The sequence below is a fragment of the Primulina eburnea genome, chromosome 13 (genome assembly GCF_022965805.1).
Source record: "Primulina eburnea isolate SZY01 chromosome 13, ASM2296580v1, whole genome shotgun sequence".
NCBI lineage: Eukaryota > Viridiplantae > Streptophyta > Magnoliopsida > Lamiales > Gesneriaceae > Primulina > Primulina eburnea.
The window spans coordinates 1084854-1229032 of NC_133113.1; the positions used below are offsets into that span (position 1 = coordinate 1084854).

Below are 144179 nucleotides of genomic sequence, written 5' to 3' on the forward strand. Positions count from 1 at the left end.
GGTATAAAATAACCACATAATAATAATAGTAATAATAAAAATATAATAATAATAATTTATGTGCAGAGAAAAAAGAAAATTGGGATATATAATATATGTCGACGAGATCTCTTCCGTGTCAACTTAAAAGTGGCAAAACTGCTAAGGTTAATAAGGGATCAAGATGCCACCAACCCAATGGAATTTGTTAAAAATTAGGACTAAAAAACCTCAAAATTCAACATGGGCTCACAAATTTTTAATAAAGTAAGATCAACAGAATAATAAATTTAACAAAGAAATAGAGAATCTGGTATTTTCATAATAAATAAACATTTCTCTACGATTTTGATCTTTATGTTTCAAAAATGAGTTTTAAGTGACAAATTTGGTTTATTGTTGCATTTTTAGTTTTTTTTATGATTGTTTATGTGATATTGGACACATCGGTGCAATACTGAAGTAGAACTGGAATTGCTCAAAAAGCAAAGATTACATGGTAGATTTAGTTATCATATCAAAATTTTAAATTTCAGTTTTATATATATTATCGAAATATTAAAAAAAACTAATCTATAAAATCTCAACTTCCGTGAAGCTCGACTGGTCATTGGTTGAATCCCTTATTCGATCGGAAGGCTGCTTTTTTTTTTTTTTAAGAAAAGATCCATGAAAACTCACAACTTTTGTCAAACTTTTTGTCAAATAGCACCATCAAGCTTCTAAGCGTCGCTTAACGGGGCATAGACGTCTCTCTCACGGCCCTTGAAATATGTAAGGCACATGAGCATCCTCTGCACAAGGAGGATAAAGAAGAAGTTCACAAGTTAGATCATATCAAAGTTGTTGTTATGTTGTTTCTCGTTGTGTTATTTCATTCAGATTGATTGATATTTAAATCACAAATCTCGAAAATGTGATCGAGAGATACTTTTTACCGGTACAAATCCATGAAAACTCGCAACTCAAATCAAACAACGATGGCTCTGGAAAAATCTAGGGCTCAGAAGAGGGGCCTCAACACCTCTGGGAGCCGTCTAAGTGCTTCCCCTACAGCCTAGATTGTTCTAATATATCTTCTAAGCGCCTCAGTGCCTCTCCTAAGCCCATGAAACAATCCGTTTTGAGTTTCATATACTTCTTATCTTAATTTCCATTCATTAAATTTTAAATATATGAACAACACTAGATGGATCTGTCACACCCCGAAACTCGGAATTGACATCGGCGTTGTTTAACAATCACACAATCGAAACAACAAGCCTTTCGTAGCAAAGTATAAACCGAACCAGTTTATATATCATAATTTCAACCCAAAGGAAACATTGTCTTTTACAACAAAAATCACTAATCGACAGAAATAAGTGCGGAAGCGTCTTACACAATAATAAGCAATAAATTCGAAATATAACTACTAATGATCTCACGAATCACTAGCCCCAAGACTGCTCAGGCTCTTCATCCTCAACCTGTTCTTAGGACTTATCTGGGAGGGGAGAGTAAGGGTGATGAGTATTTTGGGAAATACTCAGCCAATGGGGGACATTGAACACAACATAACAATTTTATAACATTTTGCAAACATACATATAAATACAACATGCTTTTCATAAACGTAACATCGTATCCGAAACATAACAATACTGCGATTTTTCACCTTTAATGGTTTACTGACATCAGTCCCTAAGTTTTAATCCTCTAAGGGGGCGAGACCATAAAACGGTTATATCCCACCGTTGAAGGTCATATGTTGGAATTCCACCCATTTTCAAGGAGTCCTCACAGTGCCAAATATAACGTACCAAAATTTCGTAAAAAAAAAACGTATAGACGGGACACGGAGCTCGACCGAATCTTTAAAAACGGAACATGCAAAAACCGAAATTTTCATACACATAAAACCGAAAGTTTAAGCATTTAAAACAGCCCACTTACAGTATTTTTAATTGCTAGAAAACGTGGAGTGCACGATGCTAGACTTGGATCCCTTCTTGTTCTTCGATTGGGCAGCTAGCACTTCGGCTTGAATTCTTGGACGACTCTAGAACGATTTTTGTGCAGAGTCTGGCTACGGAGAAGCTGCTGAATTTCGTGGCTTTCAGCAAGAAATTTCGAAATTTAGGGTGTAGGGAATGCTAGGCTTGATGTGGTATTTATAGGGGAGGAAAAGAGAGTTAATTATGACAATCAAATCCTACCAAAATATGCTTTAATTCTCTCAATATTGACTCTAATTCCCTTGCTGATTTTCGAAAATTCAGCTACCAAATTGGTGAGATTCATTGCCCCTCAATATTTTTCGAAAATTAGGTTTCTAGGTGGGAAGGGTTTGAGCAATCTTTGATGATTTGCTTCCAAGTAGCTAAATATCTATCCAATACAATAATAAGTCCTATATCCTAGTGCAAAATTTCGAAATCTTGGGTTGTATCCCACCAAATCATGCATTATTCAATTTCTTTAAGTCTTTGCCTTGCGCAATCTCCCATGATCTTAAATTATTTCTCCTAAATATAAAACTTACATGCACAAGTGCAAATATCATTGACTTGAATCTTTCCAACAATTAATTCCGAAGGTGCATATCTTATTAATATACAAAAATCAAATCCTATAATTTCTTTACAATTATAATTGCATGGCTAAAAAAAATCGGGTCTTACAGGATCCATGACAAAAATGGATAATTCTAAACCTCAACAAAGTGTATGGGACGTGGGAACTCGAAAATATTAGGGATAAATTGTGATACATAAAAATTGGTCACCAAATCAACATATTAGCCTAGGACTTAGGAGTTGAACATAAATGAATCAATATATTTATATACATCAGAATCTCACAATAAATATTTATAAAAATAATGATAATTCTTTACTTGTCACTTCAACAATAGAAAGAGATCTATGTACCCCCACAATTTTCTGGCCAAAAATCAAAGGACGGTTGTTCGATTCAATTTTTTTTTACGAATTAAACTTATAATCGTAAGAGTATCACATGCTCAAGTCATCTTTTCTTCACATATCAGACAATATATCACTCTAGCTAATTAAACATACATTTGCTTGTTATACGAGTCGAGTTATGTAAGAGATTATCAATTTTAGATAAACAATTTAATAAAACTTCAGATGAAAAATGATCAGAACACAAAAAACAAAAACAAAATTATCGGATGAAAACCAAACCGTGACAAGTTACATGACTAAAACTCAAAAACAAAACAAACTTATTAGACCAAAATTACAATTTTTCGTTGTTAAAATCTAATTAATTTTCACAATTATTAAATGATACTCATTTTAAATAAATCAAATTAATTATAAAAAATATTCAACAAACTCGTGCTAGTAATAAAAAAAAACACGACCATGAATACTTAAACCGACTTGGGTATGTGGTATGGTTTTTTTTTTTGATAGTCGTAGGAGTAAAATTGTATATATATTGCAGGCAAAAACTTGTGTGAGACGGTCTCAGGGGTCGTATCTGTGAGACGGATCTCTTATTTGTGTCATCCATATAAAAGTATTACTTTTTATGCTAAGAGTATTACTTTTTATTGTGAATATGGGTAGGGTTGACCCGTCTCACGGATTAAGATCCGTGAGACGGTCTCACATGAGACTCACTCTATATTGCAATGGGACATGGCAGTAGTCCACCCATGCTGCCAACGGTTACATGGCAATAAATCCAATTTCAATGTTGACCTTTTGACTAATTCAACTTCATCGTCTCCCGACAACGTATGCTAATATCAAGAGAAAAAAAAAAAGAAAATGCTGATTAATACACAAACACACAGTTTATATGTAAATTATGAAAGATTAATTGGAAAAAAAATGATTTTTTGGTCTATTAACATTTTCATTTTTGGGTTTTGATCTATTAACTTGTCAAAGTTTGGTTTTGGTACAATAACTTTTAATTTTCGGTTATTTTGGTGTAATCGTTGACGTGATGTATGACAAAGTAATAAATGTTCGATGTCACGTCGGCAATTTTCGACGTCACATAAGTATTTTTTAGTTCTGCATCAGCGATTGGACTAAAATAACATAAAATTAAGAGTTATTATGCTATTACCAAATTTTGAAAAATTAGTATAGCAAAACAAAAAAAAAATTACAAGTTAATGGACGAACAGACTATTTTTCATAAAAAAAAAAAATGTTTAGTTTACTCTTATTGATTTTTCCCATATAAATAAAGAAATCAAAGCGTAATTTTATGTATGTGTTTGTAAAATTACCAAAAACAAATATCCCAACGGATTTTCAACTATATTAGTTACTTGACTTAGGCGTTGTATATATAGTTTTAATGATATATTTTATTATAAACAAATTGCATAATTAAGGATATCATTCATTTAAAATGGACAATATTAAAATGAAATGGATAATTTAAGAATGGTTTATATAAACGAAGAGTAAGTCTCATGCGAGACCGTCTCACGGATCATAATCTGTGAGACGGGTCAACCCTACCCATATTCACAATAAAAAGTAATAATCTTAGCATAAAAAGTAATACTTTTTCATGGGTGGCTCAAATAAGAGATCTGTCTCACAAATACGACCCGTGAAATCGTCTTACACAAGTTTTTTCCATAAATGATTACATAGGAGCTTAACTTGAGAAAAATAAAACAGAAAACTAGGTTCAACATGGTCTCAGAAGTCTTTATCTATGAGATGGGTCAATCCTACTAATATTTACAATAAAAAGTAATGCTCTTAACACAAAAAGTAATATTTTTTCATGGATGACCCAAATAAAATATCCGTCTCACAAAATACGACATGTGAGACTGTCTCACGTAAATTTTTGTCTTTTGTTTTTAAATTGTTTAATACGTTGACTACGTCAAATCATGAGCTGGAATACAAAAAATAAAAATACATTTAAACAAATAAATATTTATTAAAAATTAAGAGGTTGCCACGTTGGTTATCATAAAATTTAAAAATTTGAAAGAATCACGTATCACATGCTACGAATATTTCTGACACATCCTTTTTTTTTTAAAATTTTTTAATGAGACGTTTTTGACCAGAAGTCATGCAATTTTCAAATGTATTCGATTTATTCTTTTTAAACGAACCATTTTAAAACATTAACAAAATGTATGGGAATTGGGATCTATCTAGCCGGGAATATAATTTCAAATCCAAAATTTTAATTTAACAAACTTGTTTGCGCTTACTTGAACTCGTCAATTGCTATCGCTTTTCTTTTCTTTTAACGTCCTCGCCGTCGTCCTCGACTTGAAAAAAGTCCCGAACGACGACTCCATATCCTCCGACGTTTTCCCTTGAGTCTCACCATGACACACAAGCAATACCAGCATACAAAAAGAATGTCCCTCCAATACTCAAGGATCGAAATCACGCCACTGGTGGCACGATTGGGTGCGACTCCCGTACTGCACCATTGGGTTCCGGGCCTTAGGGGAAAAACCCGATTGAGGAAAAGGCTACACAAAGATACGGCCCAAAATAGTTTATGATCTGTGTTAGAAATAATTTTCAGCCCAGTAGCGAGGCCCATTAGACTCAGCCATGCCAGACAGAAGCAACGGTCGCCTTCTCGAAGATCTCTAGGCTATACAACACCACATAGTCGATACCACTTACATGTTGGAAGAAGTGTATCCCAAGACTGCACATTAGGTGTGGTCAGTGACAGAACCAGGAATCCGATTCGACTCGGACTAGAATTTTAAATTCTAAAATCATTTAATATTTCAAATTGATCTACCTTAACTAATATCAAATTTATCCAAAATTATACAAAAATGTACATATAAATTTTTTAGGACCACCTGGGCTTGACAAAGACTGTGGCTCCGCCCTGTTAGAGTAGGTGCACGTCGAGCCAAGTGTTGGCCGACTGTTCACAATGAAACTCTTTGTATAAACGATCTTTATTTTAATAATATTTCAATTTATTAATTTGGGGCATCTTTATCTTTATACCCATGCTTGTTGCATAGATAAAGTCCTTGAATATACAAATAGTAGAAAGAATATGAGATGCTCATATGATGAGTATCATGAAACTCATATTTGGAATACTGTATATTCTAAACCGTTCCTAGTCGATTCAGCCGCCACTAAGAAGGATAAAGGCCGCTCGAGTTAGAGACTAGTATCTGCGATGTGAGTACCATGTTTCATTGGTAGGGGACATTGTGATGTCCGAGCATGCAGATAGGTGCTCCTGGTAGAGTGCACTGAACAACCCTCTAGAAAGGACTTTCCAAGTGGTTCTCACTTATCGAGTGGAAAAGTCCTAGTTTATGGTTGTACACCATTAGTCCTTATGACCCGGGACAACATTGAGACTCTATATGCTAGCGTTTCACTTTGACTTGTTTACCGACTCTTATGGGGTCATCAGGTGGCAAGGTTGGGTGTTACGGCGAAACATATAGGAGTCGATGCATTGTAGCCGGGGATTCACCGCTTACCTACGGGTGTGGATATCCTATGTGTTTTTCATGTATGTGTGGGTTGAAATCTCTGATCAGAGTATGGTGGTAATTATGAAAGGGGTTTCATAGATTACACCATCGATGCAACCACGACATGACACATAATATCGATTCATTGACAACTCTCGATAGACCAATAGTTGTCGAATCGGTCGGGATATATGAGTTGAAGGGACCGTACTGTACGCTAACCATAATTGAATGGTTCTTGCAGGCACTATCATGTGATACCTAGGGAATCACGTAAGCGATGCTGCTAGGCGTTTAACGTGATTGGTTGGGTACTATCAGACTTGAGTTCTGACGTTCTTACTATCAAGGAGTTGATAAGTAAGAATGGAGCAATTGGGGTATGCTCGAATAAGGACATGTTTAGTCCGAATCACATAGAGATGTGAACCCACGGCTAGTTGTATCAATGAATCATTGAGGGCCACACAAGTACTTGCTTGGTAAATCCCGATGAGAAGTAAAATAGTTCAATGTGTTGAACGGCTTATAAATGTGTTTATAAGCGTTAAGAAAAATAGAAGTATGACTTCTAAGAGAGAAATATAAATTTTAATTTATGGAAGTGTTCCTAAGATTAAAATTTGGCCAAGTGAATAATGTAGTTGAAAATTGTGATTTTCATAAACATTATTGGAGACTAAATTAAATTAATTCAAGTGTTGAATTAATTAAACACTAGTGGACCTAGTAGAGTCCAAATAATTAAAAATAATTCAAGTGTTGAATTAATAATATTGAGTCTTGTAGAGCTCAATTAAAATAATTATTTAACTAGTGGGACTTGAATAAATTCAAGTAGTATTTAATTAATCTCAAAAATGTTTGAGATAATTAAAATTTAGTCTATGGTTTTTAATATGTTAAAAACCATATAATATATGTGAGACATGCTAGGGTTTGCATGCTTGGGAGGTGAAGAGGTGTGGAATATTTTTGATTAAAAAATTGCAAAGGCATGCAACTTTTCTCCCAACTTTTCCCACACCCAAGACTAGACTTCACTCCTCACTCTTCCCTCCTCACTTGGCCGAAACTTCAAGGCTTTTCTCTCCATATTTTTCTCTCATCTTGTGTTCTTCATTTTCTTGGAGAATACTCACTTCTTTTTGATAAATCTTCAAATATTTCTAGTGCAATATTTGAAGGGGTTTACAAAGCTAAGTGGTGGGCCTAATTCTTGGAGGATTGGAGGTGGAAGCTTGTAGATTTTTCAACCAAGAAGAGCTAAAGTATTTATACTTTAGTTGGTGCCATTCATCAACTCTAAGGGGTTGATAGGTAAATCACTTGAACACCCTATGTATGTATTATGGTGTTTGAATGTAAATATTGCACAAATAAGGGGTGGCCGAAATTTTGCTCTAAAAATTTAAAATTTTTGCTTCCGTTGCGTTTCCGGCCACCGTAACCGGTCCGCTTTCAAGTGGTATCAGAGCTAAGGTTACGTTTTTGTGTGATATTTGCATAATATTGTGTTGAGATCGATTTCTAACCGCTTGAGAATTTTTGTGCATAGAATATGCAAGGACCGAAATTTTGAAACAACAAAAAAAAAAAAAATTTTCGGGGCTGCCCGAGGGGCTGCCCGAAAATTTCGGGCAGCCGAGGGGCAGCCCAAGGGGCTGCCCGAAACTTCCAGTTTTTAAATAATAAAAAAAAATTTTTTGTTGCCGGAATCCGGCGACGGAGCTCCGGCGACGGCGATGACGACTAGGGTTTCCAAAAGTGTTTTGGTGAATCTTAGTGTCATGGGCCTTGAGATGTTGGGCCATTGGATGGACAACATAATTTGTGAAATTTAAATGAGCCAAAATATTTTGGTGAAAAATGTCTTTTGGGCCCTTAAGTTTAAATTTACAATTGTTGCACATATTTTCTCATAAAATAAATAATTGAAGTGAGACTTTAATTATTTATAGTAAATTGTGATTTACAAGAAATTCGATTATAAATAAATTAATTTGAAAGTAGACAAAGTTGTTTGTATACTTTGTTAATTTAATTTATAATTGTGGCGGTTAGTGATTGGATCAAGATATATAATATTGGATCAATTAATTATGGTGATAATTAATTGATGGTGTATGATATATGATATTGTGCATGAAGGATGATCAAAAGCCCAAGCCCAATTTGCTAGGTGTATGCTAGGATATTTGTGTTGTATGATTGTAATAATTATCAATTTATAAAGTGGGCTTGGTTTATGGCCCGTTCCCACCCCCCATGAGATGTATCCCTATGTGCCATGGATATTTAAATGTAAATATTAGAATAGTGGAAGATCAAGATTGGAAGATAGTGGCCTTGGTGATTATGAAGATCGAAGACATGTAATATTGGATGCTAATGTAATAATTTAGTTGCATTGCATCCCTGCATTTACCCTAGGATTGGACCTAGGCCCGTGTTTGGCTCACACGGGCCATTAGTTTTGGGGCGATTGATCATCCTTGTACTGTTTTCTATTTATAATATATGCATGATATGTTATAAATAATGAGTATGTGCGTTATTATTATTATAATAACAAAGTTGCATGAATCCGGCAAACATACGATCAAACATGACGAGCTTTTAAAATAAAATTAATGATGAGACCTTTCAAAATTAAAAACCCTCATTTTGAATAAGATTCAAAATTAATATCAAGTCCGAAAAGGGGAATTATAAATTTGTTTATAATTTCCTTGTCTTCCATCGACAATGGATGCATGATGAACGCTACCCGTACTCGGGGCTCGGCTCATATTATTGAGGGGGCCCTGGGTGCCAGAAAGCTGTGACATCCATTGACATGGTGATGTGAACTACGTGGAACTCCCATGATTTCGGCTCATATTATTGAGGGAACTCATGGCGACCGTCCATTAAGGTTCAATATCGATGGGTTAGGCTTGACACGTAAAGATGAACGACGTCATATTATTGGGTCCTAATCAAACGTGAGACAAAAGAATACGTAGAGGGTTGCATGGCGATGCAATTGGAAACTACCTTTTAGGAGTTGTGATGGCCGATATTATTCGGGATCACAATTCGCTAATTGGACCTTACGTACCTACTGAGGAAAGTGTTTCCCGTTTTCACTAGAGGGTAGTGAAAATGTCAAAACAGTGGGAGCGATAATTTATAAAGTAAAAGTCCAAACTTTATATCTTATTAAATATTTTAAAATAGTCATTAACATTTATCTGTTTTACTTTTCAGTACAAATCTTTGACAATGTCATCAATTCGCAACCCGTTTTCCGTAATTCTCGAAAAACACATTCTAACCGGACCAAACTATATCACTTGGCTAAGAAATTTAAAGATTGTCCTAAACTCGGAGAAGATCGCATATACACTGACTGAGGCGCCCCCTGCTGAGGCTCCTATAGGCTGCACTCCTGAGGAATTGCAGACCTACAAGGAATGGTGTGACCATGATTTGAAGGCGAAGTGTTATATGCAGGCTTCAATGAACGATGAGCTGCAAAGGCGATTCGAGGATGCAAAGAATGCTGCTGACATTCATATGCACCTCAAGGAGCTCTTCGGAGAGCAGACTCGGTCTTTGAGGCATGCCACAGTAAAGGAGCTCATCACTTTACGCATGCGAGATGGGACTTCGGTCCATGAGCATGGCCTAAAGTTGATTGGGCTCGTGGACAAGCTCGTAGGCATGGATTTGGTGTTGCCTTCGGAGTTGACCACTGATGTGTTGCTGCTGTCGCTGCCTAGCTCTTTCGATCCTTTCGTTGTGAACTTCAATATGAACAAGCTCGAGCCCAGCCTTGAAGAGTTGGTGAACATGCTTGTGACCTTTGAGTCCACAATCAAAAAGGAGAAGCAGGTTCTTTATGTGGGCTCTTCATCTGGCACGAAGACCGGTCCACATGGGAAGGGAAAGAAGCGTTCTTTCCAGCGCCCCAAGAAGAGCGAGCCCTTGAAGAGGCAGACTCCGAGTCCCTTAGTGGCAGCCGCGCCAGCAAAGGCTGAGAAGACTGTTGACATCTGTCACCACTGCAAGAAGCCTGGACATTGGAGGCGTAACTGCAGGGAATATCTTGCGCAGAAGGGTTCTGGCAAAGGTATGTTCTTTATTGAAGTAAATATCTCGATTAACTCTACTTCTTGGGTATTGGATACCGGCTGTGGCTCACATCTCTGTAATGACTTGCAGGCGATGGGAAGAAGTAGGAGGCTCCGAGAGGGTGAGACCTTCTTAAGGATGGGCAATGGAGCAAGAGTTGCTGCCAAAGCCGTAGGAGATATTTGTTTAATTTTGAACAATGATTTTAAGTTTGTATTAAGAGATGTTTTGTTCGTACCAGACTTGATTAAAAACATTATTTCCATTCCTATGCTTGATATTGATGGATATTCTTGTTTATTTGGCAAAGGTGTTTGCAATATTTACAAGAATGAATGTTTAGTTGGTACCGGTGAACTTGAAAACAATCTCTACACCTTAAAATTAAAAGATATTCCACTTAACAATGTCCAAACGATAACAACAACAAATAAGCGCAAACAAGATACTCTTAATTCGACACAATTATGGCATGCTCGATTAGGTCATATATCCCTAAGAAGGATGAACAAGTTAGTGGGAGTTGGCATGTTTGATATGTCCGATATTAATGCTCTCACGACTTGTGAATCCTGTCTAAAAGGAAAGATGACCAAAATTCCCTTTAAGGGCCATGCGGAGCGAGCCAAAGGGTTATTGGATTTGATCCATACCGATGTGTGCGGTCCGCTTAGCATCACCACTAAGCATGGACATGCCTACTTCATCACCTTTACCGATGACCATTCGAGGTATGGGTATGTGTATTTGATGAAATACAAGCCTGAAGCCTTTGAAAGGTTCAAAGAATTCAGAAGTGAAGTAGAGAAGCAATTGGGACGAAGCATCAAGACACTTCGATCGGATCGAGGTGGTGAGTACTTGAGTGCCGAGTTCCAAGAGTATCTTAGAGAGAATGGGATTCTCTCGCAGTGGACTCCGCCCGCTACACCACAGTTAAATGGTGTTTCGGAGCGTCGTAACCGGACTTTGATGGACATGGTTCGGTCTATGATGGGGTTCACGGAGTTGCCGCCATCCTTTTGGGGATATGTGCTTGAAACAGCGGCACTGTTGTTGAACAATGTCCATACAAAGACAGTTGACAAGACTCCATATGAGATATGGATGGGTAAGCCTCCCAAGTATTCTTATCTTAGAATATGGGGGTGTCCTGCTTATGTGAAGCAGACAGTGGGAGATAAATTGGATAGTCGATCCATTTTATGCTACTTTGTGGGATATCCAAGAAATTCCATTGGATATTATTTCTATCATCCCCAAGAAACAAAGGTGTTTGTTTCTAGGAACGCAACCTTTTTGGAAAAGGAATTTCTATTAGATAGAAAAGGCGAGATGATAGAACTCGAAGAGGTTCGAGAGGCACCCACAGTTGTAGAACCCACACCCAATGAGCTAAGTGAGGAGATACAAGCTCCTAGGAGATCCGAGAGGATCTCGAGACCACCTATGAGGTATGGTCTACTTCTTGAAGAGGGCCATGATGAGCCTAATCTTGGATGTGATCCAAGGACCTTCAAAGAAGCGTTATCGGATGCTGATTCATCCAAGTGGCTTGAAGCAATGGAATCTGAGATGAATTCCATGCATTCGAACCAAGTGTGGAATCTTGTGGATCCACCTGAGGGAACTGTTCCCATAGGGTGTAAATGGATTTACAAGAGGAAACTTGGGGCGGATGGGAAGGTATTGACCTTCAAGGCGCGATTGGTAGCAAAAGGGTATACTCAAAGACAAGGTGTTGACTATGAGGAAACCTTTTCTCCAGTTGCGATGTTCAAGTCCATTAGGATATTGCTAGCCATAGCTGCATGGTATGACTATGAGATATGGCAGATGGATGTGAAGACAGCCTTCCTTAATGGGGATATTAAGGAAGAAATTTACATGTCTCAACCTGAAGGGTTCACATCCATCGGAAGTGAGCATATGGTATGCAAACTTCAAAGATCTATTTATGGTCTTAAGCAGGCATCGAGGAGTTGGAACCTCAGATTCGATAGTACAATCAAAGAGTTTGGTTTTACTAAGAATCCTGAGGAACCCTGTGTGTATAAGAAGGTCAGTGGGAGTGCTGTGACATTCCTTGTTCTTTATGTTGATGACATTCTACTCATTGGGAATGATGTAGGAATGTTGCAATCAACAAAGATATGGTTAGCAAGTAAGTTCTCAATGCAGGACTTGGGTGAAGCATCTTTTGTATTGGGAATACAGATCTATAGAGATAGATCAAGAAGATTGCTTGGTCTCACCCAGTCCACATACATTGATACCATCGTGAAGCGGTTCTCGATGGATGAGTCCAAGAGAGGACATCTACCAATGTGTCATGGCGTGTCCCTATCCAAGTCTATGTCTCCCAAGACTGATGCAGAGATAGCGGCGATGACACGAATTCCGTATGCTTCGGCTATTGGTAGTATCATGTATGGGATGATATCTACACGTCCTGACGTGGCATTTGCACTAAGTGTAGTGAGTAGATATCAATCCAACCCTGGTCTTCCACACTGGAAAGCTGTGAAAGACATCCTCAAGTATTTGAGAAGGACCAATAAGTTGTTTTTGGTCTATGGGGGTGGAGAACTAAAATTGGAAGGCTATACCGACTCTAGCTTCCAAAGCGATGTTGATGACTCGAAGTCAACCTCCGGATTCATATTCATGCTCAATGGTGGTGCTGTCTCTTGGAAGAGTTCCAAGCAAGACAGTACTGCGGATTCCACCACTGAGGCAGAATACATTGCTGCATCGGCTGCAGCAAAGGAGGCTGTTTGGATTAGGAATTTCGTCCAAGAGTTGGGCGTCATTCCAAATGGAGTTGCTCCTATCCCGGTGATGTGCGACAACACGGGAGCCATAGCTCAGGCGAAGGAGCCAAGGTCTCATCAGAAGTCCAAACACGTACTGAGAAAGTACCACATCCTCAGAGAGATCGTGGAAAGAGGAGATGTCACGATTGACAAAGTCGGCTCCGCAGATAATGTTGCTGATCCACTAACTAAGCCTTTACCAGGACCATCATTCGAGAAGCATCGCGAATCAATGGGTCTAAAGCATATAGTTAGTTGGCTCTAGTGCAAGTGGGAGATTGTTAGAGTAGGTGCACGTCGAGCCAAGTGTTGGCCGACTGTTCACAATGAAACTCTTTGTATAAACGATCTTTATTTTAATAATATTTCAATTTATTAATTTGGGGCATCTTTATCTTTATACCCATGCTTGTTGCATAGATAAAGTCCTTGAATATACAAATAGTAGAAAGAATATGAGATGCTCATATGATGAGTATCATGAAACTCATATTTGGAATACTGTATATTCTAAACCGTTCCTAGTCGATTCAGCCGCCACTAAGAAGGATAAAGGCCGCTCGAGTTAGAGACTAGTATCTGCGATGTGAGTACCATGTTTCATTGGTAGGGGACATTGTGATGTCCGAGCATGCAGATAGGTGCTCCTGGTAGAGTGCACTGAACAACCCTCTAGAAAGGACTTTCCAAGTGGTTCTCACTTATCGAGTGGAAAAGTCCTAGTTTATGGTTGTACACCATTAGTCCTTATGACCCGGGACAACATTGAGACTCTATATGCTAGCGTTTCACTTTGACTTGTTTACCGACTCTTATGGGGTCATCAGGTGGCAAGGTTGGGTGTTACGGCGAAACATATAGGAGTCGATGCATTGTAGCCGGGGATTCACCGCTTACCTACGGGTATGGATATCCTATGTGTTTTTCATGTATGTGTGGGTTGAAATCTCTGATCAGAGTATGGTGGTAATTATGAAAGGGGTTTCATAGATTACACCATCGATGCAACCACGACATGACACATAGTATCGATTCATTGACAACTCTCGATAGACCAATAGTTGTCGAATCGGTCGGGATATATGAGTTGAAGGGACCGTACTGTACGCTAACCATAATTGAATGGTTCTTGCAGGCACTATCATGTGATACCTAGGGAATCACGTAAGCGATGCTGCTAGGCGTTTAACGTGATTGGTTGGGTACTATCAGACTTGAGTTCTGACGTTCTTACTATCAAGGAGTTGATAAGTAAGAATGGAGCAATTGGGGTATGCTCGAATAAGGACATGTTTAGTCCGAATCACATAGAGATGTGAACCCACGGCTAGTTGTATCAATGAATCATTGAGGGCCACACAAGTACTTGCTTGGTAAATCCCGATGAGAAGTAAAATAGTTCAATGTGTTGAACGGCTTATAAATGTGTTTATAAGCGTTAAGAAAAATAGAAGTATGACTTCTAAGAGAGAAATATAAATTTTAATTTATGGAAGTGTTCCTAAGATTAAAATTTGGCCAAGTGAATAATGTAGTTGAAAATTGTGATTTTCATAAACATTATTGGAGACTAAATTAAATTAATTCAAGTGTTGAATTAATTAAACACTAGTGGACCTAGTAGAGTCCAAATAATTAAAAATAATTCAAGTGTTGAATTAATAATATTGAGTCTTGTAGAGCTCAATTAAAATAATTATTTAACTAGTGGGACTTGAATAAATTCAAGTAGTATTTAATTAATCTCAAAAATGTTTGAGATAATTAAAATTTAGTCTATGGTTTTTAATGTGTTAAAAACCATATAATATATGTGAGACATGCTAGGGTTTGCATGCTTGGGAGGTGAAGAGGTGTGGAATATTTTTGATTAAAAAATTGCAAAGGCATGCAACTTTTCTCCCAACTTTTCCCACACCCAAGACTAGACTTCACTCCTCACTCTTCCCTCCTCACTTGGCCGAAACTTCAAGGCTTTTCTCTCCATATTTTTCTCTCATCTTGTGTTCTTCATTTTCTTGGAGAATACTCACTTCTTTTTGATAAATCTTCAAATATTTCTAGTGCAATATTTGAAGGGGTTTACAAAGCTAAGTGGTGGGCCTAATTCTTGGAGGATTGGAGGTGGAAGCTTGTAGATTTTTCAACCAAGAAGAGCTAAAGTATTTATACTTTAGTTGGTGACATTCATCAACTCTAAGGGGTTGATAGGTAAATCACTTGAACACCCTATGTATGTATTATGGTGTTTGAATGTAAATATTGCACAAATAAGGGGTGGCCGAAATTTTGCTCTAAAAATTTAAAATTTTTGCTTCCGTTGCGTTTCCGGCCACCGTAACCGGTCCGCTTTCACGCCCGTGGATGTGGTGCACGACGGGTGGGGAGGAAATTAAACCCGGATTTGCCGAAAAGACAGGAGGTTTTGTCGAGCACTCCTTTGGCTTAGTCGAGCTTGCATTACAAGCCAATGCGGGATTCCGGCATGGCTAGGACGGCGAGAGCTATAAGTAGAGAGTGAATTGCACCGAGTCCAAGCATGAATCTACAGCCTAGATATGTTGGGAGCTTTGAGAATGCATAATTAGAGACACAACCTAGCAGTATATAAACATGCTAAGCTGCAGTGACAAGTTATTAACTTAAATTGGCGTCGCTTGTAAATTTGTCATATTACGATTTCGATTATTTGATTATCAAATTTCAATCTTAATATGTTAATTATTAAAAAAAGGGGCAAACTTATCCAGAGTCGCACCAATCAAATAATTTATTTTTAAAATTTAGATTTCTTGCCTGAAATTTGAATTTTAAACTCCAAGAAATCTTTGGTTGATTTGAATATTCTTATTATATTCTCGTAAACTTAATGTCTCTCCCAATTATTTTCGGACAGCTAGCTAAGCTAAAAACTGACCTATGAAATATTTTCCATGATGACCAATTATGTCACTTTCTTTACGAGAAAAACTAATTAGTAACAACATAGTAAAGTAAATTAAGATTAAGATGCTAATGTCATTGTATTACAAGCCTGCCATGTTCTTTAAACTAAGTCCCATATTCTAATTCTGGTCAAGAAATTATAGGGGCTTTTTAATTTATAACACGACTATTTAAAAATTGTCTCCGTTGATTTTAAATTAATTATGTTAGGAAAATTATTTGTTCATATAAAAAACAATATTTAGAAACCAGAACTCACAAATAAAAAATATAAGAAATAAACCATTCATTGTTTCTGTTAGTCAAATTTTTTTTTTTAAAAAAAATGAATTTAAAAAAATATTTTACTTCAACTCAAACAACCCTTTGACCTTTACTATATCTTTTAGGGAAAAAACAAAATAAATCTGATTCTTGCATGCACCCTTTGAGTTTAATATTATAACACGGCCTGCCTAAATGTGCTGTTATTTGGATGAAAATCAAATCTTTTTATCTGCCATAAACATGGAATTTAGCAAGTCAAACAATAAAATTTAAATCACCAGTCACCTTTTTCTCCCTTTTTTAACTTCTTCATGTCAAATGAACAAAAGGGGCACTTGTGGGCTCTGAATTTGTGCTTCTCCGTTTCTCAGCCTTGCCCTTTATCCTTAAAAAGATAAAAAGAATAAAAAAATGTGCATGTTTCAGGCACATGTATGATGATTCTCCACCCTTTATTTTGAAAAAAATTGGCCTTTTTGTGTCGTGGAACATCCATTTCTGGTTTGAGAATGTGTACCACCTTTCTGTAAGGTAATAAGTGTTGCTTTGTTCACTTTCTTGTATTATCTCTTTCTTTGACAGTACTCTTTTTATTGATTTCTACTAAGGCAGGTTTGGAGTGAGTATGCTCCTGTTTTTTTTTTTTAACTTTTTATGATTGCCCGGCTGACAAGTTTTAAGATTTCAATTCGGGTTTAGAAGTTCACATTCTTTTGTTCTAAATTTAAACAATCTGATGTTTTTGTGTTTCTTGATTCCATTATAATTTTTGAGGTTCATGAACTATAGATGATAGAATATGGGATTCTTTTGCCACAATGGAAAAGTTGAAATTTCGTGTAGTTCTATGATTTATGCAAATGCAAGATGACAGCTCACCTCTCACCCCATCCCTGTTGCTCTGTTAAATTCCGAGTCCACCCCGAACCTGCTCGGATTTAGGTGTTATGCTGGTAATGGTGAAAAGTTATGTCTCTCAGGTATGGCCTAAAGGGTATGTGCTTGTTTTAGTAAATTTGTCCCTTTCTTGTGGGAAATGGTGATTTATCTTAGTAAAATGACCAAGAAAAATGGGTAGGTATCAGTGATCTAAGACATGGCTCGAGTCATTCATGCGTAACAAGATGAATATACTTTGTATTTGAGCAGACTGAAATGATTGCTTCATGTGTAGTTATTGATATCTTAGACTTTATCACAGGTTCTAACGGGTTAGTCAACCATTTCTAACTCCACAGCCAAATATGAAGTCGAAATTCAAAGTTGGGTGGCGATCTATCATTCCTCTGAATATGCAACGCGAGTCTGCCTCGAGCTTTTGCGTGTTCCCTCGTGTGGAGTTTGAAAACTGCAATTCTGGCCAAGCTCCAGTGTATCTAAACGTATACGACTTAACGCCCTTGAACGCATATTTCTGTTGGGCTGGCATTGGCGTCTTTCACTCTGGCTTAGAAGGTAGGCCGGCTTAAATTTACGCACATTTTCATGATTCTTGCCATATATACTGATCATTTTGCAGTTGGCACTTTAACTGCTCGCTTGCTGTATGTAACAGTGCACGGGGTCGAATATGCATTTGGAGCACTTGACTATCCCACAAGTGGTATCTTTGAAGTTGAGCCTAGGCATTGTCCTGGATTTAGATTTCGGAAGTCGATTTACATGGGAACAACGTACTTGAATCCGCATCAAGTCAGGGAATTCTTGAAATACCAATCAAGAAAATACTATGGTGATACTTATCACTTGATTGTGAAGAACTGCAACCATTTCTCCGAGGACATATGCCACCAGCTGACAAGAAACCGGATCCCGAAATGGGTTAATCGCCTTGCAAGAATGGGTTGTTTATCTTATTTTACATTATATCCCATTTTGTCAAAAACTTCAATTATCTTACTTGATGATTAAAGTTTCCTGTAGCTTATATCTGCACTTTGCTATTGCAGGTTCATTATGCAACTGTATACTTCCGGGGTCGCGTAAAACGACTATGTCGCCTGATGATGGGAATGATCAAGGCTCGGAGTGGGAGAATAAGAGTTTAAGAAGAAGCTCTGTGAACTGCATCTCTTCAATTTCCATGCACCAGGCAGAAAGAGAAGTAACAATATCATCAATCTTCTTGCATTTACATTACAAAGATTGCCTGCCTCCTTTAGATTTGAAGAAAGAAACCTCTTTTAAGGTTTAGGAAAATAGAATTCCATGTTCCAAATGAGTTATCTTTGTTTTGATTTCTTACTCATAGATTCCATTTTTGTCACAATATTGTGATTTTAGCCATCCCTAAAGTGTGTCCTGTGTTGATATACTTTCATGTTGATTTAAAGATATTTTAGTTTGATAGAATTGCCATTTTGGTCTCATAATTTATACATTTTTTTTATTTTTAATCATATAACTCGTATTATTAGTCAGCACACATTCTTAGTATGTTAAATTATATTTTTCATATTTAATTATCTTTTCAATGTTGAGGTGTCTGAAAATATTGACCTAATATGTAAAGTCATCATCATCTAGTGAAAAATGACTAAAATTGAAAAAAAAAATTCAAATTATTGGACTAAAATAATGAATTAATCGATAACAAGATTAAAAATAAAAAAAATGTACAAATCAAGGGACAAAAATGTAACTTTTCCTTTTATTTCTAACACCAAAAAGGGAAGTATTACTTGATGATTCTTCAAAAAATTTCAAGCATGCAAAGGTCCACAAAATTTTGATTAAATCAAAAAATTCAATTTAATTTTCGGTCATTTGTATAGAATATCGCAAAAATTTATTTAAAAAAATCCTTGAACCACATAATCAGAAATATAAAAAAATTTGAAAAATTAAATATTAATTACATCCATCATCATCATCATCATCATCATCATCATCATTATTATTATTATTTTGAAACAATTTCGATTATTTTATTTAAAATTTCTGTTAAATAGTCCAAAGTTTTTAGGTTACCTGAAAAAAAAATTGATTTTGCACGATTTGATTCGATCGGTAATCGAGCTCGAAGCACACTCGGTTAATGCTTCGCAATAACGAATACAAGCATTGTAAACTAGGTTCGAAATTACCAACTTCCATAACCAGTAAAAATTCGAGGTCATTCAGAATTCATGCTTGAGAAAAATACGGTTCCGACAGACAAAAAACCAATGAATTTAGTATATAACACCAATAACGCACACAAAAAAAAGGTCATATTTGTTCAGGCGAGATCAACCAACTCCTAGACTTGTTTTACCTAATTTACACAGTTTGCTATCTTAATACTTCTGGATTAACATACTATATTCTGTCACAACTACACATCTAACCTGATACTAACTGATCAGTAATAAATGCACAATGCTGATAGTCAGCAGGAACGTTATCCGTTCCAATTTCCAGCTACGACTGGTTATGCACGCACGAGAATGAACCTACCTAAAGAACAACCGCCACAAGTTACAGTTACCTTTCATGATCCTCGTGCCTTATCTGGAAGCCGAGAGAGTTCCTTATCAGCAAAATGAAGAAGCCTTCGAAGTCTTAAAACCATGTCACAATGGAAAGGCAGGGCAGTTCGTCTCTCCAAGTAGGCAGGGCTAACTGTCATCCACGATAAAGCATGAAGTTCTGCTGCTAAAGTTTCGAGAATCAAGTGCTTCTCAGCTTCAAAATCTTTGGCATCAGAGTTTACTCCCTTTCCTGATACCTTGGTGACACCCTTGGCTGATTTTTCTTGATTTAAGTTGCCACTTCCATAGTAGTCGATTAAATTGACAGAAAGGACCGAAGGCCATTCATCTTTTGAAAGGGTTCTGGAATCTTTCCTCATGGAAGGTACAGCTTTTGAAACGACAAAACCAGTGGATAAGGGAATTGCAGACCCTTTGCTGTGCAAGAGGTGAGCGAGAGGAGGGGACTCTGCAGTGAGACATGTAGGGAGCTGAAGAACTGCAGGAGGCAGAGAACGTATGCTTGGTGATGGGATTAAAATGTAAGATGCAGAAGTAGAGCCAAGGGATTTCACAGGAGTATATCCTTCGAGATAGCCTGACTGGCTTGACATGACACTGCCTTGATTTGACCCTGCAACGATGCAATGATTACATCAAAAGGTACAGTAAAAGCAATAGTTAACAATCATAATATGACAAAATAATTGGGGACCAAATGAAAGTTCAATCAAGGAGCAGAGTGTTAGCTGCTCTAGACACTAGATAACTCCTAATTTCTGTAAACAATAAAAATGAAAAGATATGGGCCTAAAAGCAAAATATGACCAAATAATGGAATGAATTTGTCTGAAGATGAAAGCAGAACGTGCAGCAGAAAATGCAATCAAAGTACCAGGATATGTAGAATCTGCTTGATACACTAGTTGTAGGGAGTGATCAATCGAGACTGAAACAAAGCTAATGTTCTGCACCCACTGCAGTATGCCCTTCGAATTGTCCAACACTGCGTGCCCGCCCATTAGCTGTTTTCTGGAGGAAGCTTGCCCCATACCACCTTTCATGAAGGACGAAGACTTGGGATGAGGACTAGACAATGAACTTGGTGAAGAAGGTAACGTTCTGTCTTGAATTAAACTCATCTCCTGCTGCTGCAAAGAAGTTCCATTGCTACTAGGAGGAATCCCATCCGGGAACGACCGTCGAAGCTGCACAGACCACTTCTTAACGTCGGATCCCCCAGCTGAATACAAAGCTTTCTGCCACTCTACAGGAAGACGAGTTTGGTTGAGATCAGAGATTCGATAGGGAATGGCTAACGATGTCGACATTAGGTTGGTTTAATCAATGGAATTGCTAATGATGTCAGAAGTTTAGTAGCATTGAAACCAATAATCTTGCTTAAAATTTCGTTTTACTTAAAACGCCAAAAAGAAGATGATATCATCACCAGCAGGTTCTCACTATGCCTATGAGTTACTTGTTTAAGGATCGCAGAAAAGAAAGAAAAATGCAAAATGATTATCAAGCCTAATAACCAGAAAGGAAGAGAGGATTCAAGCCAAAATTTGAGTCGGTAAAACACAAAATGGAAAAAAAGCAAATTCATTACCCTGGCACTCCAGCTCAAAATAACATCCAACTCGCGTGATAACAAGATCTCTAGGCTTAGCAATACAAATATCAGGAGAACAAGCCTGAAGAATCAGGCATCCTTGTTGCAGTATTTGAATAAAAAGGGACTGCAGACCCTTGGTGTCTTGCCGACTGCTGATACCTCCAAACGGGTAGACGTAACTATCGAGCAGTTCTCCTCTCGAATCAGTCCATATGGACACCATCCAACGCCAATCCTCAGTCCACCCATAACAACAATGCAGACTGGGGAGTGCTTTTTGATGAACAGATGCAAAACCATCTGAATCCAGGGCATCAGGCTGACTATTACGAGCATTATCTCCACTACCTGATGATGCAGAACTCTGCACAAAGCTAGTACTTGCACAATCATCTGATAATGGCTTCGATAAATCAAAAGAAGGATTCCCCAAAAAGGGAGAAACCCCACGGTCAAGGGAACCAGGTTCTGCGAGGATAAAAAGTGGCTCAAATAAACAACGAATATCGTCCAGGGAAAAGACATCTCCTGTTCTGTTGGGATCACATCCAAGTCCCCCACCCCTTGCTGTGTGCCAAGAGTTATCCCACGTACCTGGTCTCAAGCTTGCATCAAGTTCATTTTCTCTCTGGAGAGGTGGTCCCACAATCCGAGGACCGACACAGTCCTTCCACATACCTGGTGAAGCCATTTGCATTAGGGCTGAATGAGACCTTCCTGGTAGAGATAAACTAGGCAAAGTCTCTGTGGAGACTCCACGTGATATTCGGCGAGCTTTATTGTAAACTGTGAAAGCAGTTTCCTTCAAAATGATGAGCTCATTAAGTGACGGACTAGTTACCCTAAAAATGGCATCAACTGTCACAATTTGCAGTACCAACTTAGGGATGCTAAATCCTGTGAGAGTTAATACATTAGAAAATGACTCATCCACAGCCGCTGAGTAACTCAATGCTTTTGCAACTTGATTGTTCATCAAGGATCTCCTCTCTTTATCAGAAGACCGAACGATTGATCCAATAGCAATGGAGGATTCAACCACAGTTTGTAGAACTGCAAGAGGCTCAGGAAAGGGGCATATCACATAAACTACCTGATCCAAGGACCAAAACAGACAAAAACAATTATCAGCAGGTACTTTGTGGTCCATTTTAGGGCATGAAAGACAAAATGCTCAAGCATTGAGAACTTAAAATAAGATTGATCGTAAAGGGTTATGAGCATTCCAATTCGAGAGCTAAAAAACGAACTTAAGAACCCAATAAAAAGAATATAGTAATGTTACGAGGCTCAACCAAAAAATGAAGGTTTTAACACAAGATCGGTTAAATATAAGTCAATAGTATGATAAAGATATATTGAAGAGTATAAAATTCAGATTTCAGGCATCTATTACATATATACTCTAATTTTTAAATAAGACAACGTCGCAAATAAAAGGTTTCTATTATTTATATGCTTCACAAGCTCAGTAAAATTTGCCATTAGCAAATAAAAGACAGATCCTAATGCTCGAAATAATAATATGAGGTTAATGTTAGTCAAGGTTTGAACTCTTTAATTAGGTATTCCTCATAGTTCTAAGCACTTGAGAAAAATAAGGCTTGGGGTACTTTATTCAAGAACATGAAGGAATCAGATACACAGATGTGAAGTTGAGCACAATTCAAGAGAATGGCAAGAAATACAAACTGAGGCAGAGGTACAGCTGCAAGACAACTTTACCTAACGATCCTATTAATTAAATGGCGATATACTTACAATTTTAAAAGATAAATGCCAGCTGATTTGGACAGTTGAAGTTACACGTCCTACTTTTAGAGATCAGGTACTTGGTAATTTATAAAAAAATTATTTTAGAAAGAGAGCATTTGCTACGACAAATAAGACAAGGACATTAACAACTTACAGTGCATGGTCCGCCATTTCTTTCCTTGGTATTCGTGATTGTAGATGAACCAAGTTTCAAGGTTTTGAGAACCTTGGAAAGAGTCTTTAGAAAGCAAGTCAGATCCCAGCCATTGGACAGAGAGAGAAAATAATCACTAATCGAACCCAGCATAGATGCATTATTTGTATCTATCTTCATCGATTGGGGACAATCAAGCAAGACAAAACCAGGAGTAGTAATTTTTCCAGAATCTATTTCCATCTCATTCCCAAGACTTTGGGGCGCATGTGTTCCCAGCTTGCAAGTTTCATAAACTAGGAGAAAAGGCCATATCAAGTCATGAAACACACATTTAATGTCAGAGATACATGTTCGCTCACCAAAAAAAAAAAAGACAAACCAAAATATACATTTATAGAAGATTCCAAGCTTTAAACATAGGATGCCTTTAAGATGTAATCCATGACAAGTCAATCAAGCTGACATAAAGACACTACTCTGGGTGGAATCAAATTAAAAGAAACACGCGGCTTCTCCTGAAAGCCAGTGCAAACATATATACAATTTTCAGACAAAAATGTTAATTTAACATGCAAAAACCTGGCAAATAAAAACCTGCGAAAAAAGTATAGGCGTCCAACACCACCAAAAGAAATCCTAAATCCATCAGACGCATTTGGAAATGTATAGTCATGACTGCTAATCAGGACAATATTTCTGGTGGTTCCAGTTGACTTTTGCAAATATTCAACAAATATTTTTTGGAATCATTGTATTAGGGTATACATCAGTCCACAACTCAAAATGCAGGGGGCAATCTGTTTCCCAAGCAATGCAAATTGAGCTACTTGAACTTTACCCACACAACCCATAAAAGAAGATGCTAAAAAGCCTATTCATCCCCAAAGAAAAGCCTTGTACATCCACAAAAACTACTTTAACATAATGATGGGCATAAATTACCTTCATTCGATAGTTCAAACTTACTGAGGAATGAGGAAGTTACGCATTTAATTCATATTAAAACATATTAAAAAAAGAAATTAAACAATAATTTGAAACTGCCATAGAAAAATCAGGCCATCTATAAATCATCAATGTGAAAGAAACTCAAGTCATGCACCATTGTGCAAATAAAATAATTAGAGACATTAAAAAGAGAAGAATAAGAAGACAATTCACCAGCACTAACCAGTTCCAAGCTGCAGGAAAAAGTCTGTGGCTGCTGTAATGAGTGGATCAATATTTGGACATACAACATAGTAGTTCATCTACCAGAGGAAAAAGGTGTAATTCAGCAATACCATCACAGTAAAATTAGAAAGACACAAGAGCGATCCACGAGTCTTGACAACACTGATATATACATCAAACAAGGTAGCAGAAAAGCTTGCCCTGTGAAAGGTAATAAATCTCACATGTTTTGGAGTTGCATATGGTTCAAGGGGAGCCTTTTCCCAGATTTGTAAGGAGCTAACTGATGTCTTAAGCCAATCATCTTGGTACCTATAAGGATAAAATATCTTATATGGTCATTCTGAATAACAATACGAAAAACAATAATACTCATAATTTATAGCAATAAAATAAAATATAAATGTACAAAAAAATACCCATATTCCATGTCATGCAATTATTTACTTTTTACATGAATTACAGCTAAACAAGTTATGGTGCACAAGACAAGAAACAATCTGTTTGAAATCCCACATCCTATTATGTTGTATCGGCCAAACTGTGCGGCATCCTAACAACGATGAGACGATGACATAGCACAATTTTATACCCATTTAAGAAATAAATCGATTTACTTTTACAAGTAAATTAAATAAACACAATACAGTTCTTCAGATTCAACATGTTATACAGATCAAGAAATATTATGCATTCAAGGAAAATGATTGCCGTAAAAAAGTAAATAACAGGTGTACCCAACAAGTATGGAAGGAAATGGAACTACAGAAACTGTGGGGCGAAACCGTGCATCCGACTCCAATAAAGAAGTGTCCTGGTTTAAATTCCTTTCACTTGCCTCATCCCCTCTGGTTCCATCTAATGAAACAAAAACTGGATAACATTCCAACAAGTAATGTAAGGCCACAAATCATTTGTCAAGCATAATCAAACCTTTTTGGGAAGATGCTCCACCAACAGATGACATAGATGGGCTCATGGGTTCTCCAACTGAGAGTGTTATTGTACTAGAAGAATCCCGACAATCACTAACACTTGCAGTAGATTCTGAAGAAAATCCATTGCATGTTATTCCTAATTCATTGGGTTGGTTGCGGCCCCTGCACCAATCAATAACAGATAGAGGACCATCGACACAGCTAAATGCAGATTTTAGAGCTGCTTTCATGTCTGATTGCAACAAACTAATAGTTAGAGATGCCTGAACCTGAAAACGATTATGCAATTTGATAAAAATCAGACAATGATAAAAAACTGATAACAATAATATTGTATTCAAATGGCAGTGACAGAAGTTTGCACTGAACAAGTCACTGCAGTATTTTAGTATAGCTTAAGGAAACAAAATATATGTGAACTACATTGGTATTGAGCTCATCTTTATCTCAAAAGTACACCATGATAAAACAATTCACAGAAACCTTAATCCACTAAATCACAAGTGAAACACAATAAAGGAAATATCTATTTTATAACCATTTGCATCCACTTAAAAAAAATAATGAAACAATCAAATTCTGAAACCAATAAACGATTTGCCTCTGTCATTAACAATCCAATTTCACTTTTTTTTAACAAACTAAAATTTCCAAGATATAAAGACAATTTTCAAAAAGTCAGTGATATTGATAGTTATTAGGGACATCTGCAATACTTGAAAGTCATTTCGACCCCTCCATCTCATAGATAGGAATGCAAGAAGGATGAATCCAGAACTCTGATCCAAAATTATCTTGACTTGTTCCCTCACAACACCCATATTCACATTATTACTTGGAAAATTCATCCTTCTTATTAATTAAAATTCAACTCATCATCATTCAATAAATCAGACCCTAGAGAAAAGGAAACCAAACTCCATAACAATAGGATTCTTACATCAACAGAGAGTGGATCAAGGAGCTCCACACCAGCAATATCCAAGGAATGACAAGAAGCCAAAACTCCTCCACAACCAGCATGGACCATAGAGGGTCCACAAGAAAACCCACGCCTACACTGCTCTTGAAGTGCAAGCAAACCATAAGGCCCATCACCACAATCAGCATCCAGAGACACATCAACAAATGAAGTAGCTTGTTGCACAAGCAACGCTATGCCATCAAGAAATTCCTGAAGTGGTTGCCGAAGTCCATAAGAAAGCATGGTTTCTTCGATGAATGAATTGTGCGGCATGGATGGACAAACTTCCACAGTTGGAGTACTTGTTTTTGTAACTTTAGAAATTCCAACAGAACGCCAAACACCAACGGGTGCACTCAATGGCCCATCAAGTATTCCTCCATCCATATCACCAGCTATCCTAACAGGTATAGTTTCTTTCTTTCTAAACTCAGATTTACTTGAAATATTGTCCACCATGATGCCTGGATCAACATGGACCTGATTGGACATGCCACTTGCAGGCAACCCGTTCAAGACTGCAGAGGAAAATTTGCTAGGAGACAACAATGCATGCCGCAGCCTGCACATGGTAGCCTGGCACAAGAGGCATTCAGTTTCTGTTGCAAGGACGGTCCTAGAAGATAGAAGAAAATTATCTTCCCTCAACGAGCCATCGCTTATTTCGGAATTTGTCTGAGTGAGAACAGAAAATTGTGATGATCCAAGTCTATCGTCACCTTCATAAAAGTGATTGTCACGGTTAGGGAGCTTTCCAATTATTTGCCTGTTTCCTTTGTCAACGTGTGTGTAGTATTTCTTTAATTTTAAAGTGGAATTAGAATCATTCTTTTCAGTGCACGCTTTCATGCTTGAATGCATCATAGACTTCTCATCAGATCCATCATAGAAAGGAGAAGGTGGAGTTGCAGAGTACACATAATTGTTCGAGCTTGAAGCTGAATCCACTTTGCAAGATTTAGGAACATATGGACTTTGTAGTATCACAGAGGATATCTCACTCTGAGCGGTTTCCACAGCCCCATATTCTGGAGCAAATGTCATCAGAGCTTCCGCCTTTAAAACATGATCAAACTCGCCTCTAAATGGTGGCATAGTGCAGGTGTCCAGAGCAGTAGCAGAACCCTTTATAGCCTCCTGATATTTGGTTGAGTCTTCCACAGGAGCAGGAACTGTTGGGTGATTAAAGCTATCAAAGGTTGGAAAACCTACTGGCAAAACCAATTGATCAGAGACATCCATCAGTGAGTTGCAGGGGCTGCCACCTAGCTCTCCACCATCAGATGCATGAAACGGGAGTTCATGAGACTCTGCAGTTCCTGGAGGCTTCACCATGTAACAATCAAAACATAATTTAAACTCGGATACTCTCGAGAAGGGGGACAAAAAAAGTGGATTCACAGAGTAAAACAATGAAATAATTAAAATCACAATCACTATTAGAATAATTACGACAACGGAATGAACAGAAACGATTTGAAATGTCAGTAAGAGGAATAAAATTGGGGGAGCACAAATTCTTTCTTAACACAAAATTGATCAATAAAGCTTGATAATATTCTTGATTGTGATTTTGTCCAGGAAGCTGCTGAACTGTTAATAAGATAATGTTACTGCCCTACGAAATGATAAATAAGTTAAGGTGCTGAAACAAGTTCAGTAAAGGTCCAAGCAAGTTAAAAGTAGATATTACCAAGTTACCAACTAATAAGAAAAATATATTCAGCAACATCCACATTGACAAATCAGTGCAATAGTAGTCACCATATTATTACTCTTCCTCCACCATTTCGGTTTTCTGCATGCTGAGATCTCTAGTTTAGCTCAACTTACATAAAAATTATTGGATTTTCCTCTTCTATGGGATTATCTAAAGCTGATATGATTCGCATCTGGACTTTCCACGTAATACATTAAAGAAATCTTCATATCCAACAATCTATTATCCTTACGTGATGCAACAAAGAAAAGTCAAAATTAACCAATTCATGGTATGGAAGTTTTCCAAGTCAACAGTAAACTTGACAGTGGATTCTGATGGAAAGTTCCACAGCAGAAGTTCATGCATTGGGTGAGGCATGCAAAGAAATAAAGGCTCTATAATCACACAAAATCAATTAGGATGCATCTCGTTTCATCCTCTTAATTTGATAACTTTTGTGGTTTGGGAGTCTTCCAAGTCTGAAGGTAACCACTTTTCAGAACCCCCCGAGGTACTTAGACATCTATCCCTATTTCATTTTCATTTGCAATACAATTTTATGAAGTAGTTTTTCTTAATCTAAAAAAGCATTATTACACTTTTGACAAACGGGTAGGATAGAAGGATTATCATAACTAAAACAATTTCTAAAGTTCAAAAGAGCTAAACAATCATTACCTAAAGACAAGACTAAATCATTCACACTATACACTAAAGGACCGGGATCGAATTACCTCCCCGAATGATAAAGTGTCATTCTCAAAAAAGTCACCAAAACCACCAAACTCTGACAGCAATGCTTGAATATCCATTCCCATGCCTCTATCATCGTCATCCCAACCCCAATAAGACCCAACTTGATCATTTGAAACCCTCACAATGGACGTGTTGTTGACTTCCATGGTACCATAATCACTCGTGGAAGGATTTAAAACCCCACCAGCTTGACCGAATGATTCTGATGTCCCTGTTCGTGGCCGCTTAGAACCCTGCGACTAATAAAAATGAGTATATCTAATTCTCGTAAATAACTATATTCATAAAATTTAACAGGTTAATCAAAGATAATAAAATTAGGCCTAATAGAAGCTAAGGCAAACAGCCAAAATCAACTTCGAAGAAATCATTAAAAGAAAAGCGGATGTCAGTGTCATACTGTTTTAAATGAACCGAACTGAATAAGATTAGAAAAGACAATGACAGAACAAAACTTTGGTCATCAATTTGATTTTGTAGCCATTTTTAGCTGGCATTTACATATTATGATCTTTCGGAACTATGACGACAACATAACTAGAGAGAGTACTCTTAATTAATGCAATACACACATAGATCGTCTCATCTATGACACGCTACAGATATCAGGCTTTCCAAAATAAAACGGATGATTAAACAAGGATCCAATTCCACACTGGCATAATAGCACTAAGAATCTCGATGCTCCAGTTAACTCACATAATTTGGGCATCTTCCACATTTTCTTCCACGTGCTCAACATTCAGAAATAAAATTCCCAATGCAATTTTAGGAACCCGTCTAAAATCTGCTCGTAAGAAAGATTCAGACTACTAGGAAAACTCCAACACCATATAATTTGCTATTCATGTTTTTAATCAGAATATAAAATAAAGTTGGGAAAAAAAAAATCAAAACTGTTCCATTCAAGATCAACAAATAAGCAGTTTCTCTCTCACTACTATAATAATAAAATAAATAGGAGGACAAGAAAAAATGGAAGAACCTCAAATGGTGTTAACAAACTTAAATCAACTAAAACACTCTTAGTTTTTTCTCCAGTTGCTCGCAAATTACACGGAGCATTACCATTTTGAGGTTTGCATTCTGAGATTGGCCCAACGAAGACAAACCAGACTCTCTGGACATTAAAGAATCTGCATCTGCCTCGAGATCACCAGCTCCCAGAGCCTTTCGATCACTCTCACTGGAGGAACTACTGATGCTGCAATTGCTACTACAATTACTGTTGCTACTGCTGTGATAGCCATGCTGAGAGCGAGTTCCACTTGGTTCAAGCAAAGATCCGCCCCTCGTATCCACCCACTCATCACTATCAAAACCAAAACAAAAGTGAATGAAGAAACTCAGGGATAGGATTAAAGCAGAATAACAATAAATATACGAGAAACTTGTCTCACCAATGCATAAAAATAGAACCAGACACTGATGGACCAGCCCAATTTTGCAGCCAGAATCTGAAGTTTAAGAATATGATGTTAGCTGGCCGCACAAAATATTGAAACGATCATATACAAGAAAAGAAACTTCATGTCAGAGATGAAAATATCAAGTCCGAACTTATTAAGGAACATTTTCAGACAATGCACTTTATGCCTTTTAAAGTACATTTGCTTAATGCAAAAAATAGAGGTACCATTGAAGATCGTGTAATTTGGCTATGAGGCAGGGAGAATTTATATCTGGACAAAAGGGTCACTATGTGATAGCTAGAAACCAATAACACGTGTGTGTTACATCCAGTGCAAGTTACAGTACGTCCCAGTACTTGGCTACTTGCACATAAAATATCCACATAAATATATTGCTACACTTGTTAAAATCTCTAAACCTGATCCTCCACCGTCAGAATTGAGTTCACAGGGGTGACCAGAGGGGAAAAGTTAAAGTGGGTTAGGAGAAGGGTAATTAGGTTCCAGCAAGAAAACATGAGATTCACAGCCTCCTAAAGAGTTCCTATATATCACATTATAAGGTAATTTGAATTACTAAAGAGTCCAGTACACAAATCAACAAGAACCAAACTTCAAAAACAATTTCTCCTTCACTCAACCCTGTCCCAAGCCCCATCCACATTTCTCTGAACAGTGAGTAGACCTTTCTCATCCCCCTCTTGTCATAGAAGCACAGATCAAATTTTTCGTTTACAAAAAATTATGTAGCTAATGACCAAGTGATAAGAATAAAAATAGAATTATGAAAGTAACCAAGCCACGACATGGCTTAATATGGCATATACAAACAAATAGTCCATTCAATCCTAATGGGTCAGAATTCATCAACGATAGTGATACCTCTTCAGAGCTGATCTAGCAAAAGATGTCTGCTTCACTGGAACGAGAACTGCCTCGGCAGGATATACAAAGACTTTTTCACAAACTGAAAGATTTTCTGATGACCCAATCTGAGTACCTCTCATTATAGCTGGTTCTTCAATACCAGGAGGCTGAGAGTTCTTGTGTGAGTGCACCGTCTTGTCAAGGCAGCCAACTGTAACTTCAACATAGCAGTTTTGTCCCATCAGTTGACTTGGCGGTCCAGACCCTTGAGAAGCATGGTAAGGTAGACCTACAATCCCATTTGAACCTCTAAACTTCCCAGGGCTGTAAAGATATATCAAAAGGAAGAATAAAGAAAAACCCGAGACAACATTTTAGATTTAAAAAGATAAAGATAATTACAGACGCATTCAGCAAATGCAATGTAAATAATTGGAAAAGGTTATTTGGTGACCTGCAAATTAAAATGTATAAGAACAGCAGCAAGTAGTTTAGTATGACCTCATATATACTTGCTTCACAAGATTACTTGGACAGCATCCAGTAAGCTTTCCACGCATCCCATGAGGGGAGACAACAACTGCAAGAGCATGTGTTGTACCAAATATCAGGAAGCGAATGGAAGTGAAACCAAAAAATAGGAGTTTAGGTCAGCTGAATCAATTGAAAGATGGTAGAAACTAAACAAACAATGTTCTAATATTAGAAGCTGAAAATTACTGACATACTAAAATATAAAGAGATATATATTTTTTAAGAAATTACTTTGTCAACTAAGCTTCCTCACCGGTCAACTTGACCGACACGTCTTATGTCACAATGATAGCAACAAAACATGTACTGATGACAAATTTAATACAATAAGTACCAACATAATTCTCATTTTATTCTAACTTTGAAACATCACATACAGTTTAACGACCTAAAAGTGCAAGTAGAAAAATTCAAGTCACAATTGTTATATTTTTTTCATCATCAAGAATATTACAAGCGTAATTTATCTCATGAATATGGCACATATTTGAAGAGTCATCAAAAAATTAAACATTTGATGGCCTTTCTAATTTATATTCACCAATCCACATGCAAGAAAGACGAAAAAACTTGACAATTCGTGTTGTGATGTATGAAGATGTCTGCACCAAGCAACAGACCTGATATTCTTTCATTGGCGTGCCTACTAGAACGGCTAATGAATGACTCAATGTCGCCACTTGAAAGAGCTCGAACATGCCTAAAAGGGTGAAACAATCATTTTTCACTGATGTAATATGTAGTATAGGAGTGTTGACTACATGTCTGTAACAAAATTTAATACCATTGTAACACATGAAGAAAATTAAAAGCACAAATTGTGCTGCAGTTAGTTAAAGGAGAGACTAACTTAGCAGATATAATAACATGAACAAAAATTGCTTCTTCTGTCGCAGCAAAGATGAACTCAGCAACAGGTTGACCGCGCCTACAAAGCACCAATACAACCTAATGAGAAGGGAAATTCATAAAACGTAACAGTTTCAAAACTTCAGAAAGGATAATACCAAAGTTGCAGAAATGCAATGGGTGTATATTACAGGGAGAATTGAATGGGACCAACTACACGAGTCTTATTTTTCATATTGGTTACAGCTTAAAATTTAAAGTGATCTTGCAGAATGCCAACGTGAAATTCATTTAACTAAGTATTTCGTTATGCCACAATTTTCGCTTTGAAGTAATAAACAGTTTTGTGTTAAAATCAAGACATTTGCACCTGAATATGCAAAACCTCTGTTTATAAATCACTCTTTACCACTTCCTCATTCCTTAGATGATGATAACATTCCTTATTAAAAAACTATAGAAAAAAATAATTCTAGAACAAGAGTAAAAGAGAGAACGAAATAGCTGTGGACTCTCGACTATTCAAATCAGCTCAGACATTAGAATGAGCCAAGTAATTCCACGCAGAAAATGCTCGGTTGAACCAAAACACTAGCTTGTGGAACTTGAAAACAAAATCATGCCTTTTTTCCGATGTTGGTCTTGGGCAAAATTTTGAGCGTAATAGGTCAAGATGCTCCTAATATCTCAAAATGATTACAAAAACATGATTATATGAGATTATGAACCACATCCAGACGAGGGGGGAAATATAGAACGGAACGGATACACTTTGAGTTCACTATTTCACTCTCGGATTGGATAATGATTTATTTCCATGAATGAGGTAGATAACAATGAAATAACTACCAGAATGAATATAGATTTTTTATTAAAATAACAAGTGTGTACGTGCAAATTTGCAAACACTATGGATGAGGTTTTATCTAGATTCATGCTCAGCTGGAATGCAACAAGTGTGAGAATGTCATCACTCAGCTGCATGTCTGACATGGATGTAAATAACCAATCATATGTCAGCTCCAAAAATATTAGTGGAATATGATAATGCAGCAATTTTAATTTAAATCACGATCTTCAACATTCAGACATCCAGTCTTGTAAACTATTTCTCAATACCAACATGAACTCCATCAACAAACCTGAACTGTTCTTCATTCTGTATAAATGGATGATGCTTTGAAAATACATCTCCGAATCGTACGTAAGAAAGCTCTCTAAGAGCTCTGTCAAATGAAATAAAATCATGTTAGCTAATGCTCACGTTCTTCAACCATTAAATTAACAAAAAAGGACAACACATCACCTTTCTATACAGTTCCTTAAAGCCTGGGACAAGGCAGCAGCTACTTCTTCCGAATCACCAGGAGCCACCCAAAGTCCAGATGCAAGGACTTCATGACAGAACAAAATGTAGGCATAAGCATAAAGTTGAACTAAGCAATCAAATCCAAATTACATGATCCAACGAGTTTGAAAATGGTATTAGATAGTGCTAAAATGGAAATACGGTAACTAATTGATAACATTAACACTACCGAGTAATAAATATACCTCTCAACCTAGAAACAGAAAGTTGTGCCTTCTCAGAAACAGATGAATGTTGCCCAGGGAGGAAAAGCCAGAGCTTGATCTTTTCATCTGCATCATAAGATGACAGATAACATTGAAAAAGACATTAGTGAAAAATCTATTTCATAAAACCACTTACGATCTTTACCAGGATTATGTAAACCCTGCGAAGGGTCCCAAGGACCCACAAAAGAATTGGTCCATGTACTGAGAAATCCTTCATTCTGCAGTTGGTGGTGTGCAGAAAGCACCAGGCGGGGCAAGGCATCTTTCTGGTCCAATTTCACACTTCGCAAATATCAAGCACAAAAGAAATCAGCAGAGATATATAACTCAGTCCATGATATTCAAACTGAGCCCCGAAACACTCAAAAAACAAATGTCTAACAATAAATAAAAATAGTCAAGAAAGATACTAATGGAATTAATAAAATGTAATAAACGATAACCAATTCAAGAAGTATCTATTGTCCTCAATCCACTGTTTCATTTAGGTTTAGGCATTCAATCCAACACGAAAAAACTATATACACAAGCTATGAAGAGCAGTCGGGTGATTTGTGACATAGGCCATCGATTAATCAAGTCGTCTTCTTTACTCGCATTCTTTTCAAATAATTCCAAATCCACCCACAATTAATGGTTTGTGAACACACCTCTTATCAGGAAGAATGCTAAAATCAAATTCATGGGGAAGAAACTGAAACCAAGAAACCTGGTTCAAGCCACCCTGCAGAAAAGTATAATCAAACCTATGTAAACGAGACATTCGATGAGAATGAGACTCGAAGCACCAATAAGGAAATATGACAAATGCAATCGACCACGAATAAGGCAATGTGACAAATGGCATAGAAAACGCAACACTAAAACGCGAGAACTTACAATTTTGAAAACATTGGTCCACATCATTAATTGGCCACCCTTTTGAGGCAAAATTTCTTCAACCACCACCAAAGCTCGTGGCTTTAAAACCACGTATCATGCACCTCCTCAAAAGACCTCACCCAAAGCAATTCATGGAGAACTAACTGTACACAAAATTTGTCTTCAATTAACAAGAATTCATAAAAACCAACACCAAATTAACAAAAGATCAATAACACGCAGCTAAATATTTACTTTAAAGACCAAAGATCAATCCAGCAAGCTAAAGGAAAATCAAACTACATACTGAAAATTGTCATAACTTAAAACCAATTACAGATACGCGTAGTTCTACGAAAGGATTTTTGCTGAAACTTCAACCATACAGACTCCAGTTACGATAGGGCACAAAAACATAAGTTCTGCAGTTCGCACACGTGAAAAACCAATAAACAAATCATGAAAAACGATTTTGCGTATTAAATTAACATGGGGAGATGGAGAAGCAATCACCGTTGTGCAGCAGTCGAAGATTCTTGAGATTCGAAGTACAAAATTGTGAGAGAATTTATGAGCTTTTCACTGACAGTCCTGAATGAAATCGATCAAGGGCTTTGGCAGGTGAAAGGGGACCTAAATCCAGGCATCACCTGGAATCAAAGGTTTGCGAAGGCGAAAACATCTCCATTCTCGTAGCAGACAAATATAAATTTATTTCAATTTTTATTACATGGATAAAAATATAATTATTTTCCAAATTAATGTTTCTTACTTAAATATATTTTATTTTATGAATTGAAATATAATAAATTTTTTCCCTGAAAATATAATTATTTTGTAGGAAAATCGGAGTTTGTTATTTTTTTGGACCATTTGATTTACAAACGATACATTTATACTATTTAGACATCGTTTTTATTCAATTTCCACAACAGTTCAGTGAAGTAACATTTTTTTTCTGTAACATGTAGACTTTGAAATATAGATTTTGTCACATCACACGTAATATGTAATACATATCAACTTTTATTGGAAGAAAAGTGAGCACTTGTTCCTTTCCATATACATCGACATTTACGTTGAGGGAGAAACAAGTATATATTTTTCTCTAAAAAATCTTTGATTTTCTGAGATAAGAAAAGTTATTTTTCAAAAAATGCGGATTCGAGCTACGTCTAATTTTCATTTGAGAAACAATAATCCAAATGAAAAAAAAAATGAAAATTAGTCATGATCCAGCAAATAATAACTTTAAATTTTTATTCTCTTATTCAAATTCTCTCTTGTAAACTTCGAGCACAACCAACTTCTATTTCAAATCAAGAATTAATTATAGTCACCGAGCTACAACGCTGATGGTGGATATTCTCATGCGAAAACATCACATCTACCACTCTGCCATAGAAAGAGGTTTCACCAAATAAATTATACAAGACTATAACAATCAAAGCGCAAGAAAGCTGTAAAATCAAATAATCGAAAAACAAGAAACTCACTCTCCAATTTTGGAAGTCATAGAACATTCTACTTGAATTATCACTTGTCCAAGAAGCCCTCAATTACGCTCTTTTCCATATTTACGTAACAATTTTTCTCATTCAGAAACATATGACATCGTAATCTTGTGTAAAATCATTTTTATTCTTCTTATAAATTTAGGACATTTGTTGAAAGAAAATTTGACATTTGATTCCTTTTAAATAAAAGCCGATGCCGATGTATATGAGAGGAAAAATGCGATATTTTTCCCGATTCGAAATCAGAATCAGATTGGTTGTTAAATTTCACATTATGTGTAAAGTAACAAAACTTACGATTTAAATTTTACATCTCACAAAGAAAAAATATCAATTCAGCAACTGTGGTGAAAATTTGATTAAAAAAAATGACCAAATGTCTAAATAATGGAAATATATTGAACATAGATATAAAAAAATGATAAAAGATACCGGACTAAAAACCTAAAGTGACAAACTTATACGACTAATATATCAGTTTTCCCTTATTTTGTTGGGCATAACTCATAAGAATGGATTATTGCGGGGTTTAAACTATCAGGCTACGTTTGTTTAGAGGATAAAATTATGAAATGATTAAGAGATAAATGATAAAGAAAATGATTGAAGTAGAAATATAATATATAAAGATAAAATAATATTATATTTGGTATGATGGTTAAGAATGAGATAATTTAGAATCTTTTGATGAATTGACTAAATTGCTCTTCCACTATTGCGATGGCGGTCAGCCGGCGGTGTGGTGACTGTTCGGAGGCGGCGGGCGGCGGGGATGGCGGTGGTGAGTTTGTATATAGAATAAGGATAAAATTGGAAAAATATGATAGATTAAGAGTTAGATAAATAATCCTATGGAAAGAGAAGTGATTATTTTATCTCAGTTAATATAACCTAATCATTTATAGGATGGATTGACTTGGTTAAATAAAAATCCTACCAAACATGAGATTAGATGTGTTAAAATAAAATAAACCCACCTAATCAAGAGTATCAAACACATCCTCAAAGTTATATTTTTACCACCCATTATAATTTTGAGCAGATCTCTTGTGAGACGGTCTCACGAATTTTTATCTGTGAGATGTGTCAACCTTACCGATATTCACAATAAAAAGTAGTACTTTTTCATGAATGACCCAAATAAGAGACATGTCTCACAAAATACGACCCGTGTGATCGTCTCACACAAGTTTTTGCCTATAATTTTTGATACAATAACAAATGTTTACTTATATATTTTATAATAGTTTTCTGTATTTCCACCTAAAATTATAGTCCATTCAATTTTATTTTTTTCTAAGCCAATTTGATGTACCGATACCATTTTTAAGCACAATCAAATTTATGTAGGCTAGCAGTAGTTACTTTTGCAACAAGTAATTTTGAAGGTTGGAAAATGAGTATAAATAGGGCATTGTTGCGTGAAAATATTGAACCAAAATTATGACAAAATGGGCTGCATTTGAGGAATCAGGGTTTCAACTCTCAACAGACAATCATGCAAAGGTTTGGTCTTGTCTCCTTTTCAATTCTTGAAGTTTTCATTGAAATGTGCTACATTTTCTTTTTAATAGTTATCGGCCTACATTCCGACGAGCGTTGAGACGAAACAACCACCATCCTCGAATTTTTTAATATTTGATATTTTTAGAATATTAATATGGTGATGATTTCAATATTTGATACATCGTGTTTTATATTTAAAAAACGATTTTTTTAAAAAAAAAATTGTTGGTGATACTTTATTTATATATAGTGTGTGCGTTTCGTTTTGAGCTTAAAATCTCAGGGTACTTGAACGTTTACGTTTTGCACTTTTAATTACGATGAGTAAAGTCATAAAATGTACAAATTCGAAATATGTTAATTTTTTGATTTGTATATCAAGGTTTTTTTTTTTTTTGGTCAACCGAAGATGTATAAAAGTTGGTATTAAAATGGTGTTTATCAATTCAAACCATGTTAGAATTGTTCAAATTAATTGCTCAAATTAATGGCTTTGACAAAAGAGAATTATATTTTTTTCCTTTATAGGTAAAACATGTAAATGAATTTCAAAAAATTACTATAAACTATTTGTTTGGTGGCTAGAAATTAAAATCCTCATGTCCATCGAGGGTTTTTTTTGTTTTGTTTAAAACGGTCCATCGAGGATTTAGATTTAACCCAAACATTGCTGGAGTTTCTCTTTCTTGCCATGAATCAGTTTCATTATTAATGATATTTTATTATTTGTTGGGAAAATTGGAAATTTGGTTCTACTTTTTTTTTTCAATTTAGGTTTTTTATGTTCTCATATTTCAGTTTTAATATGTTATCTTTATTTTTTTAAAAAATTTTGTTCTTTTCTGACACATCGTTGATACGACACCGACATTACGTCGACATGATGTTCACGTGTCTAGTATCACATCACCACTTACAATGAAAATAACTAAAATTATCAAAAATAAATTAAAATATTAGCATAAACTGGTCCATCCTGCTAAGTAATCAAGCCACCTAAATTTGAATTCAAAGCCACCTAAATTTGAATTCAAATAACACCATTTTTGAATTATAAACACACGTCTTGATTAGTCAAAAAATGTTATGTTTGATTATGTAAGCAACGAGGTTTTAATTTTTGTTTTTTCCCTAAACTTCACCTATAAATATCCAACCATTCTTCATTTCAAAAACACACCAAAACACAAAATCCTCTCATCTACAATCATAAGTGTAGAAGTGAGAAAAATGATTTAGTGTAAGATTTCTTAAGGAGTATTTATCTTTGGAAAGAATATGACTAGTGGAGAGAAAGTGAGTGTTAAAATCAGAGTGTTCTGAGTGAAATACTTTGTATTCTCAATTCTTTTATCTTCTTTGTTATTAATAAAGACTTGAGAGGTTTAGAGTGGACGTAGCTCAATCTTGGGGTGAACTACTATAAATATTGGTGTTCGTCTTAATCATTGTTGATATTGTTTACTATATTCCGCTGCGATATTATCTCGTTTATTTCCCTGATATCTCAACAACTGGTATCAGAGCAAGATTCTCAAATACTATAGGATGTCCTCGTATGCTCTAAGGTTGCAACATAGTCTGAACTTCCACATCAAAAAAGGCTTTCTAGAGAGTATTATGGAAGTGGTTCTTTTGTGTTTAGGCTTTGACGATTATTTGTTGGTAGCATTCACAAAAGATGGAGGTACGCACAAGCAAGATGATTAGCCTTAATGGCTCTAATTATCAACTTTGGAAAAGTAAGATGAAAATTCTTCTATTCGTCACCAAGATGCACCTACCGGTATTCAGCGAGTCTAAACCAGATGATAAATCAGATGCTGAATGGAACTTTGAGCACGAGCAAGTCTGCGGGTACATTCGACAATTTGTCGATGACAACATCTATAATCACATCTCTAATGAGACACATGCTCGTACGCTTTGGACAAAGTTGGAAAGTGGCAACAACAAATTGTTCTATTTGAGCAAGCTTGTCCAGGTTCGATACAAAGAAGAAACTCTGGTCACAGATCATTTGAACGAGATTCAAGGATTCGTGAAACAGTTATCAAGTAGGAGCACAAAACGAGATTGTGCTAGCTTCATTGCCAGAGTCTTGGGAGACTCTGAAGGTATCACTCACGAACACAAAACTGAGAGGAGTCGTGAGTATGGACTTCATCAAGAGTGGTATCTTGAATGAAGAGATGAGGCAGAGATCTCAAGGATCCTCTACCTCACAGTCAGATTTTTTGGCTACTGAGTCAAGGGGGAGAAGCAAGATCAGGAAAAATACAAATCAGAAGCCAAGAATAAGCAAGTCCTCAGGGAGATATGCTAACATAAAGTGTTATCGCTGTGAAGAAAACGGACATATTAAAAAATATTATCGGCAACCAAAAAACAAACATGAAACCGACGATGAGCAAACATACGCCATTGATGAATTCGATGTTGTGCACGAGCTAGAACATTAGTCCGTAAATTTGGCAACTCAAGTAACTAGTTGGGTGATCGATAGTGGAGCAACAGTCCATGTCACATCTCGAAGAGGTTGTTTTACATCCTACACACAAGGGGACTTTGGTGCCGTGAGGATGGGGAGTAACGACTTATCCATAATCGTGGGAAAGGGAGATGTGAGCTTGACTACCGTGGATGGCTCTACACTGATCTGAAAGACATCAGACATGTGCCAGATATGCGCTTGAGTCTCATATCGGTCGAAAGACTCAATGAAGAAGGTATCTGCACAACCTTCCGAAATGAGATATGTAAGATTCAAAAAGATCACTTGTGGTGGCAAAATGATTAAAGATGTCAAAGCTGTATGTAGTTCAGGAAAATCATTCTGGAGGTGTGAACTACGCAGGGGAAGAAAACTCAACAGAGTTGTGGCACCGACGTCTTGGTCACATAAGTGAAAAGAATCTTACACGCCTTGTGAGCAAGCAAGTTCTGCTCGGTATAAAGCAGGTTCATATGAAACAATGCACAAACTGCTTAGCCGGAAAGCAAAACAGGATATCATTCAAAAGTTCACCTCTTAGCAGAGGCGATAAAATACTAGATCTGGTGCACTCAGATCTATGTGGTCTAATGTCATTGTCGCTCGGAGGAGCGAGGTACTGGGTAACTTTTATCGACGATCATTCTCGGAAAATTTGGGTGTGAACACTCAAAACCAAGGACCAAGTTGCGGAAACATTCAACAATGTTCTAAACTTGGTTGAACGACAAACATCCATTAAACTCAAATGTATTCGAACGGATAATGGAGGAGAATACATTGGAACCTTTGATGAGATATGCAAAAGGAACGGAATCAGACATCAAACAACACCACCAAAGACACCACAACTCAACGGATTAGCTGAGAGGATGAATATAACTTTGGCAGAAAGAGTCAGAAGCATGCTCTCACATGCAAAGCTGATTAAGGAATTTTGTGGTGAGGCCGTGGTTGCTGCTGCATATATATTGAATCACTCATCTTGTGTCCCTCTCAATTATGATGTCTCGGAGCAGGTGTGGCAAGGCAAATAAGTTTCCTATAATCATTTGCGAGTATTTGGTTGTGTTGCTTATGTTCATATACCAAAGGATGAAAGACAGAAGTTGGATGTCAAAACAAGAAAGTGCATATTTATATGCTATGGCGAGAATCAACTTGGTTACAAGAAAGCCTATAAGAAGTCATGATGCCATATTTCAGGAGAATGAATTCTTAGAGACTGCGGAAAAGGAGAATTCTGGATCTGAACAAAATCTGGAATGGTGGCCTTCAATGGTAAATCCACAACCGGTTGAAGATGAAAAATTGCATAAAGATCATGAGGATGATGATGAAATCCGTGTTCACAACGAACCACTAGCAGAAAGTTCTCGTGGTACAATGACCACACGTTCTGGAAGAGAAGTGCGACCCTCAACCAGATATTCCTCAAATGAATATATCCTTCTAACTGACGGGGGAGAACCAGAGAGCTTCGAGGAAGCTATTACCAGTGAACACAAAGATAAGTGGATGGAGGGTATGCAAGAAGAAATGCAATCATTGTATGAGAATGAGATATTTGAGCTGGTGAAATTGCCGAAAGACAAGAAAGCTTTGAAGAATAAGTGGGTGTTTAGATTGAAGCACGGAGAACACAGTAGTCAACCAAGATTCAAAGCTAGGATTGTCGTCAAATGTTTCGGACAGAAACACGAGGTCGACTTTGACGAAATATTTTCACCTGTGGTGAAGATGACATCCATCCGGATTGTACTAGGGTTAGCAGCTGAGCTTGATCTGGAGGTGGAACAAATTGATGTCAAGACCGCATTCTTTCATGGGGATTTGGAGGAAGAAATCTACATGGAGCAACCAGAGGGGTTTGCAGAGAAGGGGAAAGAGTACCTCATGTGCAGATTAAAGAAGAGTTTGTACGGTCTCAAGCAAGCACCAAGACAATGGTACAAGAAGTTTGAATCAGTGATAACTCAATAGGGATTCAATAAAACCACTGCAGACCATTGTGTGTTTGTCAAAGATACCTCTGATGATGATTTTATGGTGCTTCTGCTCTATGTAGATGATATGTTGATTGTTGGCGAAGATGCTTCTGAAATCAAAGGCCTAAAGAAGAAATTAAGTAAGACTTTTTTTTATGAAAGACTTGGGGCCAACAAAAAGAATTATTGGCATGGAAATCCATCGAGACAGGTATGTCAAAAAGACCTGGTTGTCGCAGGAGAAGTATATTGAGAAGGTACTTCAGAGATTCAACATGGACCAAGCCAAAGCGGTTGGATGTACTCTTGCCAACCACTTCAAGTTGAACTCAAAGCAGAGTCCTATTACAGAGGATGAGGAAGAAGAAATGAAAAGTGTTCCATATGCTTCAGCGGTTGGAAGTCTGATATATGCCATGATATGTACTCGGTCGGATTTAGCTCATTCAGTAGGTGTAATGAGTATATTCCTTTCAAAACCGAGAAAGGAACATTGGGCTGCAGTAAAATGGATATTCAGATATTTACGGGGAACTTCTAAACATAGATTGAGTTTTGGAGGATCCAAACTTGATCTTGTAGGCCACACAGATGCAGATATGACAGGAGATGTTGACTCCCGAAAATCCACATCAGGATACCTGATTACATTTGCAGGGGCAGCTGTGTCATGGCAGTCAAAAATACAAAAATGTGTAGTATTGTCAACCACTGAAGCGGAGTTCATTGCAGCAACTGAGACATGCAAGGAAATGTTATGGATGAAAGGATTTTTGGAGGAGTTATGTTTTGTGCAAGATCAATACAAGTTATTATGTGATAGTCAGAGTGCAATTCATCTTGGAAAGAATCCTTCAATGCATTCAAGATCAAAGAATATTGATGTTCGTTATCATTGGATACGAGATGTATGGGAGAAGAAGTTGTTGAAACTTGAGAAGATTCACACTTGTGAAAAATGGATCTGATATAATGACCAAGACATTGCCGAAATGGAAGTTGGAATACTGTAAAACTGTTGCAGGTTTGATCGAATACACAAAATGGGCTCGAGGGGGAGAATTGCTAAGTAATCAAGCTACCTAAATTTGAATTCAAAGAACACCATTTTTTAATTATAAGCACATGTCTTGATTAGTCAAAAAATGTTAGGTTTGATTATGTAAGCAATGAGGTTTTGATTTTTGTTTTTTTCCCTGAACTTTACCTATATATACCCAACCATTCTTTATCTCAAAAACACACCAAAACACAAAATCCTCTCATCTACAATCATAATTTTAGAATTGAGAAAAATGATTTAGTATGAGATTTCTTAAGTAGTGTTTATCCTTGGAAGGAATATGATTAGTGGGGAGAAAATGAGTGTTAAAATCAGAGTGTTCTAAGTGAAATACTTTGTATTCTCAATTCTCTCGTCTTCTTTGTTATTAATAAAGAACTAAAGAAGTGATCTCTTTGAGAGGTTTAGAGTGAACGTAACCCAATATTGGGGTGAACCACTATAAATATTGGTGTTCGTGTTATTCATTTCTTGATATTATTTACGATATTCCGCTGCGATGCTACCTCGTTTATTTCCCTGATATCCCAACACATCCCGATAATGGTCAGAATGTCGAAGAATACCACAAGAAATTGAGGAGATTAACGACAGATATTTCTTCTAGGCTATTTTTTAAAAAAAAATTGATTTTTTTTTTTGAATATTAGTATTATCTTGGCGTACTGTACAATAATATTTGCTCATAGATAAATACAAAAATGATATTTTCATAATTAATCGGAAATATGGTGGTTCAATGGTTAGCAATCATGACACATTTTTTATTACTGTAGTCTCTAATTATTTTCTGTCCGAAGATCAGTTTAATAAAAATAATATCAAGAGTAATTCGCCCGAGACTAACATTTGTAATTGTAATATAAGGAGATGTATCTCACTACTCATAATTTTATGACAAAAACTTGGGTGAGACGGTCTTACGAATCGTATTTGTGAGACTGATCTCTTATTTAATTTATCAATGAAAAAATATTACTCTCGATAACTCATACTTGTTAGGCTTAATCAAATCAATACAAATTCCCATTTCTTCTTTTTTTTTTTCTTCCACATCAATACTTAATATTCCATAGCTGTAAAATTTATTAGAGGGGAAGTCATTGCTTCCCGCGTTTCCCGTGCGAAGATTTATGAATTAACTCATGCGTGCAAGCTAAAATTTCTTCATAATTTCAACCACCACTTTAAATAATTTTTTCCTGGGCTACTTGAGCAAGTTAATCTTCTTAATTCAATCTGTTCTTCATTCTTAATCAACCTGAATCTTTATCTGCCGCTTCACATTTCCCAGAATCTTAAATCTGTATACGTGTTAATATAATATTATTTCCCTTTCTCTTTCCTACCCGTTAAATACCCATCAGATTATCGATCATAAATTATTGTGTTTTCCCATTATTTTCTTGCTGACTCGACGAGAAATCCATGAGGTACTGGTATTTCTTTGAGTTTTAATTGTTTTTTAATGTTTGTATTTATGGGTTCTCTTAATTTTCATGTGGAGTTTGTGGAAAGTGGAAAACTTGTATGATTACGACTCTTATTTGTGGAGCTGATTTGTTCTTGGGTTTCTGTGTTTGAATTTGTACGCTGATTGGTTTTGATTTTTTTGAGGTTGTTGATGGGAAATTCCTGCCTTAGGATTATAGGAGTCTTGCAGAATTGTGATTCAGAGGATTGACCCAAAGAAATTCGAGCATATTTGCTTATGTTTTTAGTACTTTGGGAAGTATTTTTTGAAATTGCATTTTCGGAATTTAATCTGACAATATAATATAATGTCATAGAATAGAATTTAGTAAGATAATTATTTTGGAAGTGGTGAAAAGTTGAATATAAAAGTTGATTGGAAGGCGTTTTGTGGAAATATTTGTAAAATAATGTATGTTGTGTGTGTTTTCGGGAAATAAATACATTTCTTGGTTTTTTGTGTAGCTTTTAATTTGATCTTATTGTAGCTTTGAAGCAACAATTATTGCTTCAATCCGTGTAAAGAAACGTGCAAACTTGGGAAATTGGATGTTGTTTTGATGTTTTGTTTTTCAGAGCTATTGAAAATTTGGGACACGATGGGAAGCCATATGAGCAAGAAGGCTACTGAGGCTTCAGGTGCAAATCCTATCAACAATCTTCAATACTCAACCGAGCTGAACTCCTATGTGGCAGCCTGTCGGGTCGATGCGGATATACAGTCATTTGATGCCGCGCTCCAAACGCGTACCAACAATGTGATAACTTCCCTCGCCAGCGGGGTAGAAGTTCGGGCTTTGTCCTTTGATTCACTCCGGGAAGTCACCGAATGCCTTCTGGAGATGAATCAAGAGGTGGTGAAAGTGATTCTTGACTGCAAGAAAGATATCTGGAACAATCAAGAATTGTTTGATCTTGTCGAGGAGTATTTCGAGAACAGCCTTAAGACTATGGACTTCTATGCCGTGTTGGAGAAATGCTTGAAACGAGCCCGAGATAACCAGTTGCTGCTTCTCGTTGCGCTACATCACTTTGACGACGAAGAAGGAGAAGATGGAGTGGAAGGGAAGGAGAAATATGCAAAAACCTTGAAGGAGTTGAAGGCGTTTCGGGAGGCAGGGGATCCATTCACCGAGGAATTTTTTCAAAGCTTTCAGGCTGTGCATCAGCAGCAAATGGTAATGCTGGAGAGATTGCAGATTAAGAAGAGCAAATTGGACAAGAAGTTAAAGTCCATCCATACCTGGAGGAAGATATCTAGCATAATCTTTGCTGCCACTTTCGCCGCTGTGCTGATTTTCTCGGTGGTGGCTGCAGCCATAGCAGCACCACCTGTTGCAGCCGCCTTGGCTGCTGCAACGTCCATCCCTCTTGGCTCGATGGGGAAGTGGATTGATTCACTTCTCAAGAACTATGAAAATGCAGTAAAGGGACAGAAGGAGATCATCAACAGCATGACTGTGGGAACTTATGTGACCATCAAAGATTTGGACAGTATCCATGTTTTGATTGACAAGTTAGTGCTTCAGATCGAATCCCTTTTGGAAACCGCTGATTTCGCTATCAGTGAAGAGGCTTTAAGATTTGGAGTCGAAGAAATTAAGAAGAAAACGGATTCTTTCACGAAGGATGCCGAGGAATTGGGAATACAAGCTGATAGCTGCTGTCGCGATATTCGCAAGGCTAGAACTGTCATTTTGCAGAGGATCATCAAACACCCTGACCATTGAAACATTGTGTTGATATATACTCGGATACTATGGTGTTTCGCGTACGAACAAGGATGAACAGGACAGACATGATGGAGGTAGATTGTTAACTTCATGCGACTATTAGTAATCGGGCTGTTGATCTTATTCCTAGTTTTATGACCAAAAACATTAGGTAGCGTTGGTTTAATACTTTCCTCTTGTTGAAATTTTTTCTTGGACTTGTATTACTATCTGAATGCTTTGTTAGATGTAATGCTAGTGGATTCCTGTGCTTGGTGATGTCATTTCTTAGCCAGGATCATTTTATGCCTATTGTGATAATGTATGCTATCTCTATCCTCTCTCTATATATATATCCATTGCTTTGATGATGTGTGTGTGTTTATATATATATATATATATATATATATATATATATATATATATATATATATATATATATATTTAGATAAAGATATTTGAGTTAAAAATGTTTTGATGATGTATTTGAAATCTACAATTATTACTATTAAAATTGTATAACTCGACATGTAATGGATTTGAATTTCATTTCAATTTTGTAGTTGCAAAATCATCCATCAGAATTCTTAATTTTAGTATATAAATTCTTAATCTTGTTATACAATAAATTGATTCCACTTTAAAAAATAATAAAAAACTTAAAACGGAGAAACATTTGTTTAAGCATTCAATGTATCATGTAAAGATATAATCGAGTTGAGCCGAACTGAACTTTTGAATGTTTAATTTTGATTCGTTTATAATTGAACCAAGCTCATACTTTACTTAACGAATATATTCATGATTCACAAGTTTTTTTTATAAAAAAATACAGAAGCATAATAAATACTAGTTACTCTGCACACGCGATGCGTGTGTGTACAGTCTTTTTTATTATTATCGATGGACTAAAGTGAAATTTGACAAATTATAGAAGGACTAAATTGATATTTGAATTGTTGAAATAAAAAAATAAAAACAAAAGTGTGTGTTAAAATTTTTTTAAAAAATAAAAGTGTAATATTAGTATCATATAATGGTAAAGTTAGAAAAAAAAATCGGTGTCCTTCCCAGATAGTTATTATCATACCGTCGACTTTAATAAAATAGAATAGATAAACTATAAATTTAAATAATCATTAAATTCATTAAAAACAAAATTATATCTAATAATAAATTTAATATATTTTTCATAAATAAAATTTAAAATTTATAAATCAATTGTAAAAAATATTAATTTTTTTTTAATTTATGAGGTGATTCATGAACCTTACTATGAACATGTTCACAAACTAATGAATCATTATCATATTTGAGTTTAATTCGTTTATCTTAATAAATCCCATTAAAAAAGCTCAAAAGATCTTTTACTCCTATAGAATAATAATTAGTAAAAGGTGAATTAAACTCAAGTCTCTTGGCCTGAATAAAAAGATGGAGGAATACAAGCGTACGCTGATGGTAGTGAAATACAATTTTATCTTCCTTTTTAAAAAAATCTTTATCCACTAAATAATAAAATTTTAAACTTTATATGGATCTTTTTTAGATATAAAATTTGTTCTGTTTATGAAAATGTCATCTTACGTAAATATGTAATCATACGAAAGGGAGTCGAATTCCTTGCGTGTTAATAAACCATAAATTGAAAGAATTGATGAAAAAAATGTAAGAACACAAATTCTCATCCAAGCAACATGGTCTGGATACACTACACATTAAAAGAGAGAAATCTTGTTGCACATAATTTTATTTCATTACATGATGGAAGAACTCAAACCGGAAAATGGGCGTCGGGCCGAAGATTAAAACATGTAGCAGAAGCCATATAAGCACAGAGTAATGAAACATAGATGCTAAACTGAACATAAACATCACATAGAAGCTCCAATTATATAACATCTTTAACATTCAATATATAAAAGTCTTGGAAAAACTAAAGGGCCGCGGATGTACCAAAAATTAAAGCTAGCAATTACGGATAAGTCAACCATTTTAAGAAGTATAACAACTCAAATGTCACATTTATATGAACGTACCACAGGGAAAACCACACGAAGTGGAAGCCACAATTTTTAGTTCCTAAATGACAACCATTTAAATGTCAACATGAAAAAGTGCCGCTTTCTTGTGTGCAAGCAAGCAACACATTGAGGTGACATGAAAGAAACATTTATTTTAAGAGACGGAGGCAATAGTGAAATTGTTAAATCTATGCCCTCTGGGGAAACAGCAAGCCAGAGAAGATCACAAGGATCTGTGAATTTTCCACTGTACATGTAACTCTTTCTCTAATATATTTAATCATAGTTTCTGATCAAAAAAAAAAACAAGGATCTGTGAATTTCGAAAGCATCTGATGCACAGTCGATGCACCAACATCCCATTTCCTCTCCATGGGAATAAACTCCATAATATGAAATACCCAACCAAATACAGGTAGTTTCATCAAACTATGCATGATCCCAATAATACATCCAGTCCACCTCGGTTCTACGGTTCGCGATAAGCAATACTCGTTCCTTCGCCGTAACTTGGTCTCCAGATAATACAAATTCAGTTTTGATTATATTCTTGAAAAAGAAAGGCCATAGTGCAATCCAGCTCCCCAGGAAGAATGCTGATGCTTTTCTACAGTGGTGTACACTGAAAAATATCAAGATAACAGCTACCAAAAACCACAACACACTAATGACATAAAGACGGTAAAGATTGTTGGTCCCATGTACGGCAACTTATTATAATAATATGAAAATAAAGTATAAAAATGGACACCGAGATTTATGTGGAAAACTTCTAAAAATGATTAGGATAAAAATCACTTTCATTATAATATTTTATAATGTACAATCACTCATTGTGTTTCCAAAAAGAACAAATACTCTCTTAATACAAGAAAACAAAACACCTTACAAATATTATATAACTAAGCACTCAAATATTACAAGATAAGAGAAATACTCGAGAATAAAATGAAATATGAATGAAGGGAGGGAGCTAGCTCTATTTATAGAGCTCACCCTCTATGTGAAACAGCGTATCGACGGTTTCTTTCCATCTGCAATTTTCAACAAGCTTGTCCCAACCACCACCATTAATCCTTGTCTGCCACCAACCAATCAAGTTGCCGACATTTGTCCCACTTGAAGATTGATTGACAATCAAACACATCTCCACACATCCTTTCAATCTTGACATTTCCTGTTGCTTACGTTTCTTCTGCGCCACTTGAGGATCTACATAATTCAAACTTATCTGTATTCACTGGCTTGGTCAGAAAATCAGATACATTGTTCTGTGTATGAATTTTTTGCATATCCACACTTCCTTCTTCTACTACTTATAAAATTGAACTCCAATGTGTTTAGACCTTGAATGAAAAACTAGATTCCTTGCGTTGTGCAAAGCACACTGACTATCACAAAACAAATTAACTTTTTATAGTTTGTGTCAAATTTTTTCCAATTATCTTTTAATCCACATTACCTCCTCGCAAGCTTGAGTAGATGCCATATATTCTATCTCTGTACAACTGTTTGTATTTTTGAAACCCAGCTTACTGTTCCCTATGCAAATGTAAACACATAACTAGTAGTATATTTTTTCTTATCAAGATCACCTGCATAATCTAAACCGACATAAAGTCCTAATTGTAAAATTTGATTCTCCATAACATAATGCACCATTTAAGGTACCCTTAATATATCTAAGGATCCTCTTAACAGTGCTTCGATGCTCTCGTCCAGGATTCGCCATATACCGACTAACTGTTCCCACTGCTTGAGCAATGTCTGGTCTTGTACAGATCAAGGCGAACATCAAACTTCCCACTGTTGATACATATGGTACTCGAGACATCTCCATCATCTCTATTTCACTGCCAAAACACATCTCGCAAGATAACTTGAAGTTAACAAGAAAAAAGGTCGAGATTGGCTTACTATCTTGCATGTTGAAGTGTTGCAAGACTTACTTCCAAAATTATTCTGGGAAAGCCAAATCTTTTTATTACTTCTGTCACTGTCAACCTGCATCCCTAGAATCTTGTTTGCTGGTCCCAAGTCCTTCATATCAAATTCCCTAGCCAAATGTGCCTTTAATTCTTGGACCTGATCTTTGTTGAAGCCTGCTACCAACATGTCATCCGCATACAACAACAAAATGATATAAAAATCACCAGACCTCTTAAAATATGTACAAGGGTCTGCACTTAAATGTCGGCAACTTGATTGGTTGGTGGCAGACAAAGATTTATGGTGGTAGTTGGGGCAGACTTTGTTGAAAATTGCAGATGGAAGGAAACCGCCGAGACGCGGTTTCACATGGACGAGGAGCTCTATTATAAAGCTCTCTCCCCTTCATTCAGATATCATTCCATTCTCGAGTGTTTCTTTTATCCTATAGCATTTGAGTGTTTAGTTCTATAATATTTGCGATGGAGTTTTATTCTCTTGTATTAAGAGAGTATGTGTTCTCTTTGAAAACACAATGAGTGATTGTATACCTTAAAATATTATAGTATAATTCTTTGTCTTGTACGTGGTTTTTCCCCTAATAATTTTTAGAGGTTTTCCACATAAATCTCGGTGTCCAGTTTTATATTTTATTTTCATATTATTATCTCAAGTTGTTGTACGTAGGACCAACAAGTGGTATCGAAACATTGGTTTAAAATTTCTTAAAATTCTGAGTATGCTCTGTGGTTGCAGCATAGATTGATCTTCCACGTCATAAAAGAGTTTTTTGAGATTTTTTTTATTAAAGCATGATTATTTTTGTCCAGTCTACTAAATTGTTGTAAACATAACGGTGGGTGAGTACGAAATGACAAAATTCAATAGAAGCAATTTTATGTTGTTGAAAATAAATATACAATCAGTTTTAAGAAAGGAGAATTGCTTGGCAGCTAATGGAGATAGATCGGTGGAAATAACGGACGATAGAAAGTGAAATGAGATGAATGATAATGTTGTTGCCAATTTACGTTTGACTATACCAAACGAAATACTGTCAAGTATCTATGAGATAAAAATATCAAAAGTTATCTGGGATAATCTGAGAAAGATGTACGAGGATAAGTGGACATGGATAAACAGTGTCATGACACATTGACATAGAAAGCTCGGTCATGACAATGCTTATCCCCGTCCGCCTCTTTGGGAGAAACACACAAAGAGGCAGAACTAGTTATTGCATCAATTGGTTCAAGAGAACAATTAACAGTGTTATGACATAAAAAGCTCTGTAATATCAGAACGATGGTTGAAAATTCTCTCAGAACGAAAGCTGCTGCCGAGACTTACAAAAGCGTCACTACCTTTTTGTGAACATCGTGTTACCAATAAACAACACATATTAAACTTTGACACTTCCATGCCAAAAGCAAAAGCATATTAGGGTCGATTCATTCAAATGTTTGGCAAGCACTGGTTGTATCCCTAAGAAAAGCGAAATACTTTGTTTTGTTAATTTATGATATCTCTAGAAGATGGTGGATGTATCCAATCAAGAAGAAATCAGATGTTTTCTAGATCTTCGAAGATTCAAAGCACGGGTTGAACTTGATTTTGAAAGTAAAATCAAGTGTTTGAGGACTAACAACAGAGGAAAATATACCAATAACGAATTTGATGCATTTTGTCTACATGAAGGCATCAAAAGACAGTTTACGACGTCTTACACACCTCAACAGAATGGACTGGCAGAGCGGATGAACAGGAGATCTTGTTGGACAGAACAGGAGCCATGTTGAGGACCGATCCAGATAAGTCATTTTGGACGGAAGCAGTTAAAACCGCTTGCTATATTATCAATCGTTCTCCTTCAGTGGCGACTGATCTGAAGACTCTGATGGTTATGTGGATTATGAAGCCGACTGATTATTCTCATTTGCATACATTTGGAAGTTCTGTGTATGTTCTGTATGATGATCAAGAAAGATCGAAGTTGGATTCGAAATCCAGAAAATGTATGTTCTTGGGTTATGTTGATGAAGTAAAGAGGTTTCACTTGTGGGATCCTACTGTTCACAAACTTGTCATCAGCAGCAATCTTTAAGGAAGATAAAATAAATAGAGACAAATGCACGTTGCATTCAGAAACTACTATATTTCAGGTGGAAAATAAGACAGATGAAGGTCAAATTTCTTGTGAAACAGTCGAGCACGAAGAACAAGAATAAGAACAAGTTGAGTCTGAGGTTCCAATGTGAGGTCGTTAATTCGAGACTGAAGACCACCAGGTTGGTTTTAAGATTTTGTTACTGAAAATAATATTGCATATTGTCTATTATCAGAGGATGGTGAGTCATCGAGTTTCCATGAGACTACTCAAAGCTCAGATGTATCCTTGTGGATGATAGCAATGCAAGAAGAGTTGAAGGCATTACATAAGAATAAAACTTGGGATCATTTTACACTACCACGAGGAAGCAAATCCATTGGTAATTGATGGTTTATAAGATCAAGCATGATGACAATAACCAAGTAGAGTGGTATCGTGCTAGATTGATGGTAAAAAGTTATGCCAGAAAGAAACATCGACTTCAATGAGATATTTTCTCTTGTGGTTCGACCATAGTTGTCAAAGGCGCGCCTAGGCGGAGCTTCAGCGCCTTATGGACAACCAGGCGATGTGCATGGCTGGGCGAGCGCCTTTAGCGCCTTGAAGCCGCCTTTCTCCAGGCGATGGGCGTTCCAGGCGTTCCGCCTCTTTGCAGCAGCCTGTGCGCATCGCATAAGCAGGCTTCTCCTTTATTTTTTAATGACCCAAAACCCAACTAAATAAGCCCATAACTAATTTCAGCCCATAACTAATTTATTTTTTAAAAAAGCCTAGTATCGCATGTCGATACGTATTCTCATTTCTCCCCTGCCGATTGAAGCTTCTGCCGTGCCGTTCTGCGCACACCATTCTCCCCTGCAGTTCTGCGCACATCATTCTCCCCTGCCGATTGAAGATTGAAGCTCTGGACCTGTTCTTCTCGGCCGCATGCTTCTGTTTTCAGGCTTCTCTTTCAACTATTCTTCTCTGCCGCAGGCTTCTTCTCTTTCAGGCTTCTGTTTTGCATTTATTTTAAAAAAATAGCCTAGTATGGCTTCTCATCCTCAATCAGAAAACACACAACCAGATGGGGATAATAAGAAAGACCCCGGTTGGAAGCATTGTTATTTGAAAAATCCAACTGATACTAATAGTGTGACGTGTAGGTTTTGTGGCTTCACGTCCAATGGAGGAATTTTTCGAGCCAAACAACATATTGCTGGGAATTCAAAAAATGTCAGAAAATGCAAAGAGTGTCCTCAAAGTATCCGTGATAAGCTGTTGAATTATATGAATGAAAAGAAGAAGCAAACATTGAGAGCTTGCGGTGGAATGAAGCAAGATTTTTGCTTTCTTGATATCGATGAAGATGAAGACGATGAAAAAGATGTACAACCAAGCAAAAAGAGAAGTTTGACTTCCATACACGAGGCTGGAACTGGAAGTGTTAAAGGGCCGATGGATCTCTTTATCACGAAGAAGAAAACCAAAGGGGGGAAATTGAGGCAAACAAACATAAACGATGCTTGTGATTAAGAGCTTAGAGATCGAACAGTTCAAAAGATAGCTCGTTTCATCTATCAAGCTGCGATTTCTTTCAATGCTGCCCAGTTAGATAGCTTCAAGGAAATGATTGAAGCCATAGGTCAGTACGAGCCGAATTTGAAACCACCAAGTTATCATGAATTGAGGGTACCACTTTTACAGAAAGAAATTTCCTACACAAATGAGTTGTTGAAACAAAACAGAGATGAATGTGAGAAATATGGTTGCTGAATTATGTCTGATGGGTGGACTGATAGGAAGCATAGAACATTGATCAACTTTTTGGTTAATTCACCCAAAGGAACAATGTTCTTGGAATATGTGGATGCATCCGCCCATGTCAAGACTGGAACTCTGTTATATGAGTTGCTTGATAGATTTGTAGAGCGTGTGGGAGAGCAAAATGTCGTGCAAGTGATTACAGACAATGGCAACAATTATGTTTTAGCCGGTAAGTGAAGTATTGAAATTTTATTTCCTTGGATATTATATTACATATAACATAAATTGATTCTTTTTTGTTTTGTACTCTTTTTTTTGTAGGTAAACTTCTACAAGAAAAAAGACCGAATTTGTTTTGGACTCCATGTGCTGCTTATTGCATTGATTTGATGCTAGAGGATATTGGCAAAATTGAGGTGGTTCGGAAGACTATTTCTAGAGCAATTGCTCTCGTTGGTTACGTTTACAATCATGGAGGTGTTTTGCACATGATGACAGAATTTACTGGAAAAAAAGAGCTGGCAAGACATGGAGTCACCCCCGTTTTGCTACTACATTTCTCACTTTGCAAAGCCTCCACAAAAGACAAAAGGCTTTGAAGAAAATGTTCATATCAACACAGTGGATAGAAAGTAAATGGTCAAATGATATAAAGGGTAAGAAGGCAAATGATACTGTTTTCAAGCCTTCATTTTGGAATAATGTGACATACACCCTTAAAATGATGTGTCCTCTAGTGATGGTTCTTTGCATTGCCGATAATGAAACAAGGCCAGCGATGGGTTATATCTATGAAGCTATGGACAGAGCAAAAGAAAAAATTCTCAAGTCCTTTGATAACAACAGAGAGAAATGTAAAAAAGTGTTAGAATTTATTGATGCTAGATGGGATAATCAGCTTCATCATCCTTTGCACGCGGCAGGATACTACTTAAACCCATATTTTTACTATCACAATCCGAAAGTTGAGACGGATACAGAAGTCACAAATGGGTTGTTTGCATGCATACAAAGATTGATTCCAAGCCATGACGTGAGGGATAAGATTATTATGGAGGACTTGCCGGTATATAAGAACTCGGAGTCATTGTTCGGCAACGAATTTGCCATTAGAGCAAGGAATAATAAAGACCAACCAATGGCGCCTGGTATGTGTTTTTTTTGCAAGAAGTTAAATAGTTAAATACTAAATATCAAATGAAAATGATGAGATACATTTTTTTTTCAGCGGATTGGTGGAAAATGTTTGGCAATGGTACTCCAAATTTGAAAGAATTTGCTATCAAAGTTCTTAGCCTCACATGTAGTGCTTCGGGTTGTGAAAGGAATTGGAGCATATTTGAGCATGTGAGTAAATACTATTACGGTATTACATGACTTCTTTCACTTTTCTTTTCAATTTATAGTTTATGATGGTTTCGTCATTCGTGTCACAGATACATTCAAAGAAAAGGAATAGACTAGATCACAAGAAACTAAGAGATTTGGTATATGTTAAGTACAATCAAACACTCAAGGCTCGTGCGGCTAAGAAGGATAAAAGAGATCCTATAGTTTTGAGGAATATTGATGATTGTAATAATGAGTGGTTGATTGGAATGATGGAAGCTGGAGAGGAACCTGTTTTTGATGATGATGATGATACTTTGACATGGAACGTTGTAGCAGAGGCTGCTGGAGTAGAAGAAGAAACCAGACATGCTAGACAACAACGGACCTCGAACCCTATTAATAGGGGAGCTTCAACTTCTACAGGCAAAGGTAGGAGAGGACGAAGAGGTCGGGTGACAGGCCAAACTACTCATGCTCTACAATCACCAATGGATGTAGATGAAGAATCTACTGACGAGGGAGAGTTTGATGATGATGTGTGGAAAGATGATTATTCAGACATTGATGAAAATGTGGAGGATGGTGATGTGGATGAAATGATTGAATTAGAAAGTGATTGATCTGAGTCTAGATTGTTTTGGAAAAATTAAATTGTCTCGCATAAGATTTGAATGTGTTGATTTATCGACAATATTGAGATATTTTTGTTTTTTGTTTTTTGAAGCTTTATATATTTAGTTTTTCATACAGTTCATTATTATTAATAGTTGATTTTTAGTAGAACATAAATATATAATACATTCTCTCTATATTATCGCCTCGTGGCTAGGCGATCGCCTTTTGTCGCCTAGGCGTTCGGGCGCTAGGCAGTGGCTCGTCGCCTTGACGTCGCCTAGCGCCTTGACAACTATGGGTTCGACTTATAACAGTCAGAGTAGTGTTGGCATTATGTGCGGTGTTTGACTAACATCTAGAACAGATGTGAAAAGTGCATTTTTTCATGGAGATCTTGAATAAGAAATCTATATGCTTCAACCAGAAGGTTTTGCGGAAAAAGACAAAGAATGGTTTGCAGGTTGGACAAATATCTGTACAATCTCAAACAGACGCCGAGGTGTTGGTACAATATCCCAAGTTTTATACTTTATTTTTATATTATTATCTCAAGTTGTCGCACATGAGACCAACAAGGACTAACACCAATAAACAAAGAACACACTGTATCACTTGCAATGTAGTTAGCAGGTAGTGCCTCTAGCTTTCTCTCGATCGAACAACCAAGTCAGAGTCCATCGGCTGCAACTCGAAATTCAGTTCGACATCAAATAATTAAAGATGAACAAAATAAATAATATGTCGAAACTGTTACACTCTTTAACAAAGAACAAACAATTTCAAGTCTCAACCATCAAAATGACAACTGATAAGCTAGGGATAAATTTTATGATCGAATCCTCACATTTTGGTCAGAAAGTACAAACAAACCTCAAGTATAACAAGTGTTCATCATCTGCACTATATTCACGATTAATCTGCCGTAGACAATCTGCAAAAACCCACGAGTCCTAAGCACAAGTCCCACCATATACATCAAAATTGAAGGAAAATGACCTCAAATGTGGATTAAACTGAATCGTGCAAATTCCAGAATTCAGTCACATAAATTCAAGAAAAAGAAACACAAAGAGCGGCAGAAGCAAACATAGAGTAGTGGGAAAAAAATCCGAAACGTGTTTTTTTACTTCAAGAATAATCAAATGAACTTTACCTTTGGTGCGCAGAAAATATTCAATCTTTTGTTTTTTTTCTTTAATGCACTTTTAATCTGAAGCAAAGAAGATTCCGGTGGAATTTAGGGTACAAGAATGAAGCTGACTTCCTCGGAAATAATTTAGGAGTAGAAAATCAGAGACTAGCTAGACCTTATGCTACGTCGTGTACAAGGAGCTCCCTCTCATTGGAGGGAATTTAACTCCCACACTGCCGCTTGCGAGACTCGATCTTTGGTCATTGCTCCAAGATTTACTGCTGCTGACCAACTGAGCTAAGCCCATGCGGGCAATAGTACTTAAATCATTATTCAGCTGTGTTCTTGAATCTTGCCAAGTTTTATATTTATTTATATACTTATCTGCATTTTATGTTTTTTGGCGAGTGAGTCTTATGTGAGACGGGTCAATCCTACCCATATTCATAATAAAAAGTAATACTCTTAGCATAAAAAACAATACTTTTTCATGAATGACTCAAATAAGAGATCCGTATCACAAATACGATCCGTGAGACTGTCACACACAAGTTTTTGCCTTTTTTTGGCAACGAATTCTCCACGACAAAACTTGTTTTTTAAAATAATTGTGCTCTTGTTTTTCTACTTCTATTCATAATTCGATTCTTTGTATTTAATAATTTTCAGACGAGTTTGTCACACATTATTTACATAATATAATTTACAAACTATTATATTAGTCTACAATTTTTCACCGAAAGATAATAACTACGGATTATATTGAGCTCTTCTAATCAGATTCAAATATGCAATATTATATTTAATTTCTTTCAATTCCAAGATATTTTAACATCTATATTATATTACTAGGTTTGAGATATTTAGAGTAACTTATTTTTTGTGTAATAGTCTTATTTAAAAATTATATATTTTAATAAAATGTTAAACTTTTAATCCAAGCTACGTAAAGTTCAGCTGATATAGTTTTTGTTTCTTAGACATCAAATTGTAAGTTCAATTCTTACTTGATCTTTCTAATTATTTCTTATAATTATATTTTTTAATCCTCATTTAAATATAGATCAAATAAATTATTAAAAATATTGTACAATCACACAACGCGTGAAAAAATTTGTAAAATAACTTTGATCAACTATTTATTTAAAAAAATAACATCTCAAATACATTAGTTATTCCGATCAAATCCTTTCTTAATTTCAAATCGGACCCTGAAAGTCCAAAAAATAACCATATATTCACTGTATATTAATTTCAACTATCTACAAAAATTCGGAGAAAATATGTAAAATAATTTTTGTCAATTATTTAATTAGGAAAATGAATAATTAAAAAAAGAGGTCTCATTTTGTTTAATTAAATAATTGACTGAAATTAAATAACAAAATGCCCAGCAAATTCACGTCGCGTTTCTTCCTACATTAATCTACCAACTTTCTTCCCTACAATTCCCATTCCAATTCCACAAGGCAAGTATTTCTATTTGTTTTTTTTTTTAAATTATTTATCGATGAATTTACGGTGCATTGTGCCTTAAATTAGCTGGTTTTTTCCCTCATAATTGGATCAATTGCTGTTTTCTTGAAAGTATGATTATTTTTTACTGGAGAAGTAGCTGTTTTTCTTTCTTTCTTTTTTTTCCTGATTTTTTTCGTTATGGGTAGCCAGAGATTTAGGGTTTTGTGGTGTTAAGCATTTTGTTATGTTAGGGTTAATAGGAGTTAGTTTTTCTTTCTCTTTTTGGTGGGTTCGCTGTTTGGTGCTTGGAGATTAGATAATGATATGTAGTTGATTGCTTGCTGTTCTGAGTTTTATTTTTCGTATCTTTTAGGAATAAATTGTGTAAAAGTTATCTGATTTCGAGGAGTTCTGCTTCCCTTAGTGAATTCACTTCTTGATTCAATATTGAGTTGGATAATCCTTTAATCTGGAAGAAATATGCATGAATTCCATACATTAAAGATCTAGCTATAGTTTTTTAGCCATAAGGATTATCGATTTTCTCGAAGGATGAAGTAATGAGACTGATAGCTTTTCAAGAAAAAAGCATTATAGATTTGGTTGTTGAATTTGCTGCAGGGGAATTTATAATTTTCCATTGTTTGATAATTTGAATTTCCTACTAATGCGATTTTCACGCTTGTAAGGGGTATTAGGGAATTCTGACGAGGGGGTAGTGAGTAAAATATTAGGTAGGAAACATACTTATTTTTAAAAAAGTAAACATGAAATTCAGCATTTTCGTTTGAGTTGGGTGAATGGTGATTGATGTGCTTACCCCATTTGAATCCTGCCCCACCTTGATTATATATAGGCATGGTTGTTCTTGTTGAATGAATTAAGAGATGTTTTCACTTTTCAGGTCTGCATCCAGATTGTAAATATGGACTTCGGGATTGCTCAATCAACAGACGCCTCTAGCTTATCCGATATATTGTCTGACACTGGGAACTTCGAGTGCAACATCTGTTTCGAGTTAGCACAGGATCCGATTGTGACACTCTGTGGTCACCTTTACTGTTGGTCTTGCCTCTACCAATGGCTTCAAATCCACTCACATTCTCACGAGTGCCCGGTTTGCAAAGCTCTTGTTGAAGAAGATAAATTAGTTCCAATATATGGGAGGGGTAAATCAAGTTTCGACCCAAGAACCCGTCTCATATCAGGAGTTTCTATTCCAAACCGACCAATGGGGCAGAGGCCACAAACTGCCCGACGTGTAGGTATAAATTTTGTCCGCCAAAATGACCTGGATCCCATATCCGGATTGATGCCAATGGGGGTTGCGAGGTTCGGTCACCAGGTCTTATCTAATATTTTTGGTGCATTGCCAGCCATTTTTAACCTTCAGCTACATGATTTTCATGATGCTACTGTTTATGGAACAACTTCTGGTACACCGAATTTGTTCTCGAGTTCCTTTCATGGAGGGTATGTTCATGGTTTTCATCATTATCATTTGGGTCCAATCGAATGGAAACCAATAGCTTGGAAGCTGATTTTCGTCGTTCTTGGTATTCTCGTGCTCCTGCATCTGATCGTTGCTTGAAGTATATCCGTTTATGGAGTTAGAATTAGAATTCTTGATATGAAACTGTATATTATAGTTCAGTTGTGTTCCACTTGTGCATTATACCAATTGAGCACATTTCAATGTGACGTGCTCGTATTTTATCTTTTTAAGCACGTTTCAAATTGGAAATGTTCAAGTAATATGCTCTTAGTTTGTCCCGTGATCCTCGGCTTAAGCAACATTTAGATTAAACCAAAATAACCTATCAAATATAATTTATTTAACTCGCAAATTCAGTTAGGTTAATTTAGATTTTTGGTCGTTATTATGTTTAAATGACTAAAATTTGTATGTTTTAAAAACTTGTCATATTTTTGTCTCGTATATGAATAAAATAGAATTAAAAAGAAAAAATCGTACTTTATTCTTAAAATGTAATATGATACATATCTTGTACTTTTTAAAAATAGTGTTCTTGCTTGAAACCTCGGAGAATGAGAGTGGTGTGAGGGGTGCAAATAAGAAGCTGCAGGTGCCCATTAAAACGAACATTGTGGCACCTGAGCCGGGCGGAGCTCCAGTGGTTTCCGAAAAGGGAGGAGGTGGAAGTGGTGGTGCTCCGCTGAAGGTGCCACGGAGTAAGAAAGATAGTTCTTGGTTGCTTAAAGGGTTCTCAAGAAAGGCGTTGGCAGCGCTCTCGAATTTGCCTTTGGCTATTGCTGAAATGTTTGCTCTTGCTGCCCTAATGGCAGTAGGTAAAGATGCATATTCTTGTCGTCATTGTTGTATGGGAAAAAGGTAAATTTTTGTGTATCAATTTTTGTATTAATGGTGCACAGATGATGTTACACTTTTGGGTAAGATGCATATTCTTGTCGTCATTGTTGTATGGGAAAAAGTCAAATTTTTGTGTATCAATTTTGTATTAATGGTGCACAGATGATGTTACACTCTTGGGTTTTACATAACTTCAGTGGTGTGTGAAAAACATTGGGCAGTGATGAATGTGTGTAATTGAGAAGCCACAGGATGATTTTTATCATCATTTTGTTCTTTTTGCCATAAAGGCCTTATTCTTTTGGCATTCTACCTGTTTTTTAGATATATTAATCTTGTGATCTTTGTGTAAGTTTGTTTTACTGTAATAAATGTTGTGTATCATGCTACATTATCCTACATTAGTGATTAGACCAGCAGAATCAGCATATTCGTGTTAGGTTTGGGACAGTTTGAGACTTTGAGTGATTTACACCATCTCTAATTTTTCTGATATGGAAGAAAAATTTGTCACATGCTTTTTCACGTTTTAAAAAATCAGGATTCTTGATATGATGTAAATTTGATCATATGACTTTTGTTGCTGTAGAGTGACAAATCCCATTTGGCATTTCATATGATCTCTTTAAGATCTATCAGAGTATTCATTCTGTCCACTACTCCAGCTTCAGATGTACAAATTGGAATTGCTTGTTTTCATTTCTTGCAGGAACTGTAATCGAGCAACGTGAGGCGCCGGATTTCTATTTTCAAAAGCACTCTCTGTCTTGGGATTCTTTACATGGAGGTGGATTTTCACCCTTGGTTTTGACCATATGTTTTCATCTCCGGTAATTCCTTGGAACCTTCATTCTTTTAGGAGCATCGCTTATGACTTGTACATATGCAACACAGATCCCCATAGTGAAGGTAGCAAAAATGTCTGATTTTGATGACTATTGGTTTTTGCCATCTGGATAGCCTTTAATATTTTGGTAATGCTATACGTGGTTTGCAGGTGGTCTTTCGTACATTCACCTGAGGCAATTCATAAGCAGGACTATTCAGACACTTTACCTAGAGCTTCGATTCAAGATTTGGGGATCATTCTGTGCTGGTTATGAAGTATAATGCCATGTCCTTTTTTTGAAGGCTTATAATGGTACGTCCTTGTGTTTAGCTTTTGCTGATATTTTTATTCATCGATATTTGGGAGCTTGAGTATCTTAAAGAGTTTTGCTTCTAGGTGAAATTGAAGGACTTTTCTATGTATTTTCTACACTTGGTTGAACCAGAATACATACCTTACGGTTTTTTTGGGAATATAGTGTTTGGATGCAATAATTGCCCTGAACTAACATGTGGCGGTGTCTGTTTGGCATTACAATGTACAATTCAAAATATTTGAGTTCCAAGACTATTATCAACTGTAGCTTCTACTACCGTAGTGGATTCTTGGTTCTATGTTTCGACTGTTATTTTTTAGTGATCTCCTTATTTCAAAACCATAATAGTAGAATCTTTTTTAGGTATTCTTGAAGGGTCCCTCTTTGTATGCATTCAAAGGACTAGCAGCGGGTAGGTTTGCACCCGTTGGAGTCCATTTAGCATTGCTCCTGATAATGGTTGGTGGAACTATAAGTGCTACTGGCAGCTTCAGGGGGTCGGTTACTGTTCCACAGAGTTTGAATTTTGTCATGGGAGACATACTTGAACCTAGTGGATTTTTATCGACTCCAGAAACTTTCAATACCGAGGTTCATGTTAACAGATTCTAGATGGATGACTGTGATATTGGAGAGGTAATAAGCTCAATCAATGAGTCTAAAATGTATCGTCTTCCTTTTTCTTGATGTCATCACCGCCAATTTAGCATTTTTTCTAACCTTTTTATGGTTTCAGGTTTCACAGTTCCATAGTGATCTTTCACTTTTTGACATTAATGGCAAAGAGATTATGAGGAAGACGATAAGTGTGAACAACCCTCTGAGGTACAGTGGGATCACCATATACCAGACAGATTGGAGCTTGTCGGCTTTACAAGTTATGAAAAACGAAGAAGGGACATTTCATTTGGCTATGGCGCCTCTAAAAGTCGATGCTGACAAGAAGCTTTATGGAACTTTCCTTCCTGTTGGAGACCGATTCTACTAATATCAAGGGATTGTATGCTTTTTGTGCGTTGTTTGATGAAATAAACTAAAGTTCCTATCACCTTTTCTGCGTATAGTGCCAACAGCGTTGCTTGTAGATGAATGCTAGCTTGTGATACGCAATCGGTTGTTTATACAACAGAAGGAAAATTTGCTGGAGTCAGGCGGCCCAACTCGAATCTCCCAATCGACATTGATGGTGTGAAAATCATTGTATTATAGTCGATTGGTAGTACCGGCCTTGAACTAAAGGTGAGATCGAAGAAACGGATAAATATATCTGTTTAACTTGGTTTTTCCTTCTTTCTTTTCTTAATTTCAATGGTGATGGTAAATTTGTTTTCATTCAGACTTGATCCCGGGGTGCCAGTTGTTTATGCTGGTTTCGGTTTTCTAATGGTCACTACTTGCATAAGTTTCTCATCTCACACAGGTAAAACAAATATGTTGGCTGTTGATTAATTTATCACAGGAATTCAATAATATCTGGTTTTCATGTACATGTTCGAATCGTTTAAAAGATTTGGCCATTCCAAGACGGAACAACAGTCCTTGTCGAAGGTAAAACGAATCGAGCCAAGGCCGAATTTTCAGATGACATGAATTTCGTGCTCGATCAAGTACCAGAAATAGTCAAGCCATCTTCTTCTACATGAACCGACCGTGTAAATGGCTTGTTTAATTTCTTTTTATTACAAAAGAATCATATTGGTGTAATTGAAGTTTGATGAAAATAGTAATAAATCATCGAACAGTTGAGTAATCGGGATACCAGTGACTCGAGTGAGATATATAGATGTGATGAAGTCGAAGTTTGATGAAGATATCATCGCGTATATGTATTTTCTTGCTCGTACTTTGCTCTGTATCGCTTTCTTAGTATGTTGCACATACATTGTATATTTTAGCAGTTAATATACCAGATATGAACAAGAGGATATATACTTTGTGTACATATTGCTTCATGTTACATGTGTTATTCCTTGTATAAGTTGAATGATTTAATTTCATCGAGTATTTTTTCTTGAGTAGCGTTTTTGTGAGACGGGCGAACTGGTCCATATTTACATTAAAAAGTAATATTTTTAGCACAAAAAATAACTTAGGACCAAAATTTAGTTTCTTTTCGTTGAGTCATATTGTAGCACACAATTCAAGATACATTCATATTCGATCATCGGAGTGTTAGTGAATCGTATTTTTGCACCCACAACGTATCGGAAGTTTAAAAATTTTTGTTTCGACAATCGAAATGCAGCTTGAGTATCGTGTGTTTAACAAATCATTCATAAGACATTTAGAATTATAATTTTGCTATATTACGTTGGACTCTAAGCTATTTTGGTTTTTATGCGGAGATAGTCATTCTTATAATTCTTCTCCCAAGAGTCCTTTTGTTATTAGAACTCTATGTATTTCATTAGTTATATATTATCATATAATTAATATATAAGTATTTATTAACTTTTAATACACAAGATATAGTAATATCATGTATGTATACATATATTTTATACCACCATATAAAATACATACATATATAAATACATTGATTAAATTAATTTGTAAAATTAACTCATTGGATAATTTAATTCTAGAGGAGGTATAAAATACATACATATATAAATACATTAACTAAATTAATTTGTAAAATTAATTCATTGGATAATTTAATTCTAGATTCCTCTAGAACATTTATGAGAATTTTTTATGTCAGTATTCAGCACCACCAATAATTTAATTAGTAATTTCTCAATTCACTTAATAAATGATTTCGAACTCATTATAACACCGATTGACGATCCGATAGCGTCGATGTATCAAGGATACAATTCTCGTTCATATAATGAAAAATGAAAATTTCGAAAATCAAAATTTTCACTTACCATATTGGGCGACTGCTATTTTAGTGAACTCCTTCACAAAACAGTCAGTTTCACTCTCTTCGCTGAACAAAGGAAAATAATACAGAATCCAGCAGCAAGCTAAGCCTTCTAAATTCAAGAAGACAGAATCCAACATCAAACCTCCTGAATTCAAGAATTCATCAGAAACAAGCAAGCCGACTGATCCCAAGACAGATCAGAAGAAGGGATAGATCTTATTGATTATTATTTCCTATATTTTTGTTTTAATATGTATTCATATCTTTTTAGTAAGTATTCAGTAGGGGTGAGTATAGTTTGGTTAAAACCGAAATAACCGACCGAACCGAAAAATTCGGTTTAAATGGTTCGGTTTTATCGATTTTTCGGCCGGTTACGGTTTCAAAATTAAAGAAATTCGGTTTTTTCGGTTCGGTTTACGGTTTTGATTCCCAGAAAACCGAAATAACCGAACCGGCCATATTATATTTAAGTATAGGGCTTTTTTGTATAATGAGCTAATAAATGAGCTTTAGTCATGTGACAAGCCCAATATTGACAATTGGAATTTCAAATTGTTATTGAAGCTCATATTATTAAATGTATTGAGATTTGAGATGCAAAATCTATGTGCATTTTGGAGTTGAAAATTGAAATTTAATGACTATGTATCATTTTATTGAAGAGCTACGGTTTGAAATTGTATTTCAAATTGTTATTGAAACTTAGATTGTTAAGTCATAAGTGTATTGTAATCGTATATGTTTTACTCATCTACTATCATTGTTTCTTTTATATGTGTTAAGCATCAAGTGATGCATAATTTATTTCTTAACAAAATATTATAAAACCTTATATAACAGACCATATAACCGAACCGTATTACAAAAAAAACGGACCGAACCGTAATAAAATGGTTTGATTTTGGACCAGATATATTCAAAACCGAAAAACCGAACCGTTATAGAGAAAAACCGGATCGAACCGACTCCCACCCCTAGTATTCAGATACAATAAATTTTTTTTTCCAATGAAGGAAATTCAGTTATCTTGAATAACTTGCTTATTTTTTGTCCACCAAAAAAGGGAAATTGATGATCAATTAAGGTTTTGGTGATTCTAAAATTAATCTAAGGATGTCCAATAAAGCCTAGTCGAACCGAATTCCCGAAGAAAGCTGATCATCGAAGGAAACTGATGAATATCTAAAGTCTATATCAGTTACGCACTTCAGTCTCACTGATCATATATTATTCATGCACAATTCGCATCAATCTCTGAGTTAGTAAAAATTGTTCTCCTAAATGATCATAGTAATATTCTGCAGTCAGACATGAAAAATCAGAAGAATATTCTTCGTTCATAACAACTTTTAAGATTGTTAAATATCAGAGTCCATGCACACTAGAATGATATTACTATTTACAAAAAGGACGATGATGTTACACAACGATTACCAGATTTGAAAACGATTATCAGATTCAAAAATTGGGTAGTTGGTTCTTTGCTTATAGATTGATCAGATGCATGGAGTTTCAGACTCTAAATTCTTTACACACGATTTGTAAATCTTGCATATTTTTTTTATCTAATTTTTCAGAGCCTAACTGATCAAGAATATTTTGGATCACCTACTCGGTGTTTACATAAGATCATTCAAAATCAATTGTGCTAATGATATTTTGTTCAAAAATACATGTAACTGGTGATCAGATTATAAAAACCTTGAGTCAGTTAGGAGTTTCAATATGACAATATTAAGCTCTACTGAAGAGCGTTGTTGAAAAGTGTTTGTAATCGTCAATACCTTCTAATGATATCTTTTTGGAAACGGAAAAAGGACAGCATATGCGTTATTCAATCTTCGAACATCCATAAACAATTTATGTTATACATTTACTTTAAGTGTACCTACACTAAATGTTTATATTGTTCAAACCAATTCAATGAGCCAATTTCCACGCAGGTACCTTATTACTGGTTTATTGAAGCCTTGCTGACAAGAATTATAATTCAAGCTTTGCCAAACTAATTGAATTATTTGATAGTTGCATTGAGATTATTTAACTCCTCTAACCAATCTCTCGACCTTAACAATATCCATATCTTTTAATTTTTCATTGTACCTTAAAAAATTTCAATTTTTTTGTTTAAGTGAATTAATGAATAAATAATAACACAATCACTGTCATATTCCATGGCGTGTACTTGAGATTGTTGGCAGCCCTTCAAATAATATGTCTATTTTTTCATTAAAAATAGCTTTTCATAATATAACCACATCATTTTTATTTGGACCATTTTTAATTGAGTGGGTCTCATGTGAACGGATCATAATCTGTGATACGGGTCAACCCTACCCATATTCACAATAAAAAGTAATACTTTTTCATGGGTGACCCAAATAAGATATCCGTCTCATAAATACGACCCGTGAGACTGTCTCGCGCAAGTTTTTGCCTTTTTAATTAAGGATTCTTTTTTTTTTTTAATCAATTATTTTCTCAATTCTCTCTGTCATGAACACTAATGAGTGGGTCTCATGTGAGACCGTCTCACGGATCTTAATCTGTGAGACAGGTCAACTCTATCCATATTCACAATAAAAAGTAATACTCTAAACATAAAAAATAATACTTTTACATGGATGATCCAAATAAGAGATACGTCTCACAAATACGACCCGTGAAACTGTCTCACACAAGTTTTTGCCAACACTAATTAGGGGCAAAACAACTTTTTAATTTTATTACTATTTTCATCTGAAAAATTATTATTTTAAAAAAATAAAGTCTACAATGGTAATGGAAATATATTTAAAAAATTCATAATTTTTTTTTTAAAAAAAATTAATTTTCGACACTTGTCCTAATTCGAATTCTTCCTTCATGGCTTCTGTATTTATGAAAATCTCTAACTATATTATATAGACTTTGTTTGGAAAAGTATTTATAAAACATTTTTACAAAAGCGCTTTTTACAACAAAAAAAATATATTTTGATTTTTAAAAAAAATATGTGTTAAGACAAATATTCTAATAAAACATTTTTAGAGTTGAAAAGGTTTTTGGACAATTATTTTAAAAAATGATTTTAAAGTTAAAAATAACTATAAAGGTGTTTGATTACAATTTAATAAAAATCTTTTAATTCTCTTTAACCCGCGTTTTTTATTATAAAAACATAAAAAAAAAACACTTCTCAATTGTTATTTAAAAACTATAATTTGATAACACTTTTTAATAATTTGATAACACTTTTTAAAAAATAGTTTTCAAAAACATTTTACTATCTTATACAAATACATAATTTAAGTTTTTTCACTTATAAAACAATAAAAATGTTTTAAAGTACTTGTTCAAACAGAAGTCATAATTTCCAGTGCCCCACTTTCCTTCTTTATATTCTTCCTAAAAGACAATAGAAGCTTTAACTAAAATTGACTGCATATCCCTTAAAAAATGGTGTGGATAGTGATAAGCTTTTTTTTATATGATGAGTGAACCTGCTGCCCCTATCTTTCGGTACATACCGAAAAAACCTCAGATTTAGTGCAACAGTATGCAAATCACATTAGTCAAATAAAACATACTGGGAAAACTTTGTGTGACAAGCTCGTCCGAGAAAGTGTTGATAGTGATAATCAAACTCCTGACTATTGGTTAAACACTCACATACTCTATCAGCTCGAACACTTCTTTGAAGACAGTGAATAATCCTTTTTGATATACTTAAAATATCCACATTTTTTAAACCTCCTTTCCTATTTTAAAGGAGTAAAATTCAAATACATTTTTAAAATTTTCCATCCTGTATAATTATATTTTATTGTTCTAATATATATTATTGTTAGTAATTTTTTTTGTAAATTTAGTTTAGATGGTAAAATTATAAATATGAATTAAAATATATAATTATATATTGTAGACACTATTTTATATACATGAAAAATTAAAATTTTGGTAATGTAACTTATATGTTTTTCATTTTTTACTATGTTATTGGTTAATTTATAATTTTTGTCCACTAATTTACATTTTTTTCAATTTTATTTTTTTAAATTGGAGTGTTGACTTATGGGAAAATGATGACATGTCCCCTGAATATGTCATTGAAAATTAATGACATGACGATGGTACATTGTAGACATGTATGATCTAACATTATCATTCTGAATAAAAATAATTAAAATTGAAAAATATGTGCAAGCTAGAGGATTGCAAATGTGAATTTTTTACGGATAACATAATTGAGTATGAAAAAATTCAAGTTACATGACCAAAATATAATTTATCTTTTTTTATTTTTTGAAATTATAATTTTCCATTATACACATACAACGTATGTGCAAAAAAATCTGATGTGCTTGATGAAACCTTTTTTGTTTTTACCTAAATTACTCTCATTTTTAAATTGCATCCCAATTTTGGAGTAGTAAAGATTAATAATTATTTAAAAAAATCTACATTTTTAATTATATTTTATTTCTTTCTAATATATACTTTTTTCAGTAATACTTTTTTCAAAATCAGTTTATATTAAAAAAAATAAAATTTTAGATTAAAGTATATAAATTTAAATTTTATCTATTATTTTTACACATAAAGTGTATCGATATTCTAATATTATAATAAATAATTATTGACTCACTTGTATAAAAAATAGTCCCCAAAAAGTGTGGGGACCCGGACGCTAATCAAGTTCTTAATCATCATTGGGACAAATTAATCAATTATAAAACATAGTCTAAATTTTTTTTTTTAAAATGCGGAAGGTAATGGAATCAAACTCCTATACATATCAGTATAAAAGTATCAATCTCAAACATCATACAATAATTTACATCTCAGGTTCAACACCTAACTATCAAGTGTTTAAACACTATCTCTAGTCCAAGTCCGGCATCACCACTCTAATCTCGGTCTGTCTTCATCTCTGTGACCCTGTACCTGTCCCACCTGTTGTCATGCACACATACAAACAAGACAACAGCCGGATAACTCCGGTGAGATATAAATATCCCAGTATAAACAATGTATTAAATGCAATCATATAAAACATATATAAAAGCATAAACAAACATCAAAACATGTATCTAGTCTGACTACATGAATCAATGACTCGTGATCTAATCTTATCTTATCTCAAATCTAGGGATCCCAGTCCAATGTAGACTCTGGCATTCTGTATCGAGTGTCTGAGATAGACGTCGATCTACATCTAAGGCTCTTCGATACACCGTAAGTCTAGAGTCTTATCGGTTCTGAGAAAGACTCGGCGGTTCTGCTCTAGCTAGGCTGATCTGCCCTAGACTCGAACTCTGACTCTGTTCTAAGTCAATAGATTAACATATCAATCTGATAATCTGCAAATATCAATGCAATAAAATAAAGTATGTGATTTAGGGAAACTCAAGTCAAACCTAACTCGAGTTGTGCAATCCCGAATCAACATTTATTTATACATTTCTTGCTGTCGCTCTGATACAATCAAAGTCTTGATTCAAAATCTGTCACTGTTCAATCTGGCAATGGCAATACCAATATTCTAATCAAATCACAACATCTCTGTTTTATCAAATTCTGACAGTACAACAGTACAATCTTGCGATACTGATAATACTATATCAGTCTATATCAATTCTAATCATTTACAATCAACCCCTGTTCAAATCTGATATTGATTCTAGTCAATTTCATTCTGAAATTCATAACAATTCCATATTCAGTCCGTTTCTTAATCTGACTTCGATTCTACGCTGTCTAACATGTCAAGAACATCATATATGAATTCCATTCAATTCTGACAATATCATAATTTCAAGACATGTCAAAACGTAGTAAAACTTACGTCCTGTAGTAGCCTGCGTTGATAGGAACACAGTACCGAAGTCGGATTTAAAATCTAACGGACGGATTGAAATATAAAGGCGTAAGGATTTTCAACACAATCCCAGAAACCTTTCTCAATTTCTTTCGTTTGTTTTCCTTCTGAAATCGATTGTTATATATATATATATATAGATATATATATATATATATATATATATATATATATATATATATATCTCGTGCATGCATCAAGCCAAATGTCTTAATCTCTATACCACACGTCTCGCGCTCGGGCGGTGGTAAATTACCGCTCGAGCGCGGCCTTCTCTACCCAAGCATTTTCAAAGTGCACCCTTGGCGCTCGGGCGGTCAAAAACTACCGCCCGGGCGCCAACTCTTCTGCCCGCGACACTTACTTGATGAACACTGGCGCTCGGGCGGTCACTTTTTACCGCTCGGGCGTCAGACTCTCTGTCCCCAAGTTGTATAAATCATATGCTTGGTCCACTTTGGGTCTCGTAATAGCCCGTCTAACGGACGGATTGAAATATAAAGGCGTAAGGATTTTCAACACAATCCCAGAAACCTTTCTCAATTTCTTTCGTTTGTTTTCCTTCTGAAATCGATTGTTATATATATATATATATATATATATATATATATATATATATATATCTCGCGCATGCATCAAGCCAAATGTCTTAATCTCTATACCACACGTCTCGCGCTCGGGCGGTGGTAAATTACCGCTCGAGCGCGGCCTTCTCTACCCAAGCATTTTCAAAGTGCACCCTTGGCGCTCGGGCGGTCAAAAACTACCGCCCGGGCGCCAACTCTTCTGCCCGCGACACTTACTTGATGAACACTGGCGCTCGGGCGGTCACTTTCTACCGCTCGGGCGTCAGACTCTCTGTCCCCAAGTTGTATAAATCATATGCTTGGTCCACTTTGGGTCTCGTAATAGCCCGTCTATAATTATATCAATTTAACTTCAATAATCTTTGCTTAACATGATATAAAATCTAGGGCATTACAAAAAGTGTATACATAATGACAATATTATTGTAATCTTAAAGTATATATATTACATACATCTGGAGTAGAAAGTAAGTCAACCAACCAAAAAGTTGAGGGCAAATATGTCAAATGACACAATTGCAAAGTAGTTGCTGTGCTATATAAATTACACAGCATCACTGCCTATTTCCACACAAAGAAGAAAGAAACCAACACAAATCATTCTTCACAGCAAAAGAAAAAATGCAGCTCAAATCTTGCCCTCTTCTCTCAGCGATCCTCTTGATATTGGTGGCTTCACTTCATTACCAAGCCTTGGCCATTTCGCCTAGTGCCATCGTTGGCAACTGGCGGCCGATTCCGAACGTGGATGTGCTAAAAGTGTTGGAAATCGCTAGATTCGCGGTGTCGGAGCACAACAAGAAGTCTAACGTGCACTTGGAGTTTTTAAAGGTGGTGAAGGGTGAAACCCAAATAGTCGAAGGTACGAATTACAGATTGGTCATCATCGCGAATGATAAAGCTGCCGGCAATGCGCCGGGAAATTACGAGGCCGTGGTCTGGGACATGCCTTGGAAGCATTTCAGGGAACTAAGCTCTTTTGTGAAAGTTTAAGAGTGATATCGTATATGTAACGCTAGTGTCTTGAATAAAAATGTCTTTGTATCTGATATGAAAAAATATTTTTGGACATAAATTGAGATCTCCTTCATTGAATTTTGGGATGTTATATTATTATAGGTTTTACAAATACCAAATAAGCTCTTCGAAAAAATAACTTTGAGTGATCCAACTGTTTTTAAACCACATATAAGCTATTAAACAACATATTTAAACATCTTGTAATGTCTTTTATATTTTTTAGCAGACATCTTTTCTAGCTTAGGAACTCCCAAAAAATTTGTAATCTTTTCGAAGATCGATCTTTCATTTGTATTGAGATAAGTACAAAAGTGGACCGGGTTAAATTGTAATTAAATCATTTTTGAGTATAACAGTATAACTATTTTACACAGACTATTATTTAATAAAAAAAACAAAGATAACATATTAAAATGACTTTTGACAACATATATGACCAAAATTGCAAATAAATAAACATATAAAAACTATTTTTCATAATATAACCACGTCATTTTTATTTGGACTATTTTTAATTAAGGATTGTTTTAATCAATTTTTTTTCTCAATTCTCTCTGTCATGAACACTAATTAGGGGCAAAACAACTTTTAAAATTTATATTTTAATTTTATTACTATTTTCATCTGAAAAATTATTATTTTTAAAAAATAAAGTCTACAATGGCCGGTGGGTAATTGAAATATAGTAAAAAAATTCATAATTTTTTTTTTAAAAAAAGTAATCTTCAACACTGGATAAGTATTTATAAAACATTTTTATAAAAGCGGTTTTTACAAAAAAATATTTAAATTTTTTAAAAAAATAAATATGTGTTAAGACAAATATTCTACAAAAACATTTTTAATGTTGAAAAGGTTTTTGGACAATTATTTTAAAAAATGATTTTAAAGCTAAAAATAATTATAAAGGTGTTTGACAACAATTTAATAAAAATCTTTTAATTCTCTTTGACCCGCGTTTTTTATTATAAAAACATAAAAAAAAACACCTCTCAATTGTTATTTAAAAACTATATATTGAGGATCGAAGTTGAGTTTAGAGGGGGGGGGGGGGGGAGGTGAATAAACTGTACTCGTTTTTCGTTCTGATGAGGTACTACAATCCTGTTAAGGATAGTAGTTGATCTTGTGCGAATACTTTCACCTGATTACAGTAAAACGTGCGGAAACAATCTGATGAAGTAGTTGAAAACAATAAAGCAGTAGACAGCAGTTGTTTATGGAAGTTCGAAGATAAACTCTTCTACGTCTCCCCTTCTTCTGTTTCCAGAAGGTATAACTAAAAGACTTTGGATATTACAGTACAATCTTTGTACACACCCACTTCAGAAGGACTTACGCCTCAGCCTACTGAAACTCTTAGTTTTTCAACTTACAAAAATGCAAAACACAAAGTTCTGAAAAAACTCTTTTCAGATTACAGACTCTTCTGATAAAGTATAAGTGAAGTAAAGATCGTGAAGAGTGTAAGAATTAGTAGCACAAGATGATCTACAAAAGATCAGATATAAGCTATGAAGCGTGTGCTACTTTTCTTTGTGTTGAACTTTTTAAATGCTCAAGGAATTCTGATATTCGTCTGATAAAAGAGAAGCTTTGTTCCTTGAAAATGATAATAAGCGAAGTGTCGTGTCGAACAAGGATTTGATCCAAGTATATATAATCGACTGAGTTCAACGTTCACAATCAGAGAAGTCTTCAGATAACTGATATAATCAGCTTTATTACCGAAACAAGTTCCTGCAGAAAAGCTATAAAACAATCAGTCTTGTTTTATACTTAATTGAGTAATATGCATTAAATGACTCCGTATAGTATTTAATGCTGCAATTAATACTAGTACTAGGAACTCTTTAACGGTAACAATTAAGATACCAACGTTAGAAAACGTTCTCTACTGGTTTTGTATTGTTATCCCTTTTCTACTGGTTTAGTTTTACTAGAGCAGCAGCTACTGATAAGTTATTCTGTTGTACTGGTCTGCTGGTCTACTGGTTTTAGTTATCATCGCCACAATAAAATTCATGTCTAACAATTTCCCCCTTTGTGGTGATGCCAAAACCTAAACAGTAGAAAGTCGTTAAGTAAAACAGATAATCATTTAAACAAACGGATAATGTTAATAACGCATTAAAGTAAACAAATCAATCGGTTCCAATGTCCCTGTAAATGATTTCTTCATTTTGAGGTTCTTGATCTCTTCTGTTAGAAGGTTCAGCCTCATCTTCTGTTTGCCTAGCTCCTGCTTGATCTCCTCTATCTCCTCTATCTTCCCCTTTTTTGGCATCAGCGGCCACCACTTGGGTAAAGAGATCATTCAGTCTGCCGGAAATATTTTGAATGCCATCGGTCAGCATCTCCAGATACGGGGTCTGAGAAGAGATGCGATTATCTAATGCAGTGATAGATTGATTTTGAGAGTCAATCTTGGCATCCAAAAGTTCCACAGAAGTAGACAGTGATCGAAAGAGATCATCATGCTCAGTGATTCGAGTGAGTATATCATCTTGAGCAAGCATGATGGCGCCGTGAGTTCTTGATATAGCTTGTCTGAAAACGGAGGTTTCAGCATACATCTTGTCAGTGGTCTCCTTAGTGAGATAGATGTATTTCCCCATTCGCTCTCGGAAAGATTTAGCACCACTGAATTCCGCAAGGTTTTCACAAGATATACGTTTCACTAAATCAGAGACGTTGTTGTGGTCAGTTTGTAGACACTGAATCTGATGTTCCAGGTCAAATGTATCTGATTCCGGGGAGGGAGTTCGCGCCAGTTCGCGCCAGAATGCTTCGTGACCAAAAATAGGTGGTTCTTCAACCATTTTCCCTTTGCCTTTGTCAGAAGATGAAATAGGCACGATGGGTCGAAAAGCAGAAGACCCGCTTGCTGGTTCTCGAATAACTATTCCAGATGTTGACTTAAAAACAGTAGCAGTAGAAGGTGCTGAAACAGACGCAGTAGCGTGTGCAGTCGAAGAAGCAGTTGATCGAGCAGAAGGAACCGCTTCTGGAAATACCTGATGAATAGGTACTTTCTCAATTTCAGACAGTGCTGCTGTCTTTTTAATCTTAAGAATGGTTTCTTCTTGGCTGGGGTTGGCACTGCTGGTCGAACAGCAGAAGCAGACTCTTCTGATGCTGTTTTATCGGAATCCGTCGAAATAATCACTCGTTTCTTTGAAATTTTCTTTTGAGGTTTTGGAGCCTCAGAAGCAGTTTCCCCAATTTCCTTCTTCATCGCAACAAACTCCGCCACTGTTGGCTTAGGCCTTAGAGCCAATACATTTGCAGCATCAATCATGGTGACTGAAGTAGCATCTAGATCACTGGTAGATGCGAAACCAGCATCCTTGAGCATAGCGCTGATCTGAACAGCGAAACCAGAACTCTTCCGAATAACCATATCCTTCATAATTCTGAAAATAAAATGACTCCAGTCCACCTTAATCCCCTTAGAGATGGCAGTCATTACTTGAACTTTCTCCTTCGTTAACTTGTCGAAGGTGCCAGCCTTGATCAAAATAGATTTAGCCACAATATCGGCCAGAATCTGATACTCGATTTTGAGCAGTTTCTTGTGACAGGAAGGAGACACTTCTTCTCCAGATGCTGAGAAAGAGCTGAGAGCAACAGACATATCTGTCTTGGAAATATCAGAGAGTTCAGACGTACCCGAAAGTGGAAGGAGGAAGGTTGCTCCTAGATGTGCGGCATCAATGGAGATAGAAGCATCTCCTTGAGTATGAACAATCCTTCCTTCATGCACTGTTGCTTTAGCGTAAAATTCCAGGAGAGCATTTTTGTAGATAACTGCTGGTGCTTCCAGGAATTTCCGGAGTCCCGATTTCTCAATATCCTGAAACATTTTCACGAGATTCTCATCCTTGATGTTGAGAACGGAAGCAAAGTTAACTTGATAAGCGTTAAGAGTGTATGCTCCAGCCATTTCTGTATGCAGATGAGATCAGAAAAATTTTGCAGTAATTAGTTGAAGATATAGAGAAAGCAGTAGCTGAGTAGCGATAGTTATGAAACAGTAAAGATGAAAAAGGTGAAATTTGAAATAGATATACAGCCGTCAAATAAACATAAGGACACGTGTCAGTATGTTCTTGGTTGAGTGTTTGAAAAGTTTTGCAGAAACTGTCAGAGAGACGAATGATTTTGAAAATTTTGAAAAAGAGCGGGCTGTCCAGACGCCTACTAAAAGAAATCAGAAAAGGATTTGTCATTTTATGATAACGTCTGCTGGAAGTTTCAGGGTGCTGAAATAAGCGAGCACTTTGTCAGAACCAGCAGACTTGTAGTTTTATCGAAAAGACAAACATCCTATCTGTTTTCTGAAAAGGTGTCAAACTCTTAGTCTGACTAAGATATTGTTCCCCCTCGGTAAATGCAATTAATAAGTGGTCATAATTGCGACAAGTGACTCTTGGCCATCTCTCAATCTGAGCCGTTGAAAATGAACAGTCGCAATCTTGCGATTCACAAGAGTCTTTGTTCCTTTATAAATACCTGCATATCTTGAACGAGGTTAAACAAAACAAAAAAAATGAAGACTCAAGTAAAAGGAGAGTTAGAGTTTGATCCTGGAGTCGAAGCAAAGGTGTTCATAGAGATGTTTGAGAATATCATTATTTACGTAATGATCCTTGAAATACACTCCTGGGGTTGTAGTTTCCACAGTCAAGCAGATCTATTGCTTCGATTGAGTTTGAAATGTAGCATCGATTTCTTCCAGAAGCATGCTAATGCAATAAGAGAGTGCTGGTGGATTGATGATGCTGAAATCCTCTCTGATGCCCTGTAAGGCATCTAAAAATTACATTAGTGCTGGCAAGACCTAAGCTTGCTAGATTCTTTCTAGGCCTTTCTCTTCGAAGAAGACCATCTTTTTCCTGTTGAAGTACTTTACAAGCAAATATCAGAGAGCTCCTATTACAGAAGATAAACGCTACATGTAACGCTACTGGTTAAATAGCACAGAAGATCTACTGTTTTTACTTTTGCATCGTGTAATGTCTTGAAATGGTTTCTAATAAAATTCCAGTTTATGTATTTGACTTTTCTCTTCTGCTTTTCTGCAAATATCTTACTGTTAGTTCAATGCGATAGCAATCAAGTAAGAATAAAATTTAACTAAGTTAACAGAAAATAATCAAGTTAAATATATCAGACCAAGAGAATTACGAAAGTAAGAAAACTTATTTTCTGGTAAGGGTTTCGTGAAGATATCTGCTGTTTGTTGATCAGTAGAAACATATTCCAGACGAATGTTCTTCTTCTGCACATGATCTCTAATAAAGTGATGTCTGATGTCTATGTGCTTCGTTCTGGAATGAAGTACTGGATTTTGTGTGATTGCAATTGCACTGGTATTGTCACAGAATATAGGTGATTCGGAGGCTTGAATCCCATAGTCTCTTAACTGTTGTTGAATCCACAGTATCTGAGAGCAGCAGCTTCCAGCAGCCAGATATTCTGCTTCTGCAGTAGATGTGGCTATGGAAGTCTGCTTCTTGCTAAACCAGGATCTCAGCCTATCACCAAGAAATTGACAAAAACCACTAGTGCTTTTTCGGTCTAGTTTGCAACCTGCATAATCAGCATCTGAATATCCAATAAGATTTAACGATGAATCATTGGGATACCATAAGCCGACATTTTGAGTTCCTTTCAAGTACTTCAAAATACGTTTAGCAGCAATATAATGAGATTGTTTGGGGTTAGATTGAAATCTAGCACAAATACAAACAGCAAACATGATATCTGGTCTACTGGCAGTTAGATATAATAATGAACCAATAAGACCGCGATATTGAGTTACCTCTACTGGAATACCACTTTCATCTTTATCAAGTTTGATAGATGAGCTCATTGGAGTAGAAGCAGCAGAGCATGCTTCCATTCCGAACTTTTTCAGAAGCTCCTTGGTGTACTTGGCTTGATTTATAAAGATTCCAGTCTCTGATTGCTTAATCTGTAATCCTAGGAAGAATGTTAATTCTCCCATCATACTCATTTCGAATTTATCCTGCATCAATTTTCCAAACTTTGCACATAATTTGGGGTTAGTTGACCCAAAAATAATATCATCAACATAGATCTGTACTAAAAGAATGTGCTTATCTTCGACTAAAGTAAATAAAGTTTTATCTACTGCTCCGATAGTAAAATCATGATCAATAAGAAATTGTGATAGAGTGTCATACCAAGCTCTAGGTGCCTGTTTTAGACCATATAATGCTTTGTGTAATTTAAATACATGATGCGGAGAGAAATGATCGATAAAACCTGGAGGTTGTTCGACTTATACTTCTTATTGTAAAAGACCATTTAGAAAAGCACTTTTCACATCCATTTGATATACTTTGAAATTCTTGAAAGCAGCAAAGGCTAAGAATATTCTGATTGCTTCGAGCCTTGCTACTGGTGCATAAGTCTCATCAAAGTCTATGCCTTCTTCTTGTCTGAAGCCTTGAGCTACCAATCTAGCTTTATTTCTCACCACTGTGCCTTCTTCATTGAGTTTGTTTCTGAATACCCACCGAGTTCCAATGACAGCTTGATGAGATGGTCTAGGTACTAGAAACCAAACTTCATTACGTTTGAATTGATTCAGCTCTTCTTGCATGGCTTCAATCCAACTAGGATCTAGAAGAGCTTCTTCAATATTCTTTGGTTCATCCTGAGATATAAAAGCAGCATGCATGTATTCATTAAGCATTTGCCTTCTGGTTCTCAACGGCGCTGCTGGATTACCAATAACCAATGATGGAGGATGAGATTTTCTCCAGATAAACGGATTTGAATGGGCATCTTCCTGATTTGTTATGTTAAGATTGTCTTCTACAGAACCAGTAGTAGATTATTGAACATCTTCTGCTGGTATTGGTAGATCCAAGTTCTGTACTTCTGGTTCCACTATTGGTGTGTCTGGTTCTGGATTTTGAAGATCCTTGGTATTTGCTTCTACATCATCTTCACTGTCGATTTCCAAGTGAATCCTGTCTAACCTGTTACTTAAATCAGATATGTTAGAAATTTCAGCACTGCTGTCTTCATCGAAGACAACATGAATCGATTCTTCAACATTAAGAGTTCTATTGTTGAAGATTCTAAAAGCTCTGCTTACAGCAGAGTAACCAAGAAATATTCCAGCATCTGATTTTGAGTCAAATGCCGTCAAATGATTTTTGCCATTATTTAGTACAAAACATTTGCAACCAAACACATGAAAATAAGATACATTGGGCTTCTTCCCTTTCCATATTTCATACGGAGTTTGGTTGTGTCTCTTGTTGACCATATATCTATTTTGTGTGTAACAAGCAGTATTGATAGCTTCAGCCCAGAAGCGCTGAGAAATGTCTGCATCTGCTAGCATTGTTCTAGCTGCTTCTTTTAGAGTTCTATTTCTCCTCTCAGCTACTCCGTTTTGTTGAGGAGTTCTGGCAGCTGAAAATTCATGATGAATCCCCTGCTCATTCAAATATAACTCAAGATACTTGTTAGTGAATTCAGTGCCCCGATCACTTCTGATTTTAATGATGGTAGTAGATTTTTCATTTTGAATCCTTTTCAGAAGCTTGATCAAGAGACTACTGGTTTGATCTTTTCCTGCGAGAAAGATTACCCAAGTGAATATAGAAAAATCATCAATAACAACAAGAGTATATTTCATTCCCCCTAAGCTCATGATGGGAATAGGACCAAATAGATCCATATGCAGTAGTTCCAGACATCTTGAAGTTGATTTGCTATCTTTGGTCTTGAAACTGGATCTTATCTGTTTCCCAAGCTGACAAGCAGAACAAACATGATTTTTAAAGAAATTAATGTCAGGTAATCCATCAACTATATTCTGCTTCTTGAGATAATTGATTGACTTGAAATTCAGATGATTCAGTTTCTTGTGCCATAGCCAGTAGTTTATTGCTAAGAGAAGCAACTAAGCATGTAGGAGTATTGACATGATTTGAGTTCCAAGAGAATCTGTAAGTATTGCCTTCTCTCTTTCCGGTTAACACACAGTAGTTTCAGTAGAATCTCTAACTATACATGAATGCTTTTGAAAAGTCACAGAATACCCATTATCACATAGTTGACTAATGCTGATTAGATTGTAACAAAGATTGTCAACTAATAACACATCGTTAATAGTTATATTACCATGGATAATCTTACCCTTACCCATGGTTTTACCTTTTGAGTTGTCTCCAAAATTTATCTTTGGTCCAGTACAGCTCACTATCTCGGAAAGTAGGTTTCTTTGTCCAGTCATGTGTCTGGAACATCCACTGTCCAGATACCATGTAGAGTTACTGATTTCTGCTTCCTTATGCTGTTCCTGCAAACACAAATTTTAGTCTCTGGTACCCAAATCTATTTGGGTTCAAGCCTTATCAGTCCTTTGGGAACCCACATTTGTACAATTCTTGGTGACTTTGTACTTCGGGTATCCAAAGATGTGTGTGCAACAGAAGGTCTGTTATTTCTAACAGTATGCATACCAAAATGTTGTTCTTCCCTTCTGTTTCTGTTTTCCAGTCTGTATCTCTTCTGAACAGGTTTAGAGTTGTAGTACTGGTAGTTTTTAACCTTCATAGGATGTTGTCTTCCAGAGTTGAATTCTTTTCTGAATCTAGAACTCTGGTCAACTTTTTCCTTAGGTTTAACGTAACCCAGACCATAGTGCATTCTTCTGTTCGTCAGATTTACATTCCTTTCAACTGAAGCAGTAGGTACTTCTAGGTTCCTGTACCACACTAGGATTTCACAAAGTGAATGTATTTCCCTTTGCACATATCCAGTGTTGGCTTAGTATTCGTTTCAGAAGTGCCTTCATTAGTACAAAAACCGAGACCACTCCTATCTCCTGACTTTTTTTGTAATTCTTGCATCTTTTCCAATGAAACAGAAGACTTGTTCCAAGCATTTACCAGTAGCGACAACTTCTGGTTTTCAGAAAGCACCTTCTGATAATCTGCTTTGGCTCTTTCATTCTCAGTTATTAATTTACTCATCTTAACTTGTAAATCATTGCAGCTGTCTACTTGCAAGCAAGTTAACTTACTGTTCTGATTCTTTAAGTTCTGATTTTCAATCTTAACTTCTTCAAACGATTGAGAAAGTCTGGAATACTCTTTTACCATTTCATGCAGTGCATCAATCAAGTCATTTCGTGTAAATTCATTAGAGTCAAAATCAAATACCTCTCCAGATGTCGAGGTTGAGTCATTGTCTGCCATTAGACATTTGACTTCTTCTGCATCACTATCACTGGAATGACTTTCTGAGTCAGATGACTCAGAGCTAGAGTCCGCCCACTTAGATTTGCTTTCTTCGGCAATCATCGCTTTTCGATCTCTTCTGGACTTTTTGTCATTCCTCTTGTGATCCTTTCTCTTTTGGTCATCCTTCTTTGGTTTAGGACAATCAGCAATGAAGTGACCTATCTTTCCACAGTTAAAGCATCCCATATCACCAGATGGTGAATCTTTCTTGAAGTTGCGATTGGGACCCTGATAGGTTCGATGGTTCTTCTTCATGAACCTGGAGAATTTCTTTACAAATAAGGACATAGCATCACTACTGATTTGTTCAGCAGTCTTTTCCATTGTATTGTCAATGATCACAGCAGGTAATGCCTGAGGTACAACTACAACAGCAGTAGAAGAGGTAGAGGCAGTAGCAGTAAAAGCAGTAAGCAGTAAAAGCAGTAGTAGTAGCAGCAAGAGCCTTGGTGGGTAGGCTTGAAGGCTCTTCTCCACTTCTCACTTCCAATTCGAACTCGTAGGCCTTTAGATCTGCAAATAAGTCGTGCAGTTCCAATTTGTTCAAGTCTTTGGATACTCTCATAGCCATTGTTTTAACATCCCATTCTCTGGGTAAGGCTCTCATCACCTTGAGGGCTATTTCTCTGTTGCTATGCTCTTTACCCAGAGCAGCTAGCTCATTGACCAAGCTACTGAATCTTTCATCAAACTCATTTAGAGTTTCACCAGCTCTCATTTTCAGATTTTCAAACTTCTGCATTGCTACAGACAGTTTATTTTCTTTCGTTTACTCATTTCCTTCACATATCTGGATGAGCTTTTCCCAAATATCCTTTGCAGTAGAACACATTTTAATCTTACTGAAAGTGTTCTTGTCGAGAGTTTTATACAATATATCCTTCACCACATTATCAAGATTGGCCTTTTTCTTATCTTCACTAGGTCCATTCACTTCTTGATTTTTCGACCATCTGTGGTGCACCGTCAGTAACAGCAACAGCTGTGTTAGGCTTTAAGATTTTCAGTGGACCATCTGTGATGACATACCACATGTCATCATCTTGTGCTGCAAGATGAGCTTGCATTCTTATCTTCCAGTCGTCAAAATCTTCCTTAGAGAACATAGGGATCTTGCTGAAGTGTGCCATTTGTTGTAGTTTTTCACAAACAAGAATAACCTGCTCTAATACCAATTGTTGAGGATCGAAGTTGAGTTTAGAGGGGGGGTGAATAAACTCTACTCGTTTTTCGTTCTGATGAGGTACTACAATCTGTTAAGGATAGTAGTTGATCTTGTGCGAATACTTTCACCTGATTACAGTAAAACGTGCGGAAACAATCTGATGAAGTAGTTGAAAAACAATAAAGCAGTAGACAGCAGTTGTTTATGGAAGTTCGAAGATAAACTCTTCTACGTCTCCCCTTCTTCTGTTTCCAGAAGGTATAACTAAAAGACTTTGGATATTACAGTACAATCTTTGTACACACCCACTTCAGAAGGACTTACGCCTCAGCCTACTGAAACTCTTAGTTTCTCAACTTACAAAAATGCGAAACACAAAGTTCTGAAAAGACTCTTTTCAGATTACAGACTCTTCTGATAAAGTATAAGTGAAGTAAAGATCGTGAAGAGTGTAAGAATTAGTAGCACAAGATGATCTACAAAAGATCAGATATAAGCTATGAAGCGTGTGCTACTTTTCTTTGTGTTGAACTTTTTAAATGCTCAAGGAATTCTGATATTCGTCTGATAAAAGAGAAGCTTTGTTCCTTGAAAATGATAACAAGCGAAGTGTCGTGTCGAACAAGGATTTGATCCAAGTATATATAATCGACTGAGTTCAACGTTCACAATCAGAGAAGTCTTCAGATAACTGATATAATCAGCTTTATTACCGAAACAAGTTCCTGCAGAAAAGCTATAAAACAATCAGTCTTGTTTTATACTTAATTGGGTAATATGCATTAAATGACTCCGTATAGTATTTAATGCTGCAATTAATACTAGTACTAGGAACTCTTTAACGGTAAGAATTAAGATACCAACGTTAGAAAACGTTCTCTACTGGTTTTGTATTGTTATCCCTTTTCTACTGGTTTAGTTTTACTAGAGCAGCAGCTACTGATAAGTTATTCTGTTGTACTGGTCTACTGGTCTACTGGTTTTAAAAAAAGTTTTCAAAAGCATTTTGCTATCTTATACAAATAAATAATTTAAGTTTTTTTACTTATAAAACATTAAAAATGTTTTGAAGTACTTGTTCAAACAAAAGTCATACTTTTTCGGTTCCCCACTTTCCTTCATTATAATCTTCCTAAAAGACAATAGAAGCTTTAACTAAAATTGACTGCATGTCCCTTAAAAAATGGTGTGGATAGTTATAAGCTTTTTTATATGATGGGGGAACCTGCAACCCCAATTTTTCGGCACATACTGAAAAGACCCCGGATTAGCGCAACAGTATGCAAATCACGTTAATCATGTAAACATACTGAGAAAACTTTGTGTGACAAGCTCGTCCGAGAAAGTGTTGATAGTGAGAATCGAATTACTGACTATTGATTAAACATTCAATTACTATATCAACTTGGACACTATTTTTGAAGACGATGAAGAAGACTTTTTGCTATACTTAAAATATCCACAATTTTTAAACATCTTCTCATGTTTTGAAGGAGTAAAATTAAAATACATTTTTAAAATTATCCATCATTTATAATTATATTTTATTTTTTATAATATAAAATTGTTAGTAAAAAAAATTTAAATTTAGTTTAGATTGTAAAATAAAAAATATGAATTAAAATATATAATTATATATTGTAGACAATATTTTATATATGTGGAAAATTAAAATTTTGGTGTCATATAACTTGCATGTTTTTCATTTTATGTCATGTAATTCATCAATTGATAATTTTTGACCCCTAATTTACACATTTTTCAATTTTAATATTTTTTTCAATTAATGTTGAATTATCAGGGGAAAATGAAAATATGTCACCTGAATCTGATGGTGTGTCATCGAAAATTAATGACGTGACGATGATAAATTGTAGAAATTTATGATGCAACGTAAACAAATGTTTAAAATTGAAAAATATGTGCAGGCTAGAGGATTGCAAATATGAATTGACCGATACCATGATTGAGTATGAAAACATTCAAGTTACATGATCAAAAATATACTTTTATCCTTTTTATTTTTTGAAATAATATTTTCCATTGTACATAACAATGTATGTGCAAAACAATTTGATGTGCTTGGTGAAGCCTTTTTTGTTTTTACCTAAAATACTCTCAATTTGAAATTGCATCACCTATTTTGGAGTAGTAAAGATTAATTATTATTTAACATAATCTACCATTTGTAATTGTATTTTATTTATTTTTAATATATACCTTTTTCAGTAATAGTTTTTTTTCAATTCATTTTATATTATAAAAAAATTTGAATTAAATTATAGAAATTTAAATTTTATCTATTATTTTACACACAAAGTGTATCGATATGCTAATATTATAATAAATAATTATTCACTCACTTGTACAAAAAATAGTTCCCAAAAAGTGTATGCATAATGACAATATTATTGTAATCTTAAAGTATATATATATTACATACATCTGGAGTAGAAAGTAAGTCAACCAACTAAAAAGCTAAGGGCAAATATGTCAAATGACACAATTGCAAAGTAGTTGCAGTGCTATATAAATCACACAGCATCACTGCCTATTTCCACACAAAGAAGAAAGAAACTAAAACAAAGCATTCTTCACAGCAAAAAAATAAAATAAAAATGCAACTGAAATCTTGCCCTCTTCTCTCAGCGATCCTCTTGATATTGGTGGCTTCATTTCATTACCAAGCCTTGGCCTATTTCGCCTAGTGCCATCGTTGGCAACTGGCGGCCGATTTCGAACGTGGACGTTCTAAAAGTGTTGGAAATCGCTAGATTCGCGGTGTCGGAGCACAACAAGAAAGCTAACGCGCAGTTGGAGTTAGTAAAAGTGGTGAAGGGTGAAACCCAAATAGTCGAAGGTACGAATTACAGATTGGTCATCATCGCGAATGATAAGGATGCCGGCAATGCGCCAGGAAATTATGAGGCCGTGGTCTGGGACATGCCGTGGAATCATTTTAGGGAACTAAGCTCTTTTGTGAAAGTTTAAGGATGATATTATATATGTAATGCTAGTATCCTGAATAAAAATATCTTTGTATCTGATATGAAAAAATATTTTTGGACATAAATTGAGATCTCCTTCATTGAATTTTGGGATGTTATATTATTATAGGTTTTAGAAATAGCAAATAAGCTCTTCGAAAAAATAACTTTGAGTGATCCAACTTTTTTTAAACCACATATAAGCTATTAAACAACATATTTAAACATCTTGTAATGTCTTTTATATTTTTTAGCAAACATCTTTTCTAGCTTATGAACTCCCAAAAAATTTGTAATTTTTTCGAAGATCGATCTTTCATTTGTATTGAGATAAGTACAAAAGTGGACCGGGTTTAATTGTAATTAAATCATTTTTGAGTATAACTATTTTACACAGACTATTATTTAATTAAAAAAACAAAGATAACATATTAAAATGAATTTTGACAACATATATGACCAAAATTGCAAATAAATAAACATATAAAAACTATTTTTCATAATTTAACCACGTCCATTTTTATTTGGACTATTTTTAATTCTTCTCAATTCTCTGTGTCATGAACACTAATTAGGGGCAAAACAACTTTTAAAATTTATATTTTAATTTTATTACTATTTTCATCTGAAAAATTATTATTTTAAAAAAATAAAGTCTACAATGGCCGGTGGATAATGCAAATATATTAAAAAAATTCATAATTTGTTTTTTAAAAAAAGTAATCTTCAACACTTGTCCTAATTCGAATTCTTCTGTCATGACTTCTGTATCTATGAAAATCTCTACAATATATAGACTTTGTTCTGGATAAGTATTTATAAAACATTTTTATAAAAGCGGTTTTTACAAAAAATATTTATAAAATATTTAATTTTTTTTAAAAAAATAAATATGTGTCAATGACAAATATTCTACAAAAACATTTTTAAAGTTGAAAAGTTTTTGGAAAATCATTTTAAAAAATGATTTTAAAGTTAAAAATAATTATGAAGGTGTTTGACAACAATTTAATAAAAATATTTTAATTCTCTTTAACCCTGCGTTGTTTTATTATAAAAACATTAAAAAAAACACCTCTCAATTGTTATTTAAAAACTATAATTTGATAACACTTTTTAAAAAAATGTTTTCAAAAACATTTTACTATCTTATACAAATAAATAATTTAAGTTTTTTCAATTATAAAACATTAAAAATGTTTTAAAGTACTAGTTCAAACAGAAGTCATACTTTTTCGGTTCCCCACTTTCCTTCATCATAATCTTCCTAAAAGACAATAGAAGCTTTAACTAAAATTGACTGCATGTCCCTTAAAAAATGGTGAGGATAGTTACAAGCTTTTTTTATATGATGTGGGAACCTGCAACCCAGATTTTTCGGTACATACTGAAAAAATCTCGGATTAGCGCAACAATATGCAAACCACGTTAGTCATGTAAACATACTGGGAAAACTTTGTGTGACAAGCTCGTTCGAGAATGTGTTGATAGTGAGAATCGAACTACTGACTATTGGTTAAACATTCACTTACTATATCAACTTGGACACTATCTTTGAAGACTGTGAAGAAGCCTTTTTGCTATACTTAAAATATCCACATTTTTTAAACCTCTTCTAATGTTTTGAAGGAGTAAAATTAAAATACATTTTTAAAATTATCCATCATTTATAATTATATTTTATTTTTTATAATATAATATTGTTATTAAAAAAATTTATATTTAGTTTAGATTGTAAAATAAAAAATATGAATTAAAATATATAATTATATATTGTAGACAATATTTTATACATATGGAAAATTAAAATTTTATTGTCGTATAACTTGCATGTTTTTCATTTTTTGTCATGTAATTCATCAATTTATAATTTTTGACCCCTAATTTACACATTTTTCAATTTTAATATTTTTTTCAATTGAATGTTGAATTATCAGGGGAAAATGAAAATATGTCACCTGAATCTGATGGTGTGTCATCGAAAATTAATGACGTGACGATGATACATTGTAGAAATTTATGATGCAACGTAAAAAAATGATTAAAATTGAAAAATATGTGCAAGCTAGTGGATTGCAAATATGAATTGACCGATACAATAATTGAGTATGAAAAACATTCAAGTTACATGAACAAAAATATAATTTTATCCTTCAAAAGTAAGTCAACCAACCAAAAGCTGAGGGCAAATATGTCAAATGACACAATTGCAAAGTAGTTGCAGTGCTATATAATTACACAGCATCACTGCCTATTTCCACACAAAGAAGAAAGAAACTAATACAAAGCATTCTTCACAGCAAAAATAAAAATAAAAAATGCAACTCAAATCTTGCCCTCTTCTCTCAGCGATCCTCTTGATATTGGTGGCATTCATTTCATTACCAAGCCTTGGCCATTTCGCCTAGTGTCATCGTTGGCAACTGGCAGCCGATTCCGAATGTGAATGTTCTAAAAGTATTGGAAATCGCTAGATTCGCGGTGTCGGAGCACAACAAGAAGGCTAACGTGCAGTTGGAGTTTGTAAAGGTGGTGAAGGGTGAAACCCAAGTAGTCGAAGGTACGAATTACAGATTGGTCATCATCGCGAATGATAAGGATGCCGGCAATGCGCCGGGAAATTACGAGGCCGTGGTCTGGGACATGCCTTGGAAGCATTTCAGGGAACTAAGCTCTTTTGTGAAAGTTTAAGGATGATATCATATATGTAACGCTAGCGTCCTAAATAAAAACGTCTTTGTATCTGATATGAAAAAATAATTTTGGACATAAATTGAGATCTCCTTCGTTGAATTTTGGGATGTTATATTATTATAGGTTTTAGAAATACTAAATAAGCTCTTCGAAAAAATAACTTTGAGTGATCCAACTTTTTTAAAACCACATATAAGCTATTAAACAACATATTTTAACATCTTATAATGTCTTTTATATTTTTTTGGCAAACATCTTTTCTAGCTCATGAACTCCCAAAAAGTTTGTAATCTTTTCGAAGATCGATCTTTCATTTGTATTGAGATAACTACGAAAGTGGACCAGGTTAAATTGTAATAAAATCATTTTTGAGTCTAAACTATTTTACACAGATTATTGTTTAATAAAAAAAACAAAGATAACGTATTAAAATCAATTTTGACAATATAGATGACCGAAATCGTAAATAAGTAAATATATAAAATATAAAATGCAATTTTTTTTATTCTTAGCATAAAAAGTAATATTTTTGATGGATTACCCAAATAAGATATTATCTCAGAAAATACGACCCGTGACCGTTTAAATTTGCCTAACAGAAATTAACATTATTGGTTTACTAACTTTTCCTATTATGAGTTTTAATGTACTAAGTTTTCACATTTTGATTTTGTCTGTTTGTTTTTGGGAGCTTGACTCGAACTTCAAAAAATTCAGTCCCCTCAAATAATAGATCTTACTTTTTTTTTTCAAACATAGCGATATAAATATTAGTTCCATTTGAACGAACCCTTTACAACTAAAATTCCCTAATATATTCATCAATTTTTTTTTCTCAATTCTCTATATCATGAACACTTAGAGGTAAAACAATTCTCTTAATTTATATTTTCGAGTTATTATTATTTCGTATGGAATTTTTTTTTCCTTTTTTAAAGAATAAAGTCTACAATGGTCGTGGATCTTGGAAATATATAAATTTTACAAAAGTTAAAAAGGGAAATCTCCCACACACATCCTAATTCAATTTCTTCACCTAATTTTCATATTTCTAAAATCTCTCGTAACATATAATTTCTCAGTTCCCCACTTTCTTCATTTTAGTCTTCCTAAAAGACAATAAAAGCTTTAACTAAAGTTTGATTGCACATCCCTTAAAAAAATTGGTGTGAATGGTGAAGCCTTTTTTGTTTTACCTAAAATATTGTTGTTTTAAACTTCCTATCTTATTTTTAAAGGAATAAAATATTAATAATGTTGAATTAAAAATATCTCAGTTTTGGTGATATCAAACAACATCGAGTTGTTTATAGTTCCAACTGCTATTTATTTGTATTTACAAGATTCTAGTTGTGTTGGGCTGCAGAAATGCTAAAAAGTATTGATTATAATGATAACAAAACTTGTTATTATGTTGCTAACATAATTCATTAAATTTGTAGTTGGTAGATGTCAAGTTGGAAGTAATAAGTTGATGAAATATAATTTTATCACAACTTAGTTTATGGCAAGATAAAATTTTTTGATGATATCTCATTGCTCGATGATTAAAATGACAAGAAACGAACACGACTGAACAAAAAACTCGAATTGCTATAAGTCAAATTTCTGATCAGCTCAACCGATTCAAATGTTATATATGCAAAATAGTGGTTGCAAGATCGAGCTGGACGAAGCGGAAACAAAAACCCGATACTAGCTTGTTCATCTAAATGGAACAATTTAGCATGCGTTACAAAGCTAAGACCGTGATTTACAAATCATCTTCACAAATTGAAATCTGAATCGGTTCTTAAGATGGTGAAAAATGACGATGAAATTGTTGATTTTGCATTGAATAAGAAAGAGTTCCAACTTGTATATAGTATAATATTTTGAGCATCTATATCTCATAAAAACTCTAATGAGTGATTTTTTATTCTATGGAAAGCTAAAACTATACAAAATTCATGTTCATCACTTTATTCGGAGATCGATGAATCAAGATAAACAATCATCTCGACTTGGACCAGCTCAACTCAGACCAAGTTGATCAAACCAACGACAAGCTGATCAACCAGCTCGATGTGGAACAGCCAACAGACCAAGCAGATCAAGCTTCTCGATTTGGAACAACCTGGTCGAAAATAAAATTAGCTCGATCTCAAAATATGTACAACAACATGAATATGATTGTTTCAATATCAGAAATCATATAAAACCTTTATAAACGATCATATCCTATTTCAAAAATTCATATCATTCTTGGGGGCCATAAATACAAATATTTGAATATCATATCACAAGTAAATGAAGGGAGAGAATGAGGAAGAACAACTCAACCCAAAAACAAATACCTCGAAGCATTTATTAAAGGGCTGGAGTATGTAAGGGAGTCTAAATAGAGTTATCACCATAGTGAGAAATTTTTCCTTATGTGCGATGATACATTTGAGAAAAATACATTGTAATGATATGCATTGTTGAAGCATTTTATGTGTTCTTTGAAATACTATAATGTTTCATACTAAGTCTTGATAAAGGCTTCAACCAAACTATTTTCATACATCCAACTTGTATTTTCAAATCATTTACAAAATGTTTAATTGGTTTTTTAGAGGGTTATGTTGAGTTTATTCCACTCATTTTAGAATATAATTTTTTGATACTCAGTTCACTTTGAACATTTCAAGAACGAGCTATTGTAGCTCTCTAGAAGAAAAATATTTTTAAAAGTTTTTATTCACCCCCTCTAAACATATTTTTTATTTTAACAACTTGGATGCTAAGTCAATCCAGATAGCCAATTCTTGAATATCATGCTGGGGTGAATAAACAGTTAGTCAGGTCCTATCTATCTATCAAGATCAAGTTGCTTCCAACACTTAAACCAGATTTCATAATTTAATTCAAGTTGTAGTTGGTACGCCTACAAAACAATTCAATCTGTACACATACCATGCCGACATTTCAGAAGATCACTTGACCAATCAATGTACATTATCCGACATCATTAGTTGTCCACGAATGTCTCCTAATAAGACAAAGATAAGCAGAGACATTTCTCTCTCATATATCGATTTTTCATAAGCTGATTATTGCTATATTTGGATACATGTCAAGATGCATTAACTGATGTGTACTATGAAAGGGAAAAAAGACAAGACAATTTGTTTTGTGTCAGAAATCAGTACAAGTATTCATTTATTGAAGATTGACTGTTGAAGGAGTTCATCTTTATATGCCTGATTAAAGATTGAAGAAGACTATTGAAGCTCTCAAAATCCACTTTATCAAAGATTTCGAACAATCTTTAGTGATCTATCTTTAAACTGCTCTTTAGCCACGCATATTGTTCATATTGATCATTTGGGATCAACTTGTGCTACCTAATCAACTTTAGCTGCTCAAGCTACTTAATTGAAGAGTTGTACTTAAATCTGTATGTACCTAGGGTTCAATAAACATTTTGAGTTAGTGTGGTATAGAAGATATTAAGAATTTCAATTTAGGCATTGAATAAGTCCTAAATGAAATGGGTTTGTACAAAGAGTTTATAAATCAAAGTTTTTTAGTGGATTCATTCCTTGAATGGAAAAAAGGAAGACGCAGAAGAATATTGTCTTCAAACTTCCATATACTTTGTGTTATTTATTTTCAGTAATTTAGCTTCCATTTGTTTCCATATATTTGTTTGGTATCTGTGTTAAAAGTCTGTTAAAATGAATATGTATCATATCACTAGTCCAGTCGGATTTTTTCGCACTTGAAAAAACATTTTCAGTGTCTAGTTTCATCTAGCCGGTCTAGAAACAAGCATTAACAATTATTAAAATCAACTCAAGTTTCAAAGAAATAATTAAAGAGTTTATGCATTCCATCTACTCTATATTCGATCCTAACAAATAATGTAAGGCCTAGAGTATATTATCGGGTAATTTGCCATAATTAGAATAATTATTGAGTTGTAAATTGAAATGATTATCTATGCAAAATATTTTTTTTGAAAGATGTGTTAAAAAATATGTATTTTAGAATATTGGAGAAGTATATACGATATTAAAATACATATAGAGTATAAATAACACACGAGAGCAAAATATATTCAAAATCGGGATTAATGGGCTTGAGTTACTATTTTTAGTAACCAATTAATATTAAAATACATATATTACACACACCCATCAAAAGAGAAGTAAGAAGAAAGAAGACCCAAGCCCTTCCCTGTTTTCCCATCACCCTTGTAGCGGCTGTCGTAGAATTGTTGTATCTCTTCCGTCCGAATTCAAAACCCAAAAATTCTTGAAGGGTTGTCTTCTTAACATCCTAAGCTTCGATTCAATCTATAAATTAGTCATTTTGAGCAAGGATTCAGTTAGATCAAAGCTGTTGTTTTGGTGCTCTGTTTCTATGTGATTTCTTGACCATTTTGGTAAGTTGTTCTTCTTGTTGCTACGATTTTTACAGCTTGAGTTTTTAGAAATGACATAAATAAATATTATAGATATTTGTGTTGGCTATCATTGAGCAATGGAATTATCAAATTTCAGTTAGAAACGATTTTGATATGATTTTTCTACCAAAATGTGTCAAAATCGAATTCGCAATTGAACTGTGTAGAAAGGATACTGTAATTCGAGGTTATGACCTTTGTACACTTGGATTCTGAAATTGTGGTTCAAATAAAAAGTGTATATATACGTGTTATCTTCGAAATGAGACTTGAATAGTTAAAATCTATCAAGAATTGAGAGAGTTATGCACTTTTTTCGAAACTGCTCAACTGCCATGTTATGTCCGAGAACAGATTGGATATATTGTATTCAATGAAATGTTGGGCTCAATCGGTTGGGAATTTGAATATGGTTTCAATTTGACAAAATTAGATAATTGAGTTTTTTTTTTTAATTTCCAATTGGCGGATATTGATTTGAGTCAATATTGAGGGAGATGAATTTTATGCTATGAAGTGTCGAATTTGGAACTATAACATAATATAGTTTTCATGATTTCTATTTTTGGGTGTTTTAATCGTGTCGAGATGATTGAATTTCTTATTGATTTTTTCCGGGGAAATGGGTTATTATTCGGCTTATTCTTATGTCTTTCAGGCTGAGGATGTCGAAGTAAAATTGATCGTTGGAATTGTCAAGTTGGTATAGGTATGTTACAATTCGGTAACATACAATGGTAATACATAAATTTAGTTTTGAACATAAATATGTGTTGTTATTTTTGTTTATGTGTTTATGTGGGTTATGTGTGTTGCTAAATGCATCATTGTTTTATATGATCATTATGTGACATATTCTATGGTATTTAGTATAGGTCATGATATTATGACATTCATGTTGAGCCCTATCGTTCTTGTCAGCCCGTTGTCGATATTCATTGTTATCTAGTACTGTTGTTTATCTTGGGATAATGGTCTGGCTGATAGGCCTATATACATTGATACACATGAGATCGTAGATATGATTGAATAATCACATGGTTAGTGCAGCCTTTTGAGGTGAGCGTTGGTTTTGTGTCATCCGGTTGTTTTGTGTCATCCTGTTATATATTGTAACAGCTGTATGGAGGCCGATTTGGGGGTGATAATTTGCATAGCCTGGCATACCTCGTATACTTGACAGAGAGGTTTAACTGGATGTCGATGTAGCTCCCCTGTGTGTCGCTCGAGTATTATTCTTGTTAATTGTATCGTTCGTTTGGCTACGTTTACCCCGTTGATATTGATCCAGGTTCACGCATTTCACATTTGTTTACTGGAGGGGCTGTTGTTGTTGCTTTTGGTCATCATGGTAGATCTCCCGAGTGGTTTTGCAGCACTAGGCAGAGGTTCCGCTAGCAGAGCTTGTGATTGAGGTGGGATTGCTTGGTTTTGTCCATTGAAGTCTCCCATCTAGTCTTTATGGTTGTCTTGTAGTTTGCATCAGTTCTATGTCGTATTTTATTTGCCGGGGAGATGCCACGAATATCTGTATGAGTGTTTGACTTGTTATTATTTAGTTTGGATCAGTTTTAATATGTTTTAAAGTCTTGTCAGCTTAGTTGAACTGATGCTTGAGAATTGTTGATGTGTACCTGATCGGCACTTGCATGTGATTGTTTATATTATCGCAGCGTCAGTCTTGAGTCATTTTACTATTTTCTGATTCTTGAGTTTTTTGAGATGTTCTACTTATGGGGAGGTCATGCCGAAAATTTTTCTATGCCCTGAGGTCCTTTTTAAAGTATTTAAACTATTTTTCCGCTGCAGAATAAAATCAAATCATTATTATTTGATCATTAATTATCATTAGAATAAATGAACATCACAAATAATTGTTTTCATATTATTTATAAAGATTCATCATTTATAATTTTATTTTATTCTTTATAATATACATGTATTTTAGTAATAATTTTTTTAATTTAGGTTAGATAGTAAAAAATAAAAATGAATAAAAACGTATAATTATATATTGTGTACACTATTTGTACACATGCAAAAACTTGTATGAGACGGTCTCACGGGTCGTATTTGTGAGATGAATCTCTTATTTGGGTCACCCATGAAAAAATATTACTTTTTATGCTAAGATTATTACTTTTTATTGTGAATATGAGTAGGGTTGATGTCACGACCTGGGACGGGGGTTGGTTGACACCGGCGTTGCTCTCCAATTTACATTCGAAAACAACCAGCCTCAGAGTACAGAATTCAGAAACCAGTCTTTTATTCATAATACGAAATAAATCAATTGTCTGTTACAACTCGAATATTGATGTTTTACAGCGGAAATGTAAAACCAGACATAACAGTGTCTTAACAGGTACAAGCGGAATTAACATAAACATAAACTAAGAACAATAATCTTCTTCACCAGTCCCAGAATTGGATCTGCTCTTCTTCTTCTAGTATTTCTTCCTCGTTCTTATCTAAGATGGGTTTGGTGAGTGAGTGATATGATTGTCACTCAGTAAGCAGGAGCGGGAATAAATCCCAGTTTTCGAAATCGTTTTCAACAGAAACAATAATACGAATAATATACAGTAATTCTCATTTTCATAACAGAAATCAATATTCAGTATTCAGAAATCAGAATCATTATTCAGTAATCAGGAATCAGAAGTTTAACAAGTAAGCACTGAGCACGTTCGTGAATTTCATGGTTAAACTGATATCAGTCCCCTATATGTTCTCTCCTCTAAGGAGTGAGGCCAGTAATCAGTAATCAGTAATGTTCAGAATATATATTCCTATCATTAGTTTACTAAGTTTCAGTGCTTCAAAATTCAGATATCAGAAATCGATCATACAGAAAATTTGCTTTAAAACATAAATCATCAAACTGGATTTCAAGATACTATACATAAGCCCACTTACCGTAACTTGCTAAAAGTGTTTCTGTTAAAGTCTGAAATCTGCTTGTTCTTGCTACTGGTTTCTGCTGGTCGAAAATCAGCACTCCCTTATCTCAAATATTTCAAGTGATAACTCAAGATTTGTGTAACACCAATTCAGAGATTGATGGTGTTATTTATAGGCCAAAATCTGACTGTTAGCCTCACAAATAAATGGCCATAATATGTCATTAACGGCCTTTATTCCATGTTAAATACTTCAGTTACAACTCAATAGCTGAATCAGTAACTGTCTGCTAGAATTCGCTCTTCTGCTGCTGGATTTTGTCTGCTGGATTCTGTCTGCTGGATTTTGTCTGCTGGAAAATATCATCTTCTGAAATATGAGTTGCTGCTGGAATTGTTAGCTTCTGCTGAAATTGACCAGCTGTTGCTACTGCTGGAATTTCTGGTTCTCACAGTTGATCCGTATCACGGATTATGACCCGTGAGACGGTCTCACATAAGACTCATTCTTGTACACAAAACATTCGCACAAAAATACTAATTAAAGGATTAGATGACCATATTTTTTTTGTCAGTTTTGTGGAATACTCTCATTTAACTTTTTTGACAAATACTCTCATTTTTAAACTTCATCCCGTATTTTAAAAGTAAATATTAATAATTATTTTTAAAGTTATTTAATATAACCTATCCTTTATAATTTTATTCTATATCTTTCTAATATATTTGTTTTTAATAATTTTTCAATTTAGTTCGTGTTATAAAAAATAATTTTTTTTGAATAAAATATAAATTTATATTTTATCCATTATTTTACGCACAAAGTGTATATATATATATATATATATATATATTACATATATCTGGAGTAAAAAGTAAGTCAACCAACCAAAAAGCTGAGGGCAAATATGTCAAATGACACAATTACAAAGTAGTTGCAGTGCTATATAAATTACACAGCATCACTGCCTATTTCCACACAAATAAGAAAGAAACTAAAACAAAGCATTCTTCACAGCAAAAAAAAAAAATGCAACTGAAATCTTGCCCTCTTCTCTCAGCGATCCTCTTGATATTGGTGGCTTCGTTTTATTACCAAGCCTTGGCCATTTTGCCTAGTGCCATCGTTGGCAACTGGCGGCCGATTCCGAACGTGGACGTTCTAAAAGTGTTGGAAATCGCTAGATTCGTGGTATCGGAGCACAACAAGAAGGCTAACGTGAAGTTGGAGTTTGTAAAGGTGGTGAAGGGTGAAACCCAAATAGTCGAAGGTACGAATTACAGATTGGTCATCATCGCGAATGATAAGGCTGCCGGCAATGCGCCGGGAAATTACGAGGCTAGGTCTGGGACATGCCTTGGAAGCATTTCAGGGAACTAAGCTCTTTTGTGAAAGTTTAAGGATGATATCATATATGTAATGCTAGTGTCCTGAATAGGAATGTCTTTATATTTAATATGAACAAATATTTGACATAATGTGATATATCTGTCATTGAATTTTTGGATGTTATATTATTCTTGATTTTAGAAATACTAAATAAGATGTTTAAAAAATAATTTTAAGTGATCGGACTATTTTTTAAACCACATATAAGTCGTAAAAGAACAATATATTTAAACATCTCATAATAATATTTTTACCACGCTTATAAACTCCCAAAAAGTTTATAAGTTTTTCGAAGATTGACCTTTCATTTCGATTTTGATAACTAAGCAAGTTGACTACATCAAATTGTAATTAAATCCTATTTGAGCATGAATTATTTGTATACAAATTTTTTTTTAAAAAAGAACAAGATAACAAACTAAAACTGAAATTTGATAATATATTATGACTAGTATTTAAAAAAAAATAGTTGTTCATATCATAACGACATCATTTCTGTTTGAACCATTTTCAACTAAAGATTTCCTAATTTTTTTTAATCAAATTCTGTTTCAGTTCTCTCTATTATGAACATTGATTAGGGGCACAACAACTTTCTTAATTTATATTTTAATTTTATTATTATTTTCGTATGAAAAAATTATTATTTTTAAAAAATAAATTCTACAACTGTCGGTGGATAATGGAATATATTTTAAAAATTCATAAAAGTAAAAGAAAAAAAAGTATTCTTCAACACTTGTCCTAATTCAAATGCGAAACACAAAAGCTTTAACTAAAGTTTGGCACTTGACTCCTTCTTTGTTTGATTGAGAAGAAGTGGTTCCTTTGGATGGAGCACTTAATTTGGTTGCTTGAAACCTAGGCCTCTTGAATTGCTGGCCCGATTGGTACTGGCTTGGTTGAGGACGTTTGAGTTTGTTCTCGCCTTCACGCCTCTTAATATCATTTTCAGCCCTGATGGCGGCTCCCATCAATTCATCAAAACTATTGGGCTCGATAACGGCGAGGGCAGATTGAATCCGGCTGTTCAATCCCTTCTTTAAGCGATGTATCTTCAAGACTTCGTCTCCCATGATGGTTGGGGAGTAAGTTCCCAACGAGTGGAACTTGGACGAATACTCCACCACTGTCATGTTTGGTTCTTGAACCAAGCTTTCAAATTCTGACAGCTTCTGCACTCGAACTGCTGTTGGAAAGTACTATCTCAGAAATGCCTCTCGGAACCTTTGCCAAGTGATAGGTCCTGCCTCTATCATAGCTGGTGAGACTCCTTCCCACCATTTGGCAGCTTTATCCACAAGAAAAGTGTAATCACCTCTACTCTGATCCTTTGGGGAACCTCAAGTAGTCGAAGATGATTTTCCACCTCTTTCATCCAATTTTGTCCGACCTCAGGATCGGTGCTTCCATCAAAGTTTGGAACTCTTGCTCTTCGGAGAGCCTCATAGTGCTGCTTCGTTCCATTCTGAGCTGGAGGTGGTGGTGGTGGTGGCTGATTAGCATTTGGGTTGACAAACCCTTGAAGCATAGTTGCCACGATTGTGGCTATGGCCATCAAATCGGCCTGACTGAGTCCAACCGCTGGTGGTGGTTGTGGGGGTTGTTGCTGTGCCTCCTCATTGTTACGGTCGTCATTGCGATTGTTGCGGTTTCCATAACGGGGGTTGCGATTGTTTCTTACTGGTCTTCTGTCCATTTCCTACAAGTACGAAAGTTCTAAGGTTGATGACAAAATATGGACTCAAGAAAAGAAACAAAATGATTGAGTAATTGCTCGTAATTTAAATATGAAACCAATGGATAAAAATAACTTTTATTGATTTCCCAAGAAAGTGCAATTACAACTGAATTTCGAAATGAAAACAGAAATGCAAGTGGGACAAGTGTTATTACAAAGAAAACAACTACTGATAGGCTAATCTACTAATTCTCCTAATCCCAAATCCATAGGATCCTCTTCAACTTCTTCTTCTTCTGGATCCTCCTCAGGTTCTTCTTCATAGTTGGCTATTACTGCTTGTAGATGTTCAATATGACCATGCAGAACTGCATTCTGGTCGCTAAGAACTTCAACATTACTCTGCAACTCATGAATTTGAGCATCGGTTTGCTCACTATACTGATTGTGCTGGTGTACGAGTTGATGATTATGATCCTTAAGAATTTGGATCTTGTCAACTAGTGTGTCATGTAGCTCGATGAATTCTGCCACCGTCTCTTGGGATATTTCAAACTCCTCTTGAGTCTTTCTATTCCTCTCTTCTGCTTCACGCAGATAGTGAGCATAACGTTGAACATCACCCTCTAAGTGCTCTGCTCGACGCTCTAACTCATCTTTGTCCAACTTTAGGCAGTAGTTATTCTCCTTGAGTTTTTCTAGCTTCCTCTCTAAGCTCTTAATGTAGCTAATTTGATCAGCCTATATCCTACATTCAAAAACATAAGGGTAAAGGTTCAGGAACGATATCAAGAATACAAGTCGAACTATAGACAATTACTGGAATGAACAGAATCAGTATGCCTATACAATTAACAGAAGAAATAGCCCAAAAATTTTCGGTCTCAGAATTACGTGAAAAATTTACTAAAAATCTTTGACATCAAGACCATGAATGGTGCCAAGTTTGGTGTAAAAATACTAAGCCAATTGGAAATGAAAATTCCTCAAAGTTGCAAAATTTTGGAAAATTTTACAGAAATGATGATATCACTATCTAAACGATGGATTTTGGGGTTCGTCGGCGGTGCTAGTTAGATAGGTGGTTCTAGGTTAGATTCTCCTCGTCGAGAGCTTTCCAACGCCTACTTTTAATAGTAAAAATTCCTCCTGGATCAAAAGTTATGGCCGTTTGAAGTTTGCGCGAAAAACACCTCAACTTCCATGCCATTTTGCGAAGTCTACTGCATGCGCCTACTGGAATTCACTTGCTACTGCAATTCTGATGCTACTGCATTCAGTCTGCTACTTTTCCAGCATTGTCTGCTGCATTCCGAGTCTACTGACCCAGTCTTATGCATTCAGATCTACTGGTTTCCTTCTACTGGTTCTGGTTTCAGACTACTGGTCTTATCCTACTGTTTTTCGTCTACTGGTTTTGGCCTACTGAATTTTTTTTTTAAACTCGTTTCAGTAGTCTATTACAGTAGCTTATTTTCAGTAGTCTATTTCAGTAACCTTCAGACTTATTCTCAGAAGTCTAAGACTTATTATTTCTAGTTCCTCCTCCCAGATTATGAAACCCGGTTTCGCTCTGATACCACTTCAATGTCACGCCCCGGGACGGGGGTTGGTTGACATCGGCGTTGCTCTCAAATATTACATTCGAAAACAACAAGCCTCAGAAGCACATAATTTCAGAAACCAGTCTTTTATTCATAATAATCATTGTCTGTTACAACTCAATGACAAATGTTTTACAGCGGAAATGTAAAACCAAATATTACAGTATCTTAACAGATGCAGCGGAATCAAAAGAAACATAAATCAGAACTAAGAACAACGATCTTCATCACCAGCCCCAAAACTGACGTTGCTCCTATTCTTCTATCAACTCTTCCGCGTTCTTATCTGAGATGGGTTTGGTGGGTAAGTGATATGATTGTCACTCAGTAAGCAGGGGCGGGAATAACTCCCAGTTTTCGAAGTCGTTTTCAACAGAAACAGTAATACAATAATATACAGAAAACTCGTATTTTCATAACAGAAATCAGAATTCAGAATTTACAGGCTTCAGAACAGAAATCAGAATTAGTAAGCACTGAACACGTTAGTGAATTTCATGGATAAACTGATATCAGTCCCCTATATGTTCTCTCCTCTAAGGGGTGAGGCCAGAATCAGAATCAGAATCAGAATTCAGAAATGTTCAGAATATATATTCCTACCATTAGTTCACTAGGGAGTTTCAGTGCTTCAAAACCATATATCAGAAATCAACATATATAAACTGATCTTTAAAACAGAATTATCAAACAGATTTCAAGATATTTATATGTAAGCCCACTTACCGTAATTTGCTTAGAGGTTTCGGTTGAAGTCTGGAAATATGCTTTCTCTCGCTACTGATTTCTACTGCTCGAAATTCAGCACCCTCTTAACTCGAAAATTCAAGAGATAACTCAGGATTTGTGTAACACCAATTTCAGAGACTTGAGGTGTTATTTATAGGCCATAATCTGACTGTTAGGCTCCCTATTAATGGCCATAATCTGCCATTAACAATCTTTATTCCGTGTTAAATGTTTCAGTTACGAGTCATGGCTGAATTGGTAACTGTCTGCTGGAATTTCGTTCTACTGCTGCTGGATTCTAATCTGCTGGAAAAGTACCAGCTTCTGAAATATTAGCTTCTGCTGCAATTTTTAGTTTCTGCTGAAATTTGCTAGCTGCTGCTACTGCTGGAATTTCAAATTCTCACATACCACGCTTATAAACTCCCAAAAAGTTTATAAGTTTGTCGAAGATTCACGTTTCATTTCGATTATGATAACTAAGCAAGTTGACTACATCAAATTACAATTAAATCCTATTTGAGCATGAATTATTCGTAAACAATTTTTTTTAAAAAAACAAAGATAACAAACTAAAACTGAAATTTGATAATATATTATGTCTAGTATTTCATTAAAAATAGTTTTTCATATCACAACGACATCATTTCTGTTTGGACCATTTTCAACTAAAGATTTCCTATTTTTTTTTTTTTATCAAATTCTGTATCAATTCTCTGTATTATTTTCATTGATTAGGGGCAAAACAACTTTCTTAATTTATATTTTAATTTTATTATTATTTTCGTATGAAAAAATTGTTATTTTTAAAAAATAAAGTCTACTACTGTCGGTGGATAATGGAAATATATTTAAAAAATTTATAAAAGTAAAAGAAAAAAAAAGTATTCTTCAACACTTGTCCTAATTCAAATTCTTCAGACATGACTTTTGTATTTATGAAAATCTCTCACAATTATACAGACTTTGTTCGGATAAGTATTTATAAAACATTTTATAAAAGCGTTTTTTTACAAAAAAAAAATTAAAAACTATTTTAAAAGTTGGTTTAAAAATAAATATGTGTTTGAACAATTATTTTTTTAAAAAAAAATCGATTTTAAAGTTAAAAATAATTATAAAGGTGTTTGACAACAATTGATAAAAAATAAAAATGTTTTAATTCTCTTTAACCCACGTTTTTTTAATTATAAAAACATAAAAAACCTCTCAATTGTTATTTCAAAAATATACTTTGATAACACTTTTTTAAAAATATTTTTCACAAAAAGTTTTACTAAACTATTATAGAAACACATAATTTAATTTTTTCACTTATAAAACAATAAAAATATTTTAAAGTACTTGTCCAAACAGAAGTTATAATTTTTCAGTTCCCCACTTTCCTTCATCATAATCTTCCTAAAAGACAATAAAAGCTTTAACTAAAATTCACTGCATATCCCTTAAAAAAATGGTGTGGTTTGAGAAGAAGCTTTTTTTATATGATGTGGTAACCCGCAGCCATTACGTTTCGGTGCATATTGAAAAAATTTCGGAGTAATATAACAGTATGCAAACCACGTTAGCCATGTAAATCATGCACACAAAGCTCGTCCGAGAAGGTTTTGATAGTAATAATCGAACTCTTGACTATTGGTTAAACATTCACCTACTCTATCCACTCGGACACTATACTTGAAGACTGTGAAGAAACTTTTTGCTATACATAAAATATTCACATTGTTAAACAATTAAAATACATTTTAAAAATTATCCATCATTTATAATTATATTTAATTTTTTATAAAATATATTATTGTTAGTAAAATTAAATTAAATTTAGTTTAGTTGGTAAAATAAAAATATGAATTAAATATGTAATTATATATTGTAGACACTATTTTGTACACATGGAAAATTAAAATTTTGGTAGTATAACTTGCATGTTTTTCATTTTTGTCATGTTATTAGTCAATTTATAATTTTTGTCCACTAATTTACACATTTTTTCAACTAAGAGTTGAATTATCAGGGAAAATGAAGACATGTCACCTGAATATGATGGTGTGTCATCGAAAAATTAATGACGTGACGATGATACTTATTGTAGACATGTATGATGCAACGTAAAAAATGATTAAAATTGAAAAATATATGCAAGCTAGAGGATCACAAATATGAATTGACCGATACCATAGTTAAATATGAAAAACATTTAAGTTATATAACCAAAAATATAATTTTATCCTTTTTATTTTTTGAAATAATAATTTTCCATTATACATACAATGTATGTGCAAAACAATTTGATGTGCTTGGTGAAGCCTTTTTTGTTTTTACCTAAAATACTCTCAATTTGAAATTGCATCCCCTATTTTGGAGTAGTAAAGATTAATAATTATTTAACATAATCTATCATTTGTAATTGTATTTTATTTATTTCTAATATATACATTTTTCAGTAAAAAAAATTCAATTCATTTTATATTATAAAAAATAAATTTTGAATTAAATTATATAAATTTAAATTTATCTATTATTTTACACAAAAAGTGTCTAATATTATAATAAATAATTATTGACTCACTTGTATAAAAAATAGTTCCCAAAATGTGTGTGCATAATGACATTATTATTGTAATCTTAAAAGTATATATATTACATACATCTGGAGTTAAAAACAGGCAACTAACCAAAAGCTGAGGGCAAATATGTCAAATGACACAATTGCAAAGTAGTTGCAGTGCTATATAAATTACACAACATCACTGCCTATTTCCACACAAAATAAGAAAGAAACCAACACAAAGCATTCTTCACAGCAAAAAGAAAAAAAATGCAACTGAAATCTTGCCCTCTTCTCTCAGCGATCCTCTTGATATTGGTGGCATCATTTCATTACCAAGCCTTGGCCATTTCGCCTAGTGTCATCGTTGGCAACTGGCAGCCGATTCCGAACGTAAATGTTCTAAAAGTGTTGGAAATCGCTAGATTCGCGGTGTCGGAGCACAACAAGAAGGCTAACGCGCAGTTGGAGTTTGTAAAGGTGGTGAAGGGTGAAACCCAAGTAGTCGAAGGTACGAATTACAGATTGGTCATCATCGCGAATGATAAGGCTGCCGGCAATGCGCCGGGAAATTACGAGGCCGTGGTCTGGGACATGCCTTGGAAGCATTTCAGGGAACTAAGCTCTTTTGTGAAAGTTTAAGGATGATATCATATATGTAACGCTAGTGTCCTAAATAAAAAAGTCTTTAATATCATCTCAATAAATAATATAAATAAAAATAACATTATTAATTTAATTAATTTCGGTTTTTTCGGTCGGTTCTGTTTTGACATTTATAATCCGAAACCGAACCAAATTAATTTCGGTTTTAACATTTATATCCGAATTATAAAATTCGGTTTTCGGTTCGGTTTGGTGTTCGGTTTTTTCGGTTTGGATTTTCGGTTTTTTCGGTTTTATCCGAAGTTTGAACACCCCTAGTATCTGATATGAAAAAATAATTTTGGACATAAATTGAGATCTCCTTCATTGAATTTTGGGATGTTAAATTATTATAGGTTTTAGAAATACTAAATAAGCTCTTCGAAAATTAACTTTGAGTGATCCAACTTTTTTAAAACCACATATAAGCTATTAAACAACATATTTTAACATCTTATAATGTCTTTTATATTTTTTTAGCAAACATCTTTCTAGCTCATTGTCTCCAAAAAGTTTGTAATCTTTTCGAAGATCGACCTTTCATTTGTATTGAGATAACTACGAAAGTGGACCATGTTAAATTGTAATAAAATCATTTTTTAGTCTAAACTATTTTACACAGACTATTGTTTAATAAAAAAAAACAAAGATAACGTATTAAAAAGAATTTTGACAACATAGATGACCGAAATCGTAAATAAGTAAATATATAAAATGTATTTTTTTATTCTTAGCATGAAAAGTAATATTTTTTATGGATGACTCAAATAAGATATATGTCTCACAAAATACGACCCGTGAGACCGTTTCACACAAAGTTTTGCCGGACAAAAATTAACATTATTGGTTTACTAACTTTTCCTATGATGAGTTTTACTGTACTAAGTTTTCACATTTTGATTTTATCTGTTTGTTTTTGGGAGCTTGACTCGAACTTCAAAAAATTCAGTCCCCTCAAATAATAGATCTTACTTTTTTTTTTCAAACATAGCGATATTATTTACATATGAACCCTTTACCACTAAAATTACCTAATATATTCATCAATTTTTTTTTCTCAATTCTCTATTTTTCTAGTTATTATTATTTCGTATGGAATTTTTTTCCCTTTTTTAAAGAATAAAGTCTACAATGGTCGTGGATCTTGGAAATATATAAATTTTACAAAAGTTAATGTTGAGGATCGAAGTTGAGTTTAGATGGGGGGTGAATAAACTCTACTCGTTTTTCGTTCTGATGAGGTACTAAAATCCTGTTAACGCTAGTAGTTGATCTTGTGCAAATACTTTCACCTGATTACAGTAGAACGTGCGGAAACAATCTGATGAAGTAGTTGGAAAAACAATAAAGCAGTAGACAGCAGTTGTTTATGGAAGTTCGAAGATAAACTCTTCTACGTCTCCCCTTCGTCTGTTTCCAGAAGGTATAACTAAAAGACTTTGGATATTACAGTACAACATTTGTACACACCCACTTCAGAAGGACTTACATCTCAGCCTACTGAAACTCTTAGTTTCTCAACTCACAAAAAATGCGAAACACAAAGTTCTGAAAAGACTCTTTTCAGATTACAGACTCTTCTGATAAAATATTAGTGCAGTAAAGATCGTGAAGAGTGTAAGAATTAGTAGCACAAGATGATCTACAAAAGATCAGATATAAGCTATGAAGCGTGTGCTACTTTTCTTTGTGTTGAACTTTTAAAGTGCTCAAGGAAAACTGATATTCGTTTGATAAGAGAGTAGCTTTGTTCCTTGAAAATGATATTATGCGAAGTGTCGTATCGAACAAGGATTTGATCCAAGTATATATAATCGACTGAGTTCAACGTTCACAATCAGAGAAGTCTTCAGATAACTGATACAATCAGCTTTATTACCGAAATAGGTTCCTGCAGAAAAGCTATAAAACAATCAGTCTTGTTTTATACTTAATTGGGTAATATGCATTAAATGACTCCGTATAGTATTTAATGCTGCAATTAATACTAGTACTAGGAACTCTTTAACGGTAACAATTAAGATAGCAACTTTAGAAAGCGTTCTCTACTGGTTTGTATTGTTATCTCTTTTCTACTGGTTTAGTTTTACTAGAGCCAGCAGCTACTGATAAGCTATCATGTTGTTCTGGTCTGCTGGTCTACTGGTTTTAGTTATCATCGTCACAAAAAAATTCATGTCTAACAATTTCCCCTTTGTGGTGATGCCAAAACCTAAACAGTAGAAAGTCGTTAAGTAAAACGGATAATCATTTAAACAAACGGATAATGTTAATAACACATTAAAGTAAACAAATCAATCGGTTCCAATGTCCCTGTAAATGATTTCTTCATTTTGAGGGTTTTGATCTCTTCTGTTAGAAGGTTCAGCCTCATCTTCTTTTTGCCTAACTCCTGCTTGATCCTATCTCCTCTATCTTCCCCCTTTTTGGCATCAGCGGCCACCACATGGGTAAAGAGATCATTCAGTCTGCCGGAAATATTTTGAATGCCATCGGTTAGCATTTCCAGATACGGGGTCTGAGAAGAGATGCGATTATCTAAGGCAGTGATAGATTGATTTTGAGAGTCAATCTTGGCATCCAAAAGTTCCACAGAAGTAGACAGTGATCGAAAGATATCATCATGCTCAGTAATTCGAGTGAGTATATCATTTTGAGCAAGCATGATGGCGTTGTGAGTCCTTGATACAGCTGATCTGAAAACGGAGGCTTCAGCATACATCTTGTCCGAGGTCTCTTAGTGAGATAGATGTATTTCCTCATTCGCTCTCGGAAAGATTTAGCACCACTGAATTCTGCAAGGTTTTCACAAGACATACGTTTTACTAAATCAGATATGTTGTTGAGGTCAGTTTGTAGACACTGAATCTGATGTTCGAGGTTGAATGCATCTGATTCCGGGGAAGGGGTTCGTTCAAGAATGCGTTGTTTGATCTCAGAAAGACGAGAATTCGTCGCAGTCAAAACAGGGAGGGAGACAGTCAACGCAGTAGAAACAGGAGGAGCATCTATTAATGCAGTAGAAGGAGCAGGGTCTGCTGTGCTTTCTGCTGGAAGTGCAGAAACAGTAGGATCAACAGCAACCAGAGGAAGAGTAGTATCTTCAGTAGGAATGGCCAAGTCAGAGGCCAAAGCTTCTTCCATAGGTACAGTAGCAGCCCGTGAAACTGAAGATGCTTCAATAGAAGGTGCAGAAGGCTGTTCCAGAAGAACGTTCATTTCTGCTTGATGTGCAGCAGAAAACAACTCTAGGTTCGGCAGTAAAGAAGTAGTATCTGGTTCTGCTACTTGTTGCCCTGGGGTAGGAGACCCAGAAGCCGGCAATTCCAAAGTGGTAGAGACAGTAGGGACAATCGATTCAATGACTTCCTCAACTGAAGCCAGTTCATGCACAGACAATAGTGATGAGGACTGAATGAGCCTAGTCGGAGATGCAGAAGTACTAAGAACAGCAGCCTTTGAGGAGGCTATAGTCCTTTCCTCAACTGTCTGATTCTGCTAAAAGATCGGGACAAGGCCAACATGATAAACAGTAGGCTCTCCAAAGCCTTGTTCTTGAGCAAGAAGTTGCTCACTCATCTGCTTTAATCTGTCAGATAGAATCAAAATAACATTTTGATCCTGAACAGCAGTAGGAACGGCAGGATCAAAATGCAATTGAAGAACTTTCAGAACTGATTCTAATTTCTGACATTTTAGCTGATCGAGGATGAAGTTCCTTCTGCGCAAGGCCTCGATGAAATTCTCTGTTTTTGCCAGCTGAAAAGTCCTCCTTTCTGCATTAATCATCTTGCTGTAATTCCCTTTTGTTTTGAAGTAGTCAAAAGAATGGAACAGTCGGACATTATGCCATTCATCAAAGAATTTTATGTCATCGTTTGCAGAGGTCTCAATCTCTGCTAGATGAAGATCAACGCCGGTAGTGACAGTGGTCTTGTGACCAAAAGTAGGTGGTTCTTCAACCATTTTCCCTTTGCCTTTGTCAGTAGAACACATTTTTATCTTGCTGAAAGTGTTCTTGTCGAGAGTTTTATACAATATATCCTTCGCCACATTATCAAGATTGGCCTTTTTCTTATCTTCACTGGTCCATTCACTTCTTGATTTTTCGACCATCTGTGGTGCACCGTCAGTAACAGCAACAGCTGTGTTAGGCTTTAAGATTTTCAGTGGACCATCTGTGATGACATACCATATGTCATCATCTTGTGCTGCAAGATGAGCTTGCATTCTTATCTTCCAGTCGTCAAAATCTTCCTTAGAGAACATAGGGATCTTGCTGAAGTGTGCCATTTGTTGTAGTTTTTCACAAACAAGAATAACCTGCTCTGATACCAATTGTTGGGGATCAAAGTTGAGTTTAGAGGGGGGGTGAATAACCTCTACTCGTTTTTCGTTCTGATGAGGTACTAAAATCCTGTTAAGGATAGTAGTTGATCTTGTGCAAATACTTTCACCTGATTACAGTAGAACAGTGCGGAAACAATCTGATGAAGTAGTTGGAAAAACAATAAAGCAGTAGACAGCAGTTGTTTATGGAAGTTCGAAGATAAACTCTTCTACGTCTCCCCTTCTTCTGTTTCCAGAAGGTATAACTAAAAGAGTTTGGATATTACAGTACAACACTTGTACACACCCACTTCAGAAGGAACTTACACATCAGCCTACTGAAACTCTTAGTTTCTCAACTCACAAAAAATGCGAAACACAAAACTCTTAGTTTCTAAAATCTCTTGTAACATATAATTTCTCAGTTCCCCACTTTCTTCATTTTAGTCTTCTTAAAAGACAATAAAAGCTTTAACTAAAGTTTGATTGCACATCCCTTAAAAAAATTGGTGTGAATGGTGAAGTCTTTTTTGTTTTACCTAAAATATTGTTGTTTTAAACTTCCTATCTTATTTTTAAAGGAATAAAATATTAATAATGTTGGATTAAAAATATCGCAGTTTTGGTGATAGCAAACAACATCGAGTTGTTTATAGTTCCAACTGCTATTTATTTGTATTTACAAGATTCTAGTTGTGTTGGGCTGCAGAAATGCTAAAAAGTATTGATTATAATGATAACAAAACTTGTTATTATGTTTAGGGGTGTTCATCGGTCGGTTCGGTTCGGTTTTCTGTTTTTTATTTCGGTTTTTTCGGTTTTCGGTTTTACAAATATATAATCCGATATCCGAACCATTTTTCTTCAGTTCGGTTCGGTTTTCTACCGAAATGGTTCGGTTATTTCGGTCGGTTATTTCGGTTTTGATACAATTATTTAACTTAATAATATAAATATATTATAAAATATAATATGTTATTTTTTTAAATGATTTCTTAGTAAAATATTTAAATATAAAGTACAAATGAATTACATAAACAACAATCAACTAAGTATTATTCAAAATAATTCTTCATTCACTAATATCATCTCAATAAATAATATAAAATAAAAATAACATTATTAATTTAATTAAATTTCGATTTTTTCGGTCGGTTCGGTTTTGACATTTATAATCCGAAACCGAACCAAATTCATTTCGATTTTAACATTTATATCCGAATTATAAAATTCGGTTTTCGGTTCGGTTTAGTGTTCGGTTTTTTCGGTTTGTTTTTTCGGTTTTATCCGAACTTTGAACACCCCTAATTATGTTGCTAACATAATTCATTAAATATGTAGTTGGTAGATGTCAAGTTGGAAGTAATAAGTTGCTGAAATATAATTTTATCACAACTTAGTTTATGGCAAGATAAAATTTTTTGATGATATCTCATTGCTCGATGATTAAAATGACAAGAAACGAACACGACTGAACAAAAAACTCAAATTGCTACTAGTCAAATTTCTGATCAGCTCAACCGATTCAAATGTTATATATGCAAAATAGTGGTTGCAAGATCGAGCTGGACGAAGCGGAAACAAAAACCCGATACTAGCTTGTTCATCTAAATGGAACAATTTAGCATGCGTTACAAAGCTAAGACCGTGATTTACAAATCATCTTCACAAATTGAAATCTGAATTGGTTCTTAAGATGGTGAAAAATGACGATGAAATTGTTGATTTTGCATTGAATAAGAAAGAGTTCCAACTTGTATATAGTATAGTATTTTGAGCATCTATATCTCATAAAAACTCTAATTGAGTGATTTTTTATTCTATGGAAAGCTAAAACTATACAAAATTCATGTTCATCACTTTATTCGGAGATCGATGAATCAAGATAAACAATCATCTCGACTTGGACCAGCTCAACTCAGACCAAGTTGATCAAATCAACGACAAGCTGATCAACCAGCTCGATGTGGAACAGCCAACAGACCAAGCAGATCAACCTTCTCGATTTGGAACAACCTGGTCGAAAATAAAATTAGCTCGATCTCAAAATATGTACAGCAACATGAATATGATTGTTTCAATATCATAAATCATATAAAACCTTTATAAACGATCATATCATATTTCAAAAATTCATATCATTCTTGGGGGCCATAAATACAAATATTTGAATATCATATCACAAGTAAATGAAGGGAGAGAATGAGGAAGAACAACTCAACCCAAAAAGAAATACCTCGAAGCATTTATTGAAAGGCTGGAGTATGTAAGGGAGTCTAAATAGAGTTATCACCATAGTGAGAAAATTTTCCTTATGTGCGATGATACATTTGAGAAAAATACATTGTAATGATATGCATTGTTGAAGCATTTTATGTGTTCTTTGAAATACTATAATGTTTCATACTAGGTCTTGATAAAGGCTTCAACCAAACTATTTTCATACATTCAACTTGTATTTTCAAATCATTTACAAAATGTTTAATTGGTTTTTTAGATGGTTATGTTGAGTTTATTCCACTCATTTTAGAATATAATTTTTTGATACTCAGTTCACTTTGAACATTTCAAGAACGAGCTATTGTAGCTCTCTAGAAGCAAAATATTTTTAAAAGTTTTTATTCAACCCCTCTAAACATATTTTTTATTTTAGCAACTTGGATGCTAAGTCAATCCAGATAGCCAACTCTTGAATATCATGCTGGGGTGAATAAACAGTTAGTCAGGTCCTATCTATCTATCAAGATCAAGTTGCTTCCAACACTTAAACCAGATTTCATAATTTAATTCAAGTTGTAGCTGGTACGCCTACAAAACAATTCAATCTGTACACATACCATGCCGACATTTCAGAAGATCACTTGACCAATCAATGTACATTATCCGACATCATTAGTTGTCCACGAATGTCTCCTAATAAGACAAAGATAAGCAGAGACATTTCTCTCTCATATATCGATTTTTCATAAGCTGATTATTGCTATATTTGGATACATGTCAAGATGCATTAACTGATGTGTACTATGAAAGGGGAAAAAAGATAAGACAATTTGTTTTGTGTCAGAAATCAGTACAAGTATTCATTTATTGAAGATTGACTGTTGAAGGAGTTCATCTTTATATGCCTGATTAAAGATTGAAGAAGACTATTGAAGCTCTCACAATCCACCTTATCAAAGATTTCGAACAATCTTTAGTGATCTATCTTTAAACTGCTCTTTTGCCACGCATATTGTTCATATTGATCATTTGGGATCAACTTGTGCTACCTAATCAACTTTAGCTGCTCAAGCTACTTAATTGAAGAGTTGTACTTATATCTGTATGTACCTAGGGTTCAATAAATATTTTGAGTTAGTGTGGTATAGAAGATATTAAGAATTTCAATTTAGGCATTGAATAAGTCCTAACTAAAATAGGTTTGTACAAAGAGTTTATAAATCAAAGCCTTTTAGTGGATTCATTCCTTGAATGGAAAAAAGGAAGACGCAGAAGAATATTGTCTTCGAACTTCCATATACTTTGTGTTATTTATTTTCAGTAATTTAGCTTCCATTTGTTTCTATATATTTGTTTGGTATCTGTGTTAAAAGTCTGTTAAAATGAATATGTATCATATCACTAGTCCAGCCGGATTTTTTCGCACTTGAAAAACCATTTTCAGTGTCTAGTTTCATCTAGCCGGTCTAGAAACAAGCATTAACAATTATTAAAATCAACTCAAGTTTCAAAGAAAAATTTAAAGAGTTTATGCATTCCCTCTACTCTATATTCGATCCTAACAAATAATGTAAGGCCTAGAGTATATTATCGGGTAATTTGCCATAATTAGAATAATTATTGAGTTGTAAATTAAAATAATTATCTATGCAAAATATTTTTTTGAAAGGTGTGTTAAAAAATATGTATTTTAGAATATTGGAGAAGTATATACGATATTAAAATACATATAGAGTATAAATAACACACGAGAGCAAAATATATTCAAAATCGGGATTAATGGGCTTGAGTTACTATTTTTAGTAACCAATTAATATTAAAATACATATATTACACACACCCATCAAAAGAGAAGTAAGAAGAAAGAAGACCCAAGCCCTTCCCTGTTTTCCCGTCACCCTTGTAGCAGCTGTCGTAGAATTGTTGTATCTCTTCCGTCCGAATTCAAAACCCAAAAATTCTTGAAGGGTTGTCTTCTTAACATCCTAAGCTTCGATTCAATATATAAATTAGTCATTTTGAGCAAGGATTCAGTTAGATCAAAGCTGTTGTTTTGGTGCTCTGTTTCTATGTGATTTCTTGACCATTTTGGTGAGTTGTTCTTCTTGTTGCTACGATTTTTACAGCTTGAGTTTTTAGAAATGACATAAATAAATATTATAGATATTTGTGTTGGCTATCATTGAGCAATGGAATTATCAAATTTCAGTTAGAAACGATTTTGATATGATTTTTCTACCAAAATGTGTCAAAATCGAATTCGCAATTGAACTGTGTAGAAAAGATACTGTAATTCGAGGTTATGACCTTTGTACACTTGGATTCTGAAATTGTGGTTCAAATAAAAAGTGTATATATATGTGTGTTATCTTCGAAATGAGACTTGAATAGTTAAAATCTATCAAGAATTGAGAGAGTTATGCACTTTTTTCGAAACTGCTCAACTGCCATGTTATGTCCGAGAACAGATTGGAATATAGTGTATTCAATGAAATGTTGGGCTCAATCGGTTGGGAATTTGAATACGGTTTCAATTGGACAAAATTAGATAATTGAGTTTTTTTTTTAATTTCCAATTGGCGGATATTGATTTGAGTCAATATTGAGGGAGATATGAATTTTATGCTATGAAGTGTCGAATTTGGAACTATAACATAATATAGTTTTCATGATTTCTGTTTTTGGGTGTTTTAATCGTGTCGAGATGATTGAATTTCTTATTGAGTTTTTCCGGGGAAATGGGTTATTATTCGGCTTATTCTTATGTCTTTCAGGCTGAGGATGTCGAAGTAAAATTGATCGTTGGAATTGTCAAGTTGGTATAGGTATGTTACAATTCGGTAACATACAATGGTAATACATAAATTTAGTTTTGAACATAAATACGTGTTGTTATTTTGTTATGTGTTTATGTGGGTTATGTGTGTTGCTAAATGCATCGTTGTTTTATTTGATCATTATGTGACATATTCTATGGTATTTAGTATAGGTTATGATATTATGACATTCATGTTGAGCCCTATCGTTCTTGTCAGCCCGTTGTCGATATTCATTGTTATCTAGTACTGTTGTTTATCTTGGGATCATGGTCTGGCTGATAGGCCTATATACATTGATACACATGAGATCGTAGATATGATTGAATAATCACATGGTTAGTGCAGCCTTTTGAGGTGAGCGTTGGTTTTGTGTCATCCGGTTGTTTTGTGTCATCCTGTTATATATTGTAACAGCTGTATGGAGGCCGATTTGGGGGTGTTAATTTGCATAGCCTGGCATACCTCGTATACTTGACAGAGGAGGTTTAACTGCATGTCGATGTAGCTCCCCTGTGTGTCGCTCGAGTATTATTCTTGTTGATCGTATCGTTCATTTGGCTACGTTTACCCCGTTGATATTGATCCATGTTCACGCATTTCACATTTGTTTACTGGAGGGGCTGTTGTTGTCGCTTTTGGTCATCATGGTAGATCTCCCGAGTGGTTTTGCAGCACTAGGCAGAGGTTCCGCTAGCAGAGCTTGTGATTGAGGTGGGATTGCTTGGTTTTGTCCATTGAAGTCTCCCATCTAGTCTTTATGGTTGTCTTGGAGTTTGCATAAGTTCTATGTCGTATTTTATTTGCCGGGGAGATGCCCCGAATATCTGTATGAGTGTTTGACTTGTTATTATTAGTTTGGATCAGTTTTAATATGTTTTAAAGTCTTGCCGGCTTAGTTGAACTGATGCTTGAGAATTGTTGACGTGTACCTGATCGGCACTTGCATGTGATTGTTTATATTATCGCAGCGTCAGTCTTGAGTCATTTTACTATTTTCTGATTCTTGAGTTTTTTGAGATGTTCTACTTACGGGGAGGTCATGCCGAAAATTTTCTATGCTCTGAGGTCCTTTTTAAAGTATTTAAACTATTTTTCCGCTGCAGAATAAAATCAAATCATTATTATTTGATCATTAATTATCATTAGAATAAATGAACATCACAAATAATTGTTTTCATATTATTTATAAAGATTCATCATTTATAATTTTATTTTATTCTTTATAATATACATGTTTTTTAGTAATAATTTTTTTAATTTAGGTTAGATAATAAAAAATAAAAATGAATAAAAACGTATAATTATATATTGTGTACACTATTTGTACACAGGCAAAAACTTGTATGAGACGGTCTCACGGGTCGTATTTGTGAGACGGATCTCTTATTTGGGTCACCAATGAAAAAGTATTACTTTTTATGCTAAGAGTATTACCTTTTATTGTGAATATGAGTAGGGTTGATGTCACGACCCGGGACGGGGGTTGGTTGACACCGGCATTGCTCTCAAATTTACATTCGAAAACAACCAGCCTCAGAGTACAGAATTCAGAAACCAGTCTTTTATTCATAATGCGAAATAAATCAATTGTCTGTTACAACTCGAATATTGATGTTTTACAGCGGAAATGTAAAACCAGACATAACAGTGTCTTAACAGGTACAGCGGAATTAACATAAACATAAACTAAGAACAATAATCTTCTTCACCAGCCCCAGAATTGGATCTGCTCTTCTTCTTCTAGTATTTCTTCCTCGTTCTTATCTAAGATGGGTTTGGTGAGTGAGTGATATGATTGTCACTCAGTAAGCAGGGGCGGGAATAAATCCCAGTTTTCGAAATCGTTTTGAACAGAAACAATAATACGAATAATATACAGTAATTCTCATTTTCATAACAGAAATCAATATTCAGTATTCAGATATCAGAATCAGTATTCAGTAATCAGAAATCAGAAGTTTAACAAGTAAGCACTGAGCACGTTCGTGAATTTCATGGTTAAACTGATATCAGTCCCCTATATGTTCTCTCCTCTAAGGGGTGAGGCCAGTAATCAGTAATCAGTAATCAATAATGTTCAGAATATATATTCCTACCATTAGTTTACTAAATTTCAGTACTTCAAAATTCAGATATCAGAAATCGATCATACAGAAACTTTGCTTTAAAACATAAATCATCAAACTGGATTTCAAGTTACTATACATAAGCCCACTTACCGTAACTTGCTAAAAGTGTTTCGGTTGAAGTCTGCAATCTGCTTTTTCTTGCTACTGGTTTCTGCTGGTCGAAAATCAGCACTCCCTTATCTCAAATATTTCAAGTGATAACTCAAGATTTGTGTAACACCAATTCAGAGGTTGAGGGTGTTATTTATAGGACAAAATCTGACTGTTAGCCTCCCAAATAAATGGCCATAATATGCCATTAACGGCCTTTATTCTATGTTAAATACTTCAGTTACAACTCGATAGCTGAATCAGTAACTGTCTGCTGGAATTCGCTCTTCTGCTGCTGGATTTTGTCTGCTGGAATCTGTCTGCTGGATTTTGTCTGCTGGAAAATATCATCTTCTGAAATATGAGTTGCTGCTGGAATTGTTAGCTTCTGCTGAAATTGGCCAGCTGCTGCTACTGCTGGAATTTCAGGTTCTCACAGTTGACCCGTCTCATGGATTATGACCCGTGAGACGGTCTCACATGAGACTCACTCTTGTACACAAAACATTCGCACAAAATACTAATTAAAGGATTAGATGACCATATTTTTTTTTGTCAGTTTTGTGGAATACTCTCATTTAACTTTTTTGACAAATACTCTCATTTTTAAACTTCATCCCATATTTTAAAGGAGTAAATATTAATAATTATTTTTAAAGTTATTTAACATAACCTATCCTTTATAATTTTATTCTATTTCTTTCTAATATATTTCTTTTTAATAATTTTTCAATTTAGTTCGTGTTATAAAAAATAATTTTTTTTGAATAAAATATAAATTTATATTTTATCCATTATTTTACGCACGAAGTGTATCAAATTACTAGTATTATAATTTTCAAAAAAAAAACTAGTATTATATTATTTATATATTACTAAATCACTTGTATAAAAAATAGTTCTAAAAAAGTGAATACATGACAATATTATTGTAATCTTAAAGTATATATTACATACATCTGGAGTAGAAAGTAAGTCAACCAACCAAAAGCTGAGGGCAAATATGTCAAATGACACAATTGCAAAGTAGTTGCAGTGCTATATAAATTACACAGCATCACTGCCTATTTCCACACAAATAAGAAAGAAACTAAAACCAAGCATTCTTCACAGCAAAAAATAAAAATGCAACTGAAATCTTGCCCTCTTCTCTCAGCGATCCTCTTGATATTGGTGGCTTCATTTCATTACCAAGCCTTGGCCATTTCGCCTAGTGCCATCGTTGGCAACTGGCGGCCGATTCCGAACGTGGACGTTCTAAAAGTGTTGGAAATCGCTAGATTCGCGGTGTCGGAGCACAACAAGAAGGCTAACGTGCAGTTGGAGTTTGTAAAGGTGGTGAAGGGTGAAACCCAAATAGTCGAAGGTACGAATTACAGATTGGTCATCATCGCGAATGATAAGGCTGCCGGCAATGCGCCGGGAAATTACGAGGCCGTGGTCTGGGACAGGCCTTGGAAGCATTTCAGGGAACTAAGCTCTTTTGTGAAAGTTTAATGATGATATCATATATGTAATGCTAGTGTCCTGAATAAGAATGTCTTTATATTTAATATGAACAAATATTTGACATAATTTGATATATCTGTCATTGAATTTTTGGATGTTATATTATTCTTGTTTTTAGAAATACTAAATAAGATGTATAAAAAATAATTTTAAGTGATCCGACTATTTTTTAAACCACATATAAGTCGTAAAAGAACAATATATTTAAACATCTCATAATAATATTTTTACCACGCTTATAAACTCCCAAAAAGTTTATAAGTTTTTCGAAGATTGACCTTTCATTTGATTATGATAACTAAGCAAGTTGACTACATCAAATTGTAATTAAATCCTATTTGAGCATGAATTATTTGTATACAAATTTTTTTTTTTAAAAAAAACAAATATAACAAACTAAAACTGAAATTTGATAATATATTACGACTAGTATTTCAAAAAAAAATAGTTGTTCATATCATAACGACATCATTTCTATTTGAACCATTTTCAACTAAAGATTTCCTAATTTTTTTTAATCAAATTCTGTTTCAGTTCTCTCTATTATGAACATTGATTAGGGGCACACCAACTTTCTTAATTTATATTTTAATTTTATTATATTTTCGTATGAAAAAATTATTATTTATAAAAAATAAAGTCTACAACTGTCGGTGGATAATGGAAATATATTTTAAAAATTCATAGAAGTAAAAGAAAAAAAAGTATTCTTCAACACTGGTCCTAATTCAAATTCTTCCGACATGACTGTTGTATTTATGAAAATCTCTCACAATGTATAGACTTTGTTTGGATAAGTATTTATAAAACATTTATAAAAGCGTTTTTCACCAAAAAAAAATTAAAATTTATTTTATAAGTTGTTTTAAAAATAAATATGTGTTTGAATAAATATTCTACAAAAACATTTTGAGAGTTGAAAATGTGTTTGGACGATTATTTAAAAAAAAAAATCGATTTTAAAGTTAAAAATAATTATAAAGGTGTTTGAAAACAACTGATAAAAATCTTTTAATTCTCTTTAACCCACGTTTTTTTAATTATAAAAACGTTAAAAAAACACCTCTCAATTGTTATTTAAAACTATACTTTAATAACACTTTTTTTAAAAATATTTTTCAAAAAAGTTTTAGTAAAATATTATAGAAACACATAATTTAATTTTTTCACTTATAAAACAATAAAAATATTTTAAAGTACTTGTCCTAAAAGACAATAAAAGCTTTAACTAAAATTCACTGCATATCCCTTAAAAAAATAGTGTGGTCGGTGAAGAAGCTTTTTTTTATATGATGTGGTAACACGCAGCCGCTACATTTCGGTGCATATCGAAGAAATCTCGGATTTATGTAACAGTATGCAAACCTCGTTAGCCCTGTAAATCATACACACAAAGCTAGTTCGAGAAGGTTTTCATAGTGAGAATCGAACTCTTGACTATTGATTAAACATTCACATACTCTATTCACTCAGACACTATATTTGAAGACGGTGAAGAAACGTTTTGCTATACTTAAAATATTCATATTTTTTAAACCTCTTCTCCTATTTTGAAGGAGTAAAATTAAAATACATTTTTAAAATCATCCATCATTTATAATTATATTTTATTTTTTATAATATATATTATTGTTAGTAAAAAAATTAAATTTAGTTTAACTTGGTAAAATAAAAAATATGAATTAAATATATAATTATATATTGTAGACACTATTTTATACACATGGAAAATTAAAAATTTGGTCGTATAACTTGCATATTTTTCATTTTTGTCATGTTATTAGTCAATTTATAATTTTTATCCACTAATTTACACATTTTTTCATTGAGTGTTGAATTATCTGGGGAAAATGAAGACATGTCACCTGAATATGATGGTGTGTCATCGAAAATTAATGACGTGACGATGATACATTGTAGACATGTATGCTGCAACGTAAAATAATGACTAAAATTGAAAAATATGTGCAAGCTAGAGGATTACAAATATGAATTGACCGATACCATAGTTGAATATGAAAAACATTCAAGTTACATAACCGAAAATATAATTTTATCTTTTTATTTTTTGAAATAATAATTTTCCATTATACATACAACGTATGTGCAAAACAATTTGATGTACTGTGCTTGGTGAAGCCTTTTTTGTTTTTACCTAAAATACTCTCAATTTGAAATTGCATCCCATATTTTGTAGTAGTAAAGATTAATAATTATTTAACATAATCTACCATTTGTAATTGTATTTTATTTATTTCTAATATATACCTTTTTCAGTAAAAAAAATTTCAATTCATTTTATATTATAAAAAATAAATTTTGAATTAAATCATATAAATTTAATTTATCTATTATTTGACACACAAAGTGTATCAATATGCTAAAATTATATAAATAATTATTGACTCACTTGTATAAAAAAAGTTCTCAAAATGTGTATACATAATGAAGATATTATTGTAATCTTAAAGTATATATATTACATACATCTCAAGTTAAAAACAGTCAACCAACCAAAAGCTCAGGGAAAATATGATGCGGCTGCCAGCAATGCGCCGGGAAATTAAGAGGCTATGGTATGGGACATGCCTTGGAAACATTTCAGGGAACTAAGATCTTTTGTGAAAATTCAAGGGTGATATTATATATGTAATGATAGTCTCCTGAATAAGAATGTCTTTATATTTGATATAAACAAATATTTTTGGACATAATTTGAGATCTCTCTCATTGAATTTTTAGATGTTATATTATTGCAGTTTTTAGAAATACTAAATAAGATCTTTAAAAAATAATTTTAAGTGATCCAACTATTTTTCAAACCACATATAAGCCGTAAAAAAACATATTTAAACATCTCATAATAATATTTTTACCATGCTTCTAAATTCTCAAAAAGTTTATAAGTTTTTCGAAGATTGCCCTTTCATTTTGATTATGATAACCAAGCAAGTGGATTATGTAAAATTGTAATTAAATCATATTTGAATATGAATTATTTGTATAAAAAACAAAAAAAAAAACAAAGATAACAAACTAAAATTTAAATTTTATAACATATTATGTCTAGTTTTTCATAAAGGGTGGGTCTCATGTGAGACCGTCTCACAGATTATAATCTGTGAGACGGGTCAACCCTACCCATATTCACAATAAAAAGTAATAATTTTTTATTGGTGACCCAAATATGAGATCCGTCTCACAGATACGACCCGTGAGACCGTCTCACACAAATTTTTGTCTTTCGTAAAAAATAGTTTTTCATATCATAACGACATTATTTCTATTTGGACCATTTTCAACTAAAGATTTCCTTTTTTTAAATCTAATTTTGTTTCAATTCTCTCTATCATGAACATTAATTAGGAGCAAAACGACTTTCTTAATTTATATTTTAATTTTATTATAATTTTCGTCTGAAAAATTATTATTTTTTAAAAATAAAGTGTACAATGGTCCGTGGATAATGTAAATATATATAAAATATTCATAAAACAAAACAAAAAAAAAGGTATTCTTCAACACTTGTCCTAATTCAAATTCTTCGACATGACTTCCGTATTTATGAAATTCTCTCACAATGTATAGACTTTGTTTGGATAAGTATTTATAAAACGTTTTATAAAAGTGTTTTTACAAAACAAAATTTATAAATTATTTTAAAAGTTGTTTTAAAACTAAATATGTGCCTGGACAAATATTCTATAAAAATATTTTTAGAGTTGAAAAGGTGTTTGGACAATTATTTAAAAAAAAAACGATTTTAAAGTTAACAATAATTATAAAGGTGTTTGACAACAATTGAATAAAAAAAAAATTCATTCTCTTTAACCCGTGTTTTTTTATTACAAAACATAAAAAAAAAAAAATACATCTCAATTATTATTTAAAAACGATACTTTTGATAACACTTTTTCAAAAAATATTTTTCAAAAATGTTTTACTAAAATCTTATAGAAACACATATTTAAGTTTTTCACTTATAAAAACACTAAAAATATTTTAACCTACTTGTTCAAAAAGTCATTATTCTTTAGTTCCCCACTTTCCTTCATTATAATCTTCCTAAAAGACAATAAAGGCTTTAACTAACATTGAATGCATATCCCTTAAAAAAAAAAGCAAAAACTTGTGTGAGACGATCTCACAGATCGTATTTGTAAGACAGATCTCTTTATTGTGAATATCGGTAGTGAAAGGAATCGTATTCCTTGTCATCTTTTCTTTTTTAATTTTCCTTTTTATATCTTTTGGTTTTGCCTTTCTAGACATTTAGTATATGATCTCATATAGATTCTATATTTGATATGAGATTATGATATATATGACCGATAATATCCTCAAGATATGATATGATCTTTAAGATATGCTATCCTTGATTCAAAAGAGTTTGTTTCCTTATAAAATTGTTTTTCGATATTTTTATAGAAAAATGAAGACAAGGTAGCATAAAAAGGGAGAAGGAGATACAGAGCGTGGTGTACACGAGTGAAGAGAATTTCTAACGAAGAGACGTTTTCTGAGTTAAGGAGTCTCGTGACATCAATAAGAGTGTTGCTGTGAAGTGCTGACCACATCCGTCGACAACACCTAATCACTGTTTTGATTAGTGTGTTGAGTTTTGAATATTTGACACTTCTCAGTTGATGCATCCTATATAGTTTTGTTATACGGTTTGTTAGAGGGTTAGGATGCAATTTGTTACTCACCTTTATAAGGGAGTTGTTTTATTCTTTCACTAGTATTGGTTTTTTGTAAACTTACAAGTTTTTCTAGTGAATTATTTTGCCCTGAGGCACCGCACAAGTATTTGATACTTGTGCATAATTTATATCTCGTCTCTCTTATTTTTAGTATAATTCAAGTTGTGTGTTAACTTCGTAAACTGAAACTTCCGCTGCATGTTGTAAGTGGGTGTTACAACACCTACGCACAACAGCTACTTTCTGATACACACAACACTTACCCTATTTACACACACACTGTGGAAACAAAACTTTCAATTGGTATCAGAGCCACCACTTGACGCTACTAAGTGAGATCTTGTTTTGTTTTGTTTTCAGAGTGAAAAAGGAATTATGGAAGGATCAACAAATACAGTTTTTAGGCCTCCCGTGTTGGATGGATCAAACTATGCATTGTGGAAAGTAAAGATGAGGGTTTTTATTAAATCCATTGATGAAAGAGCTTGGCAACGTGTACTTGATGGTTGGAATCCACCAAAACTTGAAGATGCTGATGGAGACACACGGCTCAAACCTGAAAGTACATGGACTGTCGATGAAGTGCAAACTTCAAACTTTAATTCCAAGGCTCTCAATGCTATATTTTCATCTGTTAACACAATGATGTTTAATTTAATCACCAATTGTGTATGCGCCAAAGATGCTTGGGAGATACTCCAGAAGCACTGTGAAGGATCAGCAAGTGTGCGTAAAACTAGGCTAAGGATGGTGACATCAAAGTTCGAAAGCTTGAGAATGGAGGACAAGGAGTCTATTCTTGAGTATGACTGCCGGTTGAGACAACTCGCAAATGAATCACATGGTCTAGGAGATCCCATACTAAATGAAAGATTGGTGAACAAGGTTCTAAGATCTCTTCCTGAGAGATTCAATGTCAAAGTTTGCGCTATTGAAGAATCTAAAGACACTTCAACGATCAACCTGGATGAACTAATGAGTTCCCTCAAAACTTTTGTGATGAATCTTGATTTACAAAGGAAGGATAAAGGGAAGACAATAGCCTTTGAAGCCTCAACCGAATCTTACGATGAAATCCTTCAAATATCTAAAGAGGTGGATAAGTCTGATTTAGGTGAAGAATCGATCTCCCTGTTTACTAAGAAATTTGGCGATTACTTGAAGACTATGAGAGAAAAGAAGAAAATTGGACAAAAATCTGAGCTGCCCAATAACTCCACTTTTGCAAAAGCTCAAAAGTTTACTCCTATGAAAGGGCAGTTTCGACCAAAAACCGAAGTGCAAATCCAATCTAATGTCAGAAACCTGGACTCAGTGCAATGTAGAGAGTGTTCGGGATATGGACACTATGCCAATGAGTGTGCCAATCGACTTAGGAAAAACAAAGGCATGACTGTCACCCTGAGTGATGAAGAATCTGATGATGATCAAGGATCGGGTGAATCTGAAAATCACACATCGTTATCTTCTGTGATCAAGGAAAAACGCTCAATGCAAATCAATGCTTTGGGTGTTTCCACAGGTGTTGCAATACCTGGCCGCAACACCTCTTCGAATTCAGTATGTCTTAAATCTACAACCCTTGCGGAGGCAAGTCAGTCTGAAACTCAAGAGGTAGATGATAATGAAGTCACTCTAGAAAGTGTGCAGACGATGTACGAAGAATTATATGAAGACTGGATCAAAAGAACTAAAGGAAATGCAATTCTCTCCAAAGAGAATGCTGAGCTAAAGTCACAAATTTCACGACTTGAAGTAATCTTAAGCAAGAAAGATTTGGAATTATGTAAAGTCAAAGAGGAACTTGGAGAAGCAACTCAGATTCTTGCTAAGATGAATTCAAGTTCATCCAAACTGGATTCACTTTTGATGATTGGACAGAATGACAAAGCTGGACTTGGTTATCCGAATAGTCTGTTCGAAATTGGAGAATCTTCCAATACTGAGAGAAAACCAACTGTTTTTGTTAAAGGAAGTGTTGAAACCTCTAATGCTACACAAACTGAAAAATGTGCTCCATCTAAAAGGCAAATATCTACCAAGAAGTCCAAATCCAGAAAACGCCACTTTATCTGCCACTATTGTTTTAGACATGGTCATATCAAACCCTACTGCTTTAAACTGAGAGATGATTACAAGAGATGGGAATCAGAACAGATGTTGCCACAGGTGTTGTATAACACCCGGCGCAACACTGCCAACAAAAAACCGACGGTAAAAAGAGTTTGGGTACCAAAGACTAAGATTCAATGTTCCGTTATTTATACTTCATTAAAAACTAACATTGCAGGAATATGGTACTTTGACAGTGGTTATTCGCGCCACATGACAGGTTCTAAAGACCATTTGATTGACTATATTGAACTGAGGAGTGGTCATGTAACGTATGGTAGGTGGTGCTAAATGAAGAATTGCTAGCAAAGGAACCTTGAATGTTGATGGACTGCCTAATCTACACAATGTGCTCTATGTCGAAGGGCTTAACTCAAACTTAATAAGCATAAGTCAACTTTGTGATGACGGTTTGCATGTTAAGTTTGATAAAGACAATTGTGAAGTGTTTGATAATTCTAATACTCGTATTTTGACAGGTACAAGGTCTGCTGATAACTGCTATCAACTTGGAGAAGACTTAGTATGCAATCATTCAAAGGTGAGTGAATTAAACTTGTGGCATCAAAAATTGGGACATGCAAACTTCAAGACATTAAAGAATCTTGGTAAATACGATGCTGTGAGAGGTATGCCTAACTTATCCTCTCGAATTCCGTATGTTTGTGGTGCATGTCAAAAGGTAAACAAACACGTGTTCCCCATCAAGTGTTGCAACACTTTGGGACAACACGGTGTCTTGAACTCTTGCACATGGATCTTATGGGTCCAATGGAAGTGGAAAGTCTTGGAGGTAAGAAGTATTCATGCGTTTGTGTGGATGATTTCTCTCGCTTTACTTGGGTAAGATTTCTTAGAGAAAAATCCGATACATTTGATGTTTTCAAGAAATTACATGCTAAGATTACTAATCTACATAATCTGAGGGTTGGGAAGATAAGGACTGACCATGGTAAAGAATTTGAAAACTCACACTTTATATCATTTTGTGAAAAGAGAGGGATAACTCATGAATTTTCGGCCCCTAAGACTCCTCAACAGAATGGTGTAGCCGAGAGGAAGAATCGAACACTGCAAGAAATGGCTAGGGTCATGTTGAGTTCAAAGAATATTTCAAAGAGATTTTGGGCCGAGGCCTTGAACACAGCATGTCATATTTCAAATCGTGTGTACTTAAGGAGTGGTTCAACTATGACATCTTATGAGATTATCATGGGAAAGAGGCCGAACCTTAAGTATTTTCATGTTTTTGGGTGTGTATGCTATGTTTTGAATGACCGAGACCATCTTACAAAGTTTGACTCTAAAAGTGACAAATGTTTATTCCTTGGTTATTCATCTAATAGTCGTGCATATCGCATGTATAATCTGAGAACAAGAACGACTATGGAATCTATTAACGTTGTGTTTGACGATCTTGCAGATCTAGCAGGAAAAACAATCGAGGATGATGTTGATGGGATCCTGAATACAAGTGAGACACTGCCTAACACAGATGTTGCACCCGGTGTTGTAACACCGGAGACAACACCTGCACTGGCAGAATCAAATGATGAAATAGGAAAGTATACTGAGAATGATGATAGTGTAACCAATGAAGAGATTGATATTCCCATCAAGGTTCAGAAAAATCATCCATCATCTCAGATCATTGGAGAAACATTTGGAGGAATGCAAACTAGAAGAAAGGAGAAGGTAGACTATCGGAAAATGATGGGACTAGTATGCATGACTTCCGTATACTCTCAAGTAAGCCACTCTTGTTTTGTTTCACTCATTGAACCCAAAAATATAAGTGAAGCCTTAAAAGATGAATTTTGGGTTGATGCCATGCATGAGGAACTTGAACAATTCGTTAGGAATGATGTGTGGGATCTGGTTCCCAGACCTGATAATATGAATGTTATTGGAACCAAATGGATCTTTAAAAACAAAACAGATGAATCTGGAATTGTTGTGAGAAATAAAGCTAGGCTAGTGGCTCAAGGGTATACTCAAATTGAAGGAATTGATTTTGATGAAACGTTTGCCCCTGTTGCCCGGATTGAATTGGTTAGACTTTTACTTGATATTGCGTGTCACATGGACATAAAATTATATCAAATGGATGTGAAAAGTGTCTTTTTGAATGGCATCTTGAAAGAAGAAGCTTATGTAAGCCAACCGAAAGGATTTGAAGATCCACACCACCCGAACCATGTCTACAAGTTGAAGAAGGCACTGTATGGGCTTAAACAGGCTCCACGGGCATGGTATGGTAAGCTTACAGAATATCTGCTTGACTTGGGCTTCAAACGAGGTGAGGTTGATAAAACCCATTTTATTAAAAAGTCAAAGCATGATATACTTGTGTGTCAAATTTATGTGGATGACATAATTTTTGGTGCTTCTTCTCAAAAGCATGTTACTGATTTTGTTAATTGTATGTCTACCACATTTGAAATGAGCATGGTAGGGGAATTGAGTTTCTTTCTTGGCTTACAAATTAAACAAATGCATGATGGTATCTTTCTATGTCAATCTAAGTATGCCAAGAATGTGGTAAAGAAATTCGCTGCCGAGAACACTAAACACTTGAAAACTCCAATGGGGTCGACTGAAAAATTGTCCAAAGACGATGTTGTCACCGGTGTTGACAACACCCAGTATCGCAGCATCATAGGAAGTCTCCTTTACTTGAGTGCGAGTCGTCCCGACATTATGTTTAGTGTATGTTTGTGTGCCAGGTACCAGGCTGATCCTAAAGTCACTCATTTGAAAGCTGTTAAAAGAATTTTGCGATATATATCTGGAACAGTTGACTTAGGCTTGTGGTATACCAAAGAAACAAACATCAATTTAGTGGGATTTAGCGATGCTGACTGGGCTGGAAATTTAGATGATAGAAAAAGTACCACTGGGGGATGTTTCTATCTTGGTAACAATTTGGTGTCATGGTATAGTAGAAAGCAAAATTGTGTATCTCTGTCCACTGCTGAATCTGAATATGTTGCAGCCGCGAGCTGCTGTTCGCAACTTTTGTGGATGAATCAAATGATTAAAGATTATGGATTCAACAGTGACACCTTAATTGTATACTGTGACAACTCAAGTGCAATTGATATTTCAAAAAACCCAGTACAACACTCTCGAACGAAACACATAGACATTATACATCATTTTATTCGAGATTTGGTTGAAAAGGGTATAATTCGAATGGAATTTATTAGAACTAAGAACCAACTGGCTGATATCTTTACAAAACCATTGGACTTTGAGAGATTTTCCAATCTTAGGAAGTCTCTCAGCTGTGTGCACAATGATCACTCACGGATGTTGTCCTCGGTGTTACAACACCCGCGGACAACACCCAGCATGCATGCGCATTTTATTTTTAGGATGCTAGACATATGGCATACATCCTGCTTTGTGTGAAGCCTATACAAGTGTAGGATACTAAATGGCGTGCTCTCGGTTGTGAATCAAACTTTCCATCAAAATTCTCCAAAGTATGGTGTGTGCTCTATCTAAGTCATAAAGCTGTTGAGGATGATCGTGTACCACATGATCATGTCCAATGTAGATAATGACTTAGAAAATTCTTGAGCAATATGGTGAAAAATAGAAAAGAGGATAAAATAGAACAAAAAAAATGTTTAGAAGAAAATGGAAAAGGCTACCTAGAGGAGTCCAATGAAGACCGTTCCTCTAGTGTGGGAGCTACCACTTCTAAATCAAAACACATATGGAAAAAGCTACCTAGAGGAGTCCTATGAAGACCGTTCTTCTAGAGTGGGAGCTACCATGTCTGAATTAAATATATTCAAGAAAGTTTGAGTCCAATCTGTGAGTGTTGCCAAAAGGTGTTGCCAACACCTAAGTATAGACTGATCACTGTTTAGTCACATGTGTGTATTTCATTTCTTTGATCATATTTTAGGCATAAACTTAGGTCATTCATACTGCTGTTTTGTGAATACATCATGTCCAGTGGGCTCAGTTTTTGATTCATGAAATTCGAAGAACACCCTAACCAACGTAATTTTGAAATATCTTGATTGCTAATTGTTTGTGGGGTTAATTTGATCTATTGCTGACTGGTTACTTGAAGTAATAATTACACTGGTTCAGAAAAGTTACCGTTGGGTGAGAGGAAAAACTGATTCGGAAAGGTACTGTAGTCGCGGCTTAACAAAATATTACCGTTGGAGAGTAGTGCTTAAATACTTACGGGGGAATCAGGAATAGCTTTATTGTTTACTCTTTCCCTCACATTCTAAAATTACTGTCTACCCTTACTGTTCAGATTTCGCGCAAATCATCTGTGTTCTTCGTAAATTTTTTTTTTCCTCGAACTTCCCTACTTTGTTGTTCTCTATTTCGCAGATGGCTGGCTTTGATCCTCAAGACATTAGGAGTGAAATGGCTGCGAGCATGGGCAACAAATCACCTGACACAACACCCACAGCCGCACCCGATGTTGTGGGCATGGAAATTGTGGGCGTACCAGAAGAACCAATCCCGCTGGAAATGCTCGCTCCTGGTGAACCTGGGAACGAAATCAATGTCGAGGATCCCCCAAATTTTGAGGCCGTGAATAGAGCCTTTCCCCCTATTCCTATGCGCCGTAGGTCAAAGAGACAAGCAGGGTTCGATCCTGACTTTGTCCCTACCAAGAAACCAAGGGCATCCACCGTCCCATTTATTCTGGACCCTGATTTCTCATCTGGAGACGACTCCAATGATGATGATTTTGAGTTGGTGGCTTGCCCCAAACCAACTGTTGCTGCTAAGGAATCTGGTTCTACTTCTGGTAGTCAAAAGCCAAAACCCTTCACGGATTCTCATGAAGCTGTAAAAGAACAATCTCCTGGTGAACCTGAAGATGATGAACAATCTTTGGCAGAGTTTCTTGCTCAACTCAAAGAAGAAAAGGCCGCCCGAAAACAACTGCCTAAAGAGGATGAGCCTGATTCAGAAATGATGAAGGAATTTGAGCAAAACCAGCCTAGAGCGTCTGATGAGTCCTCTTCATCATCTGTCTCCGATTTTGAGTCTGAAGCACAAAATGATGATGATTCTGATGATATTGGCTCCGATGAAAGTGAAACTTTCGAAGAAGCTCTTGATCCTGCTGCCGGTGTTGAGGAGGATGTGGACAACACCGAGCACCACACTGACACTGATGACTACGATGTAAGTAAGTCATTTTCATCCAGATTTTATTCAGAGGATGCCTTGGCACTGTGGCCAATGTTTGTTCAGCGAGAGCTGATTGAGGAGAAGAACATTGATCTTGATGCGTATGGGAGACACAACTTGATTGAGTTCTTAAAAACTCGGAGGCTGTTCTCCACTGTAACTACTGTGATGCCCTACTGTCGCCGAGTTGTCTTGGAATTCTACTGCAATCTTCTGCACAGTGTGGGAAATGAAGAATCAGTGAAGTATGGGAGAGCCTTTGTTCGTGACCGAATCTACAATTTCTCATCTTCCGTAATCAACGCATTCTTCAACACCCCAGATGTTGAGGAAGGGGAAGAAGACCCTGACATCCATGCTGTAACCTCCGTGCTGACTGGAGGTGTGATTACAGTATTCCCCGACTATCCCAAGAAACTGAGCGCTGCGAATCTTACGTCCTTTTACTCTGTCCTACATAAGACCTCCATTTGGAATTGGACCCCCTCGACAAATTCCACCACAGTGACCAGATCTCAAGCCATGGTACTATTTAATATTGGCACTGGAAGGCCCTTCAATTTTGGCAAGTTGGTATTCAGGACAGCTTTACAATATGCTGAAGGAGACTACAAGAAGACAAAGCTGCCATATCCCTCACTGATCTATGGAATCCTGGAGTCTCAAGGGTTCATTCGGGATATTGATGAAGATCTCTGCCCTGTTAAAGATTCTCTGAAGATTTCTCCTGTGTATTTTAAAGGCCATAGACAGATTGATCTGCCTTGGGTGAGTTCCAGTGTTGCTCCAGATGTTGACAACACTGCTGATGCAACATCGGAGCCTCTGCCTGACTTGACCAGCCTGCCCCCGACACCTCCTGCTGGTTATGTTACACTATCTCTCTCCTACATTCGCGAGCAGATTGCCTATGGTCGGCAACAGATTGCCAATGCCAAAGAGACCATTGATCATTACGAACATCATGTGGCAGATTATGAGCTTCTACTTGCTGCTAGTATCCATTCTGGACAAAAAGAGGGAGATGATACAGCTGGCATAAGTGGAGCCAAAATGGACGAGGAGGATGATGGCAGTAATAATGAAGAATGATAGTTTGAGTGTGTATTGGTTGAGCATGTATTCTCTTTTTGATGGTTTAGTCTCTATTAATATTTCTACCATTTCCTACTCCTGTTGTATCTTTATTCTCTCTGATATGTGTCTCTCCAGATTACAAAAAGGATTCCGGTGTTAAGATCTGAATGTTGTAACATCTAACATACAACACATACAACACCTGATGAAATTCAGGGGGAGTCACTGAGTCACTAATCCAGGGGGAGTACAGCCGAATACCATTTTGAAGTGGTTTTGTCCAGAAAGGCAAAAAAGGGGAGATTGAAAGGAATCGTATTCCTTGTCATCTTTCCTTTTTTAATTTTCCTTTTTATATCTTTTGGTTTTGCCTTTCTAGACATTTAGTATATGATCTCATATAGATTCTATATTTGATATGAGATTATGATATATATGACCGATAATATCCTCAAGATATGATATGATCTTTAAGATATGCTATCCTTGATTCAAAAGAGTTTGTTTCCTTATAAAATTGTTTTTCGATATTTTTATAGAAAAATGAAGACAAGGTAGCATAAAAAGGGAGAAGGAGATACAGAGCGTGGTGTACACGAGTGAAGAGAATTTCTAACGAAGAGACATTTTCTGAGTTAAGGAGTCTCGTGTCATCAATAAGAGTGTTGCTGTGAAGTGCTGACCACATCCGTCGACAACACCTAATCACTGTTTTGATTAGTGTGTTGAGTTTTGAAGATTTGACACTTCTCAGTTGATGCATCCTATATAGTTTTGTTATACGGTTTGTTAGAGGGTTAGGATGCAATTTGTTACTCACCTTTATAAGGGAGTTGTTTGATTCTTTCACTAGTATTGGTTTTTTTGTAAACTTACAAGTTTTTCTAGTGAATTATTTTGCCCTGAGGCACCGCACAAGTATTTGATACTTGTGCATAATTTATATCTCGTCTCTCTTATTTTTAGTATAATTCAAGTTGTGTGTTAACTTCGTAAACTGAAACTTCCGCTGCATGTTGTATACAACACCTACGCACAACACCTACTTTCTGATACACACAACACTCACCCTATTTACACACACACTGTGGAAACAGAACTTTCAGGTAGAGTTGACATGTCTCACAGATTAAGATCCGTGAGAAGTCTCACATAAGACTACTACAAAAAAAATGGTGTGGATGGTGAAGACGCTTTTTTTATACGATTTGGGAACCCGCAACCGCTACGTTTCAATGCATATTGAAAAAATCTCGGATTTTTTATGTAACAATAAGCAAACCACGTTAGCCCTGTAAATCATACTCGACAAGCTTTACGCAAGCTCGTCCGAAAAGGTTTTGATAGTGAGAATCAAACTCCCGACTATTGGTTAAACAATCACTTACTCTATCAACTCAGACACTATCTTTGAAGACTGTGAAGAAGCCTTTTTGCTATGCTTAAAATATCCACATTTTTTAAACCTCTTCTGTTTTGAAAGAGTAAAATTTAAATACATTTTTAAAAAAATCCATCATTTATAATTATATTTTATGTTTATAATATATTATTGTTAGTTAAAAAAACTAAATTTAGTTTTGATTGTAAAATAAAAAATATGAATTAAAATATAGAATTATATATTGTAGACAATATTTTATACACATGGAAAATTAAAATTTTGGTCGTGTAACTTGCATGTTTTTCATTTTTTATCATGTAATTAATCAATTTATAATTTTTGACCCCTAATTTACACTTTTTTTTCAATTGAATGTTGACTTGTCAGAGGAAAATGAAGACATGTCACCTGAATCTGATGGTGTGTCATCGAAAAATACTGACATGACGATGATATACATTGTAGGCATTTATTATGCAACGTAAAAAAAATGAATAAAATTGAAAAATATGTGCAAGCTAGAGGATTACAGATATGAATTGACTGATACCATAATTGAGTATGAAAAGCGTTCAAGTTACATGACCAAAAATATAATTTTATCCTTTTTATTTTTTGAAATAATAAGTTTCCATTATACATACAATGTATGTGCCAAACAATTTGATGTGCTTGGTGAAGCCTTTTTGTTTTGACAAAAACTTATATGAGACGGTCTCACGAGTCGTATTTTATGATACAGATATCTTATTTGGGTCATCAATGAAATTTTTTTACTTTTTATACTAAGAGTATTACTTTTTATTGTGAATATTGGTAGGGTTGACCCGTCTCACTGATAAAGATTCATTAGACCGTCTCACAAGAGACCTATTCTTTTGTTTTTACCTAAAATACTCTCAATTTGAAATTGCATCACCTATTTTGGAGTAGTAAAGATTAATTATTATTTAACATAATCTACCATTTGTAATTGTATTTTATTTATTTTTAATATATTATTCCTGTTTTTTGAAATACTAAATAAGATGTTTAAAAAATAATTTTAAGTGATCCGACTATTTTTTAAACTACATATAAGTCGTAAAAGAACAATATATTTAAACATCTCATAATAATATTTTTACCACGCTTATAAACTCCCAAAAAGTTTATAAGTTTGTCGAAGATTCACGTTTCAATTCGATTATGATAACTAAACAAGTTGACTACATCAAATTACAATTAAATCCTATTTGAGCATGAATTATTCGTAAACAAATTTTTTTTTCAAAAAAAAAAAAAAAAAACAAAGATAACAAACTAAAAAAGATAACAAACTAAAACTGAAATTTGATAATATATTATGTCTAGTATTTCATTAAAAATAGTTTTTCATATCACAACGACATCATTTCTGTTTGGACCATTTTCAACTAAAGATTTCCTAATTTTTTTTTTTTATCAAATTCTGTATCAATTCTCTGTATTATTTTCATTGATTAGGGGCAAAACAACTTTCTTAATTTATATTTTAATTTTATTATTATTTTCGTATGAAAAAATTATTATTTTTAAAAAATAAAGTCTACTACTGTCGGTGGATAATGGAAATATATTTAAAAAATTCATAAAAGTAAAAGAAAAAAAAGTATTCTTCAACACTTGTCCTAATTCAAATTCTTCAGACATGACTTTTGTATTTATGAAAATCTCTCACAATTATACAGACTTTGTTTGGATAAGTATTTATAAAACATTTTATAAAAGCGTTTTTTTACAAAAAAAAAAAATTAAAAACTATTTTAAAAGTTGGTTTAAAAATAAATATGTGTTTGAACAATTATTTTTTTAAAAAAAATCGATTTTAAAGTTAAAAATAATTATAAAGGTGTTTGACAACAATTGATAAAAAATAAAAATGTTCTAATTCTCTTTAACCCACGTTTTTTTAATTATAAAAACATAATGTTGGAACTTTTCAAGTTCGCAATCTTTGCTTAATTTTGATGCTAACAAAACTTGTTATTTTGTTTCTAATAATCTACCTTAGTGTGCAGTAAGCTGGAACTGAAATAATCAGTTACGAGCCAAAACTAAAGCTGTCGAGGAATGCTAACTGAAGACGTCCAACTGATCGCGTAAACTGAAAACAGTAGAACTGAAGTGCCAACTGAAAGACTAGTTCAACTGAATGTCCAGCTGATGAGCAGTTCAGCAAAAGACCTTCAGAAGCCCGGCCAGCTGATGAAGTGTTCAACTGATGAAGAGCCCAGCTGACCAGTTCAACTGAAAGAGTGAAATCAGTTCAACTGATTTCACCAGCCCAACAGAAGACCAGTTCAACTGACCAGTTGAAAGCATCAGTCAGAGTCAATCAGTTGCAGATCAAGACAAGCTTAATAATGGAATCCAGCTAAGCACGAAGGTACAAAAGCTATTGTACTACCACAGTACAATAAGAGACGTTGCATCAGAGCTTAAAGCCAAAAGTTCCGGAAAGATGTCGAGGAACAAATTCAAAATGCAACGGACACATTAGTCTACTGTACGGTCAGCCAAACGCCTATAAATAGAAGCTGAAGTTCAGTGAAGACTAACACTGAGAAAAACTAGAACAGAGAACAAGGGCACGCTTATTACATATCAGCTTGTTAGAAGCAATCAGCCCAGAGGGAACACTTCATTGTATTATCAGCTTAGATTAGAAGCCTTTTTCCCTCAGTGTGTGAGAACACTTTCGGGTAGTGTTCATTGATCAGTTCTCACACACACACACACACACACTCACTCATCATCTCAGATTCCGTCTTGCACACAGACGTAAAACATGTGTATGTAGTCTTTCTCACATAGACGTTAAAGAAGTGTTGACTAGAAGGTGATGCCTTCAGTTTAGAACTAGGAGTTCAGTTAGGCAGTGGGTAAGTCCTAAGCTGGGTGGGTTTGTACAAAGGTTTGTATAAATCAAAGTCTTCTAGTGTATCCTACCCGAGGAGGTAGAAGGGGTGACGTAGGAGCAGTTGAAGTCTCCGAACATCCATAAACATATCTTGTGTTTTGTTTTCAGTCTAACTGTTTAACTGTGTTGTTCTTAATTGTTTCATCAGTCCAGCTGATATCAGTTCAGTTCTGTCCATAACCGAACTGATATAAGCTCTAACTGACTTCTTTTCTTCAGTTAACCAGTTGCACAAGATATATAAAATTGATCAGTTTGTTTTCTTAACGAAGGATTATTTTGAGTGTCTTCCGCTTAGTTGTTTAACCAAACTCGATCTAATTCATCGGTGTATTTATTCTTAGAACACGAGCTATTGCAGCTCATTGGTAGATTAGTCAGAAGGGTCAACGACTGATGCACAGCTTCGTAACTGATGTTCAGTCGGGGCCCCCATAACCGATCCTGACAACTGGTATCAGAGCTTGATGTTCTAAGAAAGACATTTGAAAAACTGATCTAAAATGTTTTTGAAATATTTGTAAAATGTTTTAAAGTATTTTAAATTTGTTTTAAAATGGTATTTAAAATGGTTTTCAAAACCCTTTTAAAAATTTTATATCTCACGCGTTTTTCTGAGAAGAGAGGATTGGTTCTGCAATTAATATTGTAGCCACTTCGCTCGAATCCGATTTTCTTATTTTAGCAGCTTGCAGGTTTTGAGGTCAACTGACAGGAGAACAGCAAAACTGATATGCGAACAAGATTTCAGTTGCAAGCCTACCAGTTAAACTGATCAACAGACGAAACCCAACTACCAGCTGAAACTGATGAGTTAACTGGAGCCTAATCATCAGAAGTGCCGCCGCTTAACTGCCATATCAGATCAGGAGAAATGATCAATGCGGTTCAGCAATCAGTTGAGTCCAGTTTGCATCAGCTAAACCAGTTGGCTAGCACAGGACCTCAAGTTCAAAGCAGTTAGCTGTTCATCTATCAAAAGGAAATTAAGACTTTGCAGTCTTTCAAGGATTCAAGGCAACCGATAGTTGGTACATTTAGTTCTATTATGTGTAAACTGATTGATAACTGATGTTGTTTAAAATCCAGCTAAATGTAGTAGCAGTTTTCCCTTACATAACTGGTGTGCTTAATTGTAATACAAGGGAAGTTTATTTGTTTAAATGAACATCATGTTATTCAGTTTGTTTAAATGTATCTGAACTGATAATCCCAGTTTTGTGTAGCCTTAACTGCTTGCATGATTATTGCTGCTTTAAAATAATTTTAAAATCGTGTGACTATTTATATTTTTAAGGGGGAGTTTTCCTTTAAATTCATATTTTAAAATGATTTTTTCAATTCAGTTGTTGAGGGGGAGTTTTTTTTTTTAAAAAAAAATATATATATTTTTCAAATTTGTTATCCCTCAAACTGAATTATCTTAGTTTCTTTTTAAATTGTTTTTCTTATTAATTCAGTTAGTAAGGGGGAGCATTCACTCCTGGAACTGAATTTTTGTTTTGATTGCTTAAATGTTTTTGATTCTCACAAAGGGGGATAATCATATCACTTTAACTGTTCAAGTTTTGTGATCATCAAAAAGGGGGAGATTGTTGGAACTTTTCAAGTTCGCAATCTTTGCTTAATTTTGATGCTAACAAAACTTGTTATTTTGTTTCTAATAATCTACCTTAGTGTGCAGTAAGCTGGAACTGAAATAATCAGTTACGAGCCAAAACTAAAGCTGTCGAGGAATGCTAACTGAAGACGTCCAACTGATCGCGTAAACTGAAAACAGTAGAACTGAAGTGCCAACTGAAAGACTAGTTCAACTGAATGTCCAGCTGATGAGCAGTTCAGCAGAAGACCTTCAGAAGCCCGGCCAGCTGATGAAGTGTTCAACTGATGAAGAGCCCAGCTGACCAGTTCAACTGAAAGAGTGAAATCAGTTCAACTGATTTCACCAGCCCAACAGAAGACCAGTTCAACTGACCAGTTGAAAGCATCAGTCAGAGTCAATCAGTTGCAGATCAAGACAAGCTTAATAATGGAATCCAGCTAAGCACGAAGGTACAAAAGCTATTGTACTACCACAGTACAATAAGAGACGTTGCATCAGAGCTTAAAGCCAAAAGTTCCGGAAAGATGTCGAGGAACAAATTCAAAATGCAACGGACACATTATTGAGTCTTACTGTACGGTCAGCCAAACGCCTATAAATAGAAGCTGGAGTTCAGTGAAGACTAACACTGAGAAAAACTAGAACAGAGAACAAGGGCACGCTTATTACATATCAGCTTGTTAGAAGCAATCAGCCCAGAGGGAACACTTCATTGTATTATCAGCTTAGATTAGAAGCCTTTTTCCCTCAGTGTGTGAGAACACTTTCGGGTAGTGTTCATTGATCAGTTCTCACACACACACACACACACACTCACTCATCATCTCAGATTCCGTCTTGCACACAGACGTAAAACATGTGTATGTAGTCTTTCTCACATAGACGTTAAAGAAGTGTTGACTGGAAGGTGATGCCTTCAGTTTAGAACTAGGAGTTCAGTTAGGCAGTGGGTAAGTCCTAAGCTGGGTGGGTTTGTACAAAGGTTTGTATAAATCAAAGTCTTCTAGTGTATCCTACCCGAGGAGGTAGAAGGGGTGACGTAGGAGCAGTTGAAGTCTCCGAACATCCATAAACATATCTTGTGTTTTGTTTTCAGTCTAACTGTTTAACTGTGTTGTTCTTAATTGTTTCATCAGTCCAGCTGATATCAGTTCAGTTCTGTCCATAACCGAACTGATATAAGCTCTAACTGACTTCTTTTCTTCAGTTAACCAGTTGCACAAGATATATAAAATTGATCAGTTTGTTTTCTTAACGAAGGATTATTTTGAGTGTCTTCCGCTTAGTTGTTTAACCAAACTCGATCTAATTCATCGGTGTATTTATTCTTAGAACACGAGCTATTGCAGCTCATTGGTAGATTAGTCAGAAGGGTCAACGACTGATGCACAGCTTCGTAACTGATGTTCAGTCGGGGCCCCCATAACCGATCCTGACACATAAAAAACCTCTCAATTGTTATTTAAAAATTATACTTTGATAACACTTTTTTAAAAATATTTTTCACAAAAATTTTTACTAAACTATTATAGAAACACATAATTTAATTTTTTCACTTATAAAACAATAAAAATATTTTAAAGTACTTGTCCAAACAGAAGTTGTAATTTTTCAGTTCCCCACTTTCCTTCATCATAATCTTCCTAAAAGACAATAAAAGCTTTAACTAAAATTCACTGCATATCCCTTAAAAAAATGGTGTGGTTGGAGAAGAAGCTTTTTTTTATATGATGTGGTAACCCGCAGCCGTTACGTTTCGGTGCATATTGAAAAAATTTCGGAGTAATATAACAGTATGCAAACCACGTTAGCCATGTAAATCATGCATACAAAGCTCGTCCGAGAAGGTTTTGATAGTAATAATCGAATTCTTGACTATTGGTTAAACATTCACTTACTCTATCCACTCGGACTCTATACTTGAAGACGGTGAAGAAACTTTTTGTTATACATAAAATATTCACATTGTTAAACAATTAAAATACATTTTAAAAATTATCCATCATTTATAATTATATTTTATTTTTTTATAAAATATATTATTGTTAGTAAAATTAAATTAAATTTAGTTTAGTTGGTAAAATAAAAATATGAATTAAATATATAATTATATATTGTAGACACTATTTTATACACATGGAAAATTAAAATTTTGGTAGTATAACTTGCATGTTTTTCATTTTTGTCATGTTATTAGTCAATTTATAATTTTTGTCCACTAATTTACACATTTTTTCAACTAAGAGTTGAATTATCAGGGGAAAATGAAGACATGTCACCTGAATATGATGGTGTGTCATCGAAAAATTAATGACGTGACGATGATACTTATTGTAGACATGTATGATGCAACGTAAAAAATGATTAAAATTGAAAAATATGTGCAAGCTAGAGGATCACAAATATGAATTGACCGATACCATAGTTGAATATGAAAAACATTTAAGTTAGATAACCAAAAATATAATTTTATCCTTTTTATTTTTTGAAATAATAATTTTCCATTATACATACAATGTATGTGCAAAACAATTTGATGTGCTTGGTGAAGCCTTTTTTGTTTTTACCTAAAATACTCTCAATTTGAAATTGCATCCCCTATTTTGGAGTAGTAAAGATTAATAATTATTTAACATAATCTATCATTTGTAATTGTATTTTATTTATTTCTAATATATACATTTTTCAGTAAAAAAAATTCAATTCATTTTATATTATAAAAAATAAATTTTGAATTAAATTATATAAATTTAAATTTATCTATTATTTTACACAAAAAGTGTCTAATATTATAATAAATAATTATTGACTCACTTGTATAAAAAATAGTTCCCAAAATGTGTGTGCATAATGACAATATTATTGTAATCTTAAAAGTATATATATTACATACATCTGGGGTGTGTTTGGTTGAGTGGATTAAATAAGGATAGATTAATAGTCCAATATTTATCGTTAAAATTTTAAGTTGTTTTAATAATCATTTTGACCCGGTTTAAGATCCAATTTTATTTATCAAATAGTTATCCATAAAATTGGATCTTAAACCGGATCAAAATGATTATTAAAACAACTTAAAATTTTAACGATAAATATTGGACTATTAATCTATCCTTATTTAATCCACTAAACCAAACACACCTGGAGTTAAAAACAGGCAACTAACCAAAAGCTGAGGGCAAATATGTCAAATGACACAATTGCAAAGTTGTTGCAGTGCTATATAAATCACACAGCATCACTGCCTATTTCCACACAAAGAAGAAAGAAACTAAAACAAAGCATTCTTCACAGCAAAAAATAAAAATAAAAATGCAACTGAAATCTTGCCCTCTTCTCTCAGCGATCCTCTTGATATTGGTGGCATCATTTCATTACCAAGCCTTGGCCATTTCGCCTAGTGTCATCGTTGGCAACTGGCAGCCGATTCCGAACGTAAATGTTCTAAAAGTGTTGGAAATCGCTAGATTCGCGGTGTCGGAGCACAACAAGAAGGCTAACGCGCAGTTGGAGTTTGTAAAGGTGGTGAAGGGTGAAACCCAAGTAGTCGAAGGTACGAATTACAGATTGGTCATCATCGCGAATGATAAGGCTGCCGGCAATGCGCCGGGAAATTACGAGGCCGTGGTCTGGGACATGCCTTGGAAGCATTTCAGGGAACTAAGCTCTTTTGTGAAAGTTTAAGGATGATATCATATATGTAACGCTAGCGTCCTAAATAAAAAAGTCTTTGTCTCTGATATGAAAAAATAATTTTGGACATAAATTGAGATCTCCTTCATTGAATTTTGGGATGTTAAATTATTATAGGTTTTAGAAATACTAAATAAGCTCTTCGAAAAAATAACTTTGAGTGATCCAACTTTTTTAAAACCACATATAAGCTATTAGAGTAGGTCTCATGTGAGATCGTCTCACGGATCACAATCTGTGAGACGGGTCAACCCTACTCATATTCACAATAAAAAGTAATACTCTTAGCATAAAAAGTAATACTTTTTCATTGATTATCCAAATAAAGATCAGTCTCACAAAATACGACCCGTGAGACCGTCTCGCACAAGTTTTTGCCAAGCTATTAAACAACATATTTTAACATCTTATAATGTCTTTTATATTTTTTTAGCAAACATCTTTTCTAGCTCATGAACTCCCAAAAAGTTTGTAATCTTTTCGAAGATCTACCTTTCATTTGTATTGAGATAACTATGAAAGTGGACCATGTTAAATTGTAATAAAATCATTTTTGAGTCTAAACTATTTTACACAGACTATTGTTTAATAAAAAAAAACAAAGATAACGTATTAAAAAGAATTTTGACAACATAGATGACCGAAATCGCAAATAAGTAAATATATAAAATATAAAATGCATTTTTTTTATTCTTAGCATGAAATGTAATATTTTTTATGGATGACCCAAATAAGATATATGTCTCACAAAATACGACCCGTGAGATCGTTTCACATAAATTTTTGCCTGACAAAAATTAACATTATTGGTTTACTAACTTTTCCTATGATGAGTTTTACTGTACTAAGTTTTCACATTTTGATTTTATCTGTTTGTTTTTGGGAGCTTGACTCGAACTTCAAAAAATTCAGTCCCCTCAAATAATAGATCTTACTTTTTTTTTTCAAACATAGCGATATTATTTACATATGAACCCTTTACAACTAAAATTCCCTAATATATTCATCAATTTTTTTTTTCTCAATTCTCTATTTTTCGAGTTATTATTATTTCGTATGGAATTTTTTTCCTTTTTTAAAGAATAAAGTCTACAATGGTCGTGGATCTTGGAAATATATAAATTTTACAAAAGTTAAAAAGGGAAATCTCCCACACACATCCTAATTCAATTTCTTCCGACCCTTATTTTCATATTTCTAAAATCTCTCGTAACATATAATTCTCAGTTCCCCACTTTCTTCATTTTAGTCTTCTTAAAAGACAATAAAAGCTTTAACTAAAGTTTGATTGCACATCCCTTAAAAAAATTGGTGTGAATGGTGAAGCCTTTTTTGTTTTACCTAAAATATTGTTGTTTTAAACTTCCTATCTTATTTTTAAAGGAATAAAATATTAATAATGTTAGATTAAAAATATCTCAGTTTTGGTGATAGCAAACATCATCGAGTTGTTTATAGTTCCAACTGCTATTTATTTATATTTACAAGATTCTAGTTGTGTTGGGTTGCAGAAATGCTAAAAAATATTGATTATAATGATAACGAAACTTGTTATTATGTTGCTAACATAATTCATTAAATATGAAGTTGGTAGATGTCAAGTTGGAAGTAATAAGTTGCTGAAGTATAATTTTATCACAACTTAGTTTATGGCAAGATAAAATTTTTCTATGATATCTCATTGCTCGATGATTAAAATGACAAGAAACGAACACGGCTGAACAAAAAACTCAATTGCTACAAGTCAAACTTCTGATCATCTCAACCGATTCAAATGTTATATATGCAAAACAGTGGTTGCAAGATCGAGCTGGACGAAGCAGAAACAAAAACCAGATACTAGCTTGTTCATCTAAATGGAACAATTTAGCATGCGTTACAAAGCTAAGACCGTGATTTACAAATCATCTTCGCAAATTGAAATCTGAATCGGTTCTTAAGACGGTGAAAAATGACGATGAAATTGTTGATTTTGCATTGAATAAGAAAGAGTTCCAACTTGTATATAGTATAGTATTTTGAGCATCTATATCTCATAAAAACTCTAAATTGAGTGATTTTTTATTCTATGGAAAGCTAAGATAAAACTATACAAAATTCATGTTCATCACTTTCCTCGGAGATCGATGAATCAAGATAAACAATCATCTTGACTTGGACCAACTCAACTCAGACCAAGTTGATCAAATCAACGACAAGCTGAACAACCAGCGCGATGTGGAACAGCCAACATACCAAGCTGATCAACCTTCTCGATCTAGAACAACCTGGTCGAAAATAAAATTAGCTCGATCTCAAAATATGTACAGCAACATGAATATGATTGTTTCAATATCAGAAATCATATAGAACCTTTATAAACGATCATATTCCTATTTCAAAGATTCATATCATTCTTGGGGGCCATAAATACAAATATTTGAATATCATATCACAAGTAAATGAAGGGAGAGAATGAGGAAGAACAACTCAACCCAAAAAGAAATACCTCGAAGCATTTATTAAAGGGCTGGAGTATGTAAGGGAGTCTAAATAGAGTTATCACCATAGTTAGAAATTTTTCCTTATGTGCGATGATACATTTGAGAAAAATACATTGTAATGATATGTATTGTTGAAGGATTTTATGTGTTCTTTGAAATAATATAATGTTTCATACTAAGTCTTGATAAAGGCTTCAACTAGGGGTGTTCAAACTTCGGATAAAATCGAAAAAACCGAAAATCCAAACCGAAAAAACCGAACACTAAACCGAACCGAAAACCGAATTTTATAATTCGGATATAAATGTTAAAACCGAAATTAATTTGGTTCGGTTTCGGATTATAAATGTCAAAACCGAACCGACCGAAAAAACCGAAATTTAATTAAATTAATAATATTATTTTTATTTTATATTATTTATTGAGATGATATTAGTGAATGAAGAATTATTTTGAATAATACTTAGTTGATTATTGTTTATGTAATTCATTTGTACTTTATATTTAAATATTTTACTAAGAAATCATTTAAAAAGATAACATATTATATTTTATAATATCTTTATATTGTTAATAATTGTATCAAAACCGAAATAACCGAACTATTTCGGTAGAAAACCTAACCGAACCGAAGAAAAATGGTTCGGATATCGGATCATATATTTGTAAAACCGAAAACCGAAAAAACCGAAATAA

At 34.6% G+C, this 144179-nt stretch overlaps 12 protein-coding genes across 23 annotated transcripts; 11 read left to right on the forward strand and 1 right to left on the reverse strand.

The window, feature by feature from the left end:
• Positions 1-16935: 16935 nt before the first annotated feature.
• LOC140810837 (deSI-like protein At4g17486) lies at positions 16936-18889 on the forward strand. Of its 6 annotated transcripts, none has more exons than XM_073168734.1 (4): positions 16936-17133; positions 17804-18057; positions 18158-18445; positions 18552-18889. In XM_073168734.1, the coding sequence occupies exons 2-4, from the start codon at positions 17847-17849 to the stop codon at positions 18794-18796; spliced, it is 744 nt and encodes a 247-aa protein (XP_073024835.1). In that variant the 5' UTR covers positions 16936-17133; positions 17804-17846; the 3' UTR covers positions 18797-18889. The 6 variants fall into 6 exon arrangements, with proteins under 6 accessions (XP_073024835.1, XP_073024836.1, XP_073024838.1 ...); XM_073168735.1 differs by lacking the exon at positions 16936-17133 and adding an exon at positions 17183-17221; XM_073168737.1 differs by lacking the exon at positions 16936-17133 and adding an exon at positions 17206-17225.
• Positions 18890-19757: 868 nt separating this feature from the next.
• On the reverse strand, positions 19758-35926 carry LOC140809069 (mediator of RNA polymerase II transcription subunit 13). 4 transcript variants are annotated; one of them, XM_073166538.1, is made up of 23 exons: positions 35732-35926; positions 35237-35378; positions 35008-35081; positions 34500-34639; positions 34334-34420; positions 34086-34173; positions 33922-34005; positions 32781-32858; positions 32551-32630; positions 31898-31976; positions 31412-31720; positions 30518-30574; positions 30186-30429; positions 29096-29356; positions 26636-27985; positions 25691-25964; positions 25495-25615; positions 24982-25069; positions 24756-24834; positions 23582-23877; positions 21667-22765; positions 20950-21321; positions 19758-20688 (listed from the first exon to the last, which is right to left on the reverse strand). In XM_073166538.1, exons 2-23 carry the CDS (start codon positions 35261-35263, stop codon positions 20075-20077), a joined length of 5901 nt encoding a protein of 1966 aa, XP_073022639.1. In that variant the 5' UTR covers positions 35264-35378; positions 35732-35926; the 3' UTR covers positions 19758-20074. The 4 variants fall into 4 exon arrangements, with proteins under 4 accessions (XP_073022639.1, XP_073022640.1, XP_073022636.1 ...); XM_073166539.1 differs by having other exon boundaries at positions 29096-29350; positions 35237-35382; XM_073166535.1 differs by having other exon boundaries at positions 35237-35382.
• An 8885-nt stretch (positions 35927-44811) lies between these two features.
• Positions 44812-47307, forward strand: LOC140810163 (UPF0496 protein At4g34320-like). 2 transcript variants are annotated; one of them, XM_073168019.1, is made up of 2 exons: positions 44812-45219; positions 45748-47307. In XM_073168019.1, exon 2 carries the CDS (start codon positions 45820-45822, stop codon positions 46987-46989), a length of 1170 nt encoding a protein of 389 aa, XP_073024120.1. In that variant the 5' UTR covers positions 44812-45219; positions 45748-45819; the 3' UTR covers positions 46990-47307. The 2 variants fall into 2 exon arrangements, with proteins under 2 accessions (XP_073024120.1, XP_073024121.1); XM_073168020.1 differs by having other exon boundaries at positions 44815-45219; positions 45836-47307.
• Positions 47308-54655: 7348 nt separating this feature from the next.
• On the forward strand, positions 54656-57051 carry LOC140810070 (uncharacterized). Its single transcript, XM_073167881.1, has 3 exons — positions 54656-55928; positions 56009-56127; positions 56217-57051. Exons 1-3 carry the CDS (start codon positions 55385-55387, stop codon positions 56730-56732), a joined length of 1179 nt encoding a protein of 392 aa, XP_073023982.1. The 5' UTR covers positions 54656-55384; the 3' UTR covers positions 56733-57051.
• On the forward strand, positions 54793-55379 carry LOC140809117 (uncharacterized). Its single transcript, XM_073166602.1, has 2 exons — positions 54793-55009; positions 55102-55379. The coding sequence occupies exons 1-2, from the start codon at positions 54793-54795 to the stop codon at positions 55377-55379; spliced, it is 495 nt and encodes a 164-aa protein (XP_073022703.1).
• A 2401-nt stretch (positions 57052-59452) lies between the features above and the next one.
• On the forward strand, positions 59453-64772 carry LOC140809234 (cytochrome c biogenesis protein CCS1, chloroplastic-like). 3 transcript variants are annotated; one of them, XM_073166779.1, is made up of 6 exons: positions 59453-60873; positions 61343-61627; positions 62359-62436; positions 62647-62753; positions 63158-63430; positions 63531-64772. In XM_073166779.1, the coding sequence occupies exons 1-5, from the start codon at positions 60243-60245 to the stop codon at positions 63404-63406; spliced, it is 1350 nt and encodes a 449-aa protein (XP_073022880.1). In that variant the 5' UTR covers positions 59453-60242; the 3' UTR covers positions 63407-63430; positions 63531-64772. The 3 variants fall into 3 exon arrangements, with proteins under 3 accessions (XP_073022880.1, XP_073022882.1, XP_073022881.1); XM_073166781.1 differs by lacking the exon at positions 63531-64772 and having other exon boundaries at positions 62359-62479; positions 63158-63323; XM_073166780.1 differs by lacking the exon at positions 63531-64772 and having other exon boundaries at positions 62359-62479; positions 62647-63303.
• A 7965-nt stretch (positions 64773-72737) lies between these two features.
• LOC140809121 (cysteine proteinase inhibitor 1-like) lies at positions 72738-73109 on the forward strand. Its single transcript, XM_073166605.1, has one exon. The coding sequence runs from the start codon at positions 72738-72740 to the stop codon at positions 73107-73109; it is 372 nt and encodes a 123-aa protein (XP_073022706.1).
• Positions 73110-86087: 12978 nt separating this feature from the next.
• Positions 86088-86588, forward strand: LOC140809124 (cysteine proteinase inhibitor 1-like). Its single transcript, XM_073166608.1, has 2 exons — positions 86088-86110; positions 86306-86588. The coding sequence occupies exons 1-2, from the start codon at positions 86088-86090 to the stop codon at positions 86586-86588; spliced, it is 306 nt and encodes a 101-aa protein (XP_073022709.1).
• Positions 86589-88535: 1947 nt separating this feature from the next.
• LOC140809125 (cysteine proteinase inhibitor 1-like) lies at positions 88536-89275 on the forward strand. The gene is made up of 2 exons (XM_073166609.1): positions 88536-88554; positions 88974-89275. Exons 1-2 carry the CDS (start codon positions 88536-88538, stop codon positions 89273-89275), a joined length of 321 nt encoding a protein of 106 aa, XP_073022710.1.
• Positions 89276-104835: 15560 nt separating this feature from the next.
• LOC140809127 (cysteine proteinase inhibitor 1-like) lies at positions 104836-105207 on the forward strand. The gene has a single exon (XM_073166617.1). It carries the CDS (start codon positions 104836-104838, stop codon positions 105205-105207), a length of 372 nt encoding a protein of 123 aa, XP_073022718.1.
• Positions 105208-117922: 12715 nt separating this feature from the next.
• On the forward strand, positions 117923-118294 carry LOC140809128 (cysteine proteinase inhibitor 1-like). Its single transcript, XM_073166618.1, has one exon. It carries the CDS (start codon positions 117923-117925, stop codon positions 118292-118294), a length of 372 nt encoding a protein of 123 aa, XP_073022719.1.
• A 22325-nt stretch (positions 118295-140619) lies between these two features.
• Positions 140620-140991, forward strand: LOC140809129 (cysteine proteinase inhibitor 1-like). Its single transcript, XM_073166619.1, has one exon. It carries the CDS (start codon positions 140620-140622, stop codon positions 140989-140991), a length of 372 nt encoding a protein of 123 aa, XP_073022720.1.
• The last annotated feature ends 3188 nt before the right edge of the window (positions 140992-144179 follow it).

Bases quoted from the DNA above. Each gene is read 5' to 3' on its own strand.
- LOC140810837 (XM_073168734.1), top strand. From the start codon at position 17,847: ATGAAGTCGAAATTCAAAGTTGGGTGGCGATCTATCATTCCTCTGAAT. The intron at 18,058-18,157 runs GTAGGCCGGCTT...TGTATGTAACAG, and splicing joins CTTTCACTCTGGCTTAGAAG to TGCACGGGGTCGAATATGCA. The intron at 18,446-18,551 runs GTTGTTTATCTT...TTGCTATTGCAG, and splicing joins TAATCGCCTTGCAAGAATGG to GTTCATTATGCAACTGTATA.
- LOC140809069 (XM_073166538.1), bottom strand. From the start codon at position 35,263: ATGATGTGGACCAATGTTTTCAAAATT. The intron at 34,174-34,333 runs GTATATTTATTA...TCTGTCATGAAG, and splicing joins TTCTGTTTCTAGGTTGAGAG to TCCTTGCATCTGGACTTTGG. The intron at 25,965-26,635 runs GTAAGAATCCTA...AATCGTTTTCAG, and splicing joins TTGATCCACTCTCTGTTGAT to GTTCAGGCATCTCTAACTAT.
- LOC140810163 (XM_073168019.1), top strand. From the start codon at position 45,820: ATGTTTTGTTTTTCAGAGCTATTGAAAATTTGGGACACGATGGGAAGC.
- LOC140809117 (XM_073166602.1), top strand. From the start codon at position 54,793: ATGTCTGATGGGTGGACTGATAGGAAGCATAGAACATTGATCAACTTT. The intron at 55,010-55,101 runs GTAAGTGAAGTA...TTTTTTTTGTAG, and splicing joins CAACAATTATGTTTTAGCCG to GTAAACTTCTACAAGAAAAA.
- LOC140810070 (XM_073167881.1), top strand. From the start codon at position 55,385: ATGTTCATATCAACACAGTGGATAGAAAGTAAATGGTCAAATGATATA. The intron at 55,929-56,008 runs GTATGTGTTTTT...TTTTTTTTTCAG, and splicing joins AGACCAACCAATGGCGCCTG to CGGATTGGTGGAAAATGTTT. The intron at 56,128-56,216 runs GTGAGTAAATAC...TTCGTGTCACAG, and splicing joins ATTGGAGCATATTTGAGCAT to ATACATTCAAAGAAAAGGAA.
- LOC140809234 (XM_073166779.1), top strand. From the start codon at position 60,243: ATGGACTTCGGGATTGCTCAATCAACAGACGCCTCTAGCTTATCCGAT. The intron at 60,874-61,342 runs GTATTCTCGTGC...TTTTAAAAATAG, and splicing joins GCTGATTTTCGTCGTTCTTG to TGTTCTTGCTTGAAACCTCG. The intron at 62,754-63,157 runs GTATAATGCCAT...AATCTTTTTTAG, and splicing joins CATTCTGTGCTGGTTATGAA to GTATTCTTGAAGGGTCCCTC.
- LOC140809121 (XM_073166605.1), top strand. From the start codon at position 72,738: ATGCAGCTCAAATCTTGCCCTCTTCTCTCAGCGATCCTCTTGATATTG.
- LOC140809124 (XM_073166608.1), top strand. From the start codon at position 86,088: ATGTCAAATGACACAATTGCAAA. The intron at 86,111-86,305 runs GTAGTTGCAGTG...TATTTCGCCTAG, and splicing joins TCAAATGACACAATTGCAAA to TGCCATCGTTGGCAACTGGC.
- LOC140809127 (XM_073166617.1), top strand. From the start codon at position 104,836: ATGCAACTGAAATCTTGCCCTCTTCTCTCAGCGATCCTCTTGATATTG.
- LOC140809128 (XM_073166618.1), top strand. From the start codon at position 117,923: ATGCAACTGAAATCTTGCCCTCTTCTCTCAGCGATCCTCTTGATATTG.
- LOC140809129 (XM_073166619.1), top strand. From the start codon at position 140,620: ATGCAACTGAAATCTTGCCCTCTTCTCTCAGCGATCCTCTTGATATTG.